This window comes from Rattus norvegicus, chromosome 11 (assembly GCF_021556685.1).
Source record: "Rattus norvegicus strain SHRSP/BbbUtx chromosome 11, alternate assembly SHRSP_T2T, whole genome shotgun sequence".
Taxonomy (NCBI): Eukaryota; Metazoa; Chordata; class Mammalia; order Rodentia; family Muridae; genus Rattus; species Rattus norvegicus.
Genome location: NC_141544.1, coordinates 16,244,590 through 16,371,196, shown reverse-complemented (window position 1 = coordinate 16,371,196; position 126,607 = coordinate 16,244,590). Strand labels below are relative to the sequence as shown.

Genomic DNA, 126,607 nt, shown 5'->3' with positions numbered 1-126,607 from the left:
TGGGAGTCTTCACTCTCTTCTATACCTATTATCCTTAGGTTTGATCTTCTCTTTGAGTCCTGGATTTCCTGTATGTTTTGGACCAGTAGCTTTTTCCGCTTTACATTATCTTTGACAGTTGAGTCAATGATTTCTATGGAATCTTCTGCTCCTGAGATTCTCTCTTCCATCTCTTGTATTCTGTTGGTGATGCTTGTATCTATGGCTCCTTGTCTCTTCCTTTGGTTTTCTATATCCAGGGTTGTTTCCATGTGTTCTTTCTTGATTGCTTCTATTTCCATTTTTAATTCCTTCAACTGTTTGATTGTGTTTTCCTGGAATTCTTTCAGGGATATTTGCGATTCCTCTCTGTAGGCTTCTACTTGTTCTCTAAGGGAGTTCTTCACGTCTTTCTTGAAGTCCTCCAGCATCATGATCAAATATGATTTTGAAAATAGATCTTGCTTTTCTGGTGTGTTTGGATATTCCATGTTTGTTTTGATGGGAGAATTGGGCTCCGATGATGACATGTAGTCTTGGTTTCTGTTGCTTGGGTTCCTGCGCTTGCCTCTCGCCATCAGATTATCTCTAGTGTTACTTTCTTCTGCTATTTCTGACAGTGGCTAGACTGTCCTATAAGCCTGTGTGTCAGGAGTGCTGTAGACCTGTTTTCCTCTCTTTCAGTCCGTTATGGGGACAGAGTGTTCTGCTTTCGGGCGTGTAGTTTTTCCTCTCTGCAGGTCTTCAGCTGTTCCGGTGGGCCTGTGTCTTGAGTTCACCAGGCGGGGTGCTGCCCAAGGGCTCTCTGTGGCGGCAGCAACCAGGAAGACCTGTGCCGCCCCTTCCAGGAGCTTCAGTGCACCAGGGTTCCAGATGGCCTTTGGTGTTTTCCTCTGGCGTCCGAGATGTATGTACAGAGAGCAGTCTTTTCTGGTTTCCCAGGCTTGTCTGCCTCTCTGAAGGTTCAGCTCTCCCTCCCACGGGATTTGGGTGCAGAGAACTGTTTATCCGGTCTGTTTCCCTCAGGTTAGGGCGGTGTCTCAGGCAGGGGTCCTGCTGCTCCTGGGCCCTCCCCCACGGGGGCCCAGAGGCCTTATACAGTTTCCTCTTGGGCCAGGGATGTGGGCAGGGGTGGGCAGTGTTGGTGGTCTCTTCCGCTCTGCAGCCTCAGGAGCGCCCACCTGACCAGGCGGTGAGGTCTCTTTCCCACGGGTTCTGGGAGCAGAGAGCTGCTGCGGGCCGGGATCCACGGGCGTGGGACCTCCGGCAAACACAGGACGTGCCCGGTCCTTGATGAACTCTGCCTCTGTGTGTCGCAATCTCACCAGGCAGCTCTCTTGCAGCAGACAAGTTGGTCTTACCTGTGTCCTGAGGTTCAAGTTTGCTCGCGGGGTACTGCCCAAGGGCTCTCTCACCCTTACAAATCTGTAGTACAACTAACCCAACCATGGGCAGCTGTGAATGGGAAATCAGTCTAGTAGTCGCTCAGTCCCACGAGGCTAGTTGTTTCAGCTGCTCTTCCATAGAAGCTGGAATCCTGAAAAAGTAGATTCCAACAGACGTGCTGGCAAGTAAGTGCAAGCAGGCGAAGAAGAGTCAGGACTTTTTTTAAGGTTCTTTTTTTTTTTTTTTTATTAACTTGAGTATTTCTTATATACATTTCGAGTGTTATTCCCTTTCCCGGTATCCGGGCAAACATCCCCCTCCCCCCTGCCCTTCCTTATGGGTGCTCCCCTCCCAACCCTCCCCCCATTGCCGCCCTCCCCCCACCAGTCTAGTTCACTGGGGGTTCAGTCTTAGCAGGACCCAGGGCTTCTCCTTCCACTGGTGCTCTTACTAGGATATTCATTGCTACCTATGAGGTCAGAGTCCAGGGTCAGTCCATGTATAGTCTTTAGGTAGTGGCTTAGTCCCTGGAAGCTCTGGTTGCTTAGCATTGTTGTACATATGGGGTCTCAAGCCCCTTCAAGATCTTCCAGTTCTTTCTCTGATTCCTTCAAAGGGGGTCCTATTCTCAGTTCAGTGGTTTGCTGCTGGCATTCGCCTCTGTATTTGCTGTATTCTGCCTGTGTCTCTCAGGAGCGATCTACATCCGGCTCCTGTCGGTCTGCACTTCTTTGCTTCATCCATCTTGTCTAATTGGGTGGCTGTATATGTGTGGGCCACATGTGGGGCAGGCTCTGAATGGATGTTCCTTCAGTCTCTGTTTTAATCTTTGCCTCTCTCTTCCCTGCCAAGGGTATTCTTGTTCCCCTTTTAAAGAAGGAGTGAAGCATTCACATTTTGATCATCCGTCTTGAGTTTCATTTGTTCTAGGCATCTAGGGTAATTCAAGCATTTGGGCTAATAGCCACTTATCAATGAGTACATACCATGTATGTCTTTCTGTGATTGGGTTAGCTCACTCAGGATGATGTTTTCCAGTTCCAACCATTTGCCTACGAATTTCATAAACTCATTGTTTTTGATAGCTGAGTAATATTCCATTGTGTAGATGTACCACATTTTCTGTATCCATTCCTCTGTTGAAGGGCATCTGGCTTCTTTCCAGCTTCTGGCTATTATAAATAAGGCTGCAATGAACATAGTGGAGCACGTGTCTTTTTTATATGTTGGGGTTCTTTATAAAAAAAATTGACATTGGTGACTTTTTGATATCTTTCAAACAATTCCAACCTCTGATACAAGTAAGATAAGGGTTAAGTGTGCTGGCTGCAAGGACGACTAGGAGAGAGAAACACTGTCAGGTGGTATAACAAGTAAGTGAATTATGGTGGTAATGAATTGAAGCCCTTCCAAAAATAAATTTATAAGGAGAGTGTTTTAAAATGTCACCTATATTGCTAAATTATGAATACTTATAAAAATAAAACAGGACAGAGAAACTACTGAAATTGCCAATTTCCTTTACGGTAGGACAATGACATTGCTGGAAACAATAGATGTTCTCCTGTCTGAGAACACCCCTATCCTGCCCTCTGCTATTCCCCAGTCAATAGCACTTCCAGGATGTAAACTGCAAGCCCCTTTGCCTGTTAAATGCATATGTTAGGAGCAAAGGCAGCAGCAGCCTTGACACACTTCTGAAGAGCTGGGCAGCCTTGACACACTTCTGAAGAGCCCATCTGCTCTGTCACTTGAGTGTCTCCCGTATGTCAGGTGCTATGAGAGGCATTTGTCTTCATATCATTCTATCACACTGCCTGAGATAGAACATCCCCTGCATCTTTATCCAGGTAACTGAATGAATACAAGTTATTTACATTTAAAGTCTGACATCTCTGTCCTTCACAGGGATTGCTTAGATATGGCAAGAGTTCAGGCTAAAACAGCAAGGTTTAATAAAAAGGTGACATTAAAGTAAAGTCACCCTGACAAGTCAATCAAGCAATGAACAAAATGTAGGCCTACTGGCTGAGATAAATGTTTGCTAGCAACATTATCTGATAAAGGATTAGTACCAAAATGTATAAAGAATTCATAAACACAAAATTGAGTTAATACACAGTGCAATTAAAGCATAAACAAAGGATGTGGATAGGCATCTATTGAAAGATGCTATGAAAGTGGCCAAGGGATATATGAAAATAACCTCATAGTTCATCATCGGAGAAATGTAAGTCAAAATCACCATATCACCTCACAAGCAAAATGGTGGCTGTCACCACACAGAAAATAAGAGAGATGTGTTGGTGAAATACAGAGAACAGGGTCCTGTGGACAGTACTGGTGGGGATTAGACAGAGACAAACATGATGGGAAGCAGAGCAGAAGTTCCTCAAGAAATTAAAACTCCTGCCCAATAATGATTCACAATAAGGCAATGGAGTCAGTTATCTGGAAGCAGTAACTCTCCTCCTCAGCTCATTACAGCCTGACTCACAATAGTCAAGATAAAGTCTATAAGTAGATGAATAAACTATGAGGGGAGAGACAGACACACAGAAAGAATATACTGGAATATTATTCAGGGACTTAAAAAAGAAAAGCAAGAAAATGAATAGTAGATGTGCCAATCAAAAGGTCTGCAAGAAGAACATTATTCCAGGTGCAATTGAAGACCAAAGCTAGCATGATCATAATGATACCTGAAATCTGAAAAAGTAAAACAAATAAAAAGAACCAGTACACAGATAGATGGTAGCACACTTGAGGAACTGGGACAATGTGGACCAAATGATACAAAGTAGCAGATATACAGGATAAAATCCAAAGGACCTTGGGACAGACTGAGTACTAGATTTTAGGGCAGCATTGTGTGCTCACAGTTTCTGTGACAGGAGTAAATTATAACTGTTCCAGACAGTAATGCAACAAAGAGGTAACCATGTGACATAATGCATGTATTGGTTCATTCCATTAAATGAGCACCTACTTGGTATTTACCCCTGCATCCTCTTGTACATCTTAAGTATATCCAATGAAGTTTATTTTTTATATGATACTGTTGTGAAAATGGGAGCATATCTACCCATCTTCATTTTGGGGGTACATAGAAACTCTGTGGCCTGAAAATTGTAAGGATAAAATGTAACATGTCCCCCGCTCCATTACATGTCTAGGTTAGGACAACCTATGGCAGAAAGGACTGTTCATTTGCAAAGGATTTAAATGGCAGCCTGTGTTCCATGAAAGAAACAAGAGCTTTGCTTAAATTGCTTTTGTCTGTGCTTGTAATATCACTGACTACTTATAACCATCATTTAATTACGTTAAGGATTCGCGTTACGCTGTTAGATTCCCAAGTTCTTATCTCTGTGGCTAATAACACTAAATATTCTCCACAGTGAATGTTAATGAATTTGCTTCAGCCCAGCTCTAGTGCAAAGAAAAATCCTCCTGGACACAATGAAGCTGAAACTTAGGAAAGCTATGAGGATCTCAGCAGGCAGGAGAGTCACTTTCTTTAAAATTTGGATAAGTTGGCATTTCTAAGTTTAGCATACTCCTTTGTAGATTATTGTGCACGATTATTTTCTTTAAGATTTTCTTTAAAATGGAAATATTTTTAATTTCTTTGATTATATAAATCAAGATTACAGTACATAGGCATAAAATATGAGTGCTATATAAATGTGCATATACAAATATGTGACTGCCCCTTTAGAGTCCACTCCAAGAGAAATAAGCATTGTAAATGAATTTTTACTTAATATTCACAAATTTCTATCAGTTAAATCTTTCAATTTAGTATGTGAATTGTATTTTAAATAAATTTTGAATTATTATGTCACATATCAATGACATTATTTCAGACAAGTTTTGTTTAAAAATAAAAGCACAGAGCTGGAGGGATAGCAACATGGTTAAGAGCACACACATACTGTTCTTCCAGTGTTCCCAAGTCCAGTTCCCAGTACCCATGTTGGACAGCTCATAACAGTCTGTAACTCTAGATCTGGGGGATCCAACACCTCTGGCCTCCTTGGACACCTATACTCACACACTCACATTTAAAATAATGACCTGGAAAGTTGAGAAAACCTTAATGTCTTTTTGTTTCTTGGTTGTATAGGGGGAATACCCATATTGGGGAGGGGGGGAGGGAATGGGGACTTATGGACAGGAAACCGGGAAGGGGAATAACATTTGAAATATAAGTAAAGAAATATATCTAATAAAAATGTTTAAAAAATCAACAAAAAAAGAAATTTTAACTTAACTCTTAATCAGAGAAACCTTTTTCCAGTAGACAGTGAATTAAGACACTCCCAGCTGCATCACAAGGTGCTAAGAATAAGTGAGGAATGTCTGTGCACCCCCAACAAGACATTTACACCACCCCCTCTAAAACTTGAGTAAGGTTGCAGTAGAAGGGGTAGAATGTTAAGAGCTATGACATCAAATTAAATGTCATCCTCTGCATATGACACAGCCATTGATATCACAAACTCACAGCAGAAAAAATATGTCTCAGCTTAGGTAAAATTGTTATAGAGCACAAATGGGTTAATAGGTTTGAAGGTAAAGAGTGAATATTTAAAAAATATTTCACTGTTCAAAAAGTTCATGCATGTATTTAATAATGCATAGCATAACAATTTTACCTAAGCTTACACATATTTCATATAATAGATAGAACCATTTATGAAACAAGTTTCCAAGCCTCATTTTTATGACCTCTGTCACCCTAATCTCTTTCAAGGCACACAGCGGAACTTACCAGAAGCAAGCATGTTTCCTTCCCCACTCCTTGTGATCTCCCACTCTAAGCATGTGTCATGTTGCTTCATACACTCCATGTTTTCATTCTGCTTTGCACCATGCTGACACTCTTCCTTGTGGAAAATGTCCCCATCTTTTCCACAAACCAACTTTGCCGTTTGTATAATTATAGGACACTTTTGTGACTTATCTTAGTGGGTTGTAATGGGATTGCATATTCTCTTCATCACTGCAAGCCTGAAGCAGATTAAAGGCTTAGTAATGAGCTGAAGAATGAATGAGTAGATGGGATAGATCAGTAGATGATGGGTGGGCAGTTAGATAGATGAAAATAGATGCACAGGTGACTAGCTTGTCGGTGGGTGTTTAGCTAAGGCAAAGTAGAGGTTGTATAAAATTCTACCTTGGGAACAGAAAAAGTGTTAAATACAGTAAGACTACAAACTACTGTTCTGTGTGACAAGGACTTTGACTGAAAATACTACAAATCTGCACCAGTTGATTTTTGGGGTACCATCTCAAGTTTCGGAATGACAAAGCAGGGTCTCCTGTTTACAGATCTATACCACTTTGTTTGTGGGTATAGTCTCAGGGTTGTGAAGTGTTGAGGCAGTGACTAATGTTAGTTCTTCTAGTTCTAGCCTCACATGGTATTGGTACAGGAAATGAGGCACAAGAGTATAAAATGACCAGAGGCATTAGTTGAGTTGTGTGACCTTTACAGCCTTCACTTCAATCTGATGTTTTTCCTATAAGCACAGAAGGAGTGAGCATAAGTAAGTTGGCATATGTCTTGAAATTCAATCATAATTTCTATCACGTGAGATTGTTGTAAAGATGAGAGTAGGATGTTGTTACAGTATGACTCATTTCTCAACATTGCAGTTATCGGAAAAGGGGTATTTGATATTCAAAAATAGTTTTGTTTAAAAAACTATTTAAAGTTGGTACTTAACTAAATGAAAGGCTTGCTAATATATGGTAGCTGACCAGCATTTGTTAAAGGCTATTTCTGTTTACTTGGTTGTATTTTTTAATTTGTAGTTTATTTTATGGGTACATGTGTACCTCTGCAGTACCTACTGCTGACAGAGGCCAGAAGAGGACAAGAAACCATAGGATACCTTGAAGTTGTGAGGCATCATATGAGTGTCAGACATCAAACCCTGGTCCTCTGGTAGATTAGACAGTTCTTTTAACCACTGAGCAATCTCTCCAACCTTCTATTCACCTTTGATTTTCATGATGATGACAGTTCCTTGTCTTCTGAAATGATTCCCATAAGAAAAGTTGCTTAGTCTAGGTAAGGTAACACATGGAAGAAATCCTAGCACTTTTCTTAGGAAAAAAACAGGGAAATCAGAGGCCATAGGAAGCTCAAGGTTAACATAAGGAAAACTTGCTGTGATCCTTCCATAACTCCCTCCACACACACAAAATGAAAGAGAGGGAGTGATAGAAGAAGAAAGGGGAAGAAAAAGGGGGAGGGGAGGTGGATGGAGGAGAAGGGGAAGAAAATCGAGGGAAGGAAAGGAGAGGAGAAGGGAAGGGACTGGAAGGGAGGGGAGGGAGAAAAGAAGAAAAGTTGATTGCTAATATCTCAAGAAAATTCTGATTCTATTTTTAAAATAGATGCTTGAGTATTAGAAGTCAGATTTAGAATTTAATTCTGAGGCATAACATTTACTTTTGTGTATGTTTTTCTGCCCTAAGAAATCTAGTCAGGCTATTCACAAGGGAGCTGTTTCCCATTTTGCTCTGAAGCTGTAGCAACATTCTGCTATAAGAAACAAACCATTGGATATATTTACCATGCTCCAGGAAATGAGCACTGACATTAAGTTTTCTGTTACAGAACTAATTTGTATCTTCTGTGGCCTGATTTCGGCTTTCTGAATTTTTCATTTCTCTAAATTAATATAAATAGCTGGCAAATGCTGCCCTTTGGCAGCACCAAGCAAGCCAAATATGTTATGCAAGCAAAGCAATTCATCTCCTGAGTCTCAGACACAAAGGGGAAATGCCTTCAGTGCCTCTGTGTCATCAAAGTTGTCGGTATACCATGGCGTGCCTTAGCCTTCTTTCCTTCTTCAGAACTCTGCCATCGAATGTTCACACTTAGCTAATTGTGGCCATCTGTTTCTCAACATTTGGTCTACTTCTCATTGTGTGGATGACCAGTAACCTCTAATTTATTTTGAATTTTAATTTATGTTTATAAAATGTAAAGATATATTACATATGTATACTACTGTATTACATATATGGTATTGAAGTACTTAATCCATCAGTAAAATGGAAATAACAATTTTACCTTTCTGTACTTGTCAGTGTGGAGGACTCTGAGATGGGCATTGAATGCAGAGTAGAAGTTCAGTTATAAAGTGCTGAATTTTTAAAGAAAAATGTCCTCCACAGGCACATGTATTTGAGCATCAGGGAAGGTTATTAGAACCTTTAGGAGTTAGAGCCTAACTGGAGAAGTATGTCACTGATGAAGAGCTTTGAGGGTTTATATCTTTACCTCATGTCCTGTCCTCTCACTGTCTCCTGTATGGATAAAAAATGTGATCAGCCAGCTTTTTGCCTGTGGCTTCACATGATGGCTTCTATGACAGACTGTTCCAAACCTTTTAATTACTATGGTGGTTTGAATGAAATGGCCCCCATAGACTCATTGTCACTGAGTGGTGTCATTGGAGATATGGCCTTGTTGAAGTATGTGTGGCCTTGCTAGAGGAAGCTCTGGTACACTTTGAAGTTTCAGAAGCTCAAGCTAAGCCCAATCTCGCTCTCCCTTTCCCTCTTCCTCTTCCTCTCCCTCTCCTTCTCCTTCGCCCTCTCCCTCTCCCTTCCCTCACCTTCCCTTTCCCATCCCCTCCCTCTCTGTCTCTCCAGCACCATTTCTCCCTGTGTGGTGTCATCATGCTGTCAATAATAATAATAATAATAATAATAATAATAATAATAATAATAATAGACTTAACCTCTGAATCTGTAAGACATTCATTCATAAGAGTTGCCATGGTTATGGTGTCTCTTCACAGTAATAAAACACTAAGACAACCTCCCTACATTACTTTTTAGCATGGTATTTTATCACAGCAACAAAAATGTAGCTAATACATCCAGAAAAGCCACAGGATAGGTCAGACTCCCCAAGTGCTAGTCACTGAGGAGTATTGGTAGTGGAGCAGGTAACTTGGTAAGGAATTGAAGCTGATAAGGAAAATGTCAAGAGACGCCATGGCTGGTTTCTGAGCAGAACCATTCTCAGCCTGAAGTTAGCTTACCATATTTTTTTACAGATTTGCTCTTTTTTTAAAAGATTTATCTATTTATTATATACAAGTACACCATAGCTGTCTTCAGACACACCAGAAAAGGGCATCGGATGCCATTACAGATGATTGTGAGCCACCATGTGGTTGCTGGGAATTGAACTCAGGACCTCTGGAAGAGCAGTCAGTGCTCTTAATCTCTGAGCCATCTCTCCAGCCCAGCTTACCATATTTGCTCTACTGTATTTTTCATGGGTTCTACTGGGAAATTCAACAAAGTCGAGGAAAATCAACATCAATATTGAGATATGTGATTGGGTCCAGAACTAAAACCTGTCTTCTTAATGCTGTCTAAATGTTGCTTTGGTTAACTGTCAATGAGGGGGCTGAGGGTATATGGAAGAGAATGGGGGACAAGAGACACAAAGAAGGACGGCGAGACAAGAATCTGATCAAGGCGACAATTTATTTTTTCCAAGGCTGAATTTATACCATAACATGAATAACAGAGGGAAGGGGGAAGTGTGATCCAAGGCAAAGCTTTCAGATTCTGCTAGTGCCTGCTTCAGACAGGGTCACTAGTTAACCTGGAGTCCTTCATACACATGTGTAATGAACTGTTAGCAGCAGCTAGACTGGAAAATGGGAGCACAGGGAAGGGCATCTCTCCTTGGGAAGGAGGCTCAAGAGAGAAAGATAAAACTCCCTGGCAGAAAACAATTTCTCTCAAGCAAATTATTTCCGAGTTAAGCACCAAGAGGACCAAGTAACACTCTTTGACAAACAGAACAAACAGTTTCATGTGAGCTCCCCTCATCAGCAGTGGTGTCAGGGCATTCTTTCTGATAGATTTATTGACCTATTGACCAAGTCCCCAAGCTCAGATTCTGTAGGTTTAATAAAATATGATGACCTTTTCTAATGACCTCTTGTATATTTAATGTCATTATAGAACAAAGATACAAGTAGAAGCTGGTCACAGCTAGGGGTCAAAGCAATTCCTGTAGCATCTCAGAAGGCCTAAAGCTTCTAGTCCTCACATGATGAGTCAACTTTCCAAATTCCCTACCACCGGTGCCACTGTCATCTTCCTGTAAGAGCCCCACACAGCATCTTACTAGTCTTGTCTCTAGACTCCAGAGTCATAAATGTATAGGTTTTTTAACATTTCCTGCAGGAATACAAGCTACAGAGACATCTATATCATAATTATGTCATTAGTTTCCAACAAGTATCTAGTAACTTGAATGTATTTAGAGAGTATAATATAGTTGCTGTATTCAGAATAAAATTATAGATTGAGAAAGGATTTTAGAAGTGTTTAGAGGACTGACTGGTTCTGTTTAATTCCTTCTGCCTGTGCCTTGACTTCAGTAAGTCTCATCTAAATGGCATTTAGCAGATGTACCATCAGTGTTTGCAGGAGAGAGCATGTATAAACGTGTGTGGGTGTTCATGAATCTTTAAATTTGAGTGCATGTCTCTTCAAGCAGAGACTTATTTCTCAAGTAAAATACCTTTTACCTGCTAAGAAGAGATTAGTCTGCTTAAAACTGTCATCAGGAAATGTTTTATTTTGTCCTTTTGGAAGGAAAGCATTGCTAAAGAAACAAAATTAATTAATGTGGAAATTCATAATCAAAAAGTGAAAACATTACCATGCTTTGAAATTTTTCACATAGATTGTTACAATTTAGCAACATAGTTGGTATCAGTTCTCTCTAATACCTTGTTCCCTTCTGCTTCTGTGAACAAAACAAGGTCTAATTTCCCATCCTTGGAGCACATGCTGATCATGTAACTAGTCTTTGTAAATAGAGTGTAAGCAGTTCATGTCTAAAACTGTAAGCAGTTCAAGGTAAAGAAATTGGCATGTGGTATGAAACCATTACACAGAAATGAACCTTTGTTAACATGTGTTAAATGTGTTCATAGAACAAATAATAAATTCTAACTCGTTATGGTATTGAGATTTTGATGCTGTCTGTTGCCATAGTATAACCTCCTCTACATGCTTCTGTATGCATCTGACCAGATGCTATTTACAAAATCTGCAAAACTGCACTGACTCTCACTAACAATGGGAAAAGGAATAGCTAGGTGAATGCTCACAGTATGATTTATTTGTGTAGCATTTAAGTGGAACAATTCATTGATACATGCTTGAATGCACACCAAATCAGACTTCTGCTTTCCCTTTGCTTTTTGAGGCTTACTAGCTACATTTGAAACTACAAGGGCCCTAGGGATACAGAATTGATTGGAAGCAAGTTCATCTGTATAAAACAATAGCATTTCCTTAAACCTGGTAGAAGCTTGGTTTACTCTAAAGAATTTGAGTTTAAAACAAAGGGCTAATATGTTCTCTCCCCAGCATCTTCAGAAGTCTATGTCTTTCTGTCTGTTCTTCCTTCCATAGTTCATTATTTTATCCTTAGAATTGTTAGGTTGGTCAAAATAGCTTCTGTCAGTTCAGCCATTCTTTATTAGCACCCAAGGCCATAGAACAAGAAGAAAATCCCCAAGAGAGAATTAAACAAACTCTGTACTTCCTCTGGAAAGTTCCGTTAATATTTCATTGCTAGAACTTGGCCTCACATATCTGCAAATGTGCTTTAGAAAAGTTGTCTTTCAGAAGCTAGAATATTTTAAGGGAGATGAACATAGAGGCAAAGATATTCTTTTCCACACTCCCTTCCAAGGCTACTACCCTATGCTGCTTGCTAACTTCTAGCACAAGTGTCCTTTAAATTCATTTGAAAATTAAAGTCTATCTCTTCTCATTCCCTAAGTACATATGGTCATCACTAAAATATACACATCTTAAAATATACACATTTCTCTTTACTTGATCATTTTTATGATTCTTTTCTGATGTAAATCATTTTAATAACAATAACTTTACATTTATCCACAAGGAAATGATACTACCCACTTGCTTCTTCTCTTCCTTTGTGCTTTGTGCTTTAATTTACTATCCTACTCTCTTCCTTGAACTCCTCCAAAGATTCATACTTGGTCTTTGGTGTAATCACTGAGTTTTAATTATTAATGAAAAAGAGAGTTTATACCTCATAGTGTGGTGGTTTGAATATGTTTGGGCTGGAAACAGCACTATATATAGGAGTGGCCTTGTTGGAGTTGGTGTGGCCTTGCTGGAGGAAGTATGTCAGTGTAGAAGTGGACATTGAGGCCTTTCTCCTTTCTCCTTTCTCCTTTCTGCTTTCTGCTTTTGAATAAAGATGTAGAACTCTCAGGTCCTCCAGCTCCATGTCTGTCTGGTGCTGCCGTGATCCTACCTGAACCTCTGAACCTGTAAGTCAACCCCAATTTAATGTTGCCCTTTATAAGAATTACCTTGGTCATGGTATCTGCTTATAGCAGTAAAACCCTAAGACACATTGCTTTAAAAAGATATATAAATAGATGTCCATTCATGGGAAAAGAACAAGAATAATTAAAGTTCCTAGTTTATCATATATTAACATTTGGTTTATTGTGTTATATACTAGTTTCTTTTCTGTTGCTGTGATAAAAAACACATGATCAAGGCGACTTATAGAAGAAAAGTTTTGTTTGGGCTTATGGTACTAGAGCAATAATACTGCATCATTGTGGGGAAGCATGTCAGCAAGCAGCAGGCACAGGAAGCTGAAAACTCACATCCTCAACTACAAGCATGAAGCAAAGAAAGCAAATTCAAATTTGTGCAAGGCTTTAAATCCTAAAGCCTCCTTCCAGTGACATCTCTTCCAGCAAGGTTGAACCTCCTAAACCTGTCCAGACAGCACCACCAACTGGGAACAAGTAGTCAAATATTGGAGTCTATGGACAAGATGCTTCTTCAAGTTACTACTTCAAGTTAGCAACTTATATGTAACAAAAAAAAATCATGTTTGGTGAGATTGTAGAGACAAAGAAATCTGTGCCACTCTTACTGGGAATGTCAACTAGTACAGTCATCATAATAAACAATATAGGGTCACTGAAGACATTAAATATAACAGCCATGTTATTTAGTAATAGCACTCAGACAAATGGCAGAAGTGAAATCAACATCAGACAGACAGTTCGATTCCCTGATCACTGAAGTATTATCTGGTACACAGGAGGCTAAAGGAAAGGAAAGTACAATACTTTGTTAGTTGTGGAAAGATACTTATGTGCCTTGTTCCTATATGGGAAAACAGCTTGTTGAACATTTTTTTTTTGCTGAGTAGTGTTTTTAAACAAGATACAAACCAGAGTCACCTGGGAAAAGCAAACCCTAACTGAGAAACTGGCTGCACCAGGTTGGTCTGTGGGCATGCCTGTGGGACATTTCTTTTTTATTCATGATTGATGTAAAGGGACTCAACCCACTGTGGGTGGTGCCACCCCAAGGCAGGTGGTCCTGTGGTGTTTAAGAAAGTAGGCTGAACAGGCCATGGAGAGCAAGCCAGTCAACAGAGTTTCTACACCATTTCTGCTTCAGTTCCTGCCTTAAGTTTCCAGATTTGAATTCCTGTGTTAGCTTCCCTCCATAATGAACTGTAAGCTATATGTTGAAAAATACCTTTGGCCCCCAAGTTGCTTTTTGGTCATGGTATTTAATCACAGCAAAAAGCTAATTAGAGCATATTATGTGTCCCTTAGAATTGCAAAGGCAAAAGCATGTTTATAGCATATAGAAGCCCCAAATGATATCTATGCTGCTTGGAATCCCCAAATAGTATATTTCCAGAACTATCTGATCCTTTGTTGGTTTTGGTTTTAGTTTTGGTTTTGAGATAGTGTCTCTTTATGTATCCCTGGATATCCTGGAACTTACTCTGTAGATCAAGCTGGCCTTGGACTCACAGAAAACCCTTCGCCTCTGCCTCCCTAATGCTGGTATTAAATGTGTATGCCACCATCACCTGCCAAAGTATCTGTTCTTTTAATAGTGAAAGAAAAAGGAATGCAAATTTGTACTATTAGGATTTATTCTGATTTTCCTTTATAATAACTTACGCATTTCTGACATAAAAGTCAAGGGTTTTACATACTTCAACAACTATTCATTTACGCCTACCTCACAAAAGCATAAGGACAAATACTAAAGATGCTCACTAAGGTATTTACAATATAAAGTATACACGATCATTGCTCACATAAAGAATAGTATATTCCATTGAAAATATGTACATGTTATTGCATCAGTTAAATAATTATAGGGTGATAGTTATTACAGTGAGGTAATGTAATTTAAATTCTTGCTTTGAAAGCTTACATCACAGATTATCATGAAATGTATAAATATTTTCTACTAGTTCCTTAATAAATCACTCTATAATTCATAATGTGTGCCTTACATTATGTGTACAAGTATCAGTAGTTTGTTAACATTTAATTGAAAAGCACATAAACGTTTTTATCAATATACTAAACATTGTGTACCAGAGATGCTCTATTGGGGGAATTCGTTATTCTAAGGTAATAACATAGATGGATTAAGATAACTTGCTCATCTATTATTTGATATCTTTTTATTTCATGACCAAAATATTTTATCTTCACCCCCAAAATGACTATTGTCACTTGAAATGATACAGAGTCACTCTGTGGAATGACAGAGTCATGACAGAAACAAAGGCAGTTTTGCCACTGTATGTTTTCCTCACCACCAGTAGGAATGCTGCTTCAGTAAAACATACCCACAACTTCCAGTGCCCACAGCTTCCAGTGCCCACAGCTTCCGGTGCCCACAGCTTCCAGTACCCATAGCCTCCCGTGCCCACAGCTTCCAGTGCCCACAGCTTCCAGTGCCCATAGCTTCCAGTGCCCATAGCTTCCAGTGCCCACAGCTTCCAGTGCCCATAGCTTCCAGTGCCCATAGCTTCCAGTGCCCATAGCTTCCAGTGCCCATAGCCTCCCGTGCCCAATAGCCTCCTCCATGCCCACAGCTTCTGACCCTCTTCTCTTGATTGATATTATTTTTCAATATTTCATTCTTCTTTTTGCCATTTTATCTTTTTATCATCTATTTTTTCTCCTATAAAAGAATAACTAAGTCATAATAAGGACTTATACTTACAAAGGCAGATATAGAGGAAATCAGGAGGTAGGAGCAGCAAAATCAAAGTTATCCTCAGGTACCCAGGGAGTTAGAATTTTAGTTTGAGCTATATAAGACACTGTCTCCAAAAAATGCTTGAATTACAGAGTAATTTAGGAACAAACAAGCTGCCATTTCATTTATTTTCCATTTTCCTTTTTTTTAATATGCCCAAAACAATGAGAAATCTTATTAAATACTTTATGCTCATACTTAATTTCTAGGCCCGATGTGAAACATTTTAGATAAAGAAATTACTGTTTTTGAGCAAACTATGTTTCCTTGGACTTCTCATGTTTCATTTTGTATTGTCAAGAACCACTATTGTATTCTCTAAGTGATTTATTACTGTTTGGATGAGTTTTGCACCATTTAAAATGGTTTGTAGAACCATTTTAAAATATAGTTATAGATGAAATATACCACAGCTAAGTTTCTTCTCATAGCTTTTTAAATGTTTATTTATTTATTTGTATGTTTGTTTGTTATGTGTACAGTATTCTGCCTGAATGTACACCTGCAGGCCAAAACATCGCACCAGATTACATTATAGATGGTTATGAGCCACCATGAGGTTTCTGGGAGTTGAACTCAGGACTTCTGGAAGACCAGCCAGTGCTCTTAACCTTTGATCCACCTCTCCAGCCCTGTCAAATAGCTTTTAATATAAAAAATGTAACTAAGTAAAAAATAAATTAATAGGCCAGTTCAAGGTTACATAGTAACACACTAACTCAAACAGCAACAATAATATGCAAATAGCATAAAATACACTGAATTTTGGAGTTTCTCTTCATTTAAAAAAAATCACCCATTCTGGAAATCAGTCTGGAGGTTCCTCAGAAAATTGGACATTGAACTGCCTGAGGATCCAGCTATACCTCTCTTGGGCATATACCCACAAGATGCCCTAACATATAAAAAAGACACATGCTCCACTGTGTTCATAGCAACCTTATTTATAATAGCCAGAAGCTGGAAAGAACCCAGATGCCCTTCAACAGAGGAATGGATACAGAAAATGTGGTACATCTACACAATGGAATATTACTCAGCTATCAAAAACAATGACTTTATGAAATTCGTAGGCAAATGGTTGGAACTGGAAAATATCATCCTGAGTGAGGTAACCCAATCACAAAGAAACACACATGGTATGCCCTCATTGATAAGTGGCTATTAGCCCAAATGCTTGAATTACCCTAGATGCCTAGAACACATGAAACTCAAGACGGATGATCAAAATGTGAATGCTTCACTCCTTCTTTAAAAGGGGAACAAGAATACCCTTGGCAGGGAAGAGAGAGGCAAAGATTAAAACAGAGACTGAAGGAACACCCATTCAGAGCCTGCCCCACATGTGGCCCATACATATACAGCCACCCAATTAGACAAGATGGATGAAGCAAAGAAGTGCAGGCAGACAAGAACCGCATGTAGATCTCTCCTGAGAGACACAGCAAGAATACAACAAATGCAGAGGCGAATGCCAGCAGCAAACCACTGAACTGCGAACAGGACCCCCGTTGAAGGAATCAGAGAAAGAACTGGAAGAGCTTGAAGGGGCTCGAGACCCCTTATGAACAACAATGCCAAGCAACCAGAGCTTCCAGGGACTAAGCCACTACCTAAAGACTATACATGGACTGACCCTGGACTCTGACCTCATAGGTAGCATTGAATATCCTAGTAAGATCATCAGTGTTAGGGGAAGCCCTGGGTCCTGCTAAGACTGAACGTGATTTTTGGGGGGAGGGCGGCAATGGGGGGAGGATGGGGAGGGGAACACCCATAAAGAAGGGGAGGAGGATGTTGGCCCGTAAACCGGGAAAGGAAATAACACTCAAAATGTAAATAAGAAATACTCAAGTTAAAAAATAAAATAAAATAAAATAAAGCTGAAAAGATTAAGATCACACGTTGATTGACAAGTATTAATCGAGCTATTAAAGATGTTTTTAAAGAAAAAAAATCACATATTCTGTAATGTGACCATAAATGCAATAGGATTTATTTCACAATAAATTAATTTTATTATCTTTTTTCTGTTTAAAAATGTTAGTAAGATTCTAATCACAAACTGGAGTTAGAATCTGTAATGGTAAATGGTTCTGTCTGATGTTGCCACAAGATTTCCCAAAGTAAGTTACAAAGCACTGTGCAAAACAAAGAAGACCCAGGGGAAATCTCAGAACAGAATGAATGTGTAGGTGGACTGAATGCATGCAGGGACCACAGAGGTAAAGAGTGGAACTAACTTCCATCTACCAGAGCACACAATCCATCTGCCCAACTGAAATATGTCATGTAACAAAACATGGTGTTGGTTACATAGTTATATTTCTTCTAGTGACCTCAGGTTTTCATAGTTTTACAATAAGTATTTTTAATACTTATTAACTGTAAAAATGTTTCAAAAATAGAAACTATGCCTTTAAAAGGTCTTATTGCATGTTTATTAGTATTTGGGGCAATATTAATACACATAAATTATGAAGATATTGACACTTTAATAAAAGTTAGTTGTATATGGAAAATGAAATTTATAATTAGCCTCAGTGGAGTTCAGGGCATTATCATCAATCCAATATAATAAATAATCTGTTCTAATGTCTTAGAATTTTGAATGCCTCTGGCTATTATTATAGACATGTTATTTACTAAAAGGATGATATTTCACTTATCCATTGTTTTTTATCGTTTTTAATGTAAGTCCCAAGAAAAACATTTAAGGACTAAAGAGTACCAGCAAATAAAGAGATTGTAACTTTGTCATCCAATGACTATAACAGAGAAATAATCAAAAGGGGTTGGTTATTGTCTAATAAGAATAAATATAAGTCTGTTTCATTTTTCTAAGACTGGGTATTAATACATGCTGTGGAGTAAAAGTTGAATGTACCTTGTCTTTGTCACTGTTATATTACTGAGGAGAGACACCATGACCAAGGCAACTATTGTAAACAAAGGCATTAAATCAGGAGCTTGCTTACAATTTCAGAGGCTTAGTCTGTTATCCTCACAGTGGAGAGCATGGCATGGGAGTCATGGGGGAGAACTACATCCTGATCTTCAGGGAGAGAGATATAGGGTCTGGCATGGACTTTTGAAATCACAAAGCCCACCCCAAGCAATGCACTTCCTCCAAGAAGGCTGCACCTACTCCAGCAAGACCACATCTCCTAATCCTTTCCAAGTAGTGCCACTCCCTAATCTAAGCATGTATTCAAATATATGAGCCTATGGAGTCATTCTTATTAAAACTGCCACATACCTGCTATGTGAAAAGATAAGATAGAATTTACATATATACATGTAAACTTATATATGTGTATCACATGTAACATGTAACACACATACAAATGAACATTCATGTGGATAGAGAAACAAATTCATTTGTAAAAGAAACAAACAATTCTTTCCCTAAATACTATTATAAAATTGATAATTTTACTGAATAAGTAGCTATGTTGAAAATAATCATGATTATTTATGCCTAGGGGCATGTTTTACCTTTGTTTGCAAACATTTTTCTAAGTACTTCTTAACAGTTTAGAAAAAAACCAAATCAGTGTGCTTAAGTTGGCAGTTTACATAGTAATAGATAATCCCAAGATGACTGTTGGGGATTCCGTGCTGCTGTTACTTTACTTTACAACTGTAACAACATGATCCACATTCACTAGGAAACCTACCCCAAATTTAGGATTCTGATCTTTGCACATCTACATACAATACTCTCTGTGACACTAGAGGGTAGAGGCAAGCTACCACTCCCAATAAGCTGCACAGTCGTAGGTGAAACAGCCAATCAGCAGTGCTTGACTACAGAAACATTCAGTAGGTATACAAAGGCATTTTTGTAGTATTTTCAACTTGATAAACTACTATTATTATTAGCATATGTTTATTAGCATATGTTTCCATTGGAAATCAAGAGGCAGTCATATATATATATATATATATACATACATATATATATATATACATATATATGTATTAATTTATATATTTTTCCCTTTCTCTTAAGTTGCTGAGGATAAAGCCAGAGCCTTGGACAAGCTAGCCTAAGACTGAGAGCAGCTCCACCCTTCATGGTTACCTCTACATTTACAGTGATGCAAATGTCATCATGTTGTCTCCACGTCATTCACTGGGATTAATCTGAAATTTTAACTACAGGAAGGACCATGATAAATGAAGATATTTCACTCTCAAATTGTCTTTAAAATAATGGGAGAGTGATGGTTCCAGTATATACCCTGAGATAACACAATGGTATGCAAATTTCTCAGATGACTTATGTTATTAACAAATGAATCTATTCTATGAGAGTCTTAAGTCATAATTGCAAAGCTAAGAGGAAATGTTCAATTTTCTTTCTGTTTTCTTTCATTTTACTTTCTTTTGTTTGTTTGTGCATTTGTTTGTGTTAGAACAGAGGTTGAGACAGGGTCTCTCTATGTAGTCTTGACTGAACTGAAATTTACTATGTAGACCATTCTGACCTCAAACTCACAGAATTCGGTCTGTCTCTTCAAATCCACAGTTTATTTACAATTACCTTCTATTCAGTGAAGTGTAACAATATCCAGAGATGCTACTGTATAAAATAATTTTAAAACAAGAAATATTTGTGTTAGCATAACCATATGGTGAAAAGAATAAACATTATATTTTTTAAGAAAAGACTTTAGAGCATAGCATTTAAAAACTAAATTTAAGGTGCTAGAGAAATGAATCACTAGTTAAGAGGACTGGTTGCTCTTCCCAGAGAACTTGGGATCAATTTCCAGCAACCACAAGGTAACTCACCTGCCTGTAACTCAAATCCCAGAGGATTCGGTGTCCTCTTCTGGCCTGAGTATACAGGCATGCACATAATGCACAGCCATGCATGCCAAGGAAAAATACATGTATTCACTCATATATATGAGTGTATACATTAAATAATTCTAAATTTTTTACCTTAACTTTTGGGGTGGATAAAATAGCCCATTGGACCAGGAGACTTTCCGCCAAGCCTGACAACTTGAATTTGATCTCTAGAACCAACATCATAGAAAAAGAGAACCAGCTTCCTAAACTTATCTTGGACCTCTGCACCATTGCCACTGTGGTGCTCTTGTGCCTGTGCATCTGTATAATTTACCTTTCATTCCCCTCTTCTTCTACTAAGTAATTCTAATCTTAGAATTTTGATATCAAGTCTCATATTTGGTCTCACCAGTTGTCCTAACTGACTGGTACTGTTGTCTCAGAACCATCAACTGCACAGTACCCACTCGATTTTTAACAAAAGCAATTAACCTGTTTGTCATGCAGGGTCCAAAAACTAAAACCAAGAAAATTATTAGTAATGGCCCAGCCATATAGCAGAGAGTAGGGTAGTCATCCAGGGAGACCGAGTGAACCAAGACTCAAACCAACCTTGTTGAGCATGTCTATCTTTTTGTAGGAGTCAAACCTATTAACTCGTTTCTTTAACACACATGGACCTATAATCAGAAGCAGAAGCAAAACTAAGAAGGGTCGCATAAGGAAAGATATCAGAGTAGTAATGCAAGGAGATCTACTAAACCAGCTCTCGAACCATCCCTGATGCGCTTCTCTGTCTCTCTGTCTTTTGTCTAACCTTTCTCTAAGTTTTTTCATGGAGTCTTTAATTACTCCTGAATGGTCTGCATAGAAGCAACATTCTTCTTTCAGTGTAGCACAGAGAGTCCTTTAAGGAATATCAGGTCTAATCTTCTCCTATTCTGAAGGACTACCTCTGAGAGGGAGGTTAGGTATTCTTGGAGGTCAGCTAAAAAGTCTTTCACTCTTTTTATATCTGAGTCAATGGCAGTTCTGAATTCTCTATAAGCCTTGCATTGCAGGGCAATGGCAGATGCCCTTGTGCTGCCCTTGCAGCACCTAGATAGCCTTAAGTAATTCTCAACCCTTTTTTTGTCTTACTAAGTCTTTAGCATCAGGACTCCAATCTGGATACTATCTAAACCTACACACCAAGGTCATGACTAGCTTTTAGAACTTCTAAACTTATACAGATTGTGATCCCTGAGGCACAATCCCAAGAAGTGTTAGGAGTACTAACATATGCAATGTTACATCATTTGTAATAGAAATCAAGCCTATCCCCACACCTATCTTGATATAACCCAGGGCAAACATGAAATTAAGTCTAGGGAGCTTTTTGAAGATCTGAGTTTCCCTCTAGGTCCCAGCTCTCAGCCCCAACAGCTAGTACACGGCTGGTGAGGGCTGAGAATTGATGGCTGTCAGGGTGGTCAGCAGCACCTGGTATGGTCCTTTCCAGTGAGGCTCGAGTATCTGGGTTTGGTGCCATTGTATGTAGCTGAGTCTCCAACCTGGAACTGATGAGATGTCTCGGGGGTCCCCGGGGCATAGACTGCTGCCAGCTGTGACCAGACTTATTTCTGTATCACCTGTAGGTCTTTTAGCCTGGCATACAAATCATTATTACTATGACATGTTGGTTTAGTAACATCATCTAATACAGTCAGAGGAGCTGAGGCCCCATATAAGATCTCAAAGGGGGTAAGGCTGAATCTGGAAGGGGTATTTCTTGCTCTGAAGAGAGCAAGAGGGAAGGAGTGCCACCAAGTCTGCGCCAGTCTCCATGGTCAATTTGGTCAGGGTCTCTTTTAGAGTTTTATTTATTTACTCTATCTGTCCTGAACTTTGAGGTCTGTAAATACAACGTAATTTCTAATCGACCTCTAAATACTTGGCCACAGCCTGGCTTACCTTGGCAACAAGGGTAGGGCCGTTGTCTGACCAGATTACCTTGGGCATTCCAGACCTGGGGAAGATTTCTTCCAGTATCTTCTTGATGATTTCAGAGGCCATCTCTCATTTGGTGAGGAAAGCGTCTATCTATTTCTGAAAAAGTATCTACAAGCACTAGGAGATACTTGTGATCATATTTTTCTGGTTTTATCTCAGTGAAGTTCACTTCAACTTTTCACTAAACTCTCTAGGTCTCTTTGCCCTGTTTGCTTGCTAAGCATTCACTTATTGACATACCTTATACTTTTTACTGCCTCTCTGGCTAAAATCTTAAAGTCTATTCCATACACTTAACTACTTGGACAAACTTTTTATCTCCTAAATGAGTCCATTTCTGTATTTGGCAAAGTGAGTCTTTTCTTTGTTCTCTGAGGAATATAGTTTTCCCTCAAGTGTGCCATTGTCTTTTTTTTTTTTTTTTTTTACGCAATTTGGGCCTTTTCTTCTGTTGTACATTCTAAGTGAGGCCATCCCTTGGTCCAATCCCAGTTCCCAGTGGCTGTCTCTTGCAGGCCTGTAACCAGGATAGGCTCCTACATAGCCATTTCCCGAGCCACTTTATCTGCTTTGTTACTGCCCCATGCCACTGAATCTCTTCCCTCCTGATATCCTGAGCAATGAATAGTACTCACAGTTGTTGGCTTCACCAGGGCATCCAAGAGATGGCAAAGGCATCTGCGGCACTGATGTGCTGGGGGGCTGAGGTTCAGCCATCCCAGATGACATTGTGTTGTCCACCATGGCAGCACCCACTTATCTCTGACCTTCATGAAGAGAACTGTTCCCGTCTGTAGACAAGGTAGCCTCGGCTTTCAGCAGGGGTCAATCAACCAGTTGCAGAGGTCTTTTCTCCACCCATGGGCTTCTGCCAGTGCTTGACACTCGTGTTGCAGTGGCTCCAGGTCAGGATTAGGCAGCAAGGTGACCAGATTGTCCCCAACCAGTGGAGAATCTAGTCCATCGCAGCTGACCAGTGGTTCCATCTTTTGGGACATTCTATTCAAAGGCAAAACATCAGCCACTCTATCACAGTTTAAATCCTGGATTGGGTGATAATTGTCTGTGCCCGGCTGGCAGGAACGGTGTGTTCCAGGCAGAACGGCACTAAGCCACACATCTCCCAGCATCAGGTACTGGTGTACTGAGACAGGTCTTAAGCCCCACGTACACAGTCTGCAGATATGCATACACATGGCCTCACCCTTCAGCCCATGCAAGCCATTTTGGAAAGCAAATTTCTCATGGGCAAGGGATGGGGGCAGTCAGGGATGACCATGAACTAGTGGGTTACCTGGCCCACGCCAAGGTCCACTGTTCTTCGGGCAGTCCATAAGTATTGTTTGTTGTCAGTAGCCCCTTGTACTCAAGGTCTTTGGATACTGGCCCACTGGAGCATAGGAGCACAGAGCGTTGGGCCCCCCGCAGGCACACAACAACTGGGAAGGCTTTCCTTCTATCTTTGTGCATAGCCAGCACTCTAGGACCAAGACGCTTGCCTTTGGAGCCACTGGAGAGGCCCCTCTTGTTCTTCCTGGGACAGTCCCTGACCCAATGTCCTTTTTTTTTTTTTTTTTTTTTTTGGTATTAGGTACACCGATCTTTAGCCAGGAATTCTCTCCTGTTGACAGGTACTGTCTTCCTAGGTTTTCTAACTACTGTGGCCAGTATATGTTCCTCTCTTGTCTTTTATCTCTCTTTAGCTTTTTAACTTCTTTTTGTCTCTTTTTCCCTAGCTTCCTGCTCTTTTTACCTTCTTTTCTCTTTCAACCTTACTTTCTCTACAACTTATACTAACTCTCAGCAACTTAGCTTAACCCTTCAAATTTCTGTAACTTTCTCTTCATATCCTTTCCTTATCTTAGCCAGATTGGTGGGGCATTTTCCAGCCCCTAGGAGACCCACCCTTGGAGCCTGGGGGCAGACCCGAAGCACTCCCTACCTTCAGGGGTATTGAAGTCAACAGTCAGGAGTGAGGGCCTTCCATCCATGTCTGGAACATTCTTTCTGGCCTCGAGTAGGATTCTGTCTTTCCCCAGTGGTAAAGAAGGCCTGTAACAGTTACTAACAAGCATCTCAAGTGGGATGGTGAGAAAACAAGAAGGGAATCTAGAGAATAGAGGTCCACTGAAGAGGACAAATAGCATTTAGTCACACAACTAAACCAGGAGGCCTTTTTTGGACAAAAAGGCCATTGTAAAAATAAGCACAAGCTTTGTCTATGAAACAGAAAGGTGAGCAGAGAGGCAGTCTATCTGTTACCGGCTGTCTCTCTGGACTTAGATTTTCCCTTAAGGAGTACCTCTCTTCAGTGTCAGCTTGGTGGTTGTTTATTTTTTTAATTAAATGTTGAAGCTAGGAAAGCCAATACTTGCTACCTCCTACTTAAAGATGTGTATGTCTGTCCAACACAAACAGATAACATCTACACACTCTATTACTTTCTCTCGGCTGTGAGAAAACTCCTGATAAAGGCAGGCATGGCAATTGGAGCATGAGCCAACTCATCACATTGTGTCTTCAGGCAGAAAGCCAAAGACATGAATGCTGGCGTGCAACCTACTCTCTCCTTTGTTCCTTTATTCAGTGCAGGCCCAGCCCATGGGATGGTGCTGTTCACGTCAAGGGTGAGTCTACCTTCCTTAATTAAATCTCTCTGGGAATGTCCCCACAGACAAGGCCAAAGGTATGTCTCCAAGGAGATTCCAAATCCAGTTGACAATGAAGATTAATCACCACACGACTACCTAGAATTTTGAAAAAGATTGATTAAGCTAATATACATGAAAATTAAACTTTGGTATCAAGTAACTGTTCAAAAACATCTCACAAAAACTTGTATTAGCATCATTATTAAATTATCAGTAAGTATAGGTACTGTTGTATTTGATTAACAAAATGCTAATACCTGCCTCCAATAAATCCATACAAATAAAATTGATGAAAACAAATAACAAATGAAAACTGGCTTAGTGTGAGATTTGAGAATATCAAAATCAAATGTGATATTTTGATAAAGATATATTTGTTTCCTTATTTCCGTGTGTGTGTGTGTGTGTGTGTGCGTGCGCGCGCGCGCTGTGTGGATGCACATACCACAGAGTGCAATGTGGCAGTCAGGGGACAGCACTGTGCAGTTGGTTCTCTCCTTTCATATCTGAGTCCCAGAAGGTGTACTCAGATCACTAGTCCTAGACAGCCAATGTCTTCACCTGCTGAGCTGTCTTGCAGGCTATTTGTAAACAGTAAAAACTTACAGTCATGCAAACGTAAGGTTTTCCCAAAGTGAAGATTTCTACCTGCTATCAATTATTATTTGTAGATCTTTATTCAATGAAAACTCACACTTGTGTGGGGCTGAGGAGAGAGATCAGTTGTTAGTTGTGTTTGTAGCCTAACACAATGGCTCACAACCGTCTGTGACTCTAGTTCCAGGAATTCCAAAACCCTCTTCTGACCTCCATGAGTGCCAGACACACATGTGGTATGCCACATGCATGTAAGCCAAATACTTATACATGTAGTAAGACTTTTAAAATTAGGGGAAATTTCACATAAAAATGAAACATTTTTATCTAAACATCCTAGAGTAGAGAGAGAGCAAATCTAGGTGATGTTCCAATTTTCTAACAATTTTATATATTTTATGTCCTTTCATTTTTTATGTACTGGTGTTTTGACTGCATTATGTCTATGTGCCACAACATGCTTAGTGCCTTTATAGGCCAAAAGGGGACATTGATGCCTTGGAACTGGAGTTACAAGTGTTTGTTAGCTGCCTCGTGAGTGCTAGGAATCAAATCCAGATCTTTTGGAAGACAGACAAGTGGTCTTGACCACTGAACCATCTCTCCAGCTCTGACCTTCCATTCTATTTATTTTATGTACATGAGTGCACTGTAGCTGTCTTTAGACAAACCAGAAGAGGGTATCTGATCCCATTACAGATGTTTGTGAGATGGTTGCTGGGGATTGAACTCAGGACCTCTGGAAGAGCAGTCAGTGCTCTTAACCACTGAGCCATCTCTCCAGTCCCATGACCTTCCATTTTAAAGTTTCCAAATGTCAAGGTTAAGTTTTTGAGAGCCCAGATTCACTAATTCACTCATTTTTAGCATTTCTGCCTCCAATTTCCAGAGTTGTATGGTTGGTGGTTATGAGACTTGCTGTAATTCAAATGAAGTTGAAAGGTCAAAAAGTAGCTTGATGCTTCCTTAGTAAGGAACTTGTCACTAAAATGATCCAGGATATTGTGTTCTAACCTAGAATCTGTGTCTTTGTCCAAATTACTTATTCATTACATGTATTTATGCATAAATTATAATACCCAAGGAAAGCGTGAATTTAAAGAAGTTGTATTTTCATTCCCTTGGAAGCCAGTATCATATATATATATTTCTTTTCATATTACTATTTGGGTACTATTACAAAAAGATTTAAATTTTTAATATTGTGTGTGCTTGTCAGTAGCAGTACCAATAGTCAGACTTCAGACTTTGCCTGAATAATTACTAAACCAACCACAATATCAACCCCTTCAGTGCTGTTAGACACTAAAACTTAACACTGAGTATATTTACTAAAATCTGTAAAAGAAAACATTTTTTTCATTTCAAGACTATCTGTCTCCACCACACAACTTAGGTTTGGAAAACAGCAATTTTCAAAGAAAATTTTTAAGTCAGATTCCCAGCTTAATAGAATGTATGAATATATTTGTCCTTCAGAGACAAAAATTTAAAAAAAACGAAAACAAAAAACTTTTAAGGATACACACACACACACACACACACACACACACACACACACACGATTGATCACACCCCATGGAGACTAAATATCTTTTATAGGGCCATTATTAACACTGCCCCACAAATAATTCCATTCTAATTACTTAGGGGACAATTCATCACTTAAGTGCCTCTACTTCTGACAGCTCAATCAGTTACTAATAGCAGCTTCAAAGGATGAGTCTAAGTCTTGAGAAGAGAAGGTCATTTGGGGATATAATTCCAGGCTTCAGGAAAGGACTCCTTCAGGAAGATCTCCTCTGTGAAGGACTGCCACGTTCCTTCAAGGCTATTATAGATTCTCAGGGAACAAATTGACATTGGGAGGGGGAAAGAGCCTCAAGACAGGTTATAGAGGCCCATGAGAGCTATAGGCATCTCTCTTCTGTGACTCATGCATCCTGGAATGCCATATTCCCTATGTCCACATCGAGACTTTATTCTCACACTGTGACTTCAAATCTCCTTCCTTGAAACCCATACCACCTGATTCAGCTTTCCTGAAGATCAGTATTGCAATTTGTGATACTGTTTGGTGGTCAGGTTCTTTTTCTTTATTTTTAAGAATTTCACACATGTATACAAAGAAGTATAACCCGATTCCCAATTCCAACTTTCTCTATAACACTTCAACATGCCTCTCTATATATATAAGAAAAAAAGAAAACACATGCCCCAACATGAAATATTTTTGTCTTTTAAAAAAATAATTCAGTAACTTTGTTTAGTATTGTCCAAATGTGGATAAATGTAGGGTCATCCACTGAGGCTTAGGAAACCTACCAGTGGTCAAATTCTCAAAAACAGAATGATTCTTTTTCTCCCTGCAGCTATGCACTGCCAGTAACTTCTAGTCTATTGTGGACTTTTGACTGGCTTGATCTTGTGCAGGTCTTATGTAGGAAACTACACCTACTCTAACTTCATGTCTGTGACAGCCATGCTGTGTCCAGTAGACAGTATTTCATAGCATTCCTTACCATCCTTCAACTCTTATAATCTTTCCTTTTGTCCTACCACAATGCACCCCGAATCATGTAGGGAAGGAAACAGTATCAATGCAGATGCCATCTGGGGCTAAGCACTCAGTCTTTTGTACTCAGCCCTGTGGGCAGTTATCCATCTTTCCATTGGTTGCTACACACTGCAAAGGAAGTTCCTGCAACCAAGGCTAAAAGCAGCTTAAGTTTGCTGGGATAAGGATAAACATTTAGAAGGCAACTTAATAGCATTGAGCAAATAACAGTCACATGTTCTACCATAGTGAAGGGTCACAGACTTTAAAGTGGGACTTTTCTCCTTTTTAGTCAAAGTCCTTTAGTTTTCGAAATATAAGGCACCCCAACCTCATAGTGCCCAACAGGAACAATGCTTGTTTGATTTCTTGAGATCATCCTCACAAATCCTTCCACACATTTCACTTTTCATATTCATCCAATCCAATCCCTTAGAAATGCTAATTCCAATAGCTGGTGCCCTGACCCCCTTTCCTCTTTTCATTCATAAATAACCTATTCTTAGTTTTCAGTTCATCAAGATGCCTCTGATTTCACTTTCTTCCAGAGGGACTCTTCGGTCATATAAGTTATACTTTCATAAACCCCCATTGTTTTCAGCTCCTGTTTACCAGGGAAGCCCTGATCTGGAAAAAATCTATATTCTATGTATTGTCTATATTCCTCTCTATTACTATTGACTCAGTTCACACAACAGTCTCCTGATTTTAGACTACAAACATCACAGATAACTTTTATCTAAGGCTGACGACTTAGAGCCTAAGTCATATTATTTATATCATCAAGAAAAACAACATTTTGAAGTTTGAGCTGGGCTAAGGCACTCTACTATTAAGATGTGTTGCTTTAGCTAATCCTCCAACATCCCTCTATGGTAGAGCTAGAGTTGTTGTTTTCAATGGGCTGGGCAGAAGAAGCATAGGCTTATATTCTAAAATGACTCTTTTCTTGAGACTCAGACTCATACTTTGTAGTTGCTATTACTAATAGTATTTTCTTAGTTGTATGTGGGGGTGGGGTAGGGGTGGGTGTCTGTGCATGTGTACATCCATGTTCATATGTGGGAGGCTGTGTGCATGTATGCATGGGAATGTGCTGGAGCATGTACACGTGAGCTCATGAGTAGCAGAATAGGACTTTGGTTGTCTTCCTCTATTGCCCTCTGATTTCTTGCCTTGACACAGGGGCTTTCTAAAGCAGAAGCTCACCATTTAAGTTAGACAGCATGATCACAATGCTCTCAGAATTGACCTGCCTTCAACTCCAATGCTGGGGTTATGTACACTCACCCATGTCCAGATTTTTAATGGGTGCTGCAGATTTTAATTTGGATCTGTATGTTTGCAGACTATAAACTCTTACTGAGCCATCTCTCTAGCTCTACTAATATTTCCAAATAAACTTTCTTTCATATACTTTGCATTTTTCATGCATTCTCTGATGAACAGCTTTAAAAAAATAAGTATGACATGGAAAAGAGTCAGTTACCAAGAATTGCTTTTGAAACTTATGATCAACATAAGCAAACAGGAAAGTGAAAATGGATAATCATCACATCTCTTCTCAATCCCAGTTACTTTCTTCAGAGTCAAGCATTATATAATAGTTTTAATTGTCAAGTTGCCACACCACCAAGAATCAATACCCAAAAAGAGAGTCTTAATGAAGGACTGTCTACATTGGATTAGCCTGTGAGTATACCTGTTCAGGACCTTAATTAGGTTAATTGGTGTGAGAAGACCCAGTCCACAGTGAGTGACACCATTTCTAGGCATGGGGTCCTGACTGTTATAAGAGTGGAGAAATGAAGCAGGGGACAAGCAAACAGACAGGTTGTATTCATTTACCATCGGCTCTTGACTGTGGGTGTGACCAGGTCCCTCAAATTCCTGCCACCTCAATGTCTCCACATATAGCCTGGATTGTCAACTAAAATTAACCCATTCTACCCTAAGTTACTGTTGGTCAGGATGTTTTATCACAGAAAGAGAAATGAAAGTAGGATATACCACTTCTCTCTCTCTCTCTCTCTCTCTCTCTCTCTCTCTCTCTCTCTCTCTCTCTCTCTGTGTGTGTGTGTGTGTGTGTGTGTGTGTGTGTGTGTGTTTGCATTTGCACTGTAGAATTGGACATTATATATCCCATACCCATGGATTCAATCAATACACAGGAAAAAATCAAATCTGTACCAAACATGTACAGACTTTTTTCTTATTTTTACTCTAAACAATTCAATGTAATAACTATTCCATAGCATTATATCGCCCTATGTACAGAAAGAATAGAGCAATGCTGTTCAAGTTGATGGAAGAATGTGCTTGGGTTATTGGCAAACACTTATTTGAGCATCTTCAAAATTTGCCAACCATTCCCTGCAAATACCAAGAGGATATTTCTAGTTATACATAAAAATTGCCTCTTGAATGTATTTCCTTATTATTTACATATATTCTCCACAAAAATTAGCAGTTACTTATATGCAAATACAGGTTCTCAGAAACCATACAGCTAAGCCTTAGAGGCAGTTACTGGAAGACCCATAGTAACAATTTACAGCAAACTTAAAGAACAAATATTCCCAATTGGAGTAAGTAGATGTGTAATTCATAGTTTTTTCATTGCAAGAACAAAATGACTAAGACACAAGAACTCAGTTAGATAGATATGTCCCAAAACATAAAGTTATCATATAATAAATTCTGTAAGCAAAGCATAGGGAATTCAGTTTAGAAGAAAAACTGAAACTAAAAAGGAAAAGAAAGAAAAGAAGGAAAACTTCATGCACACCATGTCAGTTGGTAATGCAAAAAGATATTTTCACAGTCACAATTGTTGGTTTGATTTACAGCTTTTAAAATCAACCTACTCTTGCCTAGCATGGTGTGCATGTCTTTAATGATAACACTCTGGAAGCAGAGGCAGGCAGATTTCTGAGTTGGAGGATAGCCTGTTCTACAGAGCTATTTCCAGGACTGTACAATGAAACCCAATAGATAGATAGATAGATAGATAGATAGATAGATAGATAGATAGATAGATGAAGAAATAGATAAACAGATAATTAAATAAAAATCAACTTAGTCTAGTGAAATTAATAATTTTAAACTGAGTCAAAATTTTATCAAGCTCAATAATATGATAGCAGAAATTCAGAAGCACGGGGCAGGAGAAATCTAAGTACTCAGGAGCCGAAAATGTTCATCTTTCCCGCAGTAGAGTGTCAACAATATTTGTTTATTTTAATGATATTGATATTCTATTATAAAAATAAGCAATGGGTGTGTTAAAAGAACATTTTGAACACTGATATAGATACATAGGAAACCTTGAACTTAGAGACTGAGAAAATTGAATGTACAACCTTAAGTCATCTATCATTGAAAGAAGATTCAAAATCTTTAAAGCCATTACATAGAGCATGGTCTGTGAACAGTAAGGCCCTGGGCAATTAGGATGTCTCAAAAATATTCGGCTTATCACACACATTCCTTATAATGCTATGCCAAGATAAAAGTTAAGCAGACATCTCACTAAGTGGGAATCAGTGAATCCTCATTGAGGATACTTGATGAGCATGCTGCAGAACTTCCATGCTTGATCCATGTCCACTGTGAAGTCCTTCAGCTGTGACAGGCTTTAAGGATGACACCGATGAAGGCCCAGAAAGCCCTTGACAGCCGTGGCTATCAGCTACCACTGAAAAACAGGACAGTGAACCCAGCAACAGTGCTGAAAGTCCAACAGTCACTGAAGCCAGGGCCACAGTCTCAAGACTTTCTGTTTGTGGGTATCAACACAGAGGCTAGGGAAGCCATGTCTTGGGAGCATGAGTGTGTGAGATTCTGGAGTCCATTCCCAAAGTTCCAAATTCTGAATCATTTTATTAGGATTGGCTTTACACTAATGGGGCTCACAGTGTGGGGCTGGTTTACTAGCTCCATGAACACCACCTTGGGGTTCGTTAACCAGTATAGCAAAGGCCTGCCCTGGGGTCAGCTCCTGTCTAAGCTGCCGGGTGTCTTATGTGCAACTTGCTTCCGAGGTCTGTTATCAAAGCTGTCTGTTGGCAAACTCAGATGTCACCTTTTTCTATGTTAAACAAACTGTTTTTTTTAATCATACAAGAATTATGTTCCCAAGTGCAGTGAAAGATTGTTGTTTTAGACTCAATTCCACACTACATCTGGTATTTTTAGATCTTCAATCTCTCAAGATTTTCTGAGAGATTTCTTGTTTTTGTTTTTCTGGATGATTCTACTGGGTTGTGATTCCTCTACTTTGGCTCAGTTATTAGCATATGCCTTTCTAAGTGTTAAGAGAGGATTTGTCTCATCTATTTTATCAAGGAATAAATTGAATAGGGCATAGTGATCTAAAATGCAAAAATCTTTGGTTTTTGGTTGTGCATAACCAGGATCAAAAGACCCATGCCATGAAAACCCATTTCTCATGTTTCCTTCATCTTTGTCCCCATACCCAGGCAGCAGCCTTTCTGCGCTGTGACACCTAAATGAGTTGGCATTTTGTACCAAAATTATAAGACAAAATACCCACCTTATGCCTGGAGTCTTTTATTCGACAATGATTTTTGAAATTCATCCATGTTGCAGGTATCTGCTTGCTATTGTTTATTGATGAGTGGCATTCAACTCTATGAGTGACAGACCAGGTTTATCCATTTGTCTATGGACACATATCTTGGCTACTTGTAACCTGAGGTGATCATGAGTAAAGTAGATTTAGAATACAATATATGTGACTCTCTGTCAGCATGCATTTCTATTTCTCATTCGAAAAGGACTAGAAATTAAAAGGTTGGGTCTCATGAGGTGCTTCAAATCCCAGCAACCACATGGTAGCTCATAGATGGTGATCTGTAATGAGATCTGATCCCCTCTTCTGGTATGTCTGAAGACAGCTACAGTGTATTTATACAAAATAAATAGATAGATAGATAGATAGATAGATAGATAGATAGATAGATAGATAGATAGATAATTCTTTTTAAAAATGTTGTTCATCTTTTGACTTGTGGAGACCAGCACCCACTCTAGCTAAAAATACTCTATCATTAATATGCCATTTAAGGATTGTCTCCTATTCTGTAGCTTGGCCTCTTTTATCTTAATAGTATTTTTTTCTGAAATCAAAGGATGAAATCTTTGATGAAATTAAATTCAATGTCCTCATTTTCCCCTTCTGTGACTTATAACTTTTATCTTGAGGAAGCTCTGCTTTGCCTGAAGTGACTAGGACTTTCCTCTCTGTTTTATATAAGATGTATTGTAGTTTGGTCTTGTTTTCACACCTGTCATTCATATGACAAGTATCTAGTTTAATGTCTTGTACAAGCATCTAATGACCAATAAACACAATTTAAAAAGTCTTATCTGAGGACGCTAATAACATAAAGTAGTTGGAAATTAATGTGAGAAAACATATGCAGACCATCTGCTTAGAAAATTATAGAACATGCTAGAGAGGAATTTAAAGAAAACCTAAAAAAATGGAGAGACATGTTTTTGAAGACTGAGTGAAAGATTAAGATGTCAGTTATTTCTAGTGTCAATATAGTCCCAGGCAAGATATAAGAGAGATTATTTTTAGAAATTGGCAAGTTGGCTCTGAAACTTAAAAGAAGAGACAAACCTACTTTGAAAGAACATAGCTTCAAAATGTGCAGCTTGAGTCTTAAGACTTGCCCTAGAGTTATTTCAATGAAGGCACTATGGCACTGGTGAGAGCACAAATATGTGAACTATGCTTTATAGCTGGATTAGAGACATATACGTGGTTATTTTAGAGAGTCTAGAAGTACAGCCATTTTTGTTCTCCTTTTAGATTTTGAAGATGTTAAGGTAATCTGCAATGGACTAGAGAGCCTTTCAAATGCCTATATATCCATGTGAAAGTGTGAGAGTTGGCTCTTGAGGTACATATGAGAAGAACACTGAGTCCCCAAGTAGGATTGTTCTCATTTTAAAATATACTGAATGGCCCATAGGAAGCATTTAAAAAACAATACTTCCTCTAAACACTTTTCATTACATAGTGAGATCACACAGACTTTATCTCAGCCCAAACATACTATTAAAGTCATTTCTAGGAAGACTATTAATGGCTTCCTAGTAGCCAGGTCCATCACCTCTTCACTAATACCATAGTGTATTGCATCTCTGCTGTAACTGACTCTGCTAATCAAGATTTAACACTTTTTCTTCCATAGGTTTCAGCGACATTGTTTCTGTTGAATTACTTTCTCTCTCTGTTTAATCAGATAGTGCACCTATCTGCTTCACAGATAGGTGTATGCATAGTACATAGTGTTAAAACTTCTTGCTTTTTATTTCCTCCTTCATTTTAGCTATCATGACTTTGCACCCTCTCCATGGATTTGATATCCAACTCTGAAATTTCTCCAGAATCTCAGGTTCATATTCTGCTTGATGAATATTTCCTCTAGCTAATTCTAATTTACCAAATGAGCTATCTAAGACACCTCACACTGAGTATTGACTTGATATATATGGGATGTATGTCTCTGTGTGTGTATATGTCTTCATACATAACCATGCTCTTAGTAACTCAAACTGAAAATGTTACCATTACAAAGAAAGCAATGGCATATCCTGGTTACTACTGGACCTCTGCATTCTGATCTGGCCAAATTTTTAATGCCTGAAATCTGCTAATTTTTCATCTATGTGGGTAAAGTAGGAAAAGCAATGGTGCCTAAGCTCTTTGTAATAGGAGGACTCAGCAGGACTGCCACTGTGTACTAAAGGTGTTGCTAAGGTTTGCAAGCTCCACCACGCCTAAGTGCATCTTGGCTTCTGCATCCTTTCAGTGCTGACACCTGACAACTTGGTTATAGCCTATACCCACTATACCCACTGATACTTTCTCCTCTGTCACTTTAATGTTTTCTTTTAAAGCAAGATTACAATATATTGTTTCTAGAATAAATCTAGCAAAGTCTTTTTTCCTTCTACTTTTCATGTTTCAGAAAGTTGATTTCCAAAATTAAAGAATATTGCAGTTGCATTTAGAGACTGCTAAGATTTACTTTGTGAGACTTCAACAGGGTTAGGGACAGGAGAAGCAAATATAAAAGGGTTTTCTTTTAAATATTAACAAAAGGATTTAAGATATTGGTTTGAGGATAGTTCATGCTGTTTTGATAATGTGGTTTTCTCGTAGAATAATTATATTTGTTTGGGAATGTGATATGAGACCACCACAGTTTCTACAAGGATTATGAGTTTTCCATATTAAATAGGAAAGATTCAGTAACTAATGAAATAAGTACATGTTTACAACACAATATCCTGACTAATTGCAAACATTCTTTAAATAGGAGACATGAGCAAGTTTTAACTTGTTCAGGTTCCATCTGAAAAAAAATTCTTGATTCAGCAGCTATTTTCACAAAGTAAATTCACCAATTAAATAACTAGCACCGACTCACCTGTGTTACTTCTCTATGCAAATATTTATGTGTCCACTTTACATGTTCCTAGCATGGCTATGCATAAAAACCACTTAAGGTAGAACCAAAACTCTCAGTGCCCTTGCCATGCCCCAGATGAGTTATATCAGAATTTATAGAATTGGGAAGCAGACAACAACATTTTAAAAGGCCTCCAGGGAGTGCTAGTGTTAGGCAGCAAACTGAGAACAGCTGTCCACCCTTTCTTAGATTCCTCTACCCTTGTGGCTGGTAACCAATTGATAGTTTGGAACACATCCTAGGTGCGTGACAGAAAGTAGTCATTCAAGTATCAAGAAACAGTAGGTATCCCTGTGTGAAATAAAGAAAGAATCATTACTGGTTTGGAGAGGTAAAGAAACTGATTTTAAATGGTTTCTTCTGAATAAGGAATATGCTTTGGGTTGGAAGCCTGCCAGCCACCAGCACTGAATCTCAGTTGTGCTACCCTAACTGGGTATGACACAATAAGTGGATTTCAAGACCCTCTGAGCCTCTCTTTCCTCAGCTTTAAAGGATATAATAACGTTTATTATGGGGATTATGAAGAAGGCATATGAATAATTTTTATAAATCCTTTATGTGATTTCTCTCACCATTCTAGTGCACCACATGACAGGTTATTTCCAGTCTTCCCTTCTCTGTTTGTTCCTGAATTTTATTAAATTTAATTAACATATGCATAAAGAGAGTGGATCATTTGAAATCTGTGCTTCTGCTGTGGCGTGATTGATACTGGAGTAGGTAGTTCCTATTACCAGGAGAATGCTTCTAGTAAACATAATGTATCTGGGACCTTTGTAGCATCCCTAAAATTTATTTTCCACACTGTGTCTCACAAAAGCAACTGGTATTACAAATGTGTATAGTCTCACCAATTAGAGAAAGGCTGTGACCCCTCTGGGAGGAAAAAAAACAGAAAAATAATATGTTATAGCTGTTACCATGGAAATGGGGGACCCATCTTGGAGTCCATAGTCTCTCATTAGTAAATGAGTTTAAAAATGGATTCAAATGGAAACTCAAATATTAAGCCTGACCTACTCATCCCCTGGAACTGGTTGGAGGGAGAGAATGAGATGGGACTCCTCCAGACCTGTAAAGGTATCCTCCCACAGGTGAAAATTTCTGAAGACCTGAAAAATACAGAGAAATTACAAGTGCAGACACAGCTGTTGGAATCCCTGTCCCACGGGACTCTCCAGGCAAGTAATCAAGGCTCACTCAAGGTAAAGAATATGTTATCTTTACACATCACCGAAATCATATTTATGTCTCCTACTTGTATAAGCTTAGGACCAAATGGATGCTTCAGTCCACAGCTGAAAAGTACCACTAGAGTCAAGAGAAAGGAATGTTCATACTTGAGGAAGGTATGAAGCCCTAGAACTAGCCCAGAAGATGGAATGAAGCCTCTTTCCAGTCCGTGCATCTGCAACATAAACAGAGGAATTAGCTATGGCCAATGTTGAAGTAGTTCTGGCTTGATTTATTTGTTATGTTAAGGCACCATGGTAAACTCCCAAGAGACCACCATATAGATACTCTTAAAGTACAGAAAGGCTTCATTTGCTGACCAGTAAGTAGCTGCATGAGGAACTAACTCAAATCCTCAGCCTGAAGTCTTATAGCTCTTGATTTTCTATACACAGAAACCACATCCTTGTTGACCTACTTGACTAGGAAAGATAGTTATCAGGAAATAGAACTACAGAAGCCAAAAGCAAGGTTAGTACATTTAGGGACTTTTTATTCCAGGACTTTCCCAGCCATATCCTGGAATCTTTGGCCTAGCCTTTGTCCCCATTTTGGCATTTTGCCTACCTATTGGATTACAAGGCCTATTTGGTGCTTCTATCATAGAGTCAGTTATGCTAAGATCTGGATGCCTATTAAAGTCCAGGAACTTGTTACAATATATCCTTTATATTCTGAGAACTTAAACAAAAACTAAACATTTCTGGGTCCACACCTTATAGTGAGATTTGATGTGAGTATGTCTATCCAATGTTACTAACTAAAGGATAAAATTTTAAAGTTTTTTTAAAAATTTTTAAAAGAAACTCAAGGGCAATTTTATTAAGAGTTTAAAAGAAAAGGTCCAAAACAGACAAACTGAAGTAAATCTAAGCCGCTGTCCAGAAGGAGACAAGGTAGGAAAGAAGAGAAAACCCACATCCTTTGAGTTAGCTTACAAGAGGGTTAGCTGTGTAGTGAACAAACAGCCACAGGGCAAGGAAGGGAACTTCAGTAAAATAATAAGGAAGAAAAAAGTGTTACAAAAAGTATGCTTAAATGGGAGACTTTAAAATTAACAAATAAATAAATAAGGAAAGGAAAAGCTCCACTGTTTTTGAGCAATTCTCAAAATGAGGCAGCTGCTAGGCTGAGGCTCTCTGAGCTAACTGTACTGGGGGCAGGAATTGTGGGAAGGAAATGTATATTGCCACACTAAAGAGAAAATCATTCTTCCTATCTCATTAGCATGGTTCAAGGTAGTCATGCCTTCCTCTGGCAAGAGTCTTACCTTACTGGCCTTTCCCTGACTCTGCAATAGGAGTTCTGCCACTAAGGAATAGCTTCAGCTCAGCTTTTCTCATTGTATTTGAATACCACTCACCTACAAAGGCCTCCCAACTAATAGTTCAAATAGCCCAAATCTGAGAATCAGAGAAATTCTGATAAATGACATCATTAGTGACTCTTGTGTTTGTTAGAAAGATGGCTTTAAAAAGGATGTTTGGAGGCACTCAGTTTTAGAAGATCTCAGCCCACCTTTCCAGAGAAGCCATGGAGGGCAGCTCCATTCATGATACCTAGTCTATAGAGAAGGCTTTCCTTAGCCAAGCAAGCAGATGTAACCAGATGAGACACAGCTGGGGATATGCACTGTGACCCATCTATTGAGATCCTGCCAAAAATTCCCACAGTCTTCCAAAGGAGCTCTACCAGCTGGAGACCAAGCATTCAAAATATAAATCTGCAAGGGATACTTCCGATTCAGAACTTAACAATAATGTTCTCAATAGCTAGCCAAAATTAGCTGGGTGGTAGCAACACAAACTTTTATTCCCAGCAGAGACAGGTAGACCTGTGGAAGCTTGAGACCAGCCTGGTCAACAGAGTACACTCCAGCACAGATGTAGCTATACAGAGAAACCCTGTCTTGAGAAAAAAATAGAAAAAATATAGAGAGAAGATCAAACTAGTCCAAATTTGATTTGCTCTTCTTACCTCTAGAAATTCAGTTACATTGTAAGTTCCAAGAGAGTTTGAGCTATAGAATTAAACCTTGTTTCAACAAAATAAAATATAGTAAATAAGCAACAACAAAATACTTGGGTTTTTTTTTATTCCTAGTAGAAAGCCTGACTCCAGGCACATTCTCATCGATAGAGAGAACCTAAAAGCCAACACAGAGATTTTAAAGAAATTCTGGGATGAAATGATCAAATTAGAAAGTTATTTTAATTAAACAGTAAGGGTGATATGTAGGTTGATGTCAAGGCCATATATGATTGGACAGTAAAAAGTGGAACTGGGACAAAATTTTTGTAAGGCGGGAAAAAGGCAAGATCAAGATGGAGGCTACAGAGGAGGACGGTTCAGACTTAAGTGAACCAGATAGATTTTTATCTTCTCTAGGTGAGTGGTTTATATCATTATCAATTGGCAGTGAATTTACTGTGTGGGTAAATTATTGATTGAGAATTTCACATGTAAATCTAATTGCTAAATTAAAAAAAGAAAATTATGGAGAATGACAACATAACTGTGACTGCTTAGGCTTAGGAATATTTTATTATATAATTTAATGTTCATACATTCGCCAGAGTGTTATGAGAAGAAAAATGTTCTCTGCACTTCAAAGAATTATATAAATAGAGACACCTCCCAGATCTGAAGGGACCTGATCAAAAGATACCTACACCCAAATCCCATGGGATGGAGAGTTAAACTTTCAGAGGGGCAGACGCGCCTGGGAACCCAGAAGAGACTACACTCTGCCCACATTTCTGACACCAGAGGAAAACACCTAATGCCATCTGTGACCCCGGTGCCCGGGAACCCTGGGAAAAACGGGCACAGGCCCTCCTGGTTGCCGCCCTCACCGAGAACTCAAAAGGAGTCCCCCAGGAGCAACTTCAGCAGGACCACAGGTAAGACCAACTTGTCTACTCGAAGCGACCTGCCTGGTGGACACACACCCACAGGAACAGCTGAAGACCAGTAGACAGGAAAGACTACACTCCTGAAAGCAGAACACTCTGTTCATATAACTGGCTGAAAGAAAACAGGAAAACAGGTCTACAGCACTCTGGACACACAGGCCTATAGGACAGTCCAGCCCATTTCAGAAATAGTAGAACAAGGTAACAACAAATACAACCTGATGGCCAGAGTCAAGCGCAGGAACCCAAGCAACAGAAACCAAGAATACATGGCATCATCGGAGCCCAATTCTCCCACCAAAGCAAACACTGAATATCCAAACACACCAGAAAAGCAAAATCTAGATTTAAAATCACATTTGATCATGATGCTGGAGGACTTCAAGAAAGACATGAAGAACTCCCTTAGAGAAACAAAGGAAAACATAAATAAATAGAAGCCTATAGAGAGGAAACACAAAAATCCCTGAAAGAATTCTAGGAAAACACAATCAAACAGGTGAAAGAATTAAAAATGGAAATAAAGGCAATAAAGAAAGCACAAAGGGAGACAACCCTGGATATAGAAAACCAAAGGAAGAGGCATGGAGCCATAGATACAAGCATCACCAACAAAATATAAGAGATAGAAGAATCTCAGGAGCAGAAGATTCCATAGAAATCATCAACACAACTGTCAAAGATAATGTAAAATGGAAAAAGCTACTGGTCCAAAAGATACAGGACATCCAGGACTCAATGAGAAGATCAAACCTAAGGATAATAGGTATAGAAGAGAATGAAGACTCGCAACTCAAAGGACCAGTAAATATCTTCAACAAAATCATAGAAGAAAACTTCCCTAACCTAAAGAAAGAGAAGCCCATAAACATACAAGTAGCCTACAGAACTCCAAATAGATTGGACCAGAAAAAATCTCCTGACATCACATAATAGTCAAAACACCAAATGCACAAAACAAAGAAAGAATATTAAAAGCAGTAAGGGGAAAAGGTCAAGTAACATATAAAGGCAGACCTATCAGAATCACACCAGACTTTTCGCCAGAAACTATGAAGGCCAGAAGATCCTGGACAGATGTCATACAGACCCTAAGAGAACACAAATGCCAGCCCAGCTTACTGTATCCTGCAAAACTCTCAATTAACATAGATGGAGAAACCAAGATAATCCATGACAAAACCAAATTTACACAATATCTTTCTATAAACCAAGCCTTACAAAGAATAATAAATGGTAAAGCCCAACATAAGGAGGCAAGCTATACCCTAGAAAATGCAAAAAACTAATCATCTTGGCAACAAAACACTGAGAAGAAAACCACACAAACATAATCTCACATCCAAATACGAATATAACAGGAAGCAGCAATCACTATTCCTTAATGTCTCTCAACATCAATGGACTCAACTCCCCAATAAAAAGATATAGATTAACAAACTGGATATGCAATGAGGACCCTGCAATCTCCTGCCTACAGGAAACACACCTCAGAGACAAAGGAAGATACTAACTCAGAGTGAAAGGCTAGAAAACAACTTTCCAAGCAAATGGTCTGAAGAAGCAAGTTGGAGTAACCATTCTAATATCGAATCAAACCAATTTTCAACTAAAAGTCATCAAAAAAGATAAGGAAGGACACTTCATATTCATCAAAGAAAAAATCCACCAAGATGAACTCTCAATCCTAAATATCTATGCTCCAAATACAAGGGCACCTACATACATAAAAGAAACCTTACTAAAGCTCAAAGCACACATTGCACCTCACACAATAATAGGAGATTTCAACACCCCACTCTCATCAATGGAGAGATCATGGAAACAGAAATTAAACAGAGACATAGACAGATTAAGAGAAGTCATGAACCAAATGGACTTAACAGATATTTATAGAATAGTCTATCCGTCTCCAAAATTGCCATATAATTGGTCATAAAACAGGCCTCCACAGATACAGAAGGATAGAAACAATCACATGTATCATATCCGACCACCACGGGCTAAAGCTACTCTTCAATAACAATAAGGGAAGAACACCTACATATACATGGAAGGTGAACAATGCTCTACTCAATGATCACTTGGTCAAGGAAAAAATAAAGAAATTAAAGAACTCTTAGAATTTAATGAAAATGAAGATACAACCCAAACTTATGGGACACAATGAAAGCTGTGCTAAGAGAAAAACTCATAGCTCAAAATGCCTGCAGAAAGAAACAGGAGAGAGCATGTATCAGCAGCTTGACAGCACACCTAAAAGCTCTAAAACAAAAAGAAGCAAATATACCCAGGAAGAGTAGAAGGCAGGAAATAATCAAACTCAGAGCTGGAATCAACCAAGTAGAAACAAAAAGGACTACAGAAAGAATCAACAGAAGCAAAAGTTGGTTCTTTGAGAAAATTATCAAGATAGATAAACCCTTAGCCAGACTAAAAAGAGGTCACAGAGAATGTGTACAAATTAACAAAATCAGAAATGAAAAGGGAGACATAACTACAGATTCAGAGGAAGTTCAAAAAATCATCAGATCCTACTACAATAGCCTATATTCAGCAAAACTTGAAAATCTGCAGGAAATGGACAATTTCCTAGACAGATACCAGGTAACAAAGCCAAATCAGGAACAGATAAACTATTTAAACAACCCCATAACAAGTAACGAAATAGAAGCACTCATTAAAGGTCTCCCAACTAAAAAGAGCCCAGGTCCAGATGGGTTCAGTGCAGAATTCTATCAGACCTTCATAGAAGACCTCATACCAATACTATCCAAACAATTTCACAAAATTGAAACAGATGGAGCACAAACGAATTCCTTCTATGAAGCCACGATTACTCTTATACCTAAATCACACAAAGACCCAACAAAGAAAGAGAACTTCAGACCAATATCCCTTATGAATATTGATGCAAAAATACTCAATAAACTTCTGGCAAACGAAATCCAAAAGCACATCAAAACAATCATCCACCATGATCAAGTAGGCTTCATCCCAGGCATGAGGGATGGTTTAATATGGGGAAAACCATATCATTTTACATAGTTATCCACTATATAAAAAACTGAAAGAACAAAATCACAAGATCCTTTCATTACATGCTGAGAAAGCATTTGACAAAATTCAACACCCCTTCATGATAAAAGTCCTGGAAATAATAGGAATTCAAGGTCTATACCTAAACATAGTAAGAGCCATATACAGCAAACCAGTAGCTAACATTAAACTAAATGGAGAGAAACTTGAAGCAAGGCCACTGAAATGAGGGACTAGATAAGGCTGCCCACTCTCTCCCTACTTATTCAATATAGTTCTTGAAATTCTAGCCAGATCAATCAGAAAACAAAAGAAGATCAAGGGGATACAGATTGGAAAAGAACAAGTCAAAATATCACTATTTGCAGATGATATGATAGTATATTTGAGCGATCCCAAAAGTTCCGCCAGAGAACTACTAAAGCTGATGAACACCTTCATCAAAGTGGCTGGGTATAAAATTAACTCAAATAAATCAGTAGCCTTCCTCTACACAAAAGAGAAACAAGCCGAGAAAGAAATTAGGGAAATGACACCCTTCATAATAGTCCCAAATAATATAAAGTAACTCGGAGTGACTTTAACCAAGCAAGGAAAAGATCTGTACAATAAGAACTTCAAGCCTCTGAAGAAAGAAATTGAAGAAGACCTCAGAAGATGGAAAGATCTCGCATGCTCATGGACTGGCAGGATTAACATAGTAAAAATGGCCATTCTACCAAAACAATCTACAGATTCAATGCAATCCCCATCAAAATACCAATCCAGTTCTTCAGAGAGTTAGACAGAACAATTTGCAAATTCATCTGGAATAACAAAAAACTCAGGATAGCTAAAACTATCCTCAAGAATAAAAGGACTTCTGGGGGAATCACTATCCCTGAACTCAAGCAGTATTACAGAGCAATAGTGATAAAAACTGCATGGTATTGGTACAGAGACAGACAGGTAGACCAATGGAACAGAATTGAAGACCCAGAAATGAACCCACACACCTATGGTCACTTGATTTTTGACAAAGGAGCCAAAACCATCCAATGGAAAAAAATAGTATTTTCAGCAAATGGTGCTGGTTCAACTGGAGGTCAACATGTAGAAGAATGCAGATCGATCCATGCTTATCACCCTGTACAAAGCTTAAGTCCAAGTGGATCAAGGACTTCCACATCAAACCAGATACACTCAAACTAATAGAAGAAAAAGTGGGGAAGCATCTTGAACACATGGGCATTGGAGAAAATTTCCTGAACTAAACACCAATGGCTTATGCACTAAGATCAAGAATCGACAAACGGGATCTCATAAAACTGCAAAGCTTCTGTAAGGCAAAGGACACTGTTGTTAGGACAAAACAACAACCAACAGATTGGGAAAAGATCTTTACTAATCCTACAACTGATAGAGGGCTTATATCCAAAATACACAAAGAACGCAAGAAGTTAGACTGCAGAGAGACAAATAACCCTATTAAAAAATGGGGTTCAGAGCTAAACAAAGAATTCACAGCTGAGGAATGCCAAATGGCTTAGAAACACCTAAAGCAATGTTGAACATCTTTAGTCATAAGGGAAATGCAAATCAAAGAAACCCTGAGATTTCACCTCACACCAGTGAGAATGGCTAAGATCAAAAACTCAGGTGACAGCAAATGCTTCAAGGATGTGGAGAAAGAGGAACACTCCTCCTTTGTTGGTGAGATTGCAGACTGGTACAACCATTCTGGAAATTAGTCTGGTGGTTCCTAAGAAAATTGGACATTGAACTACTTGAGGACCCAGCTATACCTCTCTTGGGCATATACCCAAAAGATGCCCCAACATATAACACAGACACATGCTCCACTATGTTCATAGCAGCCTTATTTATAATAGCCAGAAGCTGGAAAGAACCCAGATGCCCTTCAACAGAGGAATGGATACAGAGAATGTGGTACATCTACACAATGGAATATTACTCAGCTATCAAAAACAATGACTTTATGAAATTCATAGGCAAATGGTTGGAACTGGAAAATATCATCCTGAATGAAGTTACCCAATCACAGAAAAACACACATATTATGCACTCATTGATGAGTGGTTATTAGCCCAAATGCTCAAATTACCCTAGATGTACAGAACACATGAAACTCAAAAGGGATGACCAAGATGGGAATGCCTCACTCCTTCTGTAAAAGGGGAACAACAATACCCTTGGGAGGAAATAGGGAGGCAAAATTTAGAACAGAGGCAGAAGGAACACCCATTCAGAGCCTGACCCACATGTGGCCCATATATATACAGCCACCAAACTAGATAAGATGGATGAAGCAAAGAAGTGCAGGCTGACAGGAACCGGATATAGATCTCTCCTGAGAGACACAGCCAGAATACAGCAAATACATAGGCAAATGCCATCATTAAACCCCTGAACTGAGAATGGGACCCCCATTGAAGGAATCAGAGAAAGGACTGAAAGAGCTTTAAGGGGCTTGAGACCCCATATGAACAACAATGCCAACCAACCAGAGCTTCCAGGGACTAAGCCACTACCCACAGACTATACATGAACTGACCCTGGGCTCCATCCTCATAGGTAGCAATGAATGGCCTTGTAAGAGCACCAGTGGAAGGGGAAGCCCTTGGTCCTGCCAAGACTGAACCCCCAATGAACATGATTTTTGGGGGGAGGGCGGTAATGGGGGGAGGATGGGGAGGGGAACACCCATACAAAGGGGGAGGGGCAGGGATGGGGGGTATGGTGGCTCAGAAACCGGGAAGCAGAATAACAAATGAATTGTAAATAAGAAATACTCAGTTAGTAAAGATGAAAAAATAGAATTATATAAATAAATACACTATTGCTTGTGTCTTAGTTGTAAAATGGGGAAAAAGGAAATTGCGAAACAAGGAGATAAGCCATAGAAGGAATGTAAAATTTACCAAATCCTACCAATTATGGTTATATACATTAGGCCTGACAGATTTAAAAAAAATATATACCAAGTTAACCTTGAATTTCTTATTAGAAATATTTCTTTTTCTTAGTATAGTCACTGCTTACGCAATCATTTTCATAAAGCACAACACAGTTCATTGTTTACCCAAAATTCAGTTTTAACTTAATATTCTGAAGAATTTTAGCTTCTTACATATGGTAAACTCAATCTGCTAAGTATACAAATTGCATCTTTTTTTCTTTTTTTTTTTCTTTTTTCATTTTTTCGGAGCTGGGGACGGAACCCAGGGCCTTGCGCTTGCTCTACCACTGAGCTAAATCCCCAACCACAAATTGCATCTTTTTTTTTTTTTTCAATGTTGCTATCTTTATTTAGTTACCACTGTGAACATTATATTTTGTTTATTAGACTTTCTTTTTTTTTTTTTTGAAATTTTTTTTTTTTTTTATTAACTTGAGTATTTCTTATATACATTTCGAATGTTATTCCCTTTCCCGGTTTCCGGGCAAACATCCCCCTCCCCCCTCCCCTTCCTTATGGGTGTTCCCCTCCCAACCCTCCCCCCATTGCCGCCCTCCCCCCATAGACTAGTTCACTGGGGGTTCAGTCTTAGCAGGACCCAGGGCTTCCCCTTCCACTGGTGCTCTTACTAGGATATTCATTGCTACCTATGGGGTCAGAGTCCAGGGTCAGTCCATGTATAGTCTTTAGGTAGTGGCTTAGTCCCTGGAAGCTCTGGTTGCTTGGCATTGTTGTACTTTTGGGGTCTCGAGCCCCTTCAAGCTCTTCCAGTTCTTTCTCTGATTCCTTCAATAGGGGACCTATTCTCAGTTCAGTGGTTTGCTGCTGGCATTCGCCTCTATATTTGCTGTATTCTGGCTGTGTCTCTCAGGAGCGATCTACATCCGGCTCCTGTCGGTCTGCACTTCTTTGCTTCATCCATCTTGTCTAATTGGGTGGCTGTATATGTATGGGCCACATGTGGGGCAGGCTCTGAATGGGTGTTCCTTCAGTCTCTGTTTTAATCTTTGCCTCTCCCTTCCCTGCCAAGGGTATTCTTTTTCCTCATTTAAAGAAGGAGTGAAGCATTCACATTTTGATCATCCGTCTTGAGTTTCGTTTGTTCTAGGGATCTAGGGTAATTCAAGCATTTGGGCTAATAGCCACTTATCAATGAGTGCATACCATGTATGTCTTTCTGTGATTGGGTTAGCTCACTCAGGATGATATTTTCCAGTTCCAACCATTTGCCTACGAATTTCATAAACTCGTTGTTTTTGATAGCTGAGTAATATTCCATTGTGTAGATGTACCACATTTTCTGTATCCATTCCTCTGTTGAAGGGCATCTGGGTTCTTTCCAGCTTCTGGCTATTATAAATAAGGCTGCGATGAACATAGTGGAGCACGTGTCTCTTTTATATGTTGAGGCATCTTTTGGGTATATGCCCAAGAGAGGTATAGCTGGATCATCAGGCAGTTCAATGTCCAATTTTCTGAGGAACCTCCAGACTGATTTCCAGAATGGTTTTACCAGTCTGCAATCCCACCAACAATGGAGGAGTGTTCCTCTTTCTCCACATCCTCGCCAGCATCTGCTGTCACCTGAGTTTTTGATCTTAGCCAATCGCACTGGTGTGAGGTGAAATCTCAGGGTTGTTTTGATTTGCATTTCCCTTATGACTAAAGATGTTGAACATTTCTTTAGGTGTTTCTCAGCCATTCGGCATTCCTCAGCTGTGAATTCTTTGTTTAGCTCTGAACCCCATTTTTTAATAGGGTTATTTGTTTCCCTGCGGTCTAACTTCTTGAGTTCTTTGTATATTTTGGAAATAAGGCCTCTATCTGTTGTAGGATTGGTAAAGATCTTTTCCCAATCTGTTGGTTGCTGTTTTGTCCTAACCACAGTGTCCTTTGCCTTACAGAAGCTTTGCAGTTTTATGAGATCCCATTTGTCGATTCTTGATCTTAGAGCATAAGCCATTGGTGTTTTGTTCAGGAAATTTTTTCCAGTGCCCATGTGTTCCAGATGCTTCCCTAGTTTTTCTTCTATTAGTTTGAGTGTGTCTGGTTTGATGTGGAGGTCCTTGACCACTTGGACTTAAGCTTTGTACAGGGTGATAAGGATGGATCGATCTGCATTCTTCTACATGTTGACCTCCAGTTGAACCAGCACCATTTGCTGAAAATACTATCTTTTTTCCATTGGATGGTTTTGGCTCCTTTGTCAAAAATCAAGTGACCATAGGTGTGTGGGTTCATTTCTGGGTCTTCAATTCTATTCCATTGGTCTATCTGTCTGTCTCTGTACCAATACCATGCAGTTTTTATCACTATTGCTCTGTAATACTGCTTGAGTTCAGGGATAGTGATTCCCCCTGAAGTCCTTTTATTGTTGAGGATAGCTTTAGCTATCCTGGGTTTTTTGTTATTCCAGATGAATTTGCAAATTGTTCTGTCTAACTCTTTGAAGAATTGGATTGGTATTTTGATGGGGATTGCATTGAATCTGTAGATTGCTTTTGGTAAAATGGCCATTTTTACCATATTAATCCTGCCAATCCATGAGCATGGGAGATCTTTCCATCTTCTGAGGTCTTCTTCAATTTCTTTCCTCAGTGTCTTGAAGTTCTTATTGTACAGATCTTTTACTTGCTTGGTTAAAGTCACACCGAGGTACTTTATATTATTTGGGTCTATTATGAAGGGTGTCGTTTCCCTAATTTCTTTCTCGGCTTGTTTCTCTTTTGTATAGAGGAAGGCAACTGATTTATTTGAGTTAATTTTATACCCAGCCACTTTGCTGAAGTTGTTTATCAGCTTTAGTAGTTCTCTGGTGGAACTTTTGGGATCACTTAAATATACTATCATGTCATCTGCAAATAGTGATATTTTGACCTCTTCTTTTCCGATCTGTATCCCTTTGATCTCCTTTTGTTGTCTGATTGCTCTGGCTAGAACTTCAAGAACTATATTGAATAAGTAGGGAGAGAGTGGGCAGCCTTGTCTAGTCCCTGATTTTAGTGGGATTGCTTCAAGTTTCTCTCCATTTAGTTTAATGTTAGCAACTGGTTTGCTGTATATGGCTTTTACTATGTTTAGGTATGGGCCTTGAATTCCTATTCTTTCCAGGACTTTTATCATGAAGGGGTGTTGAATTTTGTCAAATGCTTTCTCAGCATCTAATGAAATGATCATGTGGTTCTGTTCTTTCAGTTTGTTTATATAATGGATCACGTTGATGGTTTTCCGTATATTAAACCATCCCTGCATGCCTGGGATGAAGCCTACTTGATCATGGTGGATGATTGTTTTGATGTGCTCTTGAATTCGGTTTGCCAGAATTTTATTGAGTATTTTTGCGTCGATATTCATAAGGGAAATTGGTCTGAAGTTCTCTTTCTTTGTTGTGTCTTTGTGTGGTTTAGGTATAAGAGTAATTGTGGCTTCGTAGAAGGAATTCGGTAGGGCTCCATCTGTTTCAATTTTGTGGAATAGTTTGGATAATATTGGTATGAGGTCTTCTATGAAGGTTTGATAGAATTCTGCACTAAACCCGTCTGGACCTGGGTTTTTTTTTGGTTGGGAGACCTTTAATGACTGCTTCTATTTCCTTAGGAGTTATGGGGTTGTTTAACTGGTTTATCTGTTCCTGATTTAACTTCGATACCTGGTATCTGTCTAGGAAATTGTCCATTTCCTGAAGATTTTCAAATTTTGTTGAATATAGGTTTTTATAGTAAGATTTGATGATTTTTTGAATTTCCTCCGAATCTGTAGTTATGTCTCCGTTTTCATTTCTGATTTTGTTAATTTGGACACACTCTCTGTGTCCTCTCGTTAGTCTGGCTAAGGGTTTATCTATCTTGTTGATTTTCTCAAAGAACCAACTTTTGGTTCTGTTGATTCTTTCTATGGTCCTTTTTGTTTCTACTTGGTTGATTTCAGCTCTGAGTTTGATTATTTCCTGCCTTCTACTCCTCCTGGGTGTATTTGCTTCTTTTTGTTCTAGAGCTTTTAGGTGTGCTGTCAAGCTGCTGATATATGCTCTTTCCTGTTTCTTTCTGCAGGCACTCAGCGCTATGAGTTTTCCTCTTAGCACAGCTTTCATTGTGTCCCATAAGTTTGAGTATGTTGTATCTTCATTTTCATTAAATTCTAAAAAGTTTTTAATTTCTTTCTTTATTTCTTCCTTGACCAGGTTATCATTGAGTAGAGCATTGTTCAATTTCCACGTATATGTGGGCATTCTTCCCTTATTGTTATTGAAGACCAGTTTTAGGCCGTGGTGGTCCGATAGCACGCATGGGATTATTTCTATCTTTCTGTACCTGTTGAGGCCCGTTTTTTGACCAATTATATGGTCAATTTTGGAGAAAGTACCATGAGGAGCTGAGAAGAAGGTATATCCTTTTGCTTTAGGATAGAATGTTCTATAAATATCCGTTAAGTCCATTTGGCTCATGACTTCTCTTAGTCTGTCTACATCACTGTTTAATTTCTGTTTCCATGATCTGTCCATTGATGAGAGTGGGGTGTTGAAATCTCCCACTATTATTGTGTGAGGTGCAATGTGTGTTTTGAGCTTTAGTAAGGTTTCTTTTACATATGTAGGTGCCCTTGTATTTGGGGCATAGATATTTAGGATTGAGAGTTCATCTTGGTTGATTTTTCCTTTGATGAATATGAAGTGTCCTTCCTTATCTTTTTTGATGACTTTTAGTTGGAAATTGATTTTATTTGATATTAGAATGGCTACTCCAGCTTGCTTCTTCTGACCATTTGCTTGGAAAGTTGTTTTCCAGCCTTTCACTCTGAGGTAGTGTCTGTCTTTGTCTCTGAGGTGTGTTTCCTGTAGGCAGCAGAATGCAGGGTCCTCGTTGCGTATCCAGTTTGTTAATCTATGTCTTTTTATTGGGGAGTTGAGGCCATTGATATTGAGAGATATTAAGGAATAGTGATTATTGCTTCCCGTTATATTCATATTTGATGTGAGGTTATGTTTGTGTGCTTTCATTCTCTTTGTTTTGTTGCCAAGACGATTAGTTTCTTGCTTCTTCTAGGGTATAGCTTGCCTCCTTATGTTGGGCTTTACCATTTATTATCCTTTGTAGTGCTGGATTTGTAGAAAGATATTGTGTAAATTTGGTTTTGTCATGGAATATCTTGGTTTCTCCATCAATGTTAATTGAGAGTTTTGCTGGATACAGTAATCTGGGCTGGCATTTGTGTTCTCTTAGGGTCTGTATAACATCAGTCCAGGATCTTCTGGCCTTCATAGTTTCTGGCGAGAAGTCTGGTGTGATTCTGATAGGTCTCCCTTTATATGTTACTTGACCTTTTTCCCTTACTGCTTTTAATATTCTTTCTTTATTTTGTGCGTTTGGTGTTTTGACAATTATGTGACGGGAGGTGTTTCTTTTCTGGTCCAATCTATTTGGAGTTCTGTAGGCTTCTTGTATGTCTATGGGTATCTCTTTTTTTAGGTTAGGGAAGTTTTCTTCTATGATTTTGTTGAAGATATTTACTGGTCCTTTGAGCTGGGAGTCTTCACTCTCTTCTATACCTATTATCCTTAGGTTTGATCTTCTCATTGAGTCCTGGATTTCCTGTATGTTTTGGACCAGTAGCTTTTTCCGCTTTACATTATCTTTGACAGTTGAGTCAATGATTTCTATGGAATCTTCTGCTCCTGAGATTCTCTCTTCCATCTCTTGTATTCTGTTGGTGAAGCTTGTATCTACAGCTCCTTGTCTCTTCTTTTGGTTTTCTATATCCAGGGTTGTTTCCATGTGTTCTTTCTTGATTGCTTCTATTTCCATTTTTAATTCCTTCAACTGTTTGATTGTGTTTTCCTGGAATTCTTTCAGGGATTTTTGCGATTCCTCTCTGTAGGCTTTTACTTGTTTATTAATGTTTTCCTGTGCTTCCCTAAGTGTGTTCAGGTCTTTCCTGAAGTCCTCCAGCATCCTGATCAAATATGATTTTGGAACTAGATCTTGCTTTTCTGGTATGTTTGGATATTCCATGTTTGTTTTGGTGGGAGAATTGGGCTCCGATGATGGCATGTAGTCTTGGTTTCTGTTGCTTGGGTTCCTGCGCTTGCCTCTCGCCATCAGATTATCTCTAGTGTTACCTTGTTCTGCTATTTCTGACAGTGGCTAGACTGTCCTATAAGCCTGTGTGTCAGGAGTGCTGTAGACCTGTTTTCCTCTCTTTCAGTCAGTTATGGGGACAGAGTGTTCTGCTTTCGGGCGTGTAGTTTTTCCTCTCTACAGGTCTTCAGCTGTTCCTGTGGGCCTGTGTCTTGAGTTCACCAGGCAGCCCTCTTGCAGCAGAAAACCTGGTCCCACCTTGGTCCCGAGGCTCAGGTTTGCCCGTGGGGTGCTGTCCAGGGGCTCTCTGCAGCGGCAGCAACCAGGAAGACCTGTGCCGCCCCCTCCGGGAGCTTCAGTGCACCAGGGTTCCAGATGGTCTTTGGCTTTTTCCTCTGGCGTCCGAGATGTGTGTGCAGGGAGCAGTCTCCTCTGGTCTCCCAGGCCTGTCTGCCTCCCCGAAGGTTTAGCTCTCCCTCCCACGGGATTTGGGTGCAGAGAACTGTTTATCCGGTCTGTTTCCTTCAGGGTCCGGCGGTGTCTCCGGCAGGGGTCCTGCCGCTCCTGGGCCCTCCCCCACGGGAGCCCAGAGGCCTTATACAGTTTCCTCTTGGGCCAGGGATGTGGGCAGGGGTGAGCAGTGTTGGTGGTCTCTTCCGCTCTGCAGCCTCAGGAGTGCCCACCTGACCAGGCGGTTGGGTCTCTCTCTCACCGGGTCTGGGAGCAGAGAGCTGCTGCGGGCCGGGATCCGCGGGTGTGGGACTTCCGGTAAACACAGAACGTGCCCGGTTCTAGAGAAATTCTGCTTCCGTGTGTCCCAAGCTCACCAGGCAGCTTTCTTGCAGCAGAAAATTTGGTCTTACCTGTGGTCCCGAGGCTCAAGTTCGCTCGTGGGGTGCTGCCCAGGGGCTCTCTGCAGCGGCAGCAACCAGGAAGACCTGTGCCGCCCCTTCCGGGAGCTTCAGTGCACCAGGGTTCCAGATGGTCTTTGGCTTTTTCCTCTGGCGTCCGAGATGTGTGTGCAGGGAGCAGTCTCTTCTGGTTTCCCAGGCCTGTCTGCCTCTCTGAAGGTTTAGCTCTCCCTCCCACGGGATTTGGGTGCAGAGAACTGTTTATCCGGTCTGTTTCCTTCAGGGTCCGGCGGTGTCTCCGGCAGGGGTCCTGCCGCTCCTGGGCCCTCCCCCACGGGAGCCCAGAGGCCTTATACAGTTTCCTCTTGGGTCAGGGATGTGGGCAGGGGTGAGCAGTGTTGGTGGTCTCTTCCGCTCTGCAGCCTCAGGAGTGCCCACCTGACCAGGCGGTTGGGTCTCTCTCTCACCGGGTCTGGGAGCAGAGAGCTGCTGCGGGCCGGGATCCGAGGGTGTGGGCCACAAATTGCATCTTAAAAAGACATACATTCAATATAAGTATGAATGGTGATATTTTTCCCTTTCAGATATTAACGTGCCATGGGGACAAAAAGGAAAAGAAAAGGGTCATCAGAGGCATTTTCTCTCATTTGTTTACAAATCTTTCCTGTTATTTGTAACCTGTTGGTGTTTTTGTAAACAGATAAAAATTAGAACCTGTCTGGGAAGTCATAACATTGGTAGCTTCTTAGGTTAGTGGCATTCAGGGATAACATGCAGATCCAATAAGAATGCAAACCTAATAAAGAGGCCTCCTTACACTTTGCATTAACTACCAAGGAAAATGAAGATGGATAGAACTCAAACAGCCTCCACATTATTTTAAACTGCAGTTTTCTTTTTAAGCTACAAAACCACAAACAGCTTTGTTTTCAAACAAATGTAAACTTTCTCTGCCATAAAACTAATGATGATCCAAGAATAAAATTCATGACCTAAAAGAAAATATAAATGACATTGTATTTATCAAAATTGCAGTCAGGGGGCTCTTTCCAAAAACAGAAGAGAAACTTAAAGCTCATGCTGTCTTGCCATATCATCCTTACTTCCCTTTTCAAAGCTATAACAGATTTTTTTTAATTCTCTTTCATAAGCAAAGGAAACTCCAATCACTACATGTTAAATACGTGATTTTTAAAAAAATAATTTTCCATGATTTTTATGTAAAACACAAAAGGCTTATCTTCACATAACTTTTAAGAGAATCCCTCCTTCTCTACTGAGCACGTCAAAATGCAGCTGTGTTTGACAGAGCAAAGATCTAAACAATAATGAGTAAGCTCTTTACCACATCCCATTCTCAAACATGCTGAAAAAAAATTACATTAAACTGTCTGCAAGTAAATGTACTATTTATTCCACCTCAAGCCTGTTCATTACAGAAAAAAAAAGTTTTGCCATGATGTTTACTCAAGAAAATAATAACTATTGACACTCTTTTTAAAAGTGGACCTTGTTCAAGCTGATACTTTATTTCCTAGATTAAATATTTACTAGTTTGTTAATGATTAGTCCTAGAATTTTTTAAAACATTCTTCATATGTGCATTTAGTTAAATAACAACTTTCAAACACAGTCTAGAAAAGCTATGCCCCCTCAGACTCTGAGTACATAAGATGCCCTTCACGCCTTCGTTGTCCTCGGTGAACTGTCTGCCTTGTCAAGCAGTCAAAGAGGATGAGTTAAACATGCAGGGGATGAGGCCATGACTATGTTCTTTCAACATTTCCATCTCCAACTTCCCCAGTGTGTGGTAATTTCCATTTTTCCTCAGCTGCTGTGAAAATATATCACTTCTCATCCATGGAAATTGTACATTATTGTATTCCACCTCCTTGCATACAATATTAAGTAATGATAATAAAAATAATGAGGACTGATGTCAATTAAATAATACTGTTTACCCTGTTAAGCTTCATGACATCATCGTTACAATGCATACCACAATTCTAAAGGTAAGAGTTTCTACCCTTAGACTACATAGTTTATACATAAAATTTACTAAGGGAGTAAATCCTAAAGGATTTATAATAAATCCTTAGCAACACTTCTTACAGTGACTTTTATTATCTCTGCATTAAAATAATGAAACTTGGCCTTTGAAAGCTGATGTAACTTTCCTGAGTTCATAGTAATAAATGAGGAAATGAGATGTTTAAGGATGTTCTGTTGGATCATGCATTCATCTCCCAGTGTTGTACTTCATATTGGTATGGTTTGAATGAATCTCACAAAGTTTCTATTTTAGAAACTTAATTCCCAGTGTAATAATACTGGGAGGTGGGGCCTACAGAAAAGTGTGTTAGTTATTATTTCTCTGCTCTCGTGAAAGAATGAATGCCCTTTCGGGGGGGTATTTCATTAAGTGAATTTTGCACACTTACTGTTTTTTGTTTTTCTATCTTCTGCCATGGGTAATAAAAGACTCTTCAAAAATAACAGCCCCTTTATCTTGGACTTCCCAGATGTCAGATAGATAGATGGATAGATAGATAGATAGATAGATAGATAGATAGATAGATAGATAGATAGATAGATAGACAGAGAGATAAACAGAGAGATATGTAAATAGATGATAGATAGATACATACATACATACATACATACATACATACATACATTGATGGATGGGTGTAGAGAGATGATAGATACATAGAGAGATAGAGAGATGATTGGTAGGTGATGATGATGACAGAGAGAGAGAGAGAGGGGGGGGCAGACAGAGAGATAGATAATAGGTAGGTAGTTAGATAGATATAAATGATATAGACCTAAACATAGAACCATTTAAAATAACCTAGTTTGCAGCATTCTGTTAAAAGAGCACAAAACAGACTACAACTGCTGACAGCTGAAGTCCCAGTCTCAGATATAAACATAGGCTCTTATTGTCCTCACACCCCTACTTCTGCCATAACTTCCTCCTTCTCCTCCACACTCCCACATGCTTGGCATCCTCCTCATCTGAGTCTCAGCAAGAGTCAAAGACAGTACACATTGTACTGTATGGAAACATGCCTGTTTGCCTCCTTTCCTGCAGCAAGTGCTTCCCATAGTGTATAATCTTATTGATGTTTTCCATATGGTTGCAGTTTAATCCCCCTTCCCTGCCAACCAGGCTACTAAGCCACTGTCCCTTGAAAATAACAATCAGAACATTTGAGCAATGTAATGTGCATATATGTAAATGCCCCTTAAAATCACCATTAGCATCTTCAATATAACAGATGGTGAAATGGCTCAACAGTTCAAAGTACCTGCCATGAAGCCTGGTGACCTGAGTTCACAGCCTGACACCCATGAGGTAGAAGTAGAGAACCTGCTCCCACACGTTGTCTACCTACCATCCACATGCACAGCCTGGATTGTGTGTGTGTGTGTGTATGCATACATACATATATACATACAAATAAATAATTAAATAAATGTCTCTAAAATTTGGCTTAATCTGTCTGATGAATCAACAAATTGGTGCCAATGACCAGCAGAGAATAGCGGTGTTCTCAAAGAACAGTCTTAGTGCCGGCATGTTTATTAGGTGGAGAGTCATTGTTAAATGACTAATCATGACTCATTTGCCTCTTGACACGTACAGAAAACTTTTCCATATGGAACAGAGCCATTGCTGCAGTTGATTACATAAATCCTCCTCAAACATCATCATCTTTTCTCTAATAATAAGGCACAAAGAGAAAAGAAGGATGAAGAGTTCATTTCACATAAGCACTCCAAGCATGCTCACTTGAATCAGGGACTGGTTAGGATTGAATCACTGAGAATACCATTGGAATAAAATGGTTTAATTAAGATGTTAAAGCTAAAAACAATTTCTAAGCTAAAATCTAAAGAATAGGGAAGTTAAAACATATGTTCAATTTGCCACCTAAAGTCAAGGAAGCACACTTGGGCGATCTTTCCCCCAGACCCCCAAAGTAGGTCCTCCCCAGAAAGTAGAATGAAACGATGCTGTGGTTCTCACACACATTGCTAAGCTGCACATATGACTACACTTCTGCCATGTCTACCTCCTCTTCAGCTTTTCAGTCCTGTACAATGCAGAATATTGGACCTCATACATTGGCTTGGGGGAGCAGGTAGCATGAGAAGATTGGAAATGTGTGTATGTATGTGTGTGTATGTACATATATGTACATGTTCATATAAATGCATATACATATACATATTTGAAGCATATAGTGTGGTACCAATGTACAGTGGACCTTTATCCAGCTCAAAGAAAAATGAAATCAAGAATTTTGCAGATAGATGGATGGAATGGGAAAACATACTGATTGAAATGACTCAGACCCAGTAAAACAAACACTGAATGTTCTCACTCACGTGTATGTTAGCATCAAATCTATGTACAGTTGAATTGTGCATTTGATTTGGCATATCTGTAGAATCCAGGAATCTACAAAGGGATTATTGGTTTGGGGGAAAGGACAGAGATGTTAAAGGAGGAAAAACAATAAAATGCAGCTGCTAGGGAGGTAAAGGGAGAATGGTAGGAGGGAGATTTAAGTAGAGAGGGGAATGGGAGCATAGGACAGAGGTAGTCGAGAGAAGAATAAGTAACATTGAAGATGTTTGAAAAAGCCATATTAAACTCTACTACTCTATAAATGTCCTAAATGTGTGAATTGTACATATTTATATTTATATGTGTTTTAGTTAGGGTTTTACTGCTCTGAACAGACACTGTGACCAAGGAAAGTATTATAAGAACAACATTTAATTGGGGCTGGCTTACAGGTTCAGAAATTTAGTCCAGTATCATCAAAGCAGGAGTAGAGTAGCATCCAGGCAGGCATGGTGTAGGCAGAGTTCTACATCTTCATCTGAAGGCTGCCAGGGAAGCTCACTCCCAGGCAGCTAGGACTAAAGTATCAGAGCCCACACCCATGGTGACACACCTACTCCAACAAGGACATACCTCCTAGTAGTGCCACTCCCTGGGCCGAGCATATACAAAGCATCACTATATATACATATATATGTTTATATATATACATATATATATATATATACGTGTGTGTGTGTGTGTGTGTGTGTGTGTGTGTGTGTGTGTGTGTGTAGTTTAGTGTGTTTAATCGGGAATTTTTTTACAGCTATTATACTAACCACCATGTAGAACCAACAAATGGTTCTTAAAGGAATAAGTAGGAACAGATAAGTAAATAAATGTATGGGTTCAGAGTTGTGCTGCCAGTGAAAGATTCTAGAAGGCAGCCTGAGTACTTGCAGCACTCCGCACAGCAGCATCCATGCAGCATCCATGTAGACCTGGTCACGCTATAGCACACAGCATCCATGTAGACCTGGCCATGCTATAGTATAAATACTCATCCTGTGGAATACTCCCTTCCATTTGAAGACACATCTGATACATCACAAAAGCTTTATTTCATCGAAATGCATTTTAACGAGCCTGTGACTGGCATAGAGCTCTGAAGGAATTCCTGTCTCTTGGAGAGAATGGTGGTTAAGAACATGTTTGCTCCCCCTCCTTTAATATTTCTCTCCCCTTCCCCAAACCAATAATTCCTGGATTCTGCAGATATTCGGAATCAAATGTACATATCAAAAGTTAGCTGTGTTTTTAATTTAGGGGTATTTGTGATGTTTCTGTGCCTCTGTTTTTTTAATCTATGAGAAGACATAGTGACAGCTTTTATCTCAGGAATAAATGCCTTGAGACATGTAAAATAATATAGCACCTACAAAACAAAGACTCGGAAACAATATTGTTATTGTCTTAGTCAGGGTTTCTATTCCTGCACAAAACCTCATGACCAAGAAGCAAGTTGGGGAGGAAAGGGTTTTTTCAGCTCACACTTCCTCATTGCTGTTCATCACCAAAGGAAGTCAGGACTGAAACTCACACAGGGCAGGAAGCAGGAGCTGATGCAGAGGCCGTGGAGGGATGTTACTTACTGGCTTGCTTCCCCTGGCTTGCTCAGCTTGCTCTCTTATAGAATCCAAGACCACCAGCCCAGGGACAGCACCACCACAATGGGCTGGGTCATCCCGGCTTGATCACTAGTTAAGAAAAATGACTTACAACTGGGTCTCATGAAGGCATTTCCACAACTGAGGCTCCTTTCTCTGTGATAATTTCATCTTGTGTCAAGTTGACACATCAAACCAGCCAGTACAGTTATTATTAACCTAATTTAAATATCCAATATGTAGGTTTTCATAAAGTCTTGATAGAATTGAAGTTACAATCTTGTCTATTTATAATGCTATTATGCAAACTATTTGTGTATAGTCTCATTAACTATTCACAGAAGAAAATAAATTAAACTATTTCCCTAAGAGCTGATAGTTTAGCCTGAGGACAATAAAGTTAGAAACCACGAACAAGCAAACTGTAGAATGTAAATAACTATTAGATTTAAAAAGAATGTGTAATTAGGTTTTTAATGCGTCATCTGACTAGATCATCAACCTGTCAAATTTTTATGCTGACTGAAGTGTGAGAAGCTTTTGGTTTTTGGCTGATGAGACTGCAAGTCTTCATAGACTAATCTACCCCAGTAAAGATATTTGAAATACAGAAAGAAGCCGGTGTTGTGCGGCAGAAATGGCATCTGTGGTGAGCTCCATGTCAGGTAACCATTCAATGTCCCTAGTGATACAAGGACATACAGTGGAAACCTGAATAAGAGTGAGGGTGAGAGCCTAGTGAAAGGCTATTTTTAAATTGGACAAAGTAAATGGTTTGTTGAACTTCTATTTATAGGTGGCAGGAAAAAATAGTCATAAAGGAAATTAATACCCAACTATGGTTGGCTCCACTTGTTTTCCTGTCTTTTTTTATTGTCTATGAATATCACTGTAGAAGATTTATTAGTTTTCTAGATTTATTAATAGAGAGGGTTCTGGTAAACTGCAATATAATTTGCTTGACATATTTATAATTCATATTTATATGTCATATAATGATAAAATATGACCAAGGTTTAAACGGAGTTTCTGGCATTAAGTGCCATTTTGTTAAGTAAATTCTACAGGGTGACACAGAGAGAGATCAGTTGACTTATCCAATAATGCCCCTAGTTTTTCACTGGTCCTCTTTCCTATGGCATTCATTTATAAAAGCCTATGTAGCTATTTCCAGAGAGCTTGTCTCACCTTATTTTCTTCTCAAAATGGAGTTTCAGAATAATTTCTCATGCCAAAATTGTGTATCAGGCAAACTAAAATGGAAAGATATTTTTGCTTATAATACAGTAGATGTTAGTACCTTTAATTCTATTCTCATAGTGCTAAGTATTCTCATAAACAGCATGGCACAAAAATTAATTTAAGGGGCTGGAGAGATGGCTCAGTGGTTGAGAGCACTGCCTGCTCTTCCAGAGGTCCTGAGTTCAAATCCCAGCAACCACATGGTGGCTCACAACTATCTGTAATGGGATCAGATGCCCTCTTCTGGTGTGTCTGAAGTCAGCGACTGTGTGTACTCCCATACATGGAATAAATAAATTTTAAAAATTAATTTAAAAGCTATTCAGAAGGTCAGTGGGTAAGATCACTTGCTGTGGAAGCATGAAGACCTGGGTTCAAGTCTGGGCATACTGTGAGATATGCAGACAGATAGACAGACAGACAGACAGACACACACACACACACACACACACACACACACACACACGCACACACACACACATGAGAGAGAGATTTTAATTGAATCTATAATATGAAATATGTGAAGAGAGAAAAAAGAAATTAATTAATTTGTCACATTTCCCAAATGTGCCACTGGCTTTGGAGTAAGCTTCTCATAAAAGATCACAGACCTTTCTAAAACTCTTTGCAGGGAGAATACATAAGAACTGACAGGGAGGGCCAGCAAGATGGCTTGGCAAGTAAAGGCTCTTGCCAATATTCCTGTCACCAGAGTTTAATCTCTGAAACTCTTGTAGTGGAAGGAGAGAGAACTGACCCCTCAAAGTTGACCACCATATGTGTGCCATGATATGCATGATCACTCACAAACAGAAACACGCACACATGTACACACACGCACACACACACACACACACACACACACACACACACACACCAAACAAATGTGAAAAATAAAATTTTTGAACAGTTTAAAAATGGCATTTACCCAGAGAGAGGGGGAGGGTGGGAGGGAAGGAGGGAGGAAAGGAAGGGGCTGCTGAGAGAAAAGGTGGGTAGGAGTAGAAGGTCCTGTGTTATTAAAAACCACATACGAGGTCTTTGTGACTATTCTGGTATCTGTGAATTCTCTACATCTCAGACAATCTGACCCAACATTCTCTCAGAAGAGAATGGAAAGCATGGAAAATATGTGAAAGGAGAAGACTTATATCCCTAAACAGGAAGAAATGCACCTAGCCGGCAATGTAAGTAGAAACAGTCATTGAAAAATTAGTGAGAGGTCGTTTATTTGAGCGTCCCCAGTATATAAGAATGTATGTCAGAAAGAACCATGTTGAAGAAATTTTGAAATACTGTGGACACTATCATTTGAGAGAAAGTTATAGATGCTATATCTCAGTGGGGGTGGGGTGGCGGTGAGGTAGAGAATTGCCAGAAGCAGCCAGGATAATTAAACCAAGAGAACAGACTCCGATGCGCTAGTGTCAGTATCACCTGGAAGAGTGTCAGCAATGTATATTTTAGAGCCTCACACCAGACTTACTGAATCACAAACTCCAAAGTTTGGACCCTGGAATATGGCTTAACAAGCCTTCATTGTGATTCTGAGAGTCATTGAGTTTAAGAAATTATAGTTTAGAATCTCTAGAGACAGGAAGGTTTATATTCCACTGTTTCCCTTAATGTGTCTTAGTTGCCCTGTACATGTAAGTACTATGTAGATACAGGGCATCTTAGTTGTTCTTTATGGATGGACATTATGTAGATATGAGACAATTTCTCAACTATACAATGGACAATCACTTATACAGATGGTGGCTATTCATGTATTTTCTGGCATTCAATTTGCTTAGCAGCAATTGGCTCAGTGAACACCTGAAAAGCAAAATTAAATTTTGTGCTGGCATCCAAACACAGGTAGATAGAAAACTGCATGACAAATGTAGGCTTATTTGCATCCTCATGAAATACTAAACATATAAATATTAAGGTTTTAAATAGTATGTTTTAAATAATAGAAGTAAATATAATGCCAAAATATGCTTGTGAGGTAGCAATTATAACTAAGAATAGAAATATCAGGGTTCTAATTCCTGTCCATCCATCACTGAGATCCAAGCAGTCACTAAAAGTTATGAAAGCAAAAGGAAAGTAATGAAGAAACAGTTTGTAAAACAATATTACTCGTACTTGAGTTGAGTACACTCCAATTACTGTTCTTTGACTCTTTCTGTACTGATATTCAAACCCAGGGCCTTACATGCTAGGAAAGTGTTCTACCCCTGAGCTACGTCTATTCCCAGCTCTTATTTGACTTCCAATTAAATAACAAACTAAAGTAACAATGATAAACCATGGATATAGGGTCCTCCGTGAGCAGCAATGCAATGTCATCAATGCAACAGTGACTTACAAAGAAAACATTACTGTCATGGTAACTGCTTTTGTGAGCTCTCCTAACTGGCAGTTCACTTGGTAAGAGGGCCATTTGGTCATGTATGCTATTATTATAATGGATAATGTAGGGTTATATGACTCCAACTAATCTTTTTTTGTCGTTTCAAATCAAATTAGCTGCTACATTCCCAAAGACTACAAACATTTTTCTAATTTTATAAAATGCCACATATAGTATTTTTTCTTCTTTCTCTCTATGCAGTCTCTACATTATGGTGTCAAATACATTATAAGTATCCATTATAATGTTATCATGTAACTCAATTAAATATAAATATATTTACCATTTTTAAATGCTGTCTTTAATGTTCTCATGCTATATTACAAAATATTAACATGTACTTTTCAACATAGCTTCTGCTATAGAAAAAGGAAAAACAGCCAGAGCTAATATACTATTTAAAACAATTTCATAGCCATGGGGAATTTATTGAATAAATGGTTAGTTTACTCATAGAAATTGCTTTATGTGAGAAAAGTTTAATAAATGTTTTTAAAAAATACTCTTTGTTACTTTTCTCATTGGCTTTCTTAGAAAAATATGAACTCCAATTTTTAGTCCATAGAATGCTCTAGAAAAACATGCACATATTTTTTTAAAATGTTCTAAAAATAGAAGAGAACAATACTTGAAACCTTCTCTGAACTATGTTTCCCCCTCCTTTGTTACAGGTATTCATTTCTTCAACTATGTAAACCTTTTAAACAAAAAAATGGATTTTCTAAACTCATCAGACCAAAATTTAACCTCAGAGGAACTGTTAAACCGAATGCCATCCAAAATTCTGGTATCCCTCACTCTGTCTGGCCTGGCCTTGATGACAACCACCATCAACTCCCTCGTGATCACTGCAATCATTGTGACTCGGAAGCTGCACCACCCAGCCAACTATTTAATCTGTTCCTTGGCAGTTACAGACTTTCTTGTTGCTGTCCTGGTTATGCCCTTTAGCATCGTGTACATTGTGAGCGAGAGTTGGATTATGGGACAAGGACTCTGTGACCTTTGGCTGAGTGTTGACATCATCTGCTGTAGCTGCTCCATCTTGCACCTGTCGGCTATAGCGTTGGATAGGTACCGAGCAATCACAGACGCAGTCGAGTATGCCAGGAAGAGGACTCCCAGGCATGCTGGCATCACGATTACAACAGTGTGGGTTATATCTGTGTTCATCTCCATGCCTCCTCTCTTCTGGAGGCACCAAGGAAATAGCCGTGATGATCAGTGTATCATCAAACATGACCATATTGTTTCCACAATTTACTCCACGTTTGGAGCCTTCTACATCCCACTTGTGTTGATATTGATCCTCTACTACAAAATATACAGAGCAGCAAGGACACTATACCACAAGAGACAAGCAAGTCGGATGATAAAGGAGGAACTGAATGGCCAAGTCCTTTTGGAGAGTGGTGAGAAGAGCATTAAACTGGTCTCCACATCCTACATGTTAGAAAAATCCTTATCTGATCCATCAACAGACTTTGATAGAATTCACAGCACAGTGAAAAGTCCCAGATCTGAGCTGAAGCACGAGAAATCTTGGAGAAGACAGAAAATCTCAGGCACTCGAGAACGCAAAGCAGCCACTACCCTGGGATTGATCTTGGGCGCATTTGTAATATGTTGGTTGCCCTTTTTTGTAAAGGAATTGGTTGTTAATATCTGTGAAAAATGTAAAATTTCTGAAGAAATGTCAAATTTTTTGGCATGGCTTGGTTACCTGAATTCTCTTATAAACCCACTGATTTATACCATCTTTAATGAAGACTTTAAGAAAGCCTTCCAAAAACTTGTACGATGTCGAAATTAGGATTTAAAAAAAAGCCTATTTTTAAAGGGTAGAGGCTGTATTTCTTGGGGGGGGGAGGGATAACTAAATGAATGTAAAGTAATAAAAGATTGAAATTTTTAGAGAAAATATATAAAGACTGCTAAAATTATAAGAGGATAAATTTATTTTTAATAGTACCAAGAAAATAAGATATACTAATTTGGCCATCATTTTAATGTTCTCAAAATTAGGAAATAATTTAGGCAGCTCAGCTCATAATATTTTTTCTATGCAATATACCTAAGAAACTAACTAGAAATACACACACACACACATATATATACATGCTATCAATTACAATGTTTTCCAGGTCTCTATGTTACATCGACTAGAGGAACTTTAACTGGCATCTTTCCATTGGTAATTTCTATATCACCTCATTGTTTAACCACTAATTTATAGAAAAACTATTCACTGCAGTACCACTGTGCCCCGTCTCCATCTTATCCTCTACAAAGGCACATATACAGCAACAGCAGCTGTTACTTAGTTGAGAAAATATGAATTTCAGTGGCTTTGATACTGCCCTCATATTTGGACAGCAAAAAAAAAATCATCCAGTGAGCTAAATGTGGAAAAATATTGCAATATCCTGAACTTTCTGCCCATTTGCAATCTTTATTTAATATCAAGTTCTAGAATAATATTTTCTTAATCATATGTCATTATTTGAAATCAAAGCCCCAAGGTTAGAGGGAAGGTTTATTTCACAATTATTATATAATTGTTATATACATTGCCCTCTGTTTAGGAATCAAACTTTAAACACTAGGTACCTTAACTAACACACCATAACTAACACTTCTAGTATGAAGTTTATTTCCTCTCCACTAGTGTTATTAAGTCCAGTTTTTATAATTCATCTCCATATCTTAAGATCTGAACATCATTTCCTTTTCTAATATAGACAATATAATAAAAAATATTAAAACTTTGCTTTGACTTTACAAAAAAATCTACTTCTCCTTTTATGACTAGGACACTTTTCATAAATCAAGACCATTTGGAAAACAACATAATTGAAAACAACGTACCTCTTTAAGTCACAACATTGTGTGCAATATAAAATATTCTTTCTTTGTGGAAAGCGTTCATTGTGTCACTTTTTATATATCTATGAGACATTACCCTTGGCTTAACAGATATCTAGAGATGTGAGTTTGTATATGCCAATGAGGCATGTCGTAGATAGAAAATACAGGAAATAAAATGCAAATGCTGTCATCAATGTATTTATAATCTAAAAGAAGAAAAAATGCAGAGCTATACTAGAAGAAAATAAACAAGAATCTACCAAGTGAGTTATTTACATAGTTGTAATGGTATAGAGACAAACTGATCACATCTGGTTGAAGAAGAATATTGGAACATTTTCATAACAATATATAAAATGTGTGTCAAATAAAGCAGAATTTGAGCATGTGAATGAAAGGGTATAGGGTGACAACTTAAAGAATTCAGGCTTCTTCATTCAAGGATTGTAGGATATGCCAAGAGTTGCTAGCCATTTAAAGCAACAAAGGAAGTCAGATTAAACATTGAACTTTGAGACTGGCTTCAACCTTGTTACTACCTATTGAGTTATCAGTGATGATTTTCACAGATAATACAAGCTTAGGGCAAATCTGAAATAAAGGGGGTAGGGAGGAAAAGCTTTTCTGAATAGATCTGGGAAGAAAAGGGAATACTGGAGATATTGTCTTCTTGCTAGAAATCAAACCAATAGGAGAGGTGATGAAGTGCTAAGCTTGATTCTGGCAGTGAAAACAAAGGGAAAAAACAGGAAGAGGTGATATAAAGGAATATCCATACATTACATACAGCCTGAGTGTCATTAAGACAGCAGGATGGGCTGAGTCCTTCAATCTGCCCGAAACAAGGAGATTAACCACAGGATCTCTTAGTAAACGATGACTTTTTCAGAAGCATAGAAAGCACAGATGTGCCCAAGCTCACAGGTACTACTGATCGCTTCTGGACTAAGCAAAACTGTTACCCGAGTTCTGACCTCACAACTGTTGGACGTGAGGTCAGAACTCATCTAACAGTTGATGAGGTCCCCAGCCACATGCTCTGTCCCCACAGCACCCTGCCTCTGCTCTCATGCCTCATGTCTTCCCTCACATTTTCTTTCTTCTCTTTTACCTTCTCACTTACCAACACTTGATCCTGTCTGTGATCTATTCAACCAAAGACCTTTCCACTGCCTGCCTCTCCACCACTGCATGACTGGGAAAACTCATGAGGCACAAACCACTAACCATTTTGAGCAAAACAAACCCAAGTAAAAATAGATCCCTTAAATGTAAGTTAGAGCAAGCCTCAGATGGAGAAAAATTAACATCATAAGTAACAAAGAAGTTGCAGTTAACTCCCTTGAAAGGTCAGGAGAAAATCCAATTCATTTTTTTTTTACATTGTAGAATCATCATTTCATTCAAAGAGACTGCATCACACAGTATCAATTCATCAGCATTTACCCTAGAAGGTGATATTACAGGCTAATGAATAAATAAATATGCACTAATGAATAAGTATCAGATATACCTCTTCAATATCTTTAAATGTTAGTAATGGAGGGGGCTTGAAATCGCCAATTTACATTTTCTTTAAAATATTTGCAGTTGACCAGTCCAGTTAACAAGATGGACTTCTCAGAATATAAACACGTAATCCTTTGAATGAAAATTTGCTAAGTAGCTAAAAGCTGTCAAAAAGGAAAAATAATGCAATATAGTAGCTTCCTTTCTAACAAACAAGGCAGAGGGTGGAAACGTAAATATCATCAAAGGTTATTAAATGCAAGATAAAAGTTTAGTTCCTAGTAGAACCGTAATATATCAGCACTGTAAAATCCATCAAAGGCTTTATTTTATTAAGTGGTCTTCTAAATCTCTTCAAATGAAAGATGTATTAAAAATAAATACATGACACCAAAGAAATAAGAAAATTAAATGGTTGGGTATCAAAATTAGTCCAATATGTTAGTACACATATCTGCATACAGACTATATTTAAAATGTCACATGCTTAAGAATATGAACTGCCTGGTCCATGTGTTTTGGTTTGTTTTATATTATTCTTTTATTTTGGTTTATAAGACCTGTCACAAATATCCAGTTAGTGGAAAGTGATGAGCCCATCTTTAAGAACAAACAACCTTACAAATTTAGAAAACTGTTCTTATTGTTGCTTCACTGATGAGTTTGATTCCCTGGCTGTCTGCACTTGACCTAACTAGGGTATGCATCTTCCTTGCTGCATCACTGTGCCAGTAACAAGTTCATCTCCTTGTTGTAGCCTAAACCCCATAGCCACACCCTCCATTTTAATCTTGTGCCTTTTACCTACACTTTCTAATAGAAATAAGCAGGAAAGCATTTTAAATCCAATTGCTGTGAAATGTATTTATTCGTACCCCCAAATATTATGAAGATAGACGTGTCATAAACTCATTGCTGATAGGCTTGCCTCTGCTTCACGAATAAGACTGTTTTCTCATGCATTTATAGACTATTTCTGACTTCTAGGTCAGAGAGTCGGGTTTCTTAAACTGTGCAGTAGAAACATGAAAGATTTTTTTTGTAATCATTTCAAAAGTAATTCTGTTTACTTTAAAAAGCAGTACAATTAAAGTAACTTGTTCCAGGTATGTGGCTCTCATATCTTCCTGATAACAGAATCCATCAAGCTTAGACCTTTAACTTGCCATAAAATATCTCTAAAACCAAATTAATATTTTTGTCGTGAATAAAGTAAATATTTTATAATGACTTGTCTTGGTCCTTCGAATCAGTTGATTTTTTCAATTATTTAAGTGGAACTTGTCACCTAGAGAAAGATCACTTAACATAATCTCTGACTATTGATATGGAAGACTTTCTCCAAAACACAGCGGTATCAAAACTCCACCTAGAAAGAGTAGCATTAAAGTAGTAGTAGTAGTAGTAGTAGTAGTAGTAGTAGTAGTAGTAGTAGTAGTAATAGTAACAACAACAACAACAGAACCTTTGACCAGGATAGAAATCATAAAAATTCCTCTGTAAGAAAAATATACAAGGTCTGGAAGGATGACTCAGTAGTTGAGAACACTGACTGTTCTTCCAGAGGTCCTGAGTTCAATTCTCAGCAACCACATGGTGGCTCACAACCATCTATAAAGGAATTTGATCCTCTCTTCCAGTGTGCATGAAAACAGAGCATTTGTATACATAAAATAAATTGAAAAGAAATAAAAATATATTGTTGTTTTATCAAGAGGAATGACACATCATAACCAAGTAGTTTTCTGTTAAACTTTATGTTTAATATAAGTTCTAGTTTTTCCCATGGACTGTCCCACTTCTGTAGGAACATTAAAGTCATCTTCCTGGGTTATTCATCCCCAATATCTTCATGTTAGATTCATATTCCTAAAACACACACATTCAATATGTGTGCCAAAAATCAAATACAATTATTATATAGTTAAGCTCTGTGGCTGACGCTGCTAACATGACGTCTCCCACTTTAATAAAGTTAATAAAAGAAAACTGCAGTCGGAGTTGGGGATTAAGTTCAGTGCAAGGCCCTGGGTCCTCAGCTCCGGGGGTGAAAAAAAAAAAAGAAAACTGCAGTCATTCCCCTCCCTCTACGTGCACATATCATCTCTTCCTCTCCTTCTGTGTACTGACATAATAACTATTACATTGTTATATAATAACTATATACATATACCTATTATAGGGATAACTGTTGAGCTTGGCTGTGAGTCAACTCTAATCCTAGTAGAGAGGACACGAATGTGCAAATATGTGTCAGTTTGTCTTTCTGCAAAGTAAGGGGATGCTAAGAATACATGAGCTAGGGAAAAGAACCATCTTAACTAAGTCACCATTGAGTTTGAAGATGAAGTAGAAAGAGAATTTCTTTCAAGCAAATGATGACTTCAGGTTTTTAAAAACTATGAATAAAAATCACTTTTGGTGCTTGTTACAAAGATGGGCATGTCAGTCTGTGAACTCAGGCCTAATCAAGACCTATCTTAGATTACTCCAGTGAAGCCTGGGGCTTCAGTTCTGGACAGCAGAGCTTTAAAAGACCCCCAGCTAGTAAAGTGTGGGACTGCGACTACAGGAAGAGAAAAAGAAATTAGTCCATAATGTTAGTAAAAGACTGACTCAGAACCCAGAAAGTGACCTTACCACTATCACAAATGCAAAACTACAGAAGTTGAGATCAAAGCCAAATACATTGTAAATGATAATACATTTAGTTAAAAGTAAATAGCATAAAATATACTCTCTTATCAGTGAGGAAGTTATTTAAATTCTCTAGAACATAGCATAAATTCTTTATGACACAACAAACAGCTTTTTGAATATAGGATGCCTACAATTAAAATCTAAAAAGGCTAAATTGGATTCCCAATTCTAACCATTAACCTAATACTAGGCAGCTCTCCTTCCGTAGGAGTAGAGTTGAAAGAACAAGATGATAGTGAGAGAAGACAAACTCATTCAGAGACTAAAGGGCCACAAAGCTGAGAGTTACAGTTCTTATTCTTTAGCACGGTAAGTCTGGAATGAGTGACCCTCAGTGGGCGCCTGGGAGCCTGGAAAGAAACAAGACAACAGCACTGGGCTAACTCATTCTCCTGGAAGCTCGGTACCCAGCAATGCACAAAGGCCCAGCAGCTTTACCAAGCTACACGAAGGCCACTCCTGAAGGCTCTCACCAGCCTTTCTCCTTTCAACATTCTGCCACCCACATTGCTACAACCTTGGCACCATCTAACCCATTTATCTTTGAAAACCATAACCACATGGACACTGGAATTATTTCTCACTGTTGATGATCACAGAGATGAGTTCCCCTATGTTCCAGGATTATGGTTTTGGTTTTATCCATTAAATGGTTAAAAGAAGTTTTTATTTGAAATGAGAATTCTGATGATTAAAGCAAAAACGGGGAGCCTAGATTTTAGCTTTATAAAGGTTAAAATACTAGAAAATTATATAAGTATATTAATTTTTGAAGAAAGTAGTATTGTCTTTCCATTGCTCCTTCCAGTACATATAAACTCTGCTGTGGCTTTTAGCCTTGGTATTAATAAGAAGAGAACACTTAGAAAATCTCATCTCTTACTACCCAACCGTGGCCCTAATGGATGCTATCCACTCTGTTCTGGTTCCTCTCTCCTGTGCCCTTACATTGTAAACATTGCTTTTGAGCCTTTCTTTTCCTTCTCAAATACCTTCCACTTCCTTGCAAATGTTAAACAATGTGCCCATCAAAGGACAGATCAAATTCCACCATTTGAAACCTACTTCCTACAGTACTTAGAGTCAGTGACACAAGACATTTTCATTTACTCCTTATTTGCTTTGAATACTCCAATTTTCTTCATGAACATTTGATTTTCATAATAACTAAAATGGCCATTTCAAGTTACTTAAAAGACTTGTTTTTGTTTCTTTGTAAGTTTTTGGGAAAGTTTTTGGTTTGTTTGCTCTCTTAGGCTTCAGACTCACAGAGATCCTCCTGCCTTTGACTCCTTCCACCTCTGCCACCTGAGTACTTGGATTAAAGGCATGCACAGATACTTTCTAGCTGCCCCTTTGCTCTTTGAGACAAACTCTATGTAGCCCTGAATGTTCTGGACTTTACTGTGTAGACCAAGTTGGCCTCAAACACACAGAGATCCTCTGACCTCTGCCTTCTCAGGGCTAAGAAAAAAGGCGTGTACCACCATACTTGAGCCATCACACTTAGCTTGTGATTTTGGTTGGAACATGATCTCCCTATAAAAATCTAGTCAGCCTCAAGTTGGTGATCCTCCTGCCTGGACTTCCTGTGTGTTGGTATTGTAGGTTTTGCCTATATCCACGTGGTCTCAAACCTATTTCAATGACAACCTCCCTTCTAAGTAAGCCTATCGCACGTCACGATGTTCTAGGAACTGACGTTAATTGCCGGTTTGACTTTACATTTGTGTTTAATGGATGTATGTTACTACAAGGAAGAGGCTAAAGGTTGACTAACATTAGAAAAGGAGTCCTTATTTTCAGTTATTAGGGAAAGGAAATACATAAATTATTATAGTTATTGACAAGGAAATACATAAAATTCAAAGGACAATAACTTTCCAGAAATGTCTGTACATGATGATGAATGTCAATGTTATTTATTACTCATCACTATGGTTCATTATTAATAATATATGCATTATTAACAATCTGTAAATACAAACTGCCTATTTCTAAAGGTAATTTTTTATTCCTATTTGAAATGGATGTAAAAAGAAAAACTAGGTATGCTTGGTAGTCTCAAAATTAAGTTATTGACATCCAGCCCAACTAACCTGAACTTACTCCCCCTCTTGCTTCCTTGCTGCACCCAGGCCCCTTCTCTTCCTTGATTTATGTTCAGTTGATAAGGTAATGGTATCCCTGCAGTAGGGAAGAAGATATCATGAGTTATTCAGTTACAAAGGGAACAAGTCTATCCTGGGGAATTCTAGATGTGACATCACTGGTTTTAAAGCTTGAGGAAGGAAGAGCTTCATCGGTTTTACTTAGCTCAACCATCTTAACAGAGAAAATACATGAGGCCCACAGCCACTTCCCCATCCTACATAATCCGACATGATTATGACTCATGTAATACAGAGCTGCGCAAACATAAAAATAGCAATGTTCAAAAGCTGCCCTTCTCTTCCAGAGCATCTGTCCAATCTCGGGAAAAGTATGTTTTAACAATGGTTACCAAGTCGCTTTCTTCTTGTTCTGCAGATGCCCTGGCTGTCCATTAGCCCTAAAACCCAAGTTTTAATTGTGTGCCCCTTAAAAATTGAGGAAAAGATAAAGTACAAGTTAATATTCTACTGTGTTTCTAGGTTAACCTGTGTTAGAAATATGAAACAACTCGACTGTAGCATTTTTGTATTAAGCTTTCTTTTCTTTTCTATCTTCTTTGTAAATTTATAAGGTTTAAATATCTACTCCATTTATCATACTTACATTTTAAAAAGCCATGGTCATAAATACATGCAAACATAGGAATATTATGTTCCTGGCTTCATTAGTATGTCATATGCAAAACATCTAAAGGCTCAGGTTGGATAATTCACTTGTCTTATCTGTATTTTCTATTGAGTAATTTCTGGAATACAGGTCTAAGTGAGCCATTAAGCTTATGTTAAAATTTAAGTTCTTTTTCTTTATCAAAATCTTCCCACTGGTGAAAGAAATATGCAATGACTATTTTGACATTTGAAGAGACATGAAAATGTTACATTATTATAATAATTTTAATATAAATTGATAATATTATATAAAAGTTCAAACATTACTTTGTAACAGCATTCCAAATACAAAACTATACTGATTTGCTGCTGCCATTAGAAAAGGGATAAATAAATATATGCTGGTGTTTGCTGCTGCTCAGCCTAAAACAAAAGATAAAATGTGAAATAAATAATATTCTTTAAAATTTCACTGTTGGATTTCACTTAATGATTTCAAAATATCCTATAGCATTCTACTATGAAATCTAAAGTGGAGGATGGAGATCACTCGGTCAGCAAAGTGCTTGCTGCAAAAGCCTCAGGACCTGTGTTCAAATCTTAGTACTCACACAGTCAGGCATGGAAACACCCATTTGTAATCTTCATGCTGAGGAGGTGGAAACGAGGCATCTCTGAGGCTTTCTGGAAAGATAGTCCAGACAAGACTATGAATCCCAGGTTCTGGTGAGAGATTCTGTCTTGAAAATCAACGTAAATAGATCCTAAGAAACTGACCTCTGGCATCTATACACATACATACATGTTGAAGTACACATGTGGTCCTGTACATACACACACATATAGGTAGATATGTTTTAAAAATAAGTGTAGACCAGCAAGATGGCTCAGGAGGTAAAGGGATTTGATGGCCAATACTGCAGCCCTGCTGATAGGAGTTTCATCTGTGAACCAATGAAAATGTAGAAGACATCAAACTCCACATGTGTCCTGTGTCACATATACCTCCCCCCACAAACACATGCGCAAACACAAACACACACACACACACACACACACACACACACACACATCCCTCACATCACATATGTCCATGTACACAGTAAACATAACATTACTATATAAAACTGAAAAGCTTTAAAAATTAGAATAGCTCCTCCAGTGCCATTCCTACCTGGATGCTGCCAAGCTCCCACCTTGATGATAATGAACTTAACCTCTGAACCTGTAAGCCAGCCCCAGTTAAATATTATCCTCTATAAAAGTTGCCTTGGTCATAGTATCTGTTCACAGCAGTAAAACCCTAAGACATCCATAGAAGTATCCTTACCATGTTTGATAGAGAAAAACAAACAAACAAACCCAGCCCATATACAGCCACCAAACCCAGACAATATTGCTGATGCCAAGAAGTGCAAGCTGACAGGAGCCTGATATGGATGTCTCCCTAGAGGCTCTGCCAGAGCATAACAAATACAGAGGTGGACACTTGAACTGAGAACAGGGTCCCCATTGGGGGAGTTAGAGAAAGGATTCAAGGAGCTAAAGGGGTTTACAACCTCATAGGAAGAACAATACTAGCCAACCAGAGCTCCCAGGGACTAAACCACCAACCAAAGAGTAGACATGGACAGACCTATGGCTCCAGCTGCATATGTAGTAGAGGATGGCCTTGTTGGTCACCAATGGGAGGAGAAGCCCTTGATCCTGCCAAGCCTGGATCCCATAGTGTAGGGGAATGTCAGGGCAGGGAGGCAGGAAGGGGCAAGTGGTTAGGTGGGGGAACACCATCATAGAAGGGGAAGGGGGATGGGATCGGGAGTTTATGGATGGGAAGCCAGGAAGGGGATAACATTTTGAAATGTAAATAAAAAATATCCAATAAAAATTTTAAAAAAGAAAAAAGAAATAGCCCTATAGCCTGCCTTATATCAAGATCTTATGGAGGCTTTTTTTTCCTTAGTAGAGATGCTCTCCTTTCTGATGACTTTTGAAAAGCTTATGTTAAGTTGACATAAAAGCTTCCAGCACAGATACCAATCAAAGTAGAATCTTTCTAATTGAACCCACTCCCAAGAAATTTTTATTTGGGAATAGGATACATAGGATGGATGTTTCTTATGCTTTTCCAACTATTGGAGGAAGAAAAAAAGTATTTCTCACCAGAAAAGCAAGAAATGGGATTTAAGATCCAGGAGAGCCAAAGCTACACAGAGAAACCCAGTCTCAAAACAAAACATAACAACAAAAAAAAAACAAACAAAAAAGAAATGGGATTTGGATAATTTTCTTCTCTAAAAAAATACCATCGAACCTTCAAGATGTTTTCATTTTTTAATTATTTGCAATTGAAGTATGGTGGATGTGAAATTTTCTTTATTGTCCTTAGTTGGAAATGTAGCTCAGTTGGTAGCATGCTCAAATAGCATGCAGAAAAACTTGGTTTTAGTTCTCAGTCCCCAGAGTGTCTGGACCAGTCCTTGGTGTTCTAAGCTCACATACTCTAAGAAATTATAGAGAAACACTTTTAAAAAGCACTTTTGCCCCTGCCAGGCAAGGTGGTGCCTGCCTTTAATTCTAGCACCCGAGAGGCAGAGGCAGGATGATCTTTGTAAGTTGGAAGCCAACCTGGTCTACATGGTGAGCTTCAGGACAACCAGAGCTATGCAGTGAGACCCTATCTCATAACCAAAGGGAAAACAAAGACAAAAGCAAAGCTTTGATTTGGAATCATAGGCTTTTTGAGCACTCGGATCTGGCTAGTACTTCCTTTACACCACACCTGTTCTTCCTTCTGCATTCATGATGCTGGTCCCCAGCCTTGGCCATTTTATCGTAATGTATTTTATCTCTTGGTGTTTTGGACGTCACAATTTACTTACCACTTCTACAGCTCTGTGTTCTCCAATTGTGATTATTTTAAGATTTATTTATTTGGGGAGGGGGAAAAGATTTATTTATTTATTATATATAAGTACACTACAGCTGTCTTCAGACACACCAGAAGAGGGCATCGGATTCCATTATAGATGGTTGTGAGCCACCATGTGGTTGCTAGGATTTGAACTCAGGACCTCCAGAAGAACAGTTAGTGCTCTTAACCACTGAACCATCTCTCCAACCCTCTGATTTCTGAAATATCCTTTTAACATGTCAATTCTAATTCATTTTAATTATATTGTTTTTAGGGTTTTTATTGAATTTTTTTATATTATTTCATAACAGAGTTCACAAGGACTCTTTTTCTAGACATTGAATAATACTAACTTTACAAATTCTTTCTCCCTACTGTGTTTTCTTCTTTCTCTTCTCATTTCTACCTTTTTTCTTCTATTCTTTCCTTTATTCCATCATACATTCTTTTCCTCTTTCCTCCACTGCTGCTTCTTCCCTTGACTGTAGGTCTATACATGGCATCATTTACTTTCCCTGGGCAGTGTTTATCTCCAGGTATCGCTGCTCAACATGGTAAAGCTAAATTTTCATTGCCTCCCTTTTTATCATATTTATAGCTATCTGATCTTTCCTTCCAGTGCTGAAGTCCTGTCGTGGTGAAGTGCTAGCTTAGCTGGAGACCTCACCCCTGAGTTCTGAGATGAGCTCATAAGGTTAGATGGATCATCAGTGCAGGATGGCAAAGTCCCAGCAAAGCGTGTACAACTGTTTTGTTCTTCTGAGGAATTCACAGGTGTCGTTGCGGTTGTACTTCTGAAAGTCTTGCTCTGCTTTGCTCTGGACTCTTTACAATTTACAAGACTCTAAACCAGATGACAAGAATGAGTACCTTCTACATAAAAAGAAAAAGAGAAAAGAGAGGAAGGAGAGAAGGAAAGAAGGAAGGAAGGAAGGAAGGAAGGAGAGAAGGAAGGAAGGAAGGAAGGAAGGAAGGAAGGAAGGGAGGGAGGGAGGGAGGGAGGAAGGGAGGGAGGGAAGAAAAAAAAGTACAGGTGGAGGTAGGGAAGTACAATCCAGTGTGAAGATACAATTAGCTGCTTATTTGATGTCATTCTTTTTCTCCTTTGGTAGTACTCCTTTGTGAACTTTGTTTTGCAGATGTGTTTCCCCCTTTCTCTCTTTGTAAGTTTTTGTAATCATCAGTCATTTGTTTCAGTATTGGGAAATATGGTATATTGCACCGTGTTAGTCAAGGTTCTCTACAAGAACAGAACTGATAACTTGAATCTAAATATATTAAATGTAAGTTTACTGGAGTGGTTTATATACTGTGGTTCATATAGTCCAATAAGTCTATCAGGTTGTCTCCTGATAGAAAGTACAAGAATCCAATAGCTGTTCAGTCCATGAGGATAGATGTCTCACCTGGTCTTCAGTGTATGCTAGAATAGCAAAGAAGTACACCTTAACACCAGAGAAAGAATTCCTCCACAGCAGAGTAGACGAACTTACCAGGGGGTTGGGGTGAAGCAGAAAAAAACAGCTGCTTCCTTCTTCCAAGTCCTTTTACATAGACTGCACCAAAAGGGCAGACTTAGAGTAGGTCTTCCCCCTGCAAATGATCCAATCCAGAAAAGAACACTCACAGGTAGGCATGCCCAGCTGCTTAGGTTTTAGTTGAATCCAGATATAGTCGAGGTAACAACCAAGATTAATCATCTAATGCACAATCTTTTCTTAAATAAAATTTGCTTTAAAAAAATACCATCTTACTACACTGGATCTACACAAAAATGGGCCATCAACAGCTGGACAGAAACTCAGCATAGACTTAGGGGTCTTGCTCCTTTACCACTCAACTATTTTCTGTGGATGGATTCTGGAGGGAAAAGGAGAAGTCACTGTTTTAGTGATGTACCCATTGGTGTCCCCTCCGGACTTCAACAGATAGCCCCAATCCAGAGGTTAGTAGATAGACATAATTTAATTAAACAAGCCACACAACAAAATTGGAAGTCATGACTCTGGGAAAAGGACAATTAGGCACAAGCAGAGGTTCATATGGGGGGGGGGTACAAAAGAACCGGAAGGAAAAGCTGTCAAAATGTGTTGCATGTGTATATGAAACTGTGAACTGCCTAAGAATAAAATTAATCAAAAAGAAATGATAAATGCCTTAACATGAATGAATGTTATAATATTGTCAACAATGGAAAAAGTCCATCTCTCACGTTCATGTGTTGCATAATTTAATTTTAAAAAAAAAACCTGTGTAAAGGAAAGCATTCATATAGACATAAAGTAAGTAGGAGGTGAGTAATCAGGTTGAGCAAGAGTGAAACTGGAGAGCTCACAGGTAGAGGTTTCTTTCTGAAAGGAAAGACACAATCTAAGGTTGCACAAAAGTGCATATTGTACAACCATTACATTTTTCATGATTTTATGAGGTGATAAAGAATTATCATCCTGCCTTCCAGTGTAGTGAAACATGCCTTAATCCTAGCCCTGGGAGTCTGAGGCAGGGCAAGGCTAACCTGGGCTGCATAGTGAGTTCAAGGCCACCCTGGGCTACCCAACCAGAACCTGACTCTCGAAATCAAAACCAAGGAAACAAAATGAACCATCCTACTACAGAAATTACCCTCCTTCACAGGCAGCTTGATTTTAGGTAATTATGACTCAGTTACTCTATTTGTGGAGGATAAAGTAACCATGGCAAATACAGCTATTGTTTAAATTATCACAATTTGAGGAAGAGAACAGAAGTAGGAACTCAGAAAGCTGAGTAACTGTTTTCCCCAGGGAAGAATATAATTGTGAGTGTTGAACTAATGTGACAGTCCACGAGGAGAACCAGATTGTCTCGTCCTCAGAGGCAGCAGGTTCTATTCTCTGCAAGAAAGCTCTAGAAGATTCAGGAAAAACAAAGTTTAGTTACTTTATTTTCCCTGTCAGTCTCACACTTATTTTTATCTACGACAAAAAACAGCCACACCAAGAAGAAAAAGAAAAGAAAAAAAACCTTTATGTTAAGGAAATCTTTCTTTTTGATTTAGGATAATGGGAACATTAAGGTTTAGGCATTGAGTGGAGAATTAAGCTGCTGTTTGCCGCCCTCTACAGACGAATCTAAAATTCACAGTGAGAGTCAAAAAAACAAAAATTCTGAATCTATGAAGACATGCACTCTTTGTTTAACAGAGAGGAAATGATCTAAGTAAAATATGAACCATATGAACCATTTCATCACAAAGCTATCAGAATGCATGTTAACATACCTCAGTGGTAAATCCTACTGCACACATAAGCTATGTGGTAGAGCCTATTGCTTTTAAACTACAAAACATGCACAGTGTGAGAACTATAGGCAACTGTAACCCAATGATAAGTTGCCATCTAAACATGTCTAAACATAGAAAGGTACAGTCTGTTCACTGTCATTCGGGAATAAGAATGTCTCTATTGTAATGCTATGGAGACACCTTTGAATGTGTGGCCCATTGCTGACAGGAATGTGAGGCCCGTGCCCTCCTCCTGTGGCACGAGCTCCTGTTAAAATCCAGATATGTATGTCTGAAGACAGCTACAGTGTACTCATTTATAATAAATAAATAAATAAATCTTTTAAAATTTTTTTATTAGGTTGTGATTTTTTTAAGTTTTATTAATGTATTTTATGTAAGTACATAACCTAGAGCTTATCCATTCAATAGACTGCACCCCTAGCAAGATCTAGGGATCCTTCTATCTCTGCTTCTTCTTTTTTTAAGGTTTATTTATTTATTTTGTGCACATGAGTACACTGCAGCTGTCTTCAGACACCAGAAGTGAGCATCAGTTCCCATTACAGATGGCCGTGAGCCACCATGTGGTTGCTGGGATTTGAACTCTGGAAGAGCGGTCAGTGCTCTAACCGCTGAGCCACCTCTCCAGCCCTGGTTGTAACTTTTAAATAACAATTTGATACATTATACAATCTAATTCTCCTCTTCATCACCACCTCATTCCATTTTCATCTTTCAGTCAAGGGAATTTCCACAGAATAATTGCAAACATTAATGTAAACATTTTCTTTTTAAGTTTTAAAATAAAAAAAATGATATTACCAGAATAACAGAAGAAATGCAAAGGAATATTTCTCATTCAAATTCTTCAAAAACTGGGCAGTAGAGATTGAAATGCAGATGGAAAACTCCAGAAGGGATTGCAGAGCATGAAAATGGAGTTTCTGAACCTTTTTTTAATCTGAGACCCTTAGCATCTAAGAAACTTGTAATATACCGAATTTTCTATTTAGGAAGAATGTGAAGGCTGAACGATAGCTGTGTGGTGTGATAAAAGTAGACAAAACCTGATGCGGCCCCAGTGAGTCTTCTGGCCTACAACAGCATGCAAGGGTGCAGAGGTCAAAGCAGGAGCCAGACTGAGGGGGTGAGGGGCACACACAGTAGCTGCCCTGGAAGAGTCATTCAAGATACAAGGAAAAGCCACTGCATTAGGTCACATCCTGGGTGCAACTACACCTTGAGACTGATGTCAGGATGAAAAGAGAATCTCTGGGCACCAGAGGAAATGAACTTCCTTTCAAAGATTACCCTATACTGAAGCAGGTCAGATAATAAAACACGAGCCTTTTCCCAAATCTAGAATGAAAAAGTTTTAGGGAAAGTAGATCTAGTAGAATTCCTAGAAGAACAAAGTTTATCAAAAAAATAATAACTTTTGCCTTCAGACATAAATAAAAGTGTCACCCAGATGCAAGAAAAGCATGCTATTATAAGGACAACATAAACCCCATATGTCTCTACTTAAAGACCCCGTTTATCTTCATTTTAGGACCAGGCCTGATTTTGAAGAAAGAAAAAAGGCCATAAGGCACTAGTTTCAGGAACAGACCATAAATTCCAGAAAATAGGCCACAAGACACCAGCCCAAGAGACAGACCATAAAATCAAGAACAAGATTATTCCCTTCCCAAAGAACAGCCTGGATTTCCCCACAAAAATGGGGAAATACCTTATCTCAGAATGGGCCATCTGTGCTGGGCAGCCCATCTCATCCTATGGTTAAATGTGTATGACATAGGAATGCAGACCACTGACCACCTGTGACACCCACCTCCCAGCACCCACTAATGAAATTTTAGATTACCTAATCCTTCTAGAGAGTTCCCCTGGTTCCCTATAAAAAGGCCTGCATGCCTTTGTCTGTGGTTACCATTTCAAAGAATGGTTGACCTCATATCCTGGTTGTTTCCGCAGAATAAACACTTCGCTTTTATATTCTAAGTCTGGGGATCTGTTTTCCACAGTACTCCTTGCAGAAAACAAAACAAAACAAAAACAAGCAAACAAACAAAAAAAAAAAAAAACAAGGAAAGACTCAGAAGTTTCTGGAGACATCTTGCCAAAGCTAGACATCATCTACCCATCTGCTCACTGAGCTTACTCTATTCATTCTTAGTGTCACAATGTCTCTTTTGCTCTAATACAAAGCGTTGTTCTCTATATGTTTCCCTGTCTATAAACTAGCACCAGGCAACAGTATTGTATTGATTTTGGTTCCCAGTGGGAAGTCTATATATACTCATCAACCTGAAACAAAATGAAAGTTAGACAGCTAATGTTCAAATGGGAAACCAGTGTTTTAAAAGAAATGTAATCTGGGGGCCAAGTGCATTTGTCAACTGTTCTTTACTGTAACAGATTCTAGCTGACTTTAATGATACTCACAATGTGGCACCCACTAAGACCCAACTTAGAAACTCTAAATCATCATTTGTCGACACAAGGTCTTGCCCCATTTACTGTGTTGCATTTTTTAAGTATTTTCATATATTCCTTTCCCCTTAAATATTGTTCTCATTCTCAATAGTGCTGGCTTTAACATCACTAGGAAAACTAACCCCAAAAAAGGGGGGAGTCAGGAAAATTGCAGGCACATTGCGTTGCATAAAGGAAGTAAAAAAAAAAAAGAGGGGAAAGGAGAGGACAGAGCGAGGAAGATGGGGAAGGGGAAACAGGGAAAGAAGTATTAGAGTACTGAAGTCGTACTTTTCTTCTTCAAGCAAACACTGTTATTTGCTGCCCCTTGCTGGTAAAATAATAAAACTGCTAAATCAAACATTCAAAGGCTAGTTCTTAGTACTAAAATCCCACATTAAAGGAAATAAATCATTGACCACCATGAGAATCATAAAAGATCATCTCAATTCCATAAAAGATCACCATCTAGGAAAGGTCCCTCAGGAGAGGCCCTGACCTTCCAACCCCTGACCAGATAACCTTACAGAAAATTTGTTAGAAAAGCACTAAAAGACAGGACCCATGAAGGGCTCCTGGCCCCTCTTCTTCAAAAGAGTAGAACTTCGTATTGGCAATAAACATTGACAATTACAGTTCTTGGCATGACAAGCTTGTCTTGTTCATCTCTGAGCAACTGCCAGCCAGATACTCCCATCTGAGGAATCATGGCATGGTTGCCAGTCACACTGTCAAGTACAAACTGTGATATACAAAGCAGGTAGTTACAACTCAAACACAAGGCTGAGTGATTTTTTTAAAGATAACCACCAAGCTATCTATTATTCAGCAAAGGAGTTCTATATCCACTTTCAGAGCACAAAGCATCAGAATAACCACGCTGCTTCTGAGGAAAGTTCCCGGAATTAGGTTAGTTGCAGCATGAATGGACAACTAGAACATCTTCAGTGGGCTCTGGGTTTGGGAATTCTGGCTAGCAACTGCCAATTCTCTTCCTCTCTCTCCCAGGTGAAATGGCGAAGGAAGGCATAAATTTGGGCATGAAATGGCCACAGTTTTACCCAAAGAGTGATACAGAGCTGTGAGTAAACACCATGGACTTTGCTTTGGTGTTGGATCAGTGAACAAGGCATATTCTAGGCTTTTCTGTTAAACACCATGAGGTAGTTTAAAGAGCCCAATTTTTACTTAAGAAGCAGAGAAGATTGAAAACATTTTTTTAATGGTGAAAATCTAGAAAGAAAGAAAAGATTGAAATGGAAGTGAGCTATGAAATAAAAACAAGGGAGAGCAGAAAGCAGGTAAGACAAACAATGGAGGAAACTGTACAGGGAAAACTTACAGCAGGGACAAGAGACTTTGAAGTTCTGGGTGATGGCTCCCTAAAGGAGCTGCTCAGCATTTAAAAGAACAAGAAGAAAGGACTTGCTTGATGATCTATCCCTTGATCTCCCTCTCCTTTTAGCATTGTACATCTATTGTTGCTTAAGAACCCAGAGGGCTCCTACCACTTCTTTGTCCCTTCACAAAAAGTGAAAATATATCGCCTCAGCTGAGTAATGGTGGCAGCAGGCTTTTAATCTTGGCACTGATTGGGGGAGACAGAAGCAGGCAGATCTCTGTGAGTTAAAGGCCAGCCTAGCCTACAGAATGAGTTCCAGGGCAACCAAGACTGTTACACAAAGAAACCCTGTCTTGAAAAATCCCTATCTTGAATAATAGATAGATAGATAGATAGATAGATAGATAGATAGATAGATAGATAGACAGACAGATAGATACATAGATAGATCTCTAATTTCATCCATACCCCGCTGAAAGCAGAAAAGGTAATCGGTGGCTTCCTAGACCAAAAATGTCATAAACTAAATTATTTGAAGCCTTATGCTACTACTCCATTTCCACTGAGACTTGTCTTTGTCTTCAACAGCCCTATCCTAAGAGCATAGCATCCTGCCCACACTAACTGAAATAGCCAATGTTATTCTGTAACTTTCCCCAACATTATCTCTCTGGGGTTTCTATTACAGAGCCAGCAGTGCTGCCACCCATGCTCACACAAACCCGGAAATAGTATTGTCCCCAGAAGCCATACTAGAAAAGCCATAACACAATAAAAACCAGGAGTACTACAAACAAGGCTCTTGTTTCAACAATAGGGATTATCCAACACTCCCCAAAACTCTGAGCTGCTATGAGATCCTCTGAAAGCTTAAATTTAAGAACAGGAGGGCCAAACTCTTTTTCAAAAAACATAAAACTCAGAACCTAGTTGAGAAAATGTTTATAGGATTGTAGAAGCATCCAACACCCAGAGAAGTAAAGTGAACCCACGCTTTACTTCATGATCAGGCATGGGACGAAGCAGAAGGAATAGCGTGATGTGGAAAAACCATGTACTCAGTCGAAAGCATTAAAGAGCAAACAAGTTCAAATTAATAAGCAAGATCACTTTACAAAATGTAACTGAGTTCCGTACTGTAGAGACATGAAGAATACGGAAAAGAGCTACCTGAAGGTTTTAGAGCTTAAAACTAGTACGAGAAATGAACGCACTGAGTAAAATTATAGAAAGAGTTCTTAATATTCTGAACAAGAAATTAGAAGATACACAGAGACAAGAGTGAATGTTCTAGGTGTGTGAGTGTGTGTGTGTGTGTATGTGTGCATGTGTGTGTATGTTTGTGTTTATGTGTGTACATGCATGTGTGTGTATGTGTGTGTGTGGTAGTGGTAGTAGTAGCAGTAGTAGCAGTAGTAGTACTAGTAATAGTAGTAGTAGTTGTAGTTGTAGTAGTTACAGTAATAGTATCACGGAAGCCAGAAGAGGGCCGTGTACCCACTAGAGTGTAGAGGCAATTGGGAGACAGCCAGGCATGGGTGCAATGAGTGCTCCTAACTGCTCAGCCACTTCTCCAGCCCCAGAGAACTTTTTAAGTGAACAAATCTCTCAACTGTTGCTCAGGGAACACAGGTTAATGTGGACATACTTTTAAGCCACTGAAGGAAGAGGAAGGGGGAACAAAAATTGTTTAAAGAAATATTGTTGATTTTGTGTTCCAGACTGGATAGAAAGCCCCAATCTAGGAAGCTCAACAGACTCAAATACAAGAAACAGAATGAAATCTATACTGAGGTACATGAGTCAATGAGCTCCTGGCTAGGGAAATCTTTAAGTGAGTTGACAAAAAAGACACACTCATAACTGGATATGGTGAAAAGTGCCTGTGACAGGTTGAATGCTAGCCTGGTCTATTGAGAACTTCGGGCCAACTCACGCTACCCACAGAGACTTGTCCCCCGAAAAAATATATAAATATATTTACAGAGGTAGAAAATTTCATAACGGCAAGATCAAGCCAAATTGGAAATCAAAAGAACAACAATTTTAAAGCTTTGAGGGAACAAAAAAAAGTAATTCTTGCTAAATAAAATATTATTAAAATAAGGTTAAATACATCTTTAAACATTCAAAAGCTGGAAGATGTTAACATAACCACACCATCAGGGTTATTAAAAGAAAGCTTTTGGTTAGAACAGAAATATAGCAGTGAGCTCTGCACCAAGACCGGAAGAACCCTGGAAAGAACAAGTGTGTAGGAGACATGTGTGTTTTTCTATCATTTTAAATGTTTAAGCTAAATGGTTTTAAACAAAAATAGTCACAGCACAGTCGAGAATGTATGAAAAAATAAAATTTCACAGCAATAGAAAGGTCAAGAAAAGATGCTATAATGCGTAAAACCACGAGGGTTTATGCTATACTTGAAATAACATAATGTTACATGACAATGTAAAGATGCCCTTTGGAAACCTGAACAGATCCACCACAATGAAAAACAGACATGTAATAATTGAAAGAGGGGAGCTAGAAGAAAAATCATTCAGATCCTAAACCAAATGAAGGGAGGAAAAAATAAGGAAAACAGAACAAATAAAATAGAAGACACAAAGGTTAAATAGAAATAAATAATAAGATGACATATTTGAGCAGAGTAGTGTCCATGTCTCATGCATGCGCTTAGCCTTGTTAGTAAACATATTCAATTTGTTTTTCAAGTTATCTAAGAAAAAAAATTGTCAGGTTGGATTAAACAAATCACGACCCACCAGGAGGTGGTGACACATACCTTTAGTCCCAGTACTCCAGATCAGAGGCAGGCAGATCCCTGATTTTGAGGCTAGCCTGGTCTACAGAGTGAGTTACAGAATAGCCAGAGTTACAGAGAAACCCTGTCTTGAATTTAAAAAAAAATCCCAGAATAATAGTAAAAAATAAAATAAATTAAGACCCAAATCTATGTTACCATGCAAAAAGAAGTTTAAATATAAAGACATAAATGGATTACATGGTAAAGGATGACCAGGTATTGTGGCTCATGTCTTTCATTCCTATTGTTGTGAGGCAGGGAAAGGTGAATTTCTATGATTTAAGACCAGCCTGGTCTACACAGCAAATTCCAGGCTGATCAAAGTTACATAGAAATATCTTGTTGAATGAATGAATGAATGAATGAATGAATAGCAAGAACAGAAAAACATTGTTGTTTGAATGTGAAGTATCTCTCAGAGGCACAAGTTGTTTCCAGTTGGTGCCACTGTTTTGGAAGTTTGTGAAATCTTTGGGAAGTAGAGCCTTGCTGAAGGAGGTGAGTCAATGAGAACTGGACTTCAGATTTGATAACTTGGCCCAAATGTCTGTCCAACCCTGCCTAAGAGCTCACTGTGACTAGCCACCTACCATTCACACTCTTTACCAGGCCTCCCCCTCCAGGACAGTGCATGCTCTTAGATTGTAACATACAGAGTCTTTCTTGCTTCAAGTTGCCTTCTGTACGACATTTGTTCATAGCAACAATGGAGGTAATTAATCACAAGGACTGTCTTGTTATCACTCCACATCAAAAGACAGTTGAGATGGTTGCTCTAACATCACTTAGGCTTGCAAGTAAAGAAATCTTCTACAATAAAGAATGACATCTCACAATGGTCACTATATCCAGGTTAGTGAACATACTTGTTCTACACGATCAATTATCTAATGACAAAAATTCCAAATGTCTGAGGCCAAATTCACAGAACCACACAAAGATTCCCTGGGGTTTATTCACATATCTCAATGCTATTTGCTAGCATTGCTCTCTCAGTCAGTAAGGAATTAGAGCAGGGATCAGCCAACTACAGGAGAAAGCTAAATCTATCCTTCTGCATTGCCCACCTGTCTTTGTAAATATTTTATTGAAGCAGAGAGAAGCAGGTCTGCTTAGATAACATCTCTGAGTGCTTGCACGCGGCTACCAGAAGAGCTCAGAGGAGAAACTGGCAGTGCTGTGAACCAGCTTTTACTGAATGAAGACAAGAGCAAACACATCAAATGTGAAATAGCCCTGAAGCAGAACTCAACAGAAAATTTAAGAGAACAAAATCTCTAATACTTCTGCCTTAAAAGCTGTATAATAATTACAGAGTTGCTGTGGCCCTAAAAGCATGCAGTTTTTCTGTTTCAAATTTGCTGATACATGATACAGGGAAGAGTGGTATAACCAGTTTGAAGTATAGATGCAGAACTTCACCTTCAGTACTAGCATAATTCGTAGCTCTGCTAAACACACATGGAATCCTTAGCCATATTCCAAACAGTAAATGAGTCACAGTTGATCCAATTGTATTAATATTTATACATAGAGAGTTACACAGTAAAACAAAAAAATCCATGTCAAAGATTATTTTAAAGATCCCCAAGTACTTAGAAACTAATTGGTGAGTGTCTGAATAATTCATGAGTCAAAGAAACCTGAAGAAAAGCCAACAAATATTTTGTGCTGAATATGTATCTTATTTCTTTATGAATACATATTTGAGGTATGTTAGACTTTTAACATTCAAATTGTAATCAATAGCCATTTTGATAAACTAAAAAGAAAAGCTGTATTATCTCAATAGACATAGAAAAACTATTTAACAAACACCTACTCTCAATTCAAAACAAAAACCAAAAGCTTTTGGTAAAATGGAAGTGGGGAATCTTCAGTCAACAATAGAGATTTATGAAAAACCTACAGTTAGCAGGGTGAATGGTTGAGTGGCAGCCATCTAGGATAAGAAAATAAAATAGAAGAACTTCTATTGACCATTGTGCAAAAAGTTCTAGCTAATTCAAATAGAAAAGAGAAGACTAAATAGACGGAACATGACTTGAAAACAAAACACAATTTTCTCAATTAGCCATTGAGTAATAATCTAGATAGTAATCGAACAAAACCTACAGGACAAAAGGATAAAACAAACATATCAATCAACTAAATTTATATTATGATAGGCACTCAAGTGACTGGTAAAACAAGAAATAAAGTTTTCATTCCCTGTCCACAGCTCTGCCTGCAATTGTAGACTGATAGATATATGACTCCCATATAAAGAACAGGTCATGTGAAGCAAGAGGACAACAGTCCCACTGCTGTTATGACGATGGCACCCAGTGCCCTCTTACCATCTCCCAAGTCTAAAATTTCATCTTCTCTGGTTTGCTCTTTCTCCTTCAGTTTCATCTAAATGCAGTCTATCCTCCACAACTACTGCTGAAGTTACCTTTTAAACTTAAATATATTTCAGTCTCTCTCTGGCTTATATCATGTATCAGCTTTCCTTGCCTGGGAGGCATGCACACTGTTTGCTAAGCAAGGGATGCTAGCCCTGCTTTGCTCTCCAACTTCATCCCATGTGTCAAAATAAGCTCCTGAACTTAGTATTCTAGTCAGTTAACTTTTCAAAAATCCCTGATCAATTTTTGTTGTCGTCTTGGACTCTGCTTGAGTGAGACACACTGTATAATTCCCTTCCGGCTTCCTCGGGATGCTCCTCTTCTATACTCTGCTTTTCCCTCCCACACAGATCTCCGATGACGCTTCATCTTCTCTAAACTTCTTTACTCCTTTATATTATGTTGTATGCGTACTATTTAGTTTCTATCAACTTGGCCCAAGCTAAAGCAAATGGGACGAAGGAGCCTTAAATGAAAAATGTGCTGCATCTGGTTGGCCTGAGAGTATTGAGGGAGAGCATTTTCTTGATTTCTAATCGATGCACTGTAAGTGGTACCATCCTTAGGCAGGGAATCCTGGGATGTTTAAAAAAGTTAGCCAAGCAAGTTATGGTGAGTAAGCTAATAAAGAGCATTTCTCCATGTTCTCTGGCTTCCGGTTCTGCCTCTAGGCTCCTCTCTTGGCTTCCCTCAATGGATATGTAAGCCAAGCAAACCCTTTCTCCCAAGTTTCTTTTGGTCATGGTGCTTATCACAACAACAGAAACCAAAGCAGCACAGTATGCCACGTTTTCCCTATCTCTTTCTCTTTCCTTATCTTGCAACCTACCATAGTTCTAAAACAAACACTGTACGGAATAACTGGGAAAGCATTCTGTTTCATTAGCATACTATATGGAAACAATAGTATAGAAATATCTATATTTCCTCCTTTGGGGTAGGGGTTGAGCAAGGCACAGAGAGAGTTAAAATCTAGTCACATTTGAGTTAGATCACCAATCTAGATAAATCACACTAGAACTACAAATGATAATTCTGGAAAGATTAGAAGGTCTAGACTCATCTAATATATTGGTCATTTGAGATAAAAGGACCACGGCCTTCACTCACAATTGCGCTCATCATCTGAATGCTTAACATCAAGAGTTTTTCCAGAAAAGAAGAAAAGTGAGGAAGGAAAGTGTGAGGGCCCCAGGAGGAAGAGAAAGGGGAGAAAAAGGAGGAGAAGGAAGAAGTGGAAGAAGAGAAAGAGAGGAAGGGGAAGAAGAGGAAGGAAGACATTTAGGTTGGAGTTAATAATCTACAGATTCCAAGAGATTCAATCATTAATGAAAACATAATAAATTTAAACTGTTTGAAATATATTCATGTTTACTCCTATTTTCAACGTTTAACAGGTTTTCTTGGGAACAATGCTCTAATTTCTAACAGTTATTGAATTCTAAATTGAAAATTAAAACCAATGATACTATGTATTGTAGTCAAGGAACTTCCAATAAGTCTGCAAGGGTTGTTCCCCAACCATACACACACACACACACACACACACACACACACACACACACACACACAAAGCATGCATACACATACATATGTACACACACATGCACATACCAGAAACAGATAGTGCAGTATACTTTTCTTATAAGAAAAGCTTCAAAATGAGTGTTGTATACATACAGCCCAGTGTAACGGCAGGTGTGACTTTGAGGGAGCATTGTAGAATGCAGCCATTATGCAATGCTTCCGAAATCTGTGGTTTTGGTTAAGGAAAAAAAAAATCCTGGGCTGGAGGAATGGCTCAGTGGTTAAGAGTACTTACTGCTCTTCCAGAGGTCCTGAGTTCAAATTCCAGCAACCACATGGTGACTTACAACCATCCGTAATGAGATCTGATGCCCTCTTCTCATGTGTCTGAAGACAGCTACAATGTACTTATATATAATAAATAAATAAATCTTAAAATAAATAAATCTTTTTTTAAAAAAGAAAAGAAAAAAACAAAATGTGAGTTCAGAAAGTACCCCCACAGTAGTCTATTTTAAATTAGCACTTAGAGCCAAGTCTTCAGTGCTAACCACTGAGTGAAAACATCAGTGTTCATATCTACATACCATGACCATTATGATGTAGCGATGGAGAAATTGCTGTTCTAGCCTAGGACCCAAACTCTGTTCTCAGCACCATGAGGTTGCAGGGTAGAAGAGATGGGATGGACATACAACCTCTTGTAACTCCAGCTCCAGAGAATACAATGCCTCATTCTGGCTTCAGCAGAAAGCACACAGATAAATAAAATTAAGAATGAAAAATGAATCTTTGAAAAATATATATGCTTGTGGGACATTGGTAGCTCACATTCTTAATCCCAGCACTTGTGAGTCAGAAGCAGGGGGATCTCTGAGTTTGAAGCCAGCCTGGTCTATACTAGAGTGATCTTAGCCAGGGCTAAGATCGTGTGTGTGTGTGTGTGTGTGTGTGTGTGTGTGTGTGTGTGTGCGCGCGCGCAATCCTTTTTCTTTTTAACTTGATTTTAGTATCTGGAAACATAGTCTGAATTACCTCTGTCTGAATTAAGCTTTAATGTATTGCAGAGCACAGAATGCAGAAGGGGAAAAAAAACATTAATTGAGTTCTCTGCACCCAAATCCCGTGGGAGGGAGAGCTAAACCTTCAGAGAGGCAGACACGCCTGGGAAACCAGAAGAGACTGCACTCTCCACACATTACTGATTCCAGAGGAAAACACCTAATGCCATCTGGAACCCTGGTGCACTGAAGCTCCCGGAAAGGGCGGCGCAGATCTTCCTGGTTGCTGCCGCCTCAGAGAGCTCGGGGGCAGCACCCGACGAGCGAACTTGAGCCTCGGGACCACAGGTAAGACCAAATTTTCTGCTGCAAGTGACCTGCCTGGTGAATTCAAGACACAGGCCCACAGGAACAGCTGAAGACCTGTAGAGAGGAAAAACTACAGGCCCGAAAGCAGAACACTCTGTCCCCATAACAGGCTGAAAGAAAACAGGAAAACAGGTCTACAGCACTCCTGACACACAGGCTTATAGGACAGTCTAGCCACTGTCAGAAATAGCAGAACAAAGTAACACTAGAGATAATCTGATGGCGAGAGGCAAGCGCAGGAACCCAAGCAACAGAAACCAAGAATACATGACACCATCAGAGCCCAATTCTCCCATCAAAACAAACATGGAATACCCAAACACACCAGAAAAGCAAGATCTAGTTTCAAAATCATATTTGATCATGATGCTGGAGGACTTCAAGAAAGACGTGACGAACTCCCTTAGAGAAACACAGGAAAACATTAATAAACAAGTAGAAGCCTACAGAGAGGAATCGCAAAAATCCCTGAAAGAATTCCAGGAAAACAAAATCAAACAGTTGAAGGAATTAAAAATGGAAATAGAAGCAATCAAGAAAGAACACATGGAAACAACCCTGGATATAGAAAACCAAAAGAAGAGACAAGGAGCTGTAGATACAAGCTTCAACAACAGAATACAAGAGATGGAAGAGAGAATCTCAGGAGCAGAAGATTCCATAGAAATCATTGACTCAACTGTCAAAGATAATGTAAAGCAGAAAAAGCTACTGGTCCAAAACATACAGGAAATCCAGGACTCAATGAGAAGATCAAACCTAAGGATAATAGGTATAGAAGAGAGTGAAGACTCCCAGATCAAAGGACCAGTAAAAATCTTCAACAAAATCATACAAGAAAACTTCCCTAACCTAAAAAAAGAGATACCCATAGGCATACAAGAAGCCTACAGAACTCCAAATAGATTGGACCAGAAAAGAAACACCTCCCGTCACATAATAGTCAAAACACCAAACGCACAAAATAAAGAAAGAATATTAAAAGCAGTAAGGGAAAAAGCTCAAGTAACATATAAAGGCAGACCTATCAGAATCACACCACACTTCTCGCCAGAAACTATGAAGGCCAGAAGATCCTGGACTGATGTCATACAGACCCTAAGAGAACACAAATGCCAGCCCAGGTTACTGTATTCTGCAAAACTCTCAATTAACATAGATGGAGAAACCAAGATATTCCATGACAAAACCAAATTTACACGATATCGTTCTACAAATCCAGCACTACAAAGGATAATAAATGGTAAAGCCCAACATAAGGAGGCAAGCTATACCCTAGAAGAAGTAAGAAACTAATCGTCTTGGCAACAAAACAAAGAGAAGAAAAGCACACAAACGTAACCTCACATCCAAATATTAATATAACAGGAAGCAATAATCACTATTCCTTAATATCTCTCGACATCAATGGCCTCAACTCCCCAATAAAAAGACATAGATTAACAAACTGGATACGCAACGAGGACCCTGCATTCTGCTGCCTACAGGAAACACACCTCAGAGACAAAGACAGACACTACCTCAGAGTGAAAGGCTGGAAAACAACTTTCCAAGCAAATGGTCAGAAGACGGAAGCTGGAGTACCCATTCTAATATCAAATAAAATCAATTTTCAACTAAAAGTCGTCAAAAAAGATAAGGAAGGACACTTCATATTCATCAAAGGAAAAATCCACCAAGATGAACTCTCAATCCTAAATATCTATGCCCAAATACAAGGGCACCTACATACGTAAAAGAAACCTTACTAAAGCTCAAAACACACATTGTACCTCACACAATAATAGTGGGAGATTTCAACACCCCACTCTCATCAATGGACAGATCATGGAAACAGAAATTAAACAGAGACGTAGACAGACTAAGAGAAGTCATGAGCCAAATGGACTTAACAGATATTTATAGAACATTCTATCCTAAAGCAAAAGGATATACCTTCTTCTCAGCTCCTCATGGTACTTTCTCCAAAATTGACCATATAATTGGTCAAAAAACGGGCCTCAACAGGTACAGAAAGATAGAAATAATCCCATGCGTGCTATCGGACCACCACGGCCTAAAACTGGTCTTCAATAACTTTAAGGGAAGAATGCCCACATATATGTGGAAATTGAACAATGCTCTACTCAATGTTAACCTGGTCAAGGAAGAAATAAAGAAAGATTAAAAACTTTTTAGAATTTAATGAAAATGAAGGTACAACATACCCAAACTTATGGGACACAATGAAAGCTGTGCTAAGAGGAAAACTCATAGCGCTGAGTGCCTGCAGAAAGAAAGGGGAAAGAGCATATGTCACCAGCTTGACAGCACACCTAAAAGCCCTAGAACAAAAAGAAGCAAATACACCCAGGAAGAGTAGAAGGGAGGAAATAATCAAACTCAGAGCTGAAATCAACCAAGTAGAAACAAAAAGGACCATAGAAAGAATCAACAGAACCAAAAGTCGGTTCTTTGAGAAAATCAACAAGATAGATAAACCCTTGGCCAGACTGACAAGAGGACACAGAGAGTGTGTCCAAATTAACAAAATCAGAAATGAAAAGGGAGACATAACTACAGATTCAGAGGAAATTCAAAAAATCATCAGATCTCAATATAAAAGCCTATATTCAACAAAACTTGAAAATCTGCAGGAAATGGACAATTTCCTAGACAGATACCAGGTACCGAAGTTAAATCAGGAACAGATAAACCAGTTAAACAACCCCATAACTCCTAAGGAAATAGAAGCAGTCATTAAAGGTCTCCCAACCAAAAAGAGCCCAGGTCCAGACGGGTTTAGTGCAGAATTCTATCAGACCTTCATAGAAGACCTCATACCAATATTATCCAAACTATTCCACAAAATTGAAACAGATGGAGCACTACCGAATTCCTTCTATGAAGCCACAGTTACTCATATACCTAAACCACACAGATACCCAACAAAGAAACAGAACTTCAGACCAATTTCCCTTATGAATATCGACGCAAAAATACTCAATAAAATTCTGGCAAACCGAATCCAAGAGCACATCAAAACAATCATCTACCATGATCAAGTAGGCTTCATCCCAGGCATGCAGGGATGGTTTAATATACGGAAAACCATCAACGTGATCCATTATATAAACAAACTGAAAGAACAAAACCACATGATCATTTCATTAGATGCTGAGAAAGCATTTGACAAAATTCAACATCCCTACATGATAAAAGTCCTGGAAAGAATAGGAATTCAAGGCCCATACCTGAACATAGTAAAAGCCATATACAGCAAACCAGTTGCTAACATTAAACTAAATGGAGAGAAACTTGAAGCAATCCCACTAAAATCAGGGACTAGACAAGGCTGCCCACTCTCTCCCTACTTATTCAATATAGTTCTTGAAGTTCTATACAGAGCAATCAGACAACAAAAGGAGGTCAAGGGGATACAGATCGGAAAAGAAGAGGTCAAAATATCACTATCTGCAGATGATATGATAGTATATTTAAGTGATTCCAAAAGTTCCACCAGAGAACTACTAAAGCTGATAAACAACTTCAGCAAAGTGGCTGGGTATAAAATTAACTCAAATAAATCAGTTGCCTTCCTCTACACAAAAGAGAAACAAGCCGAGAAAGAAATTAAGGAATTAACACCCTTCATAATAGATCCAAATAATATAACGTACCTCAGTGTGACTTTAACCAAGCAAGTAAAAGATTTGTACAATAAGAACTTCAAGACTCTGAAGAAAGAAATTGAAGAAGACCTCAGAAGATGGAAAGATCTCCCATGCTCATGGATTGGCAGGATTAATATAGTAAAAATGGCCATTTTACCAAAAGCGATCTACAGATTCAATGCAATCCCCATCAAAATACCAATCCAATTCTTCAAAGAGTTAGACAGAACAATTTGCAAATTCATCTGGAATAACAAAAAACCCAGGATAGCTAAAACTATCCTCAACAATAAAAGGACTTCAGGGGGAATCACTATCCCTGTACTCAAGCAGTATTACAGAGCAATAGTGATAAAAACTGCATGGTATTGGTACAGAGACAGACAGATAGACCAATGGAATAGAATTGAAGACCCAGAAATGAACCCACACACCTATGGGCACTTGATTTTTGACAAAGGAGCCAAAACCATTCAATGGAAAAAAGATAGCATTTTCAGCAAATGGTGCTGGTTTAACTGGAGGTCAACATGTAGAAAAATGCAGATCGATCCATGCTTATCACCCTGTACAAAGCTTAAGTCCAAGTGGATCAAGGACCTCCACATCAAACCAGACACACTCAAACTAATAGAAGAAAAACTAGGGAAGCATCTGGAACACATGGGCACTGGAAAAATTTTCCTGAACAAAACACCAATGGCTTATGCTCTAAGATCAAGAATTGACAAATGGGATCTCATAAAACTGCAAAGCTTCTGTAAGGCAAAAGACACTATGGTTAGGACAAAATGGAAACCAACAGATTGGGAAAAGATATTCACCAATCCTACAACAGATAGAGGCCTTATATCCAAAATATACAAAGAACTCAAGAAGTTAGACCGCAGGGAGACAAATAACCCTATTAAAAAATGGGTTTCAGAGCTAAACAAACAATTCACAGCTGAGGAATGCCGAATGGCTGAGAAACACCTAAAGAAATGTTCAACATCTTTAATCATAAGGGAAATGCAAATCAAAACAACCCTGAGATTTCACTTCACACCAGTGAAAATGGCTAAGATCAAAAACTCAGGTGACAGCAGATGCTGGAGAGGATGCGGAGAAAGAGGAACACTCCTCCATTGTTGGTGGGGTTGCAGACTGGTACAACCATTCTGGAAATCAGTCTGGAGGTTCCTCAGAAAATTGGACATTGAACTACCTGAGGACCCAGCTATACCTCTCTTGGGCATATACCCAAAAGATGCCCCAACATATAAAAAAGACACGTGCTCCACTGTGTTCATCGCAGCCTTATTTATAATAGCCAGAAGCTGGAAAGAACCCAGATGCCCTTCAACAGAGGAATGGATACAGAAAATGTGGTACATCTACACAATGGAATATTACTCAGCTATCAAAAACAATGACTTTATGAAATTCGTAGGCAAATGGTTGGAACTGGAAAATATCATCCTGAGTGAGCTAACCCAATCACAGAAAGACACACATGGTATGCACTCTTTGATAAGTGGCTATTAGCCAAAATGCTTGAATTACCCTAGATGCCTAGAACAATTGAAACTCAAGACGGATGATCAAAATGTGAATGCTTCACTCCTTCTTTAAAAGGGGAACAAGAATAGCCTTGGCAGGGAAGAGAGAGGCAAAGATTAAAACAGAGACTGAAGGAACACCCATTCAGAGCCTGCCCCACATGTGGCCCATACATATACAGCCACCCAATTAGACAAGATGGATGAAGCAAAGAAGTGCAGACCGACAGGAGCCGAATGTAGATCACTCCTGAGAAACATAGCCAGAATACAGCAAATACAGAGGTGAATGCCAGCAGCAAACCACTGAACTGAGAATAGGACCCCTGTTGAAGGAATCAGCGAAAGAACTGGAAGAGCTTGAAGGGCTCGAGACCCCATATGTACAACAATGCCAAGCAACCAGAGCTTCCAGGGACTAAGCCACTACCTAAAGACTATACATGGACTGACCCTGGACTCTGACCTCATAGGTAGCAATGAATATCCTAGTAAGAGCACCAGTGGAAGGGGAGCCCTGGGTCCTGCTAAGACTGAACCCCCAGTGAACTAGACTGTTGGGGGGAGGGCGGCAATGGGGGGAGGGTGGGGAGGGTATCACCCATAAGGAAGGGGGATGTTTGCTCAGATACTGGGAAAGGGAATAACACTCGAAATGTATATAAGAAATACTCAAGTTAATAATAAAAAAAAAAACCATTAATTCTGCACAAGTCTGAACCACTTGTTACTTGAAGTTAAGGCAGTAAATAGGAATGGCATCATAAGCACTGCTGACCAATATCCTACTTGTTATCTACCGTGACCAACTGGCTTGTTTAGTAAACTATGAATGGATCTAAAAGATGATCCTAAGCACTTACATCTTTATAGTATGAATGTGAAGTATGCCATAGCGAAGCCGCAAAGGAAAAGCTATTATTGTAAAAGGAAATTGTGGTGAATACATATTCATGTGTGTATATATGTATATGATATTTGTGGATATATAAATATAAATGTCTTTACACACACACACATACACACACACACACACACACACACACACACACACACACACACACACACACTTCATTTCACAGCAAATCCTGTTGAGTTTTAGAAAAATTGGAGTAGAGGATCCTAATGACAGAGATCCACCAAACCCACAGCATGATGTAGGGAAACAATCAGATTATAATTTTTCTGCACCACGCTCTTTATTTAAATAATTGTTTGAGTGAAACGGAGTGCACGTGCTTATTCTGATAAGTCTCAGACATCGCAGAAGCAGACACCATGATACAGCTAAAAACCCAAGCATGCATTAGAGGCAGGGGAGCAGGAAGAGTAAGCACTCGTGGCTAATAGACCAACACCTGAGAAAGGGAAGAAGGAGGAAAGGTTGTGGAAGGAGAGCCCCAGACAAGGGTTCAGCACCAAGAGCTGTCATCACAATACAGAACTCAAGTTTCATAAAAGAGTTTGAATTTGGATAGGCACATGTTGTGTCTAGTTCTCTTCTTGTACTTCATCTAACCCCTGCTGTAGACAGTCTCTCCTGGAAGCTAATGACAGAGACTTCCAGATGGTCTGTTCCCTACTCTGCTTATGTGAAGTTCTCCCTCGATGAAACACCAAAGTAGCATCCTAGTTCTGTGGCTGCCTTTCTTCCAGTCCAAATTATAGTGTCCCTTGAAGCTTTCTGTCTCAGTAATAACAAACCATTTGGTGAGAGCTGATGTAGATTAAACCCAGAGTTTTGCACATTCTAGGAAACTCTACTCATGAGTTATATGTAACACCGCCATAGCAAAGCTTTCGATTATCAAATATAATGTGTACTCTTTTGGCAATATGTTATATTAACAATTTGATATTGCAGTTAACGTGAAAACTATGTATGAGAGGGGAAAATATTCTAGGAAGAATCAATATGACTCTCCACAGTAAAACAAGGATTTGTTTGCTTGTTTTCTTTCTTTTGTTTTTTTAAAACTTACTCATTTTATTTATATGAGTACATTGTAGCTGTCTTCAAACACACCGGAAGAAGGCATCAGGTCTCATTATAATAGTTGTGAGCCACCATTTACTTGCTGGCAATTGGACTCAAGACCTCTGGAAGAGCAGTCAGTGCTCTTAACCACTGAGCTACCTCTCCAGACCTTTTGTTTTTCAAGACAGGATTTCTCCACGTTGCTCTGGTCATCCTGGAACTTACTGTGTAGATCAGGTTGGCCTTGAACTCACAGACAACTGCCTGCACTTGCCTCCAAACCTGTGTGTGTGTGTGTGTGTGTGTGTGTGTGTGTGTGTGTGTGTGTGTGTGTGTAAGAAGTAGAAAAAAGAATCCAGTATTATTTTTTCAAATGACCACATTGGGAAGGTTAAAAAAGACATCCAACGGTTCTTCAAGGTCATCTTCTTGGGCCTTGTAAGGATAGGACTTAAATAGAAAGCAAGAAATATACATATCTATAGGCAGTACTGCTCCTTGCTGTACCCTGCCTACTATGAATGGGGTCTAGTTTTCTCATTCAAGGTCATTCTGCAACTGCAAGATCATCTGACTGGCTCTAAGTATTTCTGCAGAAAGTTCAGGTTTACTTTTCTCTTAGGTACCCCACCTAAGGCTTCAACCATTTCCTTTCCAAACAGGAGATTCCTGGGGAAAGTCTAATTTCTTACAGTCTATTTTTTTCAACAGTCCGATAGTCTAAGAGGGAACTTTGTGTCTTTAGCATAAAGTCATTCCAGCTTAGAGCTTAGCCGGCAGGTGGTGGCAGCAGCAAAACATGTCTTTAATATCTGTGAGTTCGAGGCCAGTTAGGGCATAATCCAAATATGTCGAGAACAAGGGCATGAGAGAGGCGAAAAGGAAGCCTCAGACTCAGGTCAGGTTATAAGATATAGTTATTTTATTTGCACAATAGACAGCAAAATGGGATCGCGTTCACACAACACTCATTCCTCTCTAAGCTCCAATCTGGCCTGTAGTTGTATCCAGTATCTGAGCACCAGGTAAGCCTCTTCTGCTGCTGGATCTCAGCCTACTGTGTGGCTTGTCTCAGTCTGCAAGGGGTCTGAGTCAGTGAGCTCAGACTGAAAGACCCACCCCATGAGTCTTAACTCAGAGCTGCAACAGGCTTGAACGAGCCCAGGCACGCCCAGATACCTAGGGCCGAGTCACCGTTAAAACTAACAGACCATAAAAGGAAAGGAATACAGAACAGACTAGGAGTACCGGATCTGGCAGGAAGGGATAAGTCCCTAGCCCCCCGACATTCAGGACGTCCTAGCCCGCACGTACTCTTACCATGTTACAACCTCATTCGAATATGATTCAAACCTGCCAATGTGTGTAGCTATACCTTATTACCTCATCTTGTGAAATAACCAATCATATGTGAACATGTCTATATGCCTCGTTTAAATCCACCAATCCCCGTAACTATGCATCTGCTTCTGTATGCCCGCTTCTGCTTCCCCAAACCCTATAAAAGCCCCATGCTGGAGCTGCTGGGTGCGCAAGTCCTCCGAAGAAACTGTGTGCCCGCAGGTACCTGTGTTTTCCAATAAACCCTCTTGCTGATTGCATCCGAGTGGCCTCGGCTCGGTCATTGGGCGCTTGGGGGTCTCCTCCTGAGGGAAAGGTCCTCTCCGGAGGTCTTTTCAAGACTTTAGTGAATGAGTCATCTCCAGTGGCCAGACTGGGGTTTTTAAGCTGCTTTTAGCCAATCATATTTGATGGGTATACATTACTTCATTAGGGTGTATCCTTATCAGGCACAAACACACACACACACACACACACACACACACACAGGTCCCTTATGCAGGGCATTTCTTAAAGGCTTATTTTACATTTTATTTTTCATTGTATTCCTTACAAAATACCAGTAGGAACCAAGGTTAAAACACATTCTGTTAGTAAGCTGTAAGTAAGTAAACTTGCATAGAACTATCACTTTTTTTTTTAAGATTTATTTATTTCATTTATATAAGTATAGTGCAGCTGTCTTCAGACACATCAGAAGAAGACATCAGATCCCATTCAGGTGATTGTGAGCTACAATGTGGTTGTTGGGAATTGAACTCAGGACCTCTGGAAGAGCAAGCAGCTAGTGCTCTTAGCCACTGGGCTATCTCTCCAGTCTAGAACCATCACTCTTAATTTCTCTGGGGACAGATGGCACAAGAAATTCCTTCTTGTTTTAAGACAGGTTCTCTCCATGAAGCCTAGATTGGCCTCAGACTTAGGATCCCCTTGCTACAGCTTCCCAAATAGGAGAATAACAGGCAAATGCTACCATGCCCCACATGACTTCATCTAAATTATGATAACTCCTCCTGGGCTATGTAAGTTATTTTCTAAAGACTTCATGAAGTGTCTTGCTCTCCACTTTCCTTCATAGCCAGGACTACATCAGTCCTGGCTGGTCTGATACTATCTCACTAGGTGGGTAAGAGACACATAAGAATGAGTTAATGACATTAAACCCTTTAAGCCAGGAGTTCTCAACCAATGACTCCTTAGGATTTCAAGGTATCCTGCATATTTACAGTACAACTCATTAACAGTCAGAAAATTACACCTATGAAGAAGCAACAAAAGTAGTCTTTTGGGGGGTCATCATAGCACGAGGAACTGTATTAAAAGATTCCATCATTGGGAAAGCTGAGAACCATTGCTTCAGGCCCAATTTTAAGCAAGTGATAGAAGGGGTGGCTCCTGTGCCTCACATCCCTGAAGTCCATTCTGCTTGTCCTGTGAGTAATGTTTTAGCATGGCCAAAGTATGTTCCCTTTCTCAAAGGTGCTACAAACTGTTGACAAACTGTATCGAGGGTTCACAAAAATAGTTATTAAGTAACAATATGAGATTAGTAATTGTCCAATATCTAGTACCTAGCAATGCTTATAAGGTTTAAACAGTATCATGCACAGCATACATATATGAGCCAGCAACAATTAATCCCACTATACAGAGCTATACAAATATCTTTTATTATCTTTTAGCTTCTACTTCTAAAGCAAAATTTACAATCTTTGGCTTAGTAGCATAAATCTATAGCATTGACAATCAAGATTCTAAATCTCTTACAGATTCAGAAACAGGATTGGTTATCACAGACATTGTATGTACAAGTGCATGGAATAGCATGTATGCTACAAAATGTACCTCTTACAGACTTCAAAATACACCTGGGGGAAACCTGCCAACAGAACAGCCTTGGGGTTTGAAACTCTGGTATGTCTATTTGCTTGACAAAAGAGTCCCTTTCTTTTTTTAAAAACTGTACAAGGAACTTCAGGTTAGAATTTTAAATTAGGGTAATTTAACTGTTCACAAGCATAAAAAGTCTGAAAAGTTTAATCACATACTACTATTATTTAAAAAGACTTTCAGACAATTCTTTAGGTCACAGAAGCCTGGGACAAATGGCTAACTGCGGTGCTATTCGAATATCAAAGTAGAAACTGGCCACCTGTTCCAAGCTAATCCCTATGTGTGTCTCCTCCCACCCTGCCCCCTACCCTAAGGACTCCCTCCCAAGGGCTGACCTTCAGCTTCTGTCCCCTAGCCAGATCCTGTAAAATTCAGCCTTTTTGGCCTCACAGCTCTCTTAGTCTCTTGGGCCGGGCTGCTTCCCTGGGCCAGTGGCTCCTTCCCTCCCTCCCCGTCTTTCCTCTCGTAGTCCAATTTAGTCTGCTGCCTGTCATGTTCAGCCTGGACTCTTCCCTCTGCCTGCTTTCTCCCTTAGATCTACAATAAAAATCTTCTACATACTTTCAGAGTAGTCATTTCCTCCTTTTATTTTATTTTTTTCATCCCACAATGAAGAGAAGGAAGTAAGTAATATTTACTGTTTTATATAAACAATATCAAAGGCGGAAGTGTAAAGGAATGGTATTGGCTCAGGATCCCAAATGATGGTTTTATAAAGATAAAAGGGCAAACCCTGAGTTAGGAGGAGGTGTTTAATTTTAATTTGGCATGTTAATTGAGCGAGCCAACTGGAGCTTTTGATTGCTAGACATTATTATGTTGGTAGCTGGACCTTAGTAGTCAGCTCCAAGAGGAGGAAGTGGCCAAATAAGGGAACAGACCTTGGTGGTTAGCTTTAGGGATGTAATCTAATGGATTTTAGCAAGGCGGAGGGAATGGGGGAGAAGGGCAAAGCCTGGCAGAGCCAAGTTTGCTGTGCTGGGGCTGGTGAGAGTTCCTAGGGGAAGGGCATTAAAACGTTGAAATAGTGACAGTAATGTTTCTAAGGCAGACTAACTACAGTGTCAGCCCTGCTAGAAAAGAATGGACAGCTTGTGGGAGCTAAGAGAGGGCTAGAATTAGGGGGTCTTCTGTGAAGGGAACAGAGGTGGTGTTAGGCTGGATTTTCCCTGAATCACCTGAACCTAGAATTTGAATGCTGACATTTTAATTTGTTGATGGGCAGAAGAACAGCAGCCAAGAAAAAGCAGAAGTGAGACCGAGGGAAGGAAGAACACACACTGGAAGTACATTAATGAGTGCATTGGTCACTGCGACAAAGTACCTCCCCTCACCTTAAGGGGTACAATCTGTTTGTGCTCACTGTTTACAAGGTTTTGGTCTCTGATGGCTGTGCACTTGTGGAGGCCCAGCATTGTAATGCAGCAAACCTGCTCGTTTCATGCCAGCTGGGAGGACGAGAGGCAGCAGAGTCTAGGCTGAAGATAAAGCTGCTATAAGGACTTGCTTTCCAGGATCTACTGCCTTCATTGTGGTCCTGCCTCTTTCCTCCTAGGTATACCAGCAAATCATGACCCTCTCAATAAAGGTAATCCACTGATCAGATCAGAGCCTTCATGATCCAGCCTCCAGGTATCACACTTTCAACACATGAGGCCTTTAGGGGACAATTCATATCAAACTGTAACTGTGGGCAAATTATCACTTGGGACTAACTCTCCCTGGGGCCCTCAGATTTGTTCTAGGCAGGCGTAATAATAGCCACATATTCCTCATTGATTAAGAGCTTCTTCCATGGACAGTTACTCTGTGGAAATTGCATTAAGCCCCACCTATGACACACAGCCTCCTGGGAAATGGGAGATCCTCTGGCTTAAGGTTTTAGATGCTCCAAATTAGCAATTTACTACTGTGTGTGGTTTCCTTACCTTGCTTTCTGCTGCTGTCATCCACTGAATTCCCTAAACTCCAGACGGCCTACTCCCTATCAATGTAACTTATAGTTTGAGGACTGAACCGTTCAAGATCGAAAGTTCTTTAGTATTAGTACCTCTAATAGTTGCCTATTTAGGAAGATGACCTCACACTAGTTTGAATACATATGAAGGTAGTCATTTGGTAAAACAGGAAATTACAAGATTCCATTCTCAGCCAAATATGGACATATACCTTTCTTTAATCACAGCACTTGGGAGGCAAGGAAAGGCAGATCTTTGGGAGCTCAAGGCCGGTGTGGTCTGTAAAGTAAATTCCAGGACAGCCGGGGCTACATAGTAAGATCCCGTCTTCAAAAAATTCTCACAACCAACCATTGTCCCAACTGGACTACATGAATTCCTTCTAAGATTGCCTCCATAACCACCTCCACCCCACTCTACCTCTTAAATATTATCATTCTGGGACCAAGCCTGTAAGACATGGGCATTGGAGGCAAATACTCAAACCATACCCAATCTACAGCATGTGACATGTGATTGCCCAGGAAATGTAGCTGAAAATACTGTAAGGCAGTCCCAACCCTTGCCAAACAGATCTATTCAGGCACCATTAAAATTCTTTGTCTAGGACTAGAGAGATGGCTCAGTGGTTAAGAGCATTTACTGTTCTTCCACTGAGTTCAAATCCCAGGCACCATGTGGTGGCTCAGAACCATCTGTAATGAGATTCGATGCCCTTTTCTGGAGTGTCTGAAGACAGCGACAGGATACTCATATACATAAAATAAATAAATAAATCTTTAAAAAAAATTCTTTGTCCAGTTGCTATTTGTAATGGCAGTGAAACAGAATGAGAAAAAGTTCTCACAGTAGGAAAGCAACCTAACAAAGTGCAGTTGCCTGTTGTTACTGAACTCAAGAGCTACCAGCAGCAGAGACTGGCACATCAAACACTTGGTGGCAGGCCTGGAGACGGTTCACTGGCTTCTCAAATCTTACCTGTAGCCCTCCTTCAGCTCTTTCTCTGTGTGTAGAGTTAATAAAGTCTTATTCTGCTCGGAGCCTGGGGGAGGCTCCCTTCCGCATGCATGTTCCTTCAGGACTGACCACAGCTGAGTAGGCTCAGTGTAGCGGCAGATTGTTTGTAGCTCTGGCTCGCATACTGAGTGAGTTTATCTTTACAATCAGGCATACAGGAAATGTTAAAACTCCAGTGCATTTGAGGATTTTTAACTGGTATGCAGTCACCTCACTGGCTTGTTGGTGAAACAGAAAAAGAAACCGAAAGGAAAGGACAGGGGACTTAAAACACTTAGTACTTAATATACATCAAGTTTTTAAAGACCACTGAACCAGTGCTTAAAGGAAATATTATAGTTTGGATATATTTATCAGAAAGCTTGAGCGAGTTTTAAGCTGGGATTACAAGAAGCTAGTAAAGTAAACATAGAATGAAGAGATAGAAAAGGAGGGAAAAAAGGTGTGGGAGGAGGTTAAAAACAAAAGTAAGCAGTATAAATCAAACAGAAGAAGCAATGAAAGGTAAATAAACCCAAGGGGCAAAGGCGGAAATCAGCGAGGTAAAGTCGATTCTTTGGAGCGATAACAGAGACCTGCAAATACCGAAGCTGTTTCCTTGTTCAGAGCCCAAGACACTCTTGCATGGGTCACTAAAGGAACAGTACAAGTTTCTTTCGACATTGTTTCTGAAAGTGTGGCGCTGTGAAGACAGCTTACCTGTTCATCATTCAGATAAGAGTCAAGTAAAATGTGATGACATTTATTATAGAACGTTGTGAAGGAGCGGAAAAAAAGCCACGATCTAGAAACAATCGGTGTCTCTCTCAAACATGCTGCTCAGAAACAAAATTAGTGTAATATCACGTGGGAAAGTTAAAAATACAGGAGAGCAAGGAAACACTGAAGTTTTTACAGTTTTACAACATACTGTGGGGGGGGGGGTTAGCATAACAAATGCAAAAGAGAAGAGGATCTGAAAAAAATAAAATTGACCGAGGTGAAAACCAATCAAGACAAGGACCCCTGGATGGGAATAAGGCCATGACCACTCCAGGTACGATAGAGAAGGAAGTTTCTATTGCAGGTACCAGGGAAGAGAACAGTCGCGGCTCTGGACAAGTCCAGACTGAACGCGGCCAGCGTATGAGACCAGACCGTGGACCAGGGCAGCAGCTGGATGGAGGGACGTGGTGTAAGCAGACCAAAGAGGATCGGAGAGAGAAGAGGACATAGAAACCAAGAGAGTACAGGGCCCAAATGGCTGGCTTATATAGTAAAAGAGTAGTCTCTCGCCAGCAAGAAAACGTGCGGGGACATAAGAATCCTTGCTGCAGCTAAAACATTTATTGAAACTTAAGGAGAGGCCCCCACATGGCGCGGCTTATATACACCCTAGCGCAGCGCATCCACACCTGATTGGTTGCTTACCCATGATCTCATTAGGCACGCCCCGGAGTGGGCAAAGGCCTGGCACGAAGGCACTCTTGCACATGCGCACACAGTTAACTTCCTGAAAGGAAGTCGGCTGGCGCGGCGGAGGCCAGCGCCATCTTGTAACAGCAAAAGCTATCCTGGCCTTCCACGTGGGGCGCAGTGGAAGCCAGCGCCATCTTGTGGTGGTGAATGTTATAGCGGCTCTCTACAGGGAAACACTGACAAGTTAACCATAGGGTAGGGAAGTGCTGAGAAGAAAGCCTTTGGAACAGCTCCTTGCAATTCTGAGAAAGTCTTTTAGTTGGTAGGCAGCTTCAGTCTGTTTTAGTATGTTAACAGGCCCCTCAGTTAGCCATGTGCTCCCGGTTTCTTTGGGACCTCACAGGCTCTGCTGGTGATGGCTGAACGTTGGCAGCACACAGAGTAAGTCTATTTGCATCTGAGATTTTTATTTAAAATGTTACATCACTATTCATGATTAATTATTACATGACATGAAATTGTATTTCCAGTAAATGAATACCGGAATATAAGTTCTTTCATGGAACTTCATGGCTATATCTCCCTTGACAAGATTTAACATTTTTTTTGACAATTTTTTTTCCTTTACACTTTATTTTGCTTTCATTGAGAGAGGGGGGAAAAGCATTTTTCGTCTCGAAGGAATTTATTATCCATCTTAGAACATAACAGAATATTCTCAGTCCGGATGAGTAAGTGATGAAAAAACAATGTAAAAAGACTAACCACCAAGTCCTTATGTTTTGGATATGTCTTTGTCTTTTGTCAGTTTGGTTTGGTTTACTTTAGTTTTGGTTTTTGGGACAGGATCTCTACATGGTCCTGACTGTTGAGAATCTCACTACATAGACCAGGTTAGCCACCCACTCACAGAGCTACTCTTGCCTCTGCTCTGAGAGCTGAGACTGAAGGCCTGTGCCACCATGCACAGCTCTGACCTTGAGTTTTACCTTTTCTACTAGTTTTCTTAGATTTCCTAATTATCTACATTTACCCCCAATATCAAATATAAGTGTTTATATAGACAACATCAAAACAAAAACATAAAGAAGGAACTCAACAAAGCATAATATTCCCAAGTTCCATCAGAATCAATGTCATTATTTTAAAATCACTTTTCAGTTCATGTCTAAGCAGGAAGGCTGGAGTCTGGGGAGAACATGTGCTGGTGAAGTGCTTGTCTAGCATGTAAGAAGGCCTGGACTCCGTGCCAGGAGCACATGAAGTAAGCATAGTGACACACACCTGCAATTCCAGGACTGGGAGATGCGGGTGGGGGGTGGGGTGGTAGACATGAGAAACCAAACCTACTCCATCTTGGGACAACCTCCATCTTAAAGAAAAAGGAAAAAAGAAGGAGAAAAGCCTGAGAACTTGACCTGCAGCAGAACCCAAGCTGCATTCACATACCAGGAAGGAACCCACGGCTTGTCCTTGGTCAGAGTCACTCCCTAGCTACTTCCTAGACACAGTTAATCAAAGATTAGTCTGATTGTTTCAGATGTACTTTCAGATCTTTGTGATGGTCTTGCCTCAGAGCACTCACCTGTTAGCTTGTAGCCATTCTATTAGATATTTGGCAGGTGGGAAACCCCTTCTTTCAGCCCCTTATTTGTTCCTTGTCTCCTATAAAAACTTGTCTTGCAGAGGGTTCAAAACTGCTCTGTCTGTCTTCCCTTCCCTTCCCGTCCTGCTGTGTCAGGGTTGGGTTGGAGCACAGTCCAAGCCTGAGCTTGTAATAAAGAGACCCTAATTACATTGGAATTGTCTCCTTGGTGGTCTTTTGGGGTTCACAAACACTTCTTGGCACAACAGAGGCAAGAGAAAAGGAAGTTCACAGTCATCCTCAGCTACATACTGAATTCAAGGTTAGGTTGGACGTCATGGATACACACAAGGTCAACAAAATACTGAATTGTCTTAGCTGAACTAAAGCCTAGTTTTCAATTTCTGTTTTTTTTTTTTGTTGTTGTTTTGTTTTGTTTTGTTTTGTTTTGTTTTTGTTTTAAATTAATCTCCTTGAGAATAGGGATACATTCAGATATTCTTTTTGGGTTTTTTTTTGTTTTTTGTTTTTTTTTGTTTTTTTTTTTGGAGCTGGGAACTGAACCCAGGGCCTTGCGCTTGCTAGGCAAGCGTTCTACCACTGAGCCAAATCCCCAACCCCCACATTCAGATATTCTTAAGTTAGTATGTAAATGTTTACTTAATTCATAACTACAGTTAAGATCTTTAGGGATGACATCACTCCCTTCTGTTTGGATGCTTGTAGAATATAATGATTGAATTAGTCACATACTTTCTACTTCTCTGACACTGGTGACAAGGCAGGGAGGCTGAGTGCTATTCCTACTTTATCCTGAAATTAATCCCAGTTTTTTTTTAAAGATTAATTTATTTTATTTATACAAGTACACCAAAGCTGTCTTCAGACACACCAGAAAAGGGCATCAGATCCCATTACAGATGGTTGTGAGCCACCATGTGGTTGCTGGGAATTGAACTCAGGACCTCTGGAAGAGCAATCAGTGCTCTTAACCACTGAGCAATCTCTCTAGCTCTAATCCCAGTTTTTAATGAAAATGAGGACATGAATGGTCCTAGGTATCATTGAAGAGAATTATAAATGGGGTGGGGGGAACTGCCAGAGATATCTGGAAGGTTCCATTTTGAGCTACTCCATGGGGCCATGGAGTAAGAGAGAAACAGCAGAGGAGATAGGCAAGAGAACCAGAGGAGGTCATAGGACCCAAGAGAGCACATCCCTCAAATGTCTGAATTTGCTGGGGGAAGGGAAGTTCAGGGGCTGGATAGTTTTAGGGTAGGGGGCAGGTTTTGTCATCCAAGATGACTCTAAAACAATTACTTTTGAGTAGAGACCGAGGAAGCCTAGAAGCTAGCATAGCTTGACCCTAATATGCTAACAGGTACTACAGGCATAGGTTAATAGAAGAGCCATATGCCTCTTTTGCCAAATATAAGGAGAATTACTCTAAGAACTTTGTTTTGTTTTGTTTGAGACAGAGTTTCTCCATAAATTCCTACTGTCCTGGAATTCTGTAAACAGGGATGGCCTCAAACTCAGAGCTCCACCTGCCTCTGCCTACCAAGTGCTGGGATTAAAGTTGTGTACCACCACTGACTGTCTTGGAACTATCGGGTGGCTCTTATCTCTGACTTGTTCTCGAAACTCCTCCTCCTATTCTTCACTTGGTCTGCACTTCAATTATTGTTTGGGATTAAAGGTGTACTACTTGTACTTATGAGAAATAGGCAGGTAATTGTTTTAAAAAGACCCTTAGGTGAATCAACATTGAATAGTTGGGACAACACTGATAGTTTTTTTTTTCTATTTACTAATAGCAAACTGGAAATAGGATCAGGTAGTCATGAGTACAATGAAGAGACAATCTAATCATTCTGGGGCCCCATGGAACTATTAACAGCCAGCTCAACCATGAACAACTTAAACCTTCTTAATGTATACCAGCTCAGTGTTCAGAGCATTTAGGACACAGCTTTAAACTTTATCCTGGTGATTGAAAAGCCACTAAACTCTAAGTGTATGTTTCTTCTATCTCTGTGTCCAATATCATAGGATTGTTGCATGAATAAAACATAAATAGGGCTGGAGAGATGGCTCAGTGGTTAAGAGCACTGACTGCTCTTCCAGAGGTCCTGAGTTCAAATCCCAGTGACTACATGGTGGCTCATAACCATCTGTAATGAGGTCTGATGCCCTCTTCTGGTGTGTCTGAAGACAGCTACAGTGTACTCATATATAATAAATAAATAAATCTTTGGGGCTGGGGATTTAGCTCAGTGGTAGAGCGCTTACCTAGGAAGCGCAAGGCCCTGGGTTCGGTCCCCAGCTCCGAAAAAAAGAAAAAAAAAAAAGAACCAAAAAAAACCCCATAAATAATTAAATAATTAAAACCCTAAAATCCATATACCACTTTTAGTTATTTACTTCTATTCATTTCAGTGGAATTCCTATAATTTAAATCAATTTCAAGTAAGTGTGCTAGTTTTATGGGAAAATAGAACCTAATTAACTATCCTGTATAATTGTCTCTAAAATATAATGAAAACACTTAATCTATGTTCTTAAAACTATTTAAATTTATTCATTTCTATTTGGAAATTTTAAAAAGGTGTATACTAAGGGTGTGTTTTCATTCTGGCTAGATCATACAGACCTAGAAGTTCTTTGGATGTGATCCCTGGCCGAGATGCCACGATGCTGGATTAAAACTCCTCAACAAAATCTATTGGGTCACACACACACACACACACACACACACACACACACACACAAAGACAAGCAGAAGAACGATTGGTTAAAAGAACATAGGGGGGTCGGAAAAAGATGGATATAAAGGGTGAATATGATCATAATGTATTACATAATAGATGTAAATGCTGTAATGGTCACAACTACAATGTATAGTATATTAAATTAAAATGTGCTGGTAAATAATATTTGAAAAATTATGTGAGCTTCTAAAAAATTATGTGGTCTTTTAGAAATTTCATGGTCTTTAAAAATACTGCTAAATGATACATTTGTATTGCAAACTTGTATAATTTCATGTAGCTGTTACTTACTTCACACCTTTGCATGAATAACAGGCCAGGCATGATCACAGTGTATGATTTTTTAAAAGGTCTTTCATTGAACTATTTTTGGAGCAGTACCAGCATGGCTTAGAAAGAGGGAGTAGGGCCTTGGTGACAGTGCACTTGAGGCTGAGAGCTTGGATTCCTGTGTTCCTTATCTTCGTCGGAATGTTTCACATCTTGGCTGTTAGAAGCCTCCTGTCCGGTATTCCTTCTGAGGTCAAATGTATCCTTGAGGGTGGAGACCAGCTGACTTTTAGGGCAGGAAGACTGCAGATTGCAGAGCTAATAGAAATGCACACAGGGAGGGTGTGGCTTACCCCTTAGGCTGCTGCAGACTTCCCTGAAACTAGTTTCACTTTCAGCCTAATCGTCTGGTTTGACAGTGTCTTGGCAGGAGTACACAATTTTCCCTTTCACCATCCTTAACAAAGAACAAGCATTTTCCACCAAGCCCCTTGTAACATACCCAGCTAGCAAAGGCTCTTGCTAACTCGTATTTACTTGCTTGGGCTGGGGACCAAGCCATAATTAACAATGCTGTAATTAACAATGCCAGTCTCCTTATCATAGTCTCACTGGGACACCGCATGGACTCGCCTGCTGAAATGATGTGCAGTAACTTTCCTAGACTTATGCTCTGTGTGTCCCCAGCATGGTGTGCGCATGATGCCTCAGTGCTTCCGGTGTGGAGCCCTCTGGTTTTACCTATCTGATTGAGGACTCTGGGGCCCACAGGACAGAAGCTGCCACTTAGCCAGCAAAATCCTCAATACCTAGCTGAAATAAGACAGTCACTCAGTATACGATCAGCAAGAAAAACAGACTGAGACTTGAACCAGAAAGAAATTTGTTCTAATGGACAATTGTCCCATCCAAGTAGCACAGTTATCACTTTGTGGCCCATGCATTTTATGTATATATTAACTCACCTTAAAAATAAACATGAATAGTTTTTAAAGTCAGTTTAAGTAGCTTCCATCAGGTGAAACAAGGGCAGTATAAATATAAACTTAAGTCTTCCAGACTCCCCTAGGTCTTTTATCTAAATTCAGCAAGCATAAAATATACATAAAATTCCACTGCTTCTCAACATAGTCTCGAGCACGGAAGGAAGCTAGCTGATATGCTGAGACGAAATTGCCTGCTTACAATAAGAAGGTGTTGGTCTCACTCACCCTGGGTTGGGTTCCCATCCAACCAACCTGAAGAAATTCAAACTTTCTCACTGGTGTTTAGATACCCCCACCCACCCCCATCCCCCAAAAGAGAAAGAACAAGAAGATGTAACATCTGCATAGTTCTTATAGATACAACACTTGGAAAGTTTTGAAAACAAAAACTGAAGCAATGGACTTCCTAGGAGTCCAGTAGCATCTTGTAGCATCTCACTCACTCGTGCCCTCATCCCTCCCAGACACAACCCAATTAAGCAAGCATTTTGGGGTTTTGTTGTTGTTGTTGTTGTTGTTGTTTTGTTTTGTTTTGTTTGTTTTGTTTTGTGTTTTGAGGCAGACTTTACTGAGCTTGACCTCTTGGCTATGTTCCTCTCTGCCTGCTGATAAAACAGTGGTCCTCAGTCTTCCTAGTGCTGCAACCCTTTAATACCCTCATGTTGGGCTGACCCATAAAATTACATTCATTGCTACTTTATAACTGTAATTTTGCTACTATTATGAATCAGAATGTAAATATTTGGGGGTGGGATATCACATTCATTTAGCCACTCAGCAGAACAGAAGTGCTGCTTTCTCCCTCCATAGCCTATGACCTCCTAGCACAGGCTTTTGAATAACTGTACAGAGAGTGAGGGGGGTGGGGTAGCAACATTACATCCACAGTCATGAAGTGGACACAGAAATGCTTGTGCTCACTTAACATCCTCTGTTTGTTTTTTTTTTCTTTTTCTTTTTGATACCTTATGTCTTACATTTGAAATGTTATCCCCTTTCCCCTTTTCCCCCTCCCACCCCGCCTTCCCCTGCTTCTAAGAGGATGCTCCCCCTCCCACCCACCTACTGCCACATTACCACCATGGCTTTCCCCTACACTGGGGAAAAGAACCTTCACAGGATCAAGGGCTTCTCTCTGCCTATTCATGCCAGAAAATGCCATCCTCTGCTACATATGAGGTTGGAGACATGGGTCCCCCTATGTGTACTCCTTGGTTAGTGGTTTAGTCCCTGAGAGCTCTGGGTGGGGTCTGGTTGGTTGATATTGTTGTTCTTCCTATGGGGTTGCAAACCCTTTCAGCTACTGGTCTGCTGTATATGGCTTTTACTATGTTTAGGTATGGGCCTTGAATTCCTGATCTTTCCAAGACTTTTATCATGAAGAGATGTTGAATTTTGTCAAATGCTAATGAGAGGATCATGTGGGTTTTTTCCTTTGAATTTGTTTATATAGTGGATTACATTGATGGATTTCCATATATTTAACCATCCCTACATCCCTGGGATGAAGCCTACTTGACCATGATGGATGATCATTTTAATGTATTCTTAGATTTGGTTTGTGAGAATTTTATTGAGTAATTTTACATCTATATTCTTATGGGAAATTGGTCTGAGGTTGTCTTTCTTTGTAGGGTCCTTGTGTGGTTTAGGTATAAGTGTAATTGTATCTTTAAAGAATGAATTGGGTAGAATTTCTTCTGTTTCTATTTTGTGGAATAGTTTGGATAGTAGTGGTATTAGGTCTTCTTTGAAAGTCTGATAGAATTTGGCACAAAACCCATCTGGCCATTGGCTTCTTTTGGTTGGGGGATGTTTAATGACTGCTTCTATTTCTTTAGGGGTTTTGGGACTGTTTAGATGGTTTATCTGATTCTGATTTAACTTTGGTACCTGATATCTGTCTAGAAAATTGTTTGTTTCCTTCACATTGTCCAGTTTTGTTAAGTATAGGCTTTTGTAGTAGGATCTGATAATTTTTTTTAATTTCCTGTTTCTGTTGTTATATCTCCCTTTATATTTCTGATTTTGTTAATTTAGATACTGTCACTGTGCCCTCTGGTTAGTCTGGCTAACTTGCTGATTTTCTCAAAGAACCAGCTTCTTGTTTTGTAGATTCTTTGTGTAGTTCTTTTTGTTTCTACTTGGTTGATTTCAGTCCTGAGTTTGATTATTTCCTGCTGTTTACTCCCCTTGAGTGTATTTGCATCTTTTTGTTCTAGAGCTGTCAAGTGTGTTGTCAAGCTGCTGATGTATGGTCTCTCCTGTTTCTTTTGGAGCCACTTGGAGCTATGAATTTTCTTCTTAGCACTGCTTTCATTGTGTACCATAAGTTTGGGTATATTTTATCTTCATTTTTACAAAATTCTAAAAAGACTTTAATTCCTTTCTTTATTTCTTCTTTGATAAAGTTATCATTGAATTGAGTGTTGTTCAGCTTCCGTGTGTATGTGGGTTTTCTGTTGTTTTTGTGGTTAATGAAGACCAGCCTTAGTCTGTGGTGATCCGATAGGATGCCTGGGATTATTTCAATCTTACTGTATCTGTTGAGGCCTGTTTTGTGACTGATTATATGGTCAGTTTTGGAGAAGGTACCATGAGTTACTGAGAAGAAGTTATATTCCTTTGCTTTAGGATGAAATGCTCTATAGATATCTGTTAAATCCATTTTGTTCGTAGCTTCTGTTATTTTCACTGTGCCTCTGTTTAGTTTCTATTTGAATGATCTGTCTATTGATGGGAATGGGGTGTTGAAGTCTCCTACTATTATTGTGTGTGGTCCAATGTGTGCTTTCAGCTTTAGTAAAGTTTCTTTTATGAATGCAGGTGCCTTTGTATTTGGAACATAGATGCTGAGAATTGAGAAAAAGATTTTTTCCTTTGATTAGTAAGAAGTGTCCTTATCTTTTTTGATGACTTTTGGTTGAAAGTTGATTTTATTTAATATTAGAATGGCTATGCCAGCTTTTTTCTTGGGACCATTTGCTTGGAAAATTATTTTCCAGACTTTTACTCTGAGGTATGTCTGTCTTTATCACTGTATGCAGCAACATGATGAGTCCTGTTTACCTATCCAGTCTGTTAGTCTATGTCTTTTTATTGGGGAATTGAGTCTATAAATGTTAAGAGGTAGTAAAGAATAGTGTTTGTTTTTTCTTTTTCTTTTTGTTCTTAGAGTTTGAATTATGTTTGTGTGGTTATCTTCTTTTGGGTTTGTTAAAAAAAGATTAATTTCTTGCTTTTTTTCTAGGGTGTAGTTTCCCTCCCTGTATTAGAGTTTTCTGTTTATTATTCTTTGTAGGGCTGGATTTGTGAAAAGATATTGTAGAGGGCCGCAATACGTTCGCCACAACTAGATGGCGCTGTCTTCCACTGCGCCCCACGTGGTAGGTCAGGATAGACTCCGCCATTACAAGATGGTGCCAACCTTCGCCGGGAGAGCCAGCCCCCCTTTCAGGTAGTTAACTGTGCGCATGTGCAAGAGTGCCTTCGTGCCAGGTCTTTACCCACTCCGGGGCGTGCCTTATGAGATCATGGGTAACAACCAATCAGGTGTGGGTGCGCTGCACGAGTGTTTTGTAAGCGCCCCATGTTGGCGCGGCATGGCTTTTCCTCTTCTAAGATTAATAAAGTGGTCACAGTAAGGATTTCTAATGTCCGCGTGCTCCTTGCCGGCGAAAAGTCGCGCGCGGGACATTTGGTGCCGAAACCCGGGACACAGAAAGCTACAACATCGCCGGTGCCAAGAGGAAGCCTCCGTTTCACGGAAGAAATCCAGAAGCTGTGGAATGCAGGTAAAAAACTCTGAGAGACAATGTTTAGCCCTGATCTGCTCCAGCTCAGTCCCCGGCCAGACGCGGCAGGTGCCGCTATGGTTGCTCTGGCAACCTTCGAGTTGTTTCTATTGACCTTTGAGTTTCTAGCTACCGCCAAACGGCGTCAGAGGTCGCGTGGGAACTGCCCAGCTATAACAGCAAAGCGGAGAGTGTTGGGGGAAGGGCGAGGCAACAAAGAGTCAGAAACAGAGGATAGTGAAAAGTTGCAACGAGAAAAGGATCCTGATCGATCTCAAGCACCAGGCCCCCCTGCGGTCTTACCACCGCCAGAGGTGAAAGATTGGGGAAAGAACGCCCCGGGTGAGAAGGGAGGAGGTAAAAGGAACACAGTATTTTGGGAGAAAAACTTTGTCTTAGTGCTTATGAAAGGTGTAATTAAGCTCCCGCGCCGGCTCTGGGGACGCCGCGGCGTCCAGGCGCTGACGAGACAGCTTTACAGAGTCATACTGATCAGATTTGATAGAGGCAGACCGCATGAAAATTTATTCAGGAGAATCAAACAAAAGGACATCTCAGTGCCCGTGCACAGCCTGATAGAGTTAATGTAATTGGGTTGTGAGTAAAAAACTCAGGACTGTGTTTTACTTCCATACCATTGGCGAATGTCGATCGTACTGCTCAGATAATATCTCTCAGTATCTTACAGAAATTGGGTTTCAACACGTTGGTGGACCAGTCCAAGAATTGAGACAATCCATCGCCCATATCAGCTCCACTCGAGTGGATAGTCGCCGTGAACACCATCTGGCTTTTTCCCCTCTTTGTCTATTGTTTGTCTCTGGTGCACCAGGATGTCCCCATGTCTGTCAGTGTATGTCTGTGGTTTTTGTTTCTCGTTGTCTAAAAGTTTTATGTTTCATGTTCAAAAGAAAAAATGGTAAAAACTTTATCTGCTGGTCGTGCACACCTTGACTTGGTTTTAACTCGTTTCAAAAAGGAACAAATGAATAAAAAAGTTTCAATCAAGTTTTTAAAGCCCTGTGCCTGGAGCCAGGTGTCTAGATTAGCTGGAGAAGCTGACCAGAAGCTAAGCGTCTACACGAGCTGATCTTAAAAGCGCCAATAGCTTCTTCATACAAGAGTTGATAGCTGTTTCTCTTAAAAAAAAAATCCCTGACTTATTACTTGACTCAACAGGTGACAAGATGCTTCTCTTAAAATCATAAGTAAAAGAGTAAAAATGATGTTTGGTCTATATATTAAAGATAGGTGTAGCCACTTCAATTTTGTTTCTCATTGGTTTTAAATGTATAAATATGCTCTACTTGCCTTGGTTATGGACTATTGGCTTTCAAGTTATTAGATATGGTTAAAAAGGTATAATATTGGTAACAGAAAGTTAATATAAAGCTGATAATCTGGATGGAGTCATTCTAGATAGCGTGTGACATGAGCCAACCCAGGGAAACAGGTCTAAATTGAGGTAATATTTTTATGGAACTCTTATCCTAAAAACCAGGCTTCTAAAAGAATTTAGGACATTGTCCCTTGTTGAGGTATTGGAGACCACACCATTGTGCGTCCAAATGTAAGAATTGACAGTCAAACTTTGTAACATAATAGATAGACCTGGGGTGCCTTGGAGACTAGATTGTTTGTTGGAGGTTGAGTTTTGCTTTCCAAAGTTGTGGCTTGCCCTGAAGTTATCTGTATTCTAATGCTAATTTCCACTGCCCGGAGAACAGCTGCCTAGTCACATACTCAGAACTCAGGTGACCTCATGGCTGTATTCTGGTGTTACAAAGAGAACTTAAAGATTGTGGTTTAGGATTGCCAGTGTTACATTGACTAACTCAAACTTATTTTTAATTAAGGAAAAATCAAACAGGTAGAGATTGTTACAGGATTTATAAGGATTGATGAGGTTTTAGAACTTGTGAGAGCATTACAGCCAGTTTCCTTACTCCAACTGCCATTTCAAGACAGATTTAGAGGATTGATTTTATACAATTTGTTTTCATCATGACAATTGTGAGTTTTCATTTCGAGAGCTTGCTTATAGTTTTAGAGAGCCCATAAAGTGATATCATTAAGAATGGCTAACAGCCTTATATTATATAATTTTGTTGCTTCTTCAGTGTAAGAAGTTAGAACTTAAATCTTTCAATGTATATGGAAAATTTTTACTACAAACTTTGCTCTCAAAATGAGCTTTAATATTTGGGGAGTAGCTGTTACACTACTCCAGATAAGAATATTTAAAGCTAATTTTAAGCTTCTAAAGATATGTTAATTGGCTAAGTACCTCACCTTACCAGAGGACTTAGGTCTTTGTTATACACATTGGAGATAAAGCTTCAGTTGTGTTAATACAGAACTGAAGACTAGAGTCATAGAAGTATTTTAAAGAAGAAACCTGGTAAAACATATCTTATTCCAAACAACAGTTAATTGGTTACTACTAAATACTGATATTTGGCCTATTACATATACAAATTTTTCAGACAAAATTGATAATTTTACTCTTTACATGATTTTGTACTTTCTATATATTTGTACACACAACCCATAGGAAATGCGCTTACTGTATTTATAGGTGGTTCATCTAATGAAAAGGCTACAGGTATGATTGGATCACTTGTTTATTCTCTTGAGTTTCTATTGCTTCAACACAGATTATTAAATTCCATGCTTTAGCCACTGTTTTTAATATGTTAAAAAATCAAGCTTTCTATTCATATACTGATAGCCAATGTGTGGCTTGTGGTTTACAATTGATTTCAATTACTTAATGCTTTATTAGAGACAAGTTTTCTACATGAAATCAGTGAGTGATTTCAGTGTAAATGTCTGACAACTCACTGTCCCTTCAGTGCTCTGGCTCAGACAACTAAACAAAACCATAGACCCAGCTCTTTAAAAATGGTAATAGAGTTGATAACACACCCTCACGAAAAGAGGAAGACTCCATTTGTATACTTTCAACTCCCAGCTTCACCCTGCCAGCTCAGGGATTTCTAGTAAGACTGAATCTGGACAATATTTACAAGATTTGACATTTCTAATTAATGCTTATGTTTAGGTAAATAAAGTTTGTGAGGTGCTAGAGAAATGGCTAATGGTTAAGAGCACTAAATACTGTTCCTTTATAGGACATTTAAGAACTCAAACTGGATTGCCTGGGCTCTTTACAAGAGAGGACAAGATTCCAGACAGATTATAGGCCTTACATAAGAACAATTAGTAAAAAAAAAATCTCATTCTTTATATATCCAATACAATTATGCTAGAGACAATAATTTGGTATACAAGTCAATTTATAAATACAAGTGCTCAGTGTCCTCAACTTAATCCTCGAGGACTTACCTTAATAAATAATATCTTTACTATATCTTAATAATTAAAAAGGGGGAGTTATCCCTGTATGCTAAATAATGCTCCTTTTATTTCAATTTTAAAAAATTTGGATGCCAAAGTTTATGGCACCCTACAACTAGGCATACTTCTGCCTAGGTGAAATAGAGAGATCCACTTATTGACATGTTCCTGTCCAGATATTTTATATGGGGAAGAGGGGATGTTTGTGTTTTTTCTACAGGATGCTACAAGAGTGTGCCAGCTGCCTGAGTGGTTGCTGAGACTTGCTGATCCTGGTTATTCAGCTCTCCTGGTTCGGGTCCCTGGAGTCATTCCTCTGCCCTGAGAGGAAGATAGAAGGTTCCCCTTCATCCTTTGTCATCACAGAGATTTTGCCGTTGCTGCAGTCAGTGTTACCGCTGCGTATGTTCCCGTCCCATTGTGGCCTACGCTCAGACTCTGTACACTGCTGCTTCCTGGAGAAGACTGGACTCCAGCTGTTACCCCTGTCCTTTCATTTCCCTGGTGACTCTTGCTGCCTTAACTGGTAACTGGTGTTGTCATTTTACAGACTGTAGCTTCACAGAAAGCTACCTGTGTAAAGCTACAGTGACTGGAGAACTCTGTCCTGGTTATACAGATCTCAGAAATGATTCCATTGTCTGCTGGTTGTTTCAGAGAAGAATGACTGATCCTGAACTGTCCTGGAAAAGACCTTGACACTTTCGCTGCTATTGTAGCAGCCATTACTGCTGCAGACGTTGTGTCTGCAATGTCTGGAGTTATCCTCCCCCAATCTATTGTTAGACAAGTACAGTGGGTGAACTTTCTAGAGTAGTTACTAACAATTGGGAATTCTAAATTTTATTATAAGAGCAGCTTGACTACGGTCCTTGGTGGTAACAGCTGAGGAGGACCATATGAGGTGCCCACTACTTATCGGGAGTGGCTCTGTTTGATGCAGCCCTATGCTGTGGATCAGTATTCATACCATGGTTGGTTTACAAACTCAGATCTCAACAGTAACGTGACAAGGCCGTTATCACTCAAGCACTTGTGGCCATTGTACAAAGGGCCTCACCTGGAAATTGGTTATCTTGTTCAGGATTTACTCTGTATCTGAGTTCTCTGCTCCTGCACCCCATGGATCTGTGGATCCATTGCACTGGGATTGAGAGAGACTCAGTGTTCCTTTGATCAGCCCTTGCACATCGCTGAGGTTTCCTCATTGCACGCGATAGGGTGATCATTTCTGCTATAAAATTATATAAATTATAAGGGTGAGATGTAGAGGGCCGCAATACGTTCGCCACCACTAGATGGCGCTGTCTTCCACTGCGCCCCACGTGGTAGGTCAGGATAGACTCCGCCATTACAAGATGGCGCCAACCTTCGCTGGGCCAGCCGGCCCCCCTTTCAGGTAGTTAACTGTACGCATGTGCAAGAGTGCCTTCGTGCCAGGTCTTTGCCCACTCCGGGGCGTGCCTTATGAGATCATGGGTAACAACCAATCAGGTGTGGGTGCGCTGCACGAGGGTTTTATAAGCGCCCCATGTTGGCGCGGCGTGGCTTTTCCTCTTCTAAGATTAATAAAGTGGTCACAGTAAGGATTTCTAATGTCCGCGTGCTCCTTGCCGGCGAAAAGTCGCACGCGGGACAAGATATTGTGCAAATTTGGTTTTGTCATGGAATATCTTGGTTTCTCCATCTATGTTAATTGGCGGTTTTGTTGGATATAGTACCCTGGACTGGCATTTGTGTTCTCTTAGTGTCTATATGACATCTGCCCAGGATCTCACCTGGCTTTCAAGTCTCTGGTGAGAAATCTGGTGTAACTCTGATAAGTCTGCCTTTATATGTTACTTGACCTTTTTCCCTTACTGCTTTTACTATTCTTTTTTTGTTTTGTGTATCTGGTGTTTTGGCTATTATGTGGCAGGAGGAGTTTCTTTTCTGTTTTACTCTATTTGGAGTTCTGTAGGCTTCTTTTGCATTCATGGGCATTTTTGTCTTTAGATTAGGGAAATTTTCTTCTATAATTTTGTTGAAGGTATTTACTGACCCTTTAATTTGCAAATCTTTAAACTCTTCTATATCTATTATCCTAAGGTTTGGTCTTCTTATAGTGTCCTGGATTTTTTGGATGTTTTGGGTTAGGAGCTTTTTTGCATTTTGCATTTTCTTTGACTGTTGTGTCAATGTTTTCTGTGTTATCTTCTGCCCCTGAGATTCTCTCTTCTATCTCTTGCATTCTGTTGGTGATGCTTGCATCAATGTCTTCTGATCTCTTTCCTAGGTTTTCTATCTTCAGGGTTGTCTCTACTTGTGATTTCTTTATTGTTTTTAATTTCCATTAAAAACCATTCTTGGATGGTTTTGCTCAATTCCTTCACCTATTTGGCTGTGTTTTCCTGTTTTAAGGGATTTTTTGTGCTTCCTCTTTAAGGGATTCTACTTGTTTATCTGTGTTGTCCTGTATTTCTTTAAGGGAGTTACTTATGTTCTTCTTAAAGTCCTCTATCATCATTGTGAGATGTGATTTTAAATCCCAATCTTTCTTTTCCAGAGTGTTGAGGTATCCAGGACTTCCTGTGATGGGAGAACTGGTTCTGATGTTACCAAGGAGCCTTGGTTTCTGTTGCTTAGGTTCTTGTGCTTACCTCTCACCATGTAGATATGGCAGGTGTTAGTTGGCCTTGCTGTCTCTGACTGCAGTTTGTCTCTCTGGTGAGCCTGTGATCTTAGGAGTAAGAGCATTCCTGGGAGACCAGTTCTCTCTGGGCAAGATCCAAGCATGGAGGACCTGTTTTACTTTTTTATTCAGTCTAAGACCTTAAGCAAATGAGATAATATCTCTCACATTGAGGGTGGTCATTATTCCTCAGTTAAAACTCTCTGGAAACATCATCACAGATAAACCCAGAAGTGGGCCTTCTAGGCCCAAATCTAGTCAACTGGACAACAGAGATCATCCATCACATATATATTTGGACTTATTCTGACTATTCCTATACTGTCTTTGCACTGGTTTCTTGATTTATTTCTTTATTGATTTGTCTGCTCTATTGAATTTTCTCTCTGGGCTTTCTGTTAATCAATGTTATGAGAAGTTCTGCGCCAACTCAGTGAGTTTTGTTGTTCCTTTTCATATGTAACTTTGTTTGATAGAAATATTTAATAGTTAACTGTAGCTGCATAATAGGCTTATAATTTTTTTGGAAAATCAGAGTACATTTTAGGCTTTACTTCCTTTTGAATTTTCCCAATTATCTCATCCTAATCTGTAAAATAATGGTACCATCAAGAATTTTAATCAATGTATACCATCTGTATTTAAAATTAAAATGCACATTTATATGCTGTTCTTTCTTGTATACTTAGTTTTCTTTTTTTCTAACCATCTGAGATGATTCTAAGTAATCTTTTTACAAAAAAATTTATTATGTTTTAGTTATATATTTTTTGTGGTTTTGTGCATGTGTATGCGGAGTCTGAAGAGGTCAGAAGAAGGTGTGGGATATCCTAGAGTTGGTGTCACATATGGCTGTGATCTACAGGATGAGGGCACTGAGAACCAAATTTGAGTCCTCTGGAAAGCATTGTCTTACTCAGAAATGTTTTTGTAGGTGATAATTCTGGAGACTTTGCAAACCAGAATAATTTTTATTTTGGTCTTGCACATGCATTCTAGTTTCAGTAAGTGTACCCATGTCGTCTTAAACTAACAGATCCTCAGAGTTTGGGAGGAATTGATCTATTGACTTCTAAATAGTAGCCAATACTTCAAGAAAACCTATCTTTGCAAGGTATCCTCTTTGTATCTTAAGGCTGCAAAGACTAGAAACTATCAAGCACATTGTGCGTCATGTGTTAGTGGTGTGTCAGTTTTTATACAGATAGTATCTTCCTTTTATGGATGTTTAAAGAATTCCTCTGAGTCATAAGAGTTCTGAAATTTCACAGATGTCTATAGTATAGTTGTTTTATTATTATTATTATTATTATTATTATTATTATTATTATTATTATTATTATCTGTATCACTATGTATTTCGTTGTTGTAACTAAGATCAAGTCTCACTGCCAAGATATCTTGAAGCTTTCTGTGTAGCCCAGGCTTGCTTCAATCTTGTAACAAACCTTCCCTATCTACCAAGTGGTAAATACAGGCACTTGCCTTTTCTTTTTGTCAGCTTCTCATTGTCTTTTCACTTTCTAGAGAAATGAGATACATTTAACACAAATCTCTGTGTTCATTTTCATCCAGGTTGCCCATCCATCGACTTGATGTCCAATGACAGACCTTTCTTAGGAACTGAAGGGATTATAAATGTAGCTACTCAAGCTTTCTTACTCTTCAAGTTTACAGCGACTGTCTTAGTTACTCTCCTGTGAAGAAACACCATGACCAAGGCAACTTCTATATGGAAACATTTAATTGGGGTTGGCTTAGAGTTTTGGAGGGTATTAGTCAAACAGGCCACAGTACCTGAGCAGTTGCTGAGAATTTGCATCCCCAAGCATCAGGTAGAGAGAGCCAGACTGGGCCTGGTATGACTTTTGAAATCTCAAAACCCACCCACAGTGACATACCTCCTCCAAGAAGACCCCCACCTCCTAGTCTCTAGTAAACAGTCCAGCAACTGGAGAGCAAACATCCAAACATCTGAGCTTATGGAGGTCGTTCTCATTGAAACCTCCACAGGAGCCCTGAACTCTTCAGCCTTTTCTGCATTCTCTCTATCTATGACACTACAGATACCTTCTTTCCAGATACCCCAGCAACTGTTTCTTCAGCGATCCTTCCTCTTAGAATGGCGGGGTTATGGGCTTTGGTTCTCCCTCTGTTTCGTCTCACATCTTCATTGGCTAAGTCTTCAGCATGTTCTTCAGGATACATGTAGAGCCGGATGATAATTTATGACCATGGTCTTTGAAGCACCATCAAGACACTGTTGACTAAGTTCAGCAAGCAAGATGGGGCTCCACCATCTCCTCTGCCATCTTGCTTCACGTATAGAAAACTTGATTTTTTATTAGTCAGTGAGTGAAACTGTTATGATGGATTGAATTGTGCCTCCCCCCAAAAGATATGCCAGAACCTGTGAATAGAATTTGGTTTTGAAAATCAGATGATCCCAAGCTTTCAATAGCTTGCCTTGTGTATCACAGCTTTCAACTTTCACTTTATAGTTGGGAATATATATCTTCACTAGGAAAAAAGTCTTCATTTTTTTTTTCCTGGGTTTTGTAGTATGGTGTTTTCTTGTCATGGTGGGTAATAGGTAGGAATACATAGTTAATAGTTAACTACATGAAGATAGACATTGGATATTTTAAGCACACTGTGCTGCTAAACTGTAAGGTATTAGAAGTTTAGTATTAGATGCACTTTTAAATGGATGATAGATATTTTCCATTTACAAAGGAGTTAATCTGGAGATAATTCACCATCACCTAAGAACTGTCTCTAGAACAAGTACAGACTTAATTAAGTTGGAAAGCATTAAAATGTTTCTAGTTCAGTGTGAATGGTGTTCGTATAAACACAAGGAAATTTAAATAAGGACACAAAGGAAGAATTCCATAGAACAACAGAGACAGAGACTGGAAGCTGCAGTTGTCTGTCAAGGAATATCAATGATTGCTGACAAACCACAAAAGCTAACAAGGGGCAGGAAGGATCCCTCCCCAACACACTGATTTCAAGAGTTGAGCCTTTATAAGTCCCCAGACTTATAAAGTCCCCCTGAAACCCAGTCTCACGTATGACAGGCAAGTGCCTTATCAGCAAGATACATCAATCAGACATGCGCCAACACCTTGACTTTAAGTTTGTTGTTTCCAGAATTGTAGGAGAACACATCTGTGTCACTTTTAGCTACCCAATTTGTGGTTGCCTGCCTATGAGCATTGCTGGGAAGTGCATATAGCTGCATTTCCTTGTTTTTTATGGCAACTCTGTGAATCCTGTTTCTATCAGTCTCACTTGCAAGAAGACCATAGTTAGTGAAGTGATAAAGAGTTGATGGACAAAGGTCTAAGATATGTGTCCCAGCCCTCCTCCTCTTTCAAAAGAAAGAAGGCCACACTTGAATAAATAGGCTTTTGTCATGGCCCATTCACATTTGGGAGAAGAGTTTTTACTCAGTCTACAGTTCAAGTATGAATTTCCTTCAAAAGCACCCTCATAGTCACCACAAGGATTATAGCAGATCCCAGTGGGCCAAGTCAGCCCACTCAGAAAACCATCACAGGTCTACCTGTCATTAACTTAGTAATGGCATGAATCAACTTAAGCCATACTTGATATCTAAATAAAGACAATATCAAGGATGTCTTGACACATAACAGCTATTCTGTGCAAACAGAAAACATCCTCACCCTCTTCCTAAAACTGAGGGCAACAACCCATGAGTTTTTTCATCTGATATCTTGTGACTTAGATACTATTATGTAAAATTAATAATACTTAATTACACTATCAAGTTGATACATTTTTACTTCTCAAATAAGAAAAATTGTTTCATATTTATATGTCTATATACAAACTCAAAGTTTCTATGAATACCTTATGCAAAATCCTATTCGTAACAAAATATCAGTATGTCATAATTGCAACAATTTTTCCTGTAACTGCCCAAGTGATTGTACTTGGAATTTGCTATTGTTTGGATCCAAGATGGATTCCTACTGAGGTCTCTGCAGTATGATATACATGTTCCACACCTTTCTTCTAGCTTTAGGTGGTTTGAGACTTGATGATTCTTGGGCTTGGCTGGGTCATTTTGGCCTCTACCTTCCTGTTCTTGTGATATGATGTGTTTGTATTGGTACCACATATATTAAATTAGGGGTCTGCTGTATACCAATTTGGCTTATCCTACACTATCACAAACAAACCTTTTTAGACATAAATTCATGTCCTGTAGAACTGGAGACTACTATTTCAGCATGTCAATACTTAACTCAGTTCTTGCTCTTAAAAGGTCACCCTACTCTCTTTGATGCTACAGAAATAGAAAACCTTTAGGAAAGTTGTTTTTAAAACTGACTTTCATATTCTGTAAAGATTGTCTCTATGTTCCCAAGGTTGACTTTTAACTTTTAAAAAAATATGTTTAAAAGTTTTAGTACATGTGCATTAGTGTTTTGCCCACATGTATGTTTTTGTGAGGGTGTTTGATCTCCTGGAACTGAAGCTAAAGACAGTTGTGAGCTGCCATGTGGGTGCTGGGAATTGGACACAGGTCCTCTGGAAGAACAGCTGATACTCATAACTGCTGAGTCAACTCTCCGGCCTGGCTATTTAACTTCTATGTATGAACAAATATTCAACAGTTCCTAGATCCTTAAATGATTCCAATAATTGAGGACACAAAAGTTATTAATAGAGAGACCTGGAGAACACTTTTTATTTTGTTTACTTTGTTTTTACGATGTTTTATTTTTGAGTGAGGTCCTCACACATCCAAGGCTGACCACACGTCTACCTTATGTAGCTGAGGGTGGCCGTGACCTTCTAGAGTGGGTTTTTTAAATTAATAGCACAGAAATATAATATACTATAATCATAAACTTAAAATAAGATGTTAGTAAAGGTAAATGTTCAGAGAGCAACAAAAATATCTTGGAAATCTAAAGCAGAATAAAACTATAGGAATAATAAATTATAAACACTTCAATATAAGATAATATACACATATGCCTTTTAATGGTAATCTCCTTTCCCTGTCTTCTTTATTTTTACTTTAATCAAAACTTGTTTTTCTAAGTCGTTTTGTATTGTCTTTGATTTTGTGTTGTATGGTAGTAAATATTTATAATGTATATAAAGATGATATAAATCTATATTATATGTAGCAGAAACAGAGGAAGGTACCAAACTTTCTATTCTAACACATAGGGTATGGAAGGACCAAACAGTGCTGTTATTTCTGTTTATAAAATAATGCACACCCCACACCTTTCAAAAATAAAGAAAATTATTTTCAATCTTAGTCAACTCTTTAATTAATTGTGAGGGAATAATGAAGTTGGTTTTAGTCTCACAAGGAACTAAGAACTGTACCCTCATTTCATTCATTCCTAGAAACTTGATGTGTTAGCACATGTGAATGATCATGTATCTGTAGGTGCGCATTCAAGTGTGTGTGAGCATGCATCCTGTGTGTGAAGGAAAGTAGACCATCTTCAGTGGCATTTGTTAGGCACCATCCTTCATTTTTTTCTGTTTTTTTGTATAAGTGGGTTCTAGGATGCAAACTGAGGTCCTTGTGTTTGCAAGTCAGTCTCTTAACCCACTGAGCTATTCTCCCTGTCCTTGTAGGGAACTGTCTTAGTCAGTACTGGAACTTACACAAGGCATGAAGCAGGAGCTGATGCAGAGGCCATGGAGGGATGTTACTTACTGGCTTGCTTCCCCTGGCTTGTTCAACTTGCTCTCTTATAGAATCCAAGACCACCAGCCCAGGGATGGCACCACCCACAATGGTCTGGGTCCTCCTCCCTTGATTACTGGTTGAGAAAATGCCTTACAGCTGGGTCTCATGGAGGCATTTACTCAACTGAGGCTCCTTTCTCTGTGATAATGTCAGCTTGTGTCAAGTTGACACACAAAACCAGCCAGAACAATTTGTTAATTTGACACACAAACACATCACTATTAAGCTTCAACTTTTACTTTCTTATTCATCTCCAAGATCTAAATAACTTTTAAGAGTCCCACAGTCTTTACATATTAAAAGTTCAATCCCCTTAAAGTAACCAATATCCTTTAAAATTTAAAGTCTTTTT

The 126,607-nt window shown here is 39.2% G+C and overlaps 1 protein-coding gene and 1 long non-coding RNA gene across 2 annotated transcripts; one reads left to right on the top strand and one right to left on the bottom strand.

Annotated features, from left to right (window-relative positions):
- Positions 1-23,894: 23,894 nt before the first annotated feature.
- LOC148002463 (LINE-1 retrotransposable element ORF1 protein-like) lies at positions 23,895-103,919 on the bottom strand. Its single transcript, XR_015632880.1, has 4 exons — positions 103,630-103,919; positions 52,714-53,230; positions 32,672-32,830; positions 23,895-25,058 (listed from the first exon to the last, which is right to left on the bottom strand). It is a non-coding gene; the product is annotated as an LINE-1 retrotransposable element ORF1 protein-like (long non-coding RNA).
- On the top strand, positions 63,025-64,424 carry Htr1f (5-hydroxytryptamine receptor 1F). Its single transcript, NM_021857.4, has one exon. The coding sequence runs from the start codon at positions 63,066-63,068 to the stop codon at positions 64,164-64,166; it is 1,101 nt and encodes a 366-aa protein (NP_068629.2). The 5' UTR covers positions 63,025-63,065; the 3' UTR covers positions 64,167-64,424.
- Positions 103,920-126,607: the final 22,688 nt, after the last annotated feature.

Excerpts from the sequence above, each read along its gene's own strand:
- Htr1f (NM_021857.4), top strand. The coding sequence starts at position 63,066 with ATGGATTTTCTAAACTCATCAGACCAAAATTTAACCTCAGAGGAACTG.